General features: G+C 44.0%; 2 protein-coding genes across 2 annotated transcripts; one reads left to right on the top strand and one right to left on the bottom strand.

Moving 5' to 3' along the window:
* Positions 1-11,938: 11,938 nt before the first annotated feature.
* On the bottom strand, positions 11,939-29,082 carry FHIT (fragile histidine triad diadenosine triphosphatase). The gene is made up of 2 exons (XM_083156643.1): positions 28,743-29,082; positions 11,939-12,721 (listed from the first exon to the last, which is right to left on the bottom strand). The coding sequence occupies exon 2, from the start codon at positions 12,490-12,492 to the stop codon at positions 12,046-12,048; it is 447 nt and encodes a 148-aa protein (XP_083012769.1). The 5' UTR covers positions 12,493-12,721; positions 28,743-29,082; the 3' UTR covers positions 11,939-12,045.
* SLC25A17 (solute carrier family 25 member 17) lies at positions 28,791-121,602 on the top strand. Its single transcript, XM_083156642.1, has 9 exons — positions 28,791-29,005; positions 37,776-37,836; positions 58,977-59,043; positions 82,074-82,225; positions 92,561-92,677; positions 98,191-98,336; positions 109,994-110,089; positions 115,592-115,674; positions 121,355-121,602. The coding sequence occupies exons 1-9, from the start codon at positions 28,895-28,897 to the stop codon at positions 121,491-121,493; spliced, it is 972 nt and encodes a 323-aa protein (XP_083012768.1). The 5' UTR covers positions 28,791-28,894; the 3' UTR covers positions 121,494-121,602.
* The last annotated feature ends 294 nt before the right edge of the window (positions 121,603-121,896 follow it).

Raw genomic sequence — 121,896 nt, forward strand, 5'->3', positions numbered from 1 at the left:
ATTGTTTATTGTTAGTTACCGCAAAAACAGGGACTCCGCCACGTGGCGACAAGTCCTGGGCCTTTTGCAGTAACGTAAAGCGTCTATTGTGTATTACGCAAGGTGCGCGCGCACGTGCCCACATCGGGAAAGTTTCGCATCTTTGTACGTGATTTACGGATTAAGTGCGGGATTTATTTCGCATCTTGGTACGTAAATCTCGGACAGAGTTAAGGGACTTATTCCACATTTAGACGCAATTACTGCGTATAGCGAAACCCGAGCGCAACCTTGCAAATACACTATAGAACACGTGGGTGGCCGATTCATCGGCGGCCTGTGAACAAACACACGTATACACGTGGATGTTCATTGGTACTGCACACGCAGCACACATAGGAATTAAGAAGTGAACAGTATTAAACCACTAGCTTTATTTAAACAGTATAGTAATATACTGCGAATGAAGCGGTGATTAATAAAAGAAAATAAGTTTTTCTTTTTGTTCATTTTCTCATAAGCAAGCAACTCAAGCATTATTTTAATAGATTCCTATAGCTTATTATAAGGGATTTATACCTGCATAAGAATCTAGTGAAAAGCTACCGGCCTGGGAAAATTTTCTGTACAGAAATATTTCAAAAATAAGCATAAGACCTAGGTGTAACTAGCGCCCAGTGTGAAAAATAACTGAGGCGAACGGGTGTGTGACGGCACGACTCAGCGCAGTGTAGTCCAGTGTAGGACAGTCCAGTTAGGACCCGGGTTCACGTGACGACGTGCCCATAGGAACTGCCCCTTCAGTGGAATTAATTCCGCTAGGAGGGTACAAGAAGATATATCGGAACGCACTTGTTTCCGATTAGCTACTTTAGAAATCCGATTTTTGGGGGTATAGGAAAGCAAGTTTGCTATACCCTGGAAAAATTGTGCCGCATCAAGCAAGTTGGCTAGAAGTTCGCTGCTAGTTGAAAGACTTGGTGATTGAGTAACATTACCTCGCATTGTGGGCTCTTCGCTTGATTGCGTTGAAGTGTCGCTGTGTGGAGAAGTGAGTGGTTGGGGAGCTCTCAGATAAGAAATAACCCACCGATTATCTATTAGGCGTGAACGTTTATTCCTGTAATTATGGGTAATAACGGGTCACGCTGTGATAACGTGCATGTTAGGGAGGAAGCAAGCCAGCCAAAAGGATCGGCTGCTTTTATTATGTGCAGGAAGCACGGTGAACTCGCAGTTGTTTACCAAAATAAATGGAGAAAAATGACACAAGGCAGCAAGTTAGAATTTCCCAGTGTTGGTAGCTTCGATCCAGAAATCTTATCGGCAGTAAAAGATGAAATATGCCTACTCTCCAGCCGTAAGGAGAGAGTGAAGCATATAGATATTCTTAAATTGTGGCAGAAGGAAGGACAGGAACAATGGGGAACCAGAGGTCTGGCAATACCTGATGCAATCAGCCACAATAAAAATGCAAATGCAACCGCTGCCACACTAGAATCAGCTCCCCCACCCCCATATGTGCCGAAGGGGTTAATGTCTCATAAGAAAGACCTAAGTAATCATGTACCTGTTACTAACTTGTACCCTGTTTTATCCCCTTACAAGGAAACCCGAGAGGAAAACGAGCAGCTGTTGGCACTGGCCGTCTCTCATGCAATAAATATGATTGAGGGAAAAGCTCAACCCGCTGTTGAGGCCCCAGCACAGGAGGAGGAGACGGCTGATGCCAACAGCATAGTATTGGACTCAGGTAATGATGCACCACACAGCACAGACACAAATGACTCCCAAGCAGGTCCCAGTAATGCGAATGTGGTACAAACATACCCTGTACGCACACTGGAGGTTCCCTATGGTAAGGCAGACAGAGAGGGTGTGATACCTACCAGAAAGATGACCATGCTGAACCCATGGACACGGTTAGAGCTGCGGTCCATCATTACAGATTTCCCTGATCCTAGGAAAAATCTGGCTCTGTGCCGGAAATTTGTAAGGGATCTGGGAAACTCTGATGAGCCCACCAACAAGGATTGGAGAATCATGTTGAGGGCCTGTCTCCCCACTCACATTGACATCCCGAAATTCATTCAGGATAGTGGATTGAAAGTGGACAAGGAGATAAATGATGAGATCAACCAGGAAAATATACGCCTGATTAACGTACAGTTAGGAGTGTATTTTCCTGCAGCAGTGGAATATAGCAAGATATTCACTATCAAACAACAAGATGGTGAAGTAGCTAGCGAATATTTCAACCGGGGTTTGATGGCGGTATCAAAGTACACTGGTGTCTCCGAGCCTAAGGACGACCCCCACCTGAGGGAGCTGATTGTCTCTGTGCTGGTGGAAGGGCTTAGCGAAAACCTGAGAACCAGAGTCCAAACTTCTTTCCCAAATTGGCGTGGAATGACAGTGGATGCCCTACGGGAATCTGCTGTGGACCACGACCGCAACATTAAAAAGCGCAAGGAACTGCAAACTGAGAAACTAATGATGGTTAGCATCCAAGCCCTTACTAATGCCCCAAACAAAGTTGCATACCAACAACGAAACACCAGGGACACAGGCAGAAAGCCCATTATTTGCTACAACTGCAATAAGGAGGGACATATGGCAGCACAATGTAGGTCAGGAAACCCAAGGAGTTACCAAACACATAGGCGAGAATGGGAATCTCACAAAGGTGAGACACGGAGATACCCAGCCCCTAGACAATGGGAGGAGACAGAAAGGTCACGCAACATGCCTCCTCCCCATCTGATGGCTGACACTGTGCTAAGGGCAACCCAGGTCAGACCATAGGAAACAGGTCATACCTGTATCCTAGACTAACACAACACCTTGGAGAGGAACCTCAGGTGAAGGTTGATATAGCTGGAGTAAGACAAACCTTTTTGGTTGATACAGGGGCGGCCAGATCTGTTCTCAACACTCCTCTTCACTTGGGTTTCACTAACCAATCAGTAGCGGCAATTGGGGTAACAGGAAAAATACAACATTACCCACTGACGAAACCAGCGGAGGTTACAATCGGGCCTCTGCATACCAAACACTCTTTTCTGTTGGCTGCAGCGGCCCCGACTAACCTCCTGGGTAGAGATTTACTTTGCAAAATGGGATGTGTCATCTATTGCACCCCCGATGGGGTATTTCTGGACACTCCTAGAAATCTTACACAAGAAGTGCAAGATATGCTGGATAGTCCTCAGAGGCTAATGTTGTGTTCCACTGTTGTAGAATCAAATCCATCTAGGGTAGCTGAAATTACAGCACAAATACCGAGTTCCCTTTGGACTAAAGATGGACAAGATGCTGGGCTGATGGCAAATGTAGCTCCAGTAGAAATCCGCTTAAAAGAAGGCAGGATAGCCCCAAAAATACCGCAATACCCTTTAAAACCTGAAGTTGAGCTAGGAATATTTCCAGTGATCCAACGATTGCTCCAACAGGAAATCCTAGTTAGAACTTCCAGCACGGCCAATAGTCCCATTTTTCCTGTGAAAAAGAGCGGGGGGAGGGGCTACAGACTAGTGCAGGATTTGAGAGGGGTAAACAAGGTAGTTGAGAGCCAATTCCCCGTAGTGCCTAACCCAGCTGTCATCCTCATGCAAATCCCACCTCACTGTACCCATTTCACAGTCATTGACTTGTGTTCAGCATTCTTCTCCGTCCCTTTGCATCCTGACAGCCAGTATCTGTTCGCCTTTACTTACAGAGGAGTACAGTATACCTGGACACGACTCCCCCAAGGGTTCATAGACAGCCCCAGCATCTTCTCCCAGGCCTTGCATGATTGTCTGCAATCCTTTCAACCCATGAGCGGTTCGATACTGATACAATATGTCGACGACTTATTGTTGTGTTCTGAGTCACTGGAGTCATCAGTGGATGACACTAGACAGCTACTGATGCATCTCTCAGAGACAGGACATAAAGTATCAAAGGATAAACTACAATTATGCCAGATCAGGGTTAAGTATCTGGGTCACTGCCTTACCCAAGGGCTGAGACACCTCACCGACGACAGAATCCAAGCGATTCAGAACATGGTACTGCCACAGACCCAACATCAGATCCGTACGTTCTTAGGCATGTGTGGATACTGTCGCAATTGGATCCCAGGATTCTCTATTCTGGCATTACCACTGCAAGAGATGGTTTCCTCAACTAAGCCTGATCGGGTCTCTCATACTGAGGAATCTGAGCTGGCTTTCGAGGAACTAAAGGTGAGCCTAACAAAGGCCCCAGCACTGGGAATGCCAGATTATGGGAAACCCTTTGAACTGTACGGAACTGAATCAGGTGGGTGTGCGGCAGGAGTGCTTGTACAAAAACATGGTGATGCCAACCGACCAATAGCGTACTACAGTGGCCAGCTGGACACAGTAGCACGCTCACTCCCAACTTGCTTACGAAGTGTGGCTGCAATAGCACAACTAGTAAGTAAGAGTGAGGACGTAGTGCTGGGACACGATTTAACTGTTCATGCTCCCCATGCTGTCTCTGCTCTCCTAAATTCTGCCCAAACACGTCATGTGTCCTCAGCACGGTTCACTAAGTGGGAACTGGCGCTGATGGCCCCAGTAAATATTACCATCAAAAGATGCAACACATTAAACCCAGCCACATTTCTTCCTCATGTGCCCTCCAAGGCACAAAGGGTGGAGGGTGATGGAAATGTTGCTGAATATGGTAAAGCAGAGTTTAGTGAGAGTGAGGACAAACATGATTGCATGACCTACCTGAATCAGACCTTCACAGCACGTCCTGACATAAGCGACAGCCCATTAAGTGAGGTAGACATAACCTTATTCACAGATGGTAGCTGTCATAGACAGACGGAGACGGGAGAGCTTTGCACAGGCTACGCGGTAGTAGATGGAGAAGGTATTGTGGAAGCTGAACCCTTAGGACCACCTCACTCAGCGCAAGTAGCGGAACTGGTGGCACTGACCAGAGCATGTGAACTGGCTAAAGGGAAATCAGTGAACATATATACCGACTCCAGATATGCTTTCGGAGTAGTCCATGATTTTGGAGCCCTATGGCGCCTCCGAAATTTCATGACGGCGGCTGGCACACCAGTGGCGCATGCGACGTACATTAGGAGACTTCTGGGAGCTATCCAGCTTCCAGACAGAGTGGCTGTTATCAAGTGCAAAGCTCACACATCAGAGAAAGACCCGGTGTCACTTGGTAACAGCCGCGCTGATGAGGCAGCGAAAAGGGCCGCATGCCCTGTAAATATTTTTACCCATCCCACCAACCTTTGTACACTGAACATGGTATCCACATCCAAACTGATAGACATGCAGAATTTGTGTTCCCCACAGGAAAGAGCAGTATGGAAGTCGAAGGGATGTGGCCAAGAGTCCACCGGACTTTGGAGAGATGGACACGGGAAACCAGTGGCCCCCAGAGCATACCTTCCTAGTCTAGCCGAGGCGGCCCATGGGCTGACACATCTTGGGAAGGAAGGTATGTGCAAGCTGGTAAAGGCCTACTGGTGTGCACCAGGGTTCGCTTCTCAAGCAGGTAGAGTGGCAATGTCATGCCTCACCTGTTTGAGGAAGAACGTTGGAAAAGCCATCCCAACAGAGCCATCCCACATCCCTCCTACAGAAGGCCCTTTCCAGGTAATACAAATCGACTTCATACAGTTACCACCCTGTAGGAATTTGAAATATGTATTGGTTTGTGTTGACATGTTTTCCAGCTGGGTGGAGGCTTTCCCCGCTGCCTCCAACACCGCTACCTTTACAGCAAAGAAAATATGTCAGGAGTTTGTCTGTAGATATGGTATCCCAAAAGTCATTGAGAGTGACAGAGGCACTCATTTCACAGGAGAGGTCTTCCAAATCATGTGTAAACTCCTGGGGATTAATAGTAAACTTCATACTCCATATCGTCCCCAGGCGAGCGCCAAAGTTGAGAGAATGAATGGTACTATTAAGAACAAATTGGGTAAAGTTATGGCTGAAACAGGGTTGTTATGGCCAGAGGCACTGCCTATTGTGTTGTATAGCATTAGGACCACTCCCAGGACTCCGCTCAACCTGTCCCCCTTCGAGATACTGTTTGGTCGGCAGCCACACATCATGATAGACCCACAGGATGATCTAAAATGTAATAATGAGCTAACTGTACAGTATATCCTAAAGCTAAACAAACAGCTAAGGGAGCAACAAAAGCAGCTGAATTTTCTGAACCCTGATATGCCTACCGAAAATTGTCATAATCTTAAACCAGGAGACCTTGTTATGATCCGAAATTTCTTACGCTCAGGTTGTTTGATAGACCGTTGGGAAGGACCGTACCAAGTTTTGTTGACCAGCACTACATCGATTAAAGTCGCAGAGAGAGAGACTTGGATACATTCGTCCCACTGCAAGAAAGCCAGTAACCCAGAATCCCAGTGTGCAGAGAGCGAGAGAGAAGAAGTGTCGCTAGAAGCATTGTTTCGGGAACACTGAGAAGCAGCCAAGGTCGAGCAACCTGAGTGAACAAAGGTCTAAGAGCAGAGCAAAATAAAAGTCTCCTGGGTAGAGATGATGGAAGGACTCCAAGCAAAAGGTTCACAGTTATGCATATATGTCTTTGTTTTCTTTCTGTGTTCTTTCTTTCATCCAAAAATACTTGGTGGCTGCCACATTCTAGAGCGATCGGAGCGGAGTCCTGACAGTGTAATAATGGACCCAGATATGGGTGAGGTAGAATCCCTAAACCAGCTTGACACTTTGCCCATGACAGGAGAAGGTAAAAGGTATGAGGAAAACGTAGTTCAAGGGCTATGTGATGATTTATTGTCTGGTGAGTACTGTGTCTGTAGGTATTGTCAACCTAAAATGGAAGAAGGATGCATCCAGCGATGTCAGTCGACCAGTAAGGCAACTACCGGCCAACATCCTTTGAGTGATTACCACTCATTAGTGGGTAAGGTTTTAAACCAAACAGAATGCTGGGTGTGTTCTCAAGTATTACATAAAAGGAGTAGTGTAGGCCTAGTCCCATACCCGCTTAATATTTCAGAGATAAGCGTATTAAACAAGGGGAGGCCATTGGATAAGAGATACCTGTATACCAGGTCCCCTAGTCTTAGATTACACCCATACCAAGTGGATAAATCCCTGGTATGTATGAACTTCTCAAGTTCCAGAACAATTGGTACTTGGGAAGTGACATGGCAAAACCAGACAATAACTTACTCCCAGCGTCCAGATGGAGAGCCCATAGATAAAGAATTATTGTTAAAAATCCGAACCAGTGGAAGACACTATAAATATGTTTACACGGTGAAGAAAAGTAAAATGATGGCCGGCAGAGTATCAGCCGGCTACTGTAATATGACCCTACAGCCAGAAACATGTGAGGAACGAGTCAGGGAGCAGGGGACGGGGATGTTCTTATGGATAATGTGTGACAAGATAATGAAATACTCTGTCCCTTATTTTCTCCCTGACGATGTTTATTACATTTGTGGTAGAAGGGCGTACAAATGGCTCTCCATGAACTACGTTGGTATTTGTTATCTAGGCAGAGTGTTACCGGAAGTGATGACCCTCACACACGATGAGATGATAAACGTACACAGAGGTATTTCTCCTCCTTACACTCATACCCATTATGACCAAATCCATAAAAGGGATTTAACAATAAGAAAAGAACCCCTAGCTTCTGAAATGATACACGAGTCGTTCGGTATCCAATTCCTCATTGCATTAGATATCACCCATACCGCCAGAGGAGTTATCAATTTTAAGTATATACAAGCATTAGCAAGCTTGGTAGATAACATCACTGAGATTTATGATGACACCTTTAGATACACTGGGAAGGAGTTACAAGCGTATAAAAGAGAGCTAGTTCAACATCGAATGGTGTTGAACTATCTGACAGCGATGACAGGAGGATATTGTGTCACCCTCTCTACACAGTTTGGGGTGAAATGTTGTACATATATCACCAACAATACTGAAGACCCAGAAGAAATCATCGATCACCGGATGGATGAGATTCTTCAGCTTAAATGGGAATTTAGAAGGGAACATAATATCAGCCTGGCAGAAATAGGTAACAAAGTTAGCGAATGGACCTCCTGGTTGAATCCAATGCACTGGTTCTCTGGTTTAGGAGAATGGGCGCAGGGGATCATAGCTAGCATAGGAAAACTCCTTCTCTGTATCGGTGGTGCCATCATAGTCTTTGTGCTATTGTTCAAATGTTTAAAGGTGGTGACCCGGGGAAAGGCAAAACGTACCGAAATCATGAGTGTAAGAACGAGAGATACAGAGGAAGACCAGGGTTTGGTATATGACCCTAAAATCGAAACCACCTCCCTTTAAAGAAACCATATTTGTGAACGTGTATATGTTGTAACCGCCCCTGTTTTTATTTTTATCCCAAAATTGTACATTATCCTTCGTGACCCTGAGTAGATTGTTCGATAAATGCGGCCCATCGTTTATCCATGATCCTGGATCGGCCGAGAGCAGATGGTTTACTCCCCTTATATGTTTATTTCATGCATCCCAATTTCTCTGTTTGGATTATGAATTTCTGTATTGTCGTGTGAAATGTTTTGTAATGTAACAGTTTTATATTTACTGTTAAAGGGTGGACTGTGGAAGTCTAGGTACACACACGCCATTTTGTGATAGTATGGCCGCCATTTTGGTTCGCAGAGTTGCGCAAATAAAGTTTCCATACCCGAGTATGCGTGACAATGTGGACCGGAAGAGTAGACATACTATCACATATAAATTCATAATAACACACTTACACGAAATGAAATATAGTTAAAAGGTTTAGAACGCCACACATAGCTTAGTTAGCCCTGCACACACCTGTCTATATCGTGTTTAGTACCGTTCCGTTCAGCTCATTATGCGAAGTATTCCGGTCATTGCGAATATATCGCAATGTACATTGCCCGATAGTTATGGACAAAATCCATAATCCAGAGACAGTTTCTGTTGAAAGTAGTTAACAAAGGAAACTAGATAAAACCGGTTCTTATCCTTGCTGACGCCGAAACCACCGAACAAAGGACTCTTAAAGTTCACTCCCCTGCACCTGGTCAGACCAGGTACAGCGTCTAACCTCCAATCACAGTGGACCGGACATATGATCTCTGACCAATGAGAATGGCCTTTGACCTCCCCTTTCTGACCCTATAAGATAGGCGACCCGGAGCAGGCTCGGTCACTTCGGCACAACTAACTTCCCTGGACCTTCCTACCGGACTATCGCTCATTCCTGAACGATAGTGAGCTCTGACCGGACGGCGCTTCGCATACTAGAGTGAGACGGGTAACGGTTGCATTTCACGGTATTTATCCTTGTAGTATTGTTGGCTGATTGTGTTTTGTATTATTGCATTCTTTCCCCTTTAGCAGAGTTTGTTAGTTATTCATTGTTAGTATATTGTATCACTTGTTATACCTGTTTATTCTTATTTCTGTAACCCCCTTTTGTCCATTAGGGACTTTAATACAACCTTTTATATGGAGTTCTAACCTCCTTACTTCTATTCAGTGGTCGTGTCTGGTTATTCGCATAATAGCGATAAGGTACATTGCGGACTCTGTCCTTTAAAGTATATTCGCAGAATTAGAGACAAAGTCCTGCGAAGGGATCTCTTATCAAGGTATTGGTTCTTAAGTGTATAACATACAATTAAAAGGTACGCTACGCTGCGCTACGTTTTGTTCGCACGTAGCTAGGTATAAAGGGTAAGCAGGTTACGGACACATTACGTAACCTGCGCTTTCCACTTATTGTCTCCCTGGTCATATCATATCAGCATTAACAGTACCGGCAAATCCGGTACAGTTGGAGGGTATGCCCTCAGCCACCACCTTTGTAGAACTGGAGCTTCGTTCTTCTGTCACAGGAAGTTCAGCAGCAGCAGCCTATGCAGGGAGAGTGTGGAGTGGAGCCCCCAGGCATACAAATCAAGTGAGGAACACATTTGATCCCTGCCTGCTCTGCTTGTCACACAGCTTCTCTGGCTGCCGAGCCCGGCACCCGACCGCTGCCTCTCATCCCCAACAGTAACCACCGCCCTGAAGTGCGGATTCTTCAGTAATGTTCACAGCTGTGTCTGCTTTCATTGCCGCTTTGAGTGCCCTACTCAAAGCGGCAATGATATCAGACACAGCTGTGGACATTACTGAAGAATCCACACTTCTCTCTCCCTGCAGCTGCTCACATACATTTCTGCGCGGCTTCAGAGCTCCGCTGGCGGGGAGGAGGGTGGCGCCGCGAAACCCGGAACTGTGTCTATCGGGCCGTAAGCACCGCGGGAGGTGCTGTGTGCGGCCGCACATGCGCACCAGCCCTCCCGCGGCTATATCAACTTTGGCCACAGCCGCAGCCATGTTTAATCAGGGCATTTTGCTGCGGCCGCAGCCGGTAACCGCAGAGATGGTGAGTTGGTGGGCCGCGGCCCAGCCAGGGAGGGTGGGCGGCCGCTATGACTCTAAAATGTGCCGGCCCGCCAGGAAACAGCGCGGTTTCCTGGTGGGCCAATCCGCCCCTGCCCCTCTCCCTCTGCAGCGTGTGTTCGCACGCAGGGCCTGCAAATGGATGTTTAACATAAACACTTATTAGCAGCCTGTGGGTGAACACCCACATCATTTGATGGTTGCCATGCATCGAATGCTGTGGAACGTGCTTGCATATCTAAGTGACTCTCAGGTCAGTTCGATTTGCGTGCAACCTCGGGAGGAAGTGGGTGGGCAGCTGACATCTGGTAAGGTCAGCTGTCTGGTACAGACATCATGGGCCGATTACTATGGGAACTTCCATGAAACGCTGGGTGTTCCCATGGGCGCAACTATCCGCTGCCCCATACCCCCCAGTCGCAACCTTGGGTACGTGCACCCAGCGAACAGTCTGTTTGCGGTGGCTGCATGCACCCATGCGCAGAAATGTGGCTACGCATACGCCAAACATCGGTCCCCGTGCAAAGTTTTTACATTCATTGGGCAGTAAAGTCCATGGAGCTGGGGGTGCAATCCCCTGTTCCTGCAGGTTGCGGCATAATTGTCCTCTATAAACTGGTGCCTCAATTTGGGATTGATGCCGGTACCAACCCCTATGGTGATGGAATACCCATCGGGTCCCCTGCTGCCTAGGTGAGCCTGAAAGGAGGCATATCATACTGGATGTTTTGCTTCCGAAACTGTACTTCACATTGTTAATGACAGATTATATAATTAACAATATCATTATCGTGCATGTAAATCTCTTTTATCATATACTGTGTATGCACCTTTAGCCTGCATGATACAGTAATATCCAGATATCTCCAGCATCTCTGAAAAAGATGCAAAAGGTCTAAGGCGCTGAAGCAAGTGGTGTTCCAGTAACGGTTATGTCTATCAGCAGCTACTAAGGAGGAGTTTGCCAGCCTCCAAAAATAAATTAAACCAACACAGACCAAGTGGTGCTTAATAATATATAATACAAGTGATCAATTAATATTAATATTACAATGAAAAAAATAAAAAAAAATCTCTTTATCTCTACAACCTCCCGTGGGTTAATTCTGAATAAAATCTTCACAATTTATAAAACATGTATTCAAGCTATATTAATATATCATGTGGTGCCCTCTAGGAGCATACACATTACTCAGCCAGAGAAATTTTAAAGGAGTAATGTGTATGCTCCACAGGATAGAAAAAACATATTTCATAAACTATTTGTTTAGCACTAGTGCTGTTCACCTTTTCTCTTGAGTTTACCTCGTGAGCTGGTATTGGATTTGATCTAAAGCAGGCATATCCAAACTGTGGCCCTCCAGCTGTTATGAAACCCCACATCCCAGCATGCCTTGCCATAGTTTAAGCATTCCCTAATAGTAAAACTGTAGCAAGGCATGATAGGACTTGTAGTTTCAAAACAGCTGGAGGGCCATAGTTGGACATGCCTGATCTAAAGAAAAAAGGTCCAATAGTCATAAATATTTCTTTATTTTGACTTCCTTTTTAACAAACTGAAAACAGCAGCATCAAAGAAAAGTGATATGTACAGTAGTACGGTCAGAAATTTCCTGACTTAGAAATATTTTCTGAGTTCTGCAGCCTCCATTTCCATCTGTTCTTCAGATCTCCAGTTTTCTGTGACTTCCTGCTCTTCTTTGTCATGGTCTTGCAGAACATCATACACCTTGTCATTTTTTTTAAAGTCTCCTGCTTTTCTTGGGAGAATGTGCACATGAACGTGATGAACAGTCTGTCCAGCCTCTGGACCATCTTGGATTGAGATGGTTAAGGAAGTGCCACCAAAATGGGTCTCCACTACATTGGAAACTCTCTGGACTGTGTTAAAGAGGTCATTTATTTCTTCAGGCAATAAGTCCCTGAAACGTTTTGCAGGCCGCAGTGGACAAACTAGCACATGACCAGGTACCACTGGTTTTCTATTCACAATGGCAAAGGAAAGCTCAGTCTTTAAGAAGGAGACAGTTGGTTTAATAAGATGTTTGCCAAACCACAGAGACATAGTGGAAGGTAGTAAATTAATGAATACTATATTGTTTTAGGTATTCACCAGAAATGGGATGTTTACTAGATAAGTTTATGCAGTAAGGCAGCCACAGGAGTAGTGTACTAGAAGTTGGCAAAACAATATATGAGTAACAAGAGTGTTTATATGACGCTAAGTAACTTTCCTAGACTTAGCAATTCCAAGACATGAATTTATTGTTGTAATCTAGAAAAATAGAGTCAAGCTGCAAAACAAAACAAATAGAGAACATTAGAAAAGTACCAAAAAACAATGAGAAATAACATTGAGAAAAAAACCCACACAAACGACAAGGGAGTTCCAACACACATGGCAGGAAAACTTCAAACAAAAAGAAGGTTCCAAAAAAAAAAAAAAAAGGGACAGCGTTGGGCGGGCATCTAGTGTCACCTGTGGAATCATCGGAGAAAAGGATTTAACGGTACAGATGGAGCCAACCTGATCTATGCTGCCTATGGCATTTGTCCCGATAACGTGTCACAGCATGCCTGGGTGCATGTTGGCGCAGTAAGTCTCACAGCATGGTGTATGGCGTATGGAGTTACTGGGGAGTGCAGTACCAGTGATCATCCAGCAGATGTCACTTTTTTAAAATCACCAACACATACTATAGCAATAGAATCCACCAGGGGCGGGCTGGGCCGGTGGGGCAGAGTGCCATATGCCCCCCGGGCCGCTTACCCACCCACTGGCTGCGGGCCGTGCTGGATCAGCTCCTCCAGCCCTCCTGCGCTGGCCGCAGCTTCCAGAACATGGCTGCGGCTACAGGAAAATGGCCGCCGGCCTCCTGCACTGAGGACGTCCTTTTACGCCGTTCCTTCTGCCGTAAAATTGCCAGATTATGGGCCAGTGCTCTGGACTTGCCCCCTAGGCTAAAAGTTGCCAGCCAGCCCCTGGAATCCACATTGTGCATGTGTGAAGTCTCCTCTGAAATGCACTATAGTGCAATAACTACTTTACCGCACTATACTGTACAGTATGTTAAATAGACCTATTTTCTCAGAAAATACTATTGCAAAGACGTGCGTCTCATTACACTATTTATAATGGGCTGTGGGGATATGTGAGGGAGTATACAGTATGGTCGAAGTACGTACTGTAGCAGAACAGACTCGTTAACAAAATGGCTACTGGGTTTCATTGGGAGCCCACATCTATGGAGCTAGTAATGGCATAGTTTACACTTATGTAAGGGCACTGCTGTACATGCATCTTATTATGTTACACTGGTTAAACACAGAATTCCGCTACTAAATGAATGACATACATTAGCAGGCAGACTCAAGCACCGAGCAGGTTAACAAAAATGGCTACCGGGTTTCAGCCAGGGCTTCATAGGAGCCCACATGTATGGAGATAGCAACAGCATACTTTACACTTGCGTAAGGGCACTGCTGTACTTTCGCTACACTAGTTAAAAACACAGAATTACACTAATGTATGAATGACACACAGTACGAGCAGGCCAGGCTCTAGTACCGAGCGGTACAAAATGGCTACCGAGCATGAACCAGGGCTTGTTGAAGCCCACATTAATGGGGCAAGCATCAGCATAGCTTTTATAGGTCATGGGCAGTGGTGTAAAACTCATGGCCCTCCAGCTGTTGTGGAACTACATGCCCTGCCACAGATTTTATATAATGGATTGCTAAAACTGTGGCAAAGCATGCTGGGACATGTAGTTCACCAACAGCTACAGGGGCATCAGTTTGACACCACTGGTCTACGGGAATGCTGAAGATGCTTCTCATTACAGTAGTTAAAACACACAGGCTGCAATGATGAACCCGCAGCTCCAGTTCCCTACCCGCCCTGCTGTCCACACCTGCTGTACAACAGGGAGCTAAGCACATGGCAGGAGCTGATCCACCTGAGTGCAGGATCGCTCACCATCCCCTCCCCACAGTCTAACTGGCGCCATGGCTGCAGAGGAAGCCAGAAACCCCTACAAGCTGGGTGGACAATTGGAAGGGACTCCATTTGCTTGCCGCTTCCCTTGTCGGTGTCATACAGTATAAACTAGTAGTCAGTCTGTCCCAAAAGCCAAGTCTCCTCTTTCATTTGGTACCAGGCTCAAGTTTCTAGGACAGGATTCACGAGTTTGGCTTGCTATGGAGAGTATTGTGACTGTATGCTCGCTCTACCCCCATAGCCCCTACGGGTTTTAATTAGTGAAATGAGATGCACATACAGAAGGGCCCATATACAGTACATGATAACCTATGCAATAGCATTTTCTGAGAAAAATGTCTATTTAACAAACAGTACTGTACATAGTACAGTAGTTCTTGTGTTACAGTATAGTGTATTTCAATGGAGACTTCACAAACAGGCAATGGTTATTTTTTCGCTATAGTATTTACCCTTGATACTGTTACACTCACCAGGGAGCGTTGATGAACCCTAGCAGGGTTTTCCTGGGAGAACGCCTGGAGTGTGTAGGAACAGATGAAAGGTAAGGACCACTGTGGATTTCGGACAGCAGGTTTTCAGCCGAGGGGCCTCTGGACGTCTTCTGGGTAGCCACCCAGGACACCCAGGCCTAAAGCTGCCCATACACGCCCCGATGCGGGCGTGCGTTGTGGGCTTAAATAGCACGGATCACATCACATTGCATTGCATTGCCTGTGCATGCAATGCAATGCGATGTGATGAGAACTAAGTACAAAAAGTATGTGCAAGCACATACTTTTTGTACTGGGCGATGAGGTGCCGCGGGAGCGCGCACCTCAAAGCACAGAACGCACAGCCCGGCATCGCAGCGTGTATGGGCTGCTTAAGTCCACAGAGCACACAAGCGAGCCTTCTTGCCAATAACGGCCCTTGTCCCATAAGACTGTATACGTCTACCGGTACTTGTATGCTGCCTGCTCTTACATCGGCAAGTGGCAGTGTAGACTTAACCCCAAGGGCCCTGGGCAGCTACCGGTAGGGAGCAGCAAGCGTGGAACTACACTGCCTACAAAAACTAAACAACAGGACTAAGAGACAAAAAGGGGTACAAGAAGCAAGGACTGAGATACATAAACTCTGACAGGAAAGGTGCAATGACTAATAACAAGAACAAATGCAGATACAGAATATCAAGACATGGACAAACAGTGATAACTAAGGTATATGCATACACTGAATTGTGTGGCCTAACACCACAGCCTAAGCACAGGCCCTAACTGGTAAGCTGACCTCACAGAGCTAATAAGGAATGTCTGCTAATCTCCCTGCTGCTTCCTGGCTTCCCCGTCACCTAGGCAACCGCTGGGGAAGAGATGCTCCTGGCAGGGAGACACACGCTGATCATCTAGCAACTGTTGCCGTGACGCCGTCCCGGACCGGAAGTTCAGGACCGGCAGTGACGCATCGTCCCGGCTTCTTAGCAACGCCCGGGACCCGGCTGCGCCAGCCAAGCTCCGCTATTGCGGCCTCTAACAGGTACATTGAGTCCGCATGGACTCAATGAATCCTTAGGGTTAAATTGCTATTTGTGAGTTAGTTGTACATGTATTAGTATTCTTGATTTTAATGTTTTCAGTTTTTGTGATGGATATCACACATTCTGTTAATATCATTGTTATTATTATTATTTTGATAGTCTTTTTAATTTTTAAATTGGTGGCGTCATCATACAGTGCCAGAGCGGAAGGATGGCTGCGCAGCACATGCAGATGGGTGGTGAAGGAAGCGAGCACATACAGTATATGGGTGGGTTTGGCTATTTAAGTCCTGATGAAAATGGGTATGTCCCATGGAAATGTTGACTGAAAAAAGGCTTGTCTCCATGTTTTTTTGTCTTGAGTGCTGAATGAGGTGCAGAAAGTGCTGTGCATAGAACAAAACCTATGCACAGCACGTTCTGCACGTCATTTTGCATGCCCTGATGAAAAAGGCCGTCAGGCCTCAAAGTTCCCTGCTGGGTTCCTTCAAAATCTGTGAACAGCTTTATGAACACAAAGACTAAAAGGACAGAAACGCAAATTTCCATAAAGTACATAACTATGAAACATAAGATAGATTTAGCCTTGCTCTTACAGTAGAGCAGGGATGAGGAACCTTCGCCCCCCCAAAAGCAAAACAGTTCAACATCTAGAGGGCCGAAGGTTCCCCATCCCTGCACTAGTAGGCTAGTGATGTGCGCCTGCATTGTGGTTTACTCCATAAAAAACGTAAACTCAGCAACACACCTCCCAAACCTTGCCCGATTAGTTGGAGAGTCCAAAGGAGGCCATCTGTTAAAGCAGAACGTTAGCACAACACAAAATATCCTATTCCTTTTTTATTTATCTTGTTTTTCCACCCTATAGGATAGAATTTTAGCCACAATTAAGTTAGCTGCATACACCACAGTGCATGTTTCAGGTATGTTGAGGATTGCAGTGAACATACTGCAATGTGGTACAGGAGATGCAAGGGATATGGTCATAATACTGGCAGTGGAGAACCCAACATGTTGGTCAGAAGACCAACATGATCTCAATAGCCTGAATCTAGTCACATCATGGTGATAAGTACAGTGGTTGAATGTAAGGCTAGGCTGCATGTCAAGGGCTAGGGCTAGGCTGCAGTGATGGGAGGTTAGGATTAGTCTTTTGGAGGGGGAGGTTAGGGTTAGGCTGTAGGAGGAGTACAGTAGCTTTGGGGTAGGGAGAAAATATGGGTATGGGTCATAGGGTCGACAGAACTAAGGTCCACATGCATTGTATCGACCACTGAAGGGCGACATTGGGCAAAGTCGACATGGGCTTAGGTCGACATATTCATTAGGTTGACACAAGCATGTCAAGGTGGGCAAGGTCGACATGGTGTTTTTCCTTTTTTTTATCCCGAATGTCGATACAGTCATCATGGACACTATATCGGTGCACCGCGTCCCCTCGCATGGCTCGTCATGCTTCAGGCACACTATTTGATTTTCCCTCCCTGCCCTAGAGGATGGTAGGGCATGAAATACCACCTATCGGCAAGTCGGCTGAAAAAAAATTGGAAAACTTTGTCGACCTAATTCTTTGTGTCTACCTAAGACCATGTTGACCTTCTGAGGTGTCGACCTTGGCCAATGACGACCTTCAGTGGTCAACCCACTGCATGTCGACCTTAGTGCTGTCGATCTAACGACTGTATACCGAAAATACTTACTGGGATGTGTTCAGATTTAGGCTGTCGGGATCTCTCCTGATTATTAGGATCCCAACTGCCTTCATTTCATACCCAACCCCTTCAACTTTTCAATTATCCTCAAACTTTGCCGACAGTAGACAGCGACACCCCAGGCAGGGAAGAGGAACTGCATGGGTTTTCAAATATAGCGGGTGCTAGAATGAACACTAACTGAGCATCGGTCCCCTTGTCCAGTAGTATCCATTTGGGGTACCTGTAAATAGAACACATACTCACCAGACGTCTTCAGGGCTTCTCCGGGACCCCTGCAGTGCTGTAACCAAGCTCCGGTCTTCTGTTTACCCCCCCCCCCCCCAGAAGCCCTGAAGACGGCTGGTAAATAAGTTTTCTTTCCACAGGTACCCCAAATGGATACTACAATAGGATTCTTTCTATGTTTTACACCAATTATCAGCTCAATACCCAACAGCCAGGGGCATCGAGGATGGCCACCGGGCTTCAACATGGCAGGTAAGTTCTGGAGGGGGGGGACCCCCGTCTTTGGTAGGGTCCCCACTTCCCCAGGACCCCTGCCCATGTTGACCAAGTCAGAGGGATGAATGCTTTGGCCAGGGGGACTTGTATAAAAAGTCTCCCCCCGGCTGTGGCATTACCCTGCTGGCTGGTTGGGCCGGTGCTGGTTCTCGAAATACGGGGGACCCCTAGTTATCCTGTCTCCCATATATTGGGAACCAGGACCGGCCCTTGAGCCTGGTGCTGGTTTTGTAAAATAAGGGGAACCTCAACTTGTTTGTCCATTTTATGAAACCAGGACAGGCTCAATGAGCCCGGGGCTGGTTATGCTCAGGAGGGGGGACCCCACGCCGTTTTTTTTACACAAAATCGCATGTCTAAAAATAAGCACATTTTTAAGTCTAATAATCGCACTAAATCACACCATATGGAACTTTTTTGCAGTTTAACGTTGATAAATGTAAAATAATTCATTGGAACAAACATGAACAAGCTACTTATAGGCTAAAAAGGGATTTTTGTAAGAACTTACCGTTCGAATCCCTTTATCTGATTCTGTCCTGGTGACGCAGCTTCACCTTGGGATGTAGGAGGGGTCCAACGGAGCCAGGCACCTATGCTAATCTTTGACAATCATGAGCAATGGCAATACTTACTTACTGAGTGTAAGGGAGGGATCTCTGGTAAGTTCTTACAAAATCCCTTTTTCTCTTTCATCTGTCCTGGTGACGCAGCTTCACCTTGGGACATTCAAAAGCCGGTCCTTTGAGAGGGTACGCTCAGGTTTGCAGTTGTTATCACTGATCGCCCGCATGATAAGTCCTCCGATGCGAACTCATGGAACCTATAAAATTTGGTAAATGTGTGAACAGATGACCAAGTGGCTGCCCTGCACACTTGCTCCGCTGTAGCTCCATGCTGCACTGCCCAAGAAGCAGCAACAGACCTGGTGGTATGAGCATTGATCCTTGAAGGCACTGGTCTGCCCACCTTAGTATAGGCAAAAGCAATAACTGACCTCAACCATCTCGCAATAGTCTGTTTTGAAGCAGGCCAACCTATCTTGTGAGCATCGTATAGCACAAGCAATGAAATCGGTCTTAAGGAGATCTTTAGCTCTGTCCATATATAGGCGCAAGGTGCGTACCACATCCAAATCTTGTCTCTTCCAAAGGATTAAACACTGGAATCACAATCTCCTGGTTTAAATTAAATGAAGAAACCACCTTAGGTAAAAACTTGGGGAGTGTTCTAAGCACAGCCTTATCATGAAAAACAAAAAAAATGGAGGCTTACCAGATAATGCTTCCAATTCAGAAACCCGACTCGCCGATGCGATGGCCAACAAAAAGATCAACTTCCAAGTAAGAAATTTTAAATCAGCTGATCTTAAAGGCTCAAAAGGAGGTTTTTGTAAAACCGCCAACACCAAAGACAAATCCCATGGTGCTACAGGATGCTTATAGGGACGCTTCAGCCGAATCACTCCTTGAAGGAAAGTCTGTACCTCGGGTAGCAACACTACTCTTTTCGGAAAATAAATGGAGAAGAATGAAATCTGGACTTTTAAAGACTCAGTCCGGACGAAAAACCATCCTGTAAGAATTCTGGAAATTTTAAACCTGTAAGTGTGGACCTTCTGGCGTTCAAACCACCGAATATAAATCTTCCACACCCTTTAGTAATTTTTTAAAGAAACTGCAAGTTTCCTAGCATTATAGTAGAAATAACTGCCTCCGAGAGCCCCTTCTTTAAAATGGAGGTCTCAAAAGCCAGGCCGTCAAACTGAGACGAACTAGGTCCTGATGATAAAATGGACATTGCTGCAGTAAATCTGGTCTCAGAGGAAGACACCACGACTGTTTCGACAACTTCTGAATGCTGGAGATCCAGGACTTCTTTGGCCAATCCGATGCTATCAATATTACCGGTATTTCCTGTGTTTTCACTCTCTTTAGTACTCTGGCAATCATCTGGAAAGGTGGGAAGATGTAAGCCAGCTTGTAGTTCCAGTGCACTGTCATGGCATCCACCGCCCATGCCAGAGGATCCCTGGTCCTCACGCAAAATCTGGGTACCTGGCAGGTGTGTCTGGATGCCATCAGGTCTACTTCTGGCAGACCCCAACAAGCTACAATCTGTTGAAAAACTTGGGGATGTAAAGCCAATTCCCCTTACAGAAGTTTTTCTCTGCTCAGGAAATCCACCTCCACATTCTGGATTCCAGGGATGAACACTGCCGAAATATTCTTCTCTGCCCATTGAAGAATCTTGGAAACTTCTGCCATTGCCATCTTGCTGCACGTCCCCCCTTGATGATTTAAATAAGCTACAGCAGTGTCATTGTCCGACTGTATGCAGAGAGGGAATCCCTTCAGTCTGTCCTCTGCCTGTGACAGTGTTTGCCACACCGCCTGCAATCTAAATACATTGATTGGTAACCGAGATTCTGCTTTGGACCACAAGACCTAAAGCCTCAAGTCCAGAACAACCGCCCCCCAACCCTGAAGACTGGCGTCTGTGGTCACCACTAGCCACTCCCGGGGTTGGAGAGAGCGACCCCACTGAAGCGAGTCCATGTCCGTCCACCAAAGTATTGATGTCTTTGTTTCTGGAGATAAGATTACCTTCTCCAACTTCATGGTCTTGGGATCCCCTGACCAACAAGCCAGAACATTCCACTGGAATGTCCGAGAATGGAACCGGGCAAATTGCAGGGTTTCGAAAGTTGCAACCATCTTGCCCAGAAGTTTTAGGCACTGCCATACAGATGCTGCTGGAGGTCTTAGTATACTCTCTACCAACCGACAAATGTCCATCGCTTTTTTTTCTGGAAGGAACACCCGGTGCAAATGAGTATCCATTCTGACCCCCAGAAACTGAAGAGTCTTAGGACGCAAAAGTGACTTCTGCAGATTTAGGATCCACCCATGGATCTGAAAGAACTGGATGGCCACCGTCAAGTTGTGTTGCAGTTTTTCTGCCGACTCTGCCTTGAACAGCAGATCGTCCAAGCATGGAATGACCACTATGCCCTGTAATCTCAGGGTCACGGCTATCACTGCCATCATTTTTGTGAATACCCTTGGGGCTGTAGCCAGCCCAAAAGGCAGAGCCTGAAATTGTAGATGAAGATTTTTTATTACAAAATGCAGCAGTGATTGATGTTCTTTGCAAATTGGGACGTGCAAATATGCGTCCTGAATGTCCATGGACGCTAAAAACTCCCCTTGCTCCAGGCTTAACAAAATAGATCTTAGGGATTCCATCTTGAAATGGTCCACCCACAGGTGTTGATTTAAAGACTTCAGATTCAAAATTGGCTGGAATGATTTGTCTGGTTTGAGTACTAAGAAAAGTATGGAGTAGAACCCCAACTTTCTCTCCTCCTGAGGTACCGGAACCACCACGCCCTTTTCCAAGAGAGAGTCCGCCACCCCCAAAAGGGCAGTTCTGAGACGAGCTTCCCTGGGCAATGGTTAAAAATCTCCTTGGAGGGGGACCCTTCTAATTGATCCTGTAGCCCTGGGACACTATGATTAAGACCCAAGGATCCTGGTCCAACAGGGCCCAAACGTCCCGGTACTGCAAGAGGCGACCCCCCACTCTGATTACAGAATGGAGAGTCTCTGCCCCGTCATTGTGTTGACTTCTCTTCCCCCTTTGAAGCCTGTTTCTTTGAAAAGGCTCCAAAATGGCACTTTGTAGATTTTCCTCTTACTGCATTAAAATGACCTCTGGAAGAACTACCTCTGGAGAATGAACCTCCTCTAGATGATGGCCGAAAGGAATGCCGAATAAAGCCCCAAACCTGGAAGTGGTATGTTTTGTCCCTGATGTAGGGAGAAAAGTGCTTTTGCCACTTGTGGCCTGTTTAATAATGGCTTCCAATTCTGAGCCAAATAATAACTCTCCCTTAAAGGCCAGAGCCTCCAAGGATTTCTTGGATTCACTGTCAGCCTCCTTTGCTTTAAGCCATAGAACTCACCTGGCATACACAGACACAGCAGAAATATTCGAAAGCATTTTAACTGCTTCCTCACCAGCCTCACACGTATATTCCGCTGCTGCTTTTAGCTTTTCAGCCAAAGCCATAGCCTCTATGTCATTTTGTAAACAGCCACAAAGTGCACTTGCCCACGCAATCATAGCTTTGGAAACACATGCGGAAGCAATGACCGGCCCGAGAGCATAACCTACACCTTCAAAAGTGGATTTTAAACAGCCCTCCAGTTTTTTATCAACTGGATCCTTAAAAGCCGCTCCACCCTGAACAGGCAAAAGCATGGCTTTGGAAAGTCTAGCTACTGACGCATCCACTAAGGGAACTTTTTCCCACAACTTAACGTGGTCCTCTGGCAGGCATGGGGTATAAACCCAAAAACCTTTTAGGCATCAGAAGTTTTTTGTCAGGAGTCTTCCAAGCTCCGTTTAATAAATCCTGCATTCCCTCATCAGAGGTAAAAGTGACTGCTTCTCTACGTTGCCTTTTGAAAACCCCTTGAGCAGACAACTGATCCTCACAAGATAAATGTAATGCCTGTTTTACTGCCAATATTAAATCCTCAATACCAGGCGCTGAATTATTAATGTCCTCTGACTGAACGCCACACTGTTCTTTTTCACATTCTCCCTCCTCCTCAGTATCAACATTTTGGCTAGGGAGAAAATCTGCAGACTGTTTGGAAGTAGTCTCATGGCCAGAGAACTGCTCAATAAGTGCATTAAACTTCTGAATGCTCTGTGCAGTGTCCTGAATGACGTGCACCAAAGCTGGTTCCCCCTGCGTTAAGGGGATGGAACCAAGGGAATGCTGTGAGGAAGATGAGAGTCTGGGAGATCACACCAACTCATCCCTCTGCCTGTTTAATACCTGCACTAACAGGGCATATATCCCCTCTGGTCATCTGCTCTGGTGTTAAATCAAGCTCACAAATTTTGCAGCAAGATAAAGCCAGCGCCCCTCCCCCGACCCAGCAGAAAGCCTGTCTGTCATGTTTATAACTAAACACAGTGCAAAATGTCAGGCGTACAATACTGAGAGAAGTATGCTGTGTACTTATCCTGTCTGCTTGAGGACCCTCTGGTCAGTGGGGAATCGTGTGGCCCAGGAGAAGTAGTGCACTCTGTAAGAAACAACCTTCAGCTCCGCAGCTCCCTGCTTCCAAAGGCGCCAAAAAACACAAGTGCAGGAAGAGACCATTGTCCCTGACACAGCGGGGTCCCTGCCATTTTTGGCGTCTTCTGCCCCCGGTGGTCCGCTCATGTAGTGTCCTTCTCCTCTTCCTAGTGCCTCCCCCTCGCTTGGGGATCACTTGGAAGTGCCCACTCAGTGAGCTCCTGTGACAAGGCTGCGCCCTCCTGTCGGAGTCCAGCTTGTAAACCCGTCTAAGGTGGCAGCGCCATCGCGGGAACCCCATTCCCTACGATTCCCCCCTGCGAGGAGCCGGTGCAGGGGACCCCCGGGCCCAGGAAGCCTCCAGACGTCGGAAGCCAGAAGCGCTGCGCAGGGAGACCAGACAGTGTCTTCCTGTGCGCAGGACGCTGACAGTATGCGCTTCTGTCAGCTCCTGCTGCGCTGTCAGTGTGAGGATTCTTAAAGAATCCTCACACTGGGCCTTATTCTAGTTCACTTTTTCGGACAAAATCCTTATAAGATGGACAAAACCATGTGCACTGCAGGGGGGAAGATGTTACTTGTGCAGAGAGAATTAGATTTGGGTGGTGTTTTACTTCAAAGTGAGATCTATATTGCGGTGTAAAAATAAAGCAGTCAGTATTTACCCAGCACAGAAACAAAATAACTCACCCAAATTTAATTCTCTCTGCACATTTTAAATCTGCCCCCCCCTGCAGTGCACATGGTTTTGTCCATCTAAGAAGGATTTTGTCAGAAAGAGTGAACTAGAATAAGGTCCACTGTTCCTGTTTAACTAAGAGTAAAAATTAATAAAATTAAAAAAAAACCCTAGCTATCTTCTCTGGGCTGCTTGTCGCAGCCCTGTTTAGCATAGCACCCACTCCTGTGGGCACCTAAACTAAACTGAGGATTCTGGGATGCAGAAGGGAGGAGCCTGTCTCTCAGAAAGTTTAGCATAGGTGCCTGGCTCCGTTGGACCCCTCCTACATCCCAAGGTGAAGCTGCGTCACCAGGACAGATGAAAGAGAAATGGAGTTATTATAGGGAATTCTGCTGTAGAGAAGGACTTGGGGGTCATCATAGATCAGGGTTGACGACTTTGTTATTCTCCTCTCCGGGAGAAGCCCGGAGAGGAGAGTTTCCCAGCAGCCGTTCAGGGGGCGGGGCTTAAGCGTGACATCACTAAGCCCCGCCCTCATGATGCAAAACCAGTAAATTTACGGATCTCCATGGAGGGGGCGGGGCTAAAATGACGCGATTGTGTCATTTTAGCTCCGCCCCCTCCTCTGAGATCCGAGGATTGCGGCATTTTAATGCCGCGATCCGGGGGACAGCGGGGGTGCCCCCTTAATCCGGGAGGGTTGCCCACCCTTCCGGGAGCCGGGAGGGGGGACCCGATTTTCGGGAGACTCCCGAAAATTCCGGGAGGGTCGGCAACCCTGTCATAGATGAAAAATTGGGTAATAGTGCACACTGTTTAAGTGCAGCAGCAAAAGCAAACCGGACACTGGCATGCATTAAAAGAGATATAGATTCAAAGGATGCCAATGTGATAAGTCCTCTTTACAAGGCATTGGTGTGACCACACTTGGAATACTGTGTTCAGTTCTGGGCACCGCACCTTAAAAATGACATAAACTAATTGGAACAGGTACAGAGAAGTGCAACTAAGCTAGTAAAAGGTCTCATTGAATTAAGAAGAGGATTCTTCACCATTAGAGCAGTAAAATTCTGGAACTCTTTGCCGGTGGGGGTGGTTACAGCAACTACTGTTAATGAATTTAAATCAAAACTGTATACATTTTTGGCCACTAAGGGAATCCTATAGATATGACTTACTCAAGTCAGTAGTTACAAGTTAGATAGGTTGAACTCAATGGACTAACATATTTTTTCAGCCTTAATAACTATGTTACTGACAGGACTGGAGGAAACACAGCCAGATCTAGGACCCGAGTCAACTTCGGTGTAAAAGGAGTAGCTAAGGGGAAAAAAATTTCCCCACGAATCCTACCCTGGTCCTAAGCAGGGTGGAACATGGGGAGGACACGTGTGTGGCAGGCAGTGTAAACGGGTATGCTGGGTCATCCAACCCAGCTCCCGTTTACAGCAATGGAGGAGCCCTTCTGGACTGCAGCGTCCTGCGGTCAGAATAGAGGTTGGACGGGGGGCGCACACAGCCTCCGCTGCTGTCTGCTGTACTGTGCCGACAGCAGCAGAAGCAGGGAGGAGGTGAATGGATGCCCGTGTGCGGCATCCATTCACCTTCCGGATGGGGGCTAGGGGTGCACAAATATAAGCAATAACGAGGATTAGAGACACTGACAGTGCTTGGTGACAGATTCTAAAGACAGTCAAACAAACACAGGTCCTAATTTTCTTTTACCTGCAGATCAGGCATCTATGGACTCCCCTATTTTCCAAACTAGGAGACTCTGGGGGACAAAGAGGTGATGCTCAGTATATAACTGCTATGTTCTGCTGTTTCCAGAACTATTCCTAGACTTTTCACAGCCTCCTACAAAGCCTGAAGCTCTTGCATGAAAGAATTTTTTTTCATACCCCAGAGGGTGTAAAGCCATGTACACACAGTGCAATTAATTTTCTATTCAATCCCGATTCGATCGGGATCAAATCGCATGGCACAGTGTACACATTCCATTTAGACCAGAGGTCGCCAAACCGTCGCTCGCGAGCTACTGGTAGCTCGCGTTAACGATCCGGGTGGCTGGACCACTGCAGCTGCCCGGCAATTTCTCCATTGCTCGCCACTGCTTCCCTTCTGAGGAGAGCGCAACGTGCATCTCTCCTTCCCCTCACTGTGTATCCCTGTGACTATGCTGTCAACCAATCAGAAGCCGACCCACAAGCTTTTATTTGCTGATGGCCCAGTCACAGGGAAGTGTGGGGAAAGGAGAGATGTGCAATGTGCTGTGCTCTCCTGCGCTCAGAAGGAAAGTGGTGGCAGAGACAGACAACCAGCCAGACAGCAGGGGGACATTATTTTAGTATCTCTTCAGGTGATTTATTGTGTCTTGAGTAGCTCACGCCCCAAAAAAGGTTGGAGACCACTACTTTAGACTATATAGTACAGTTCTGTAATATATATATATATATAGTCTTGCCTTTTTGACAATATAACAAAAATCAAATAGTCAAAATGTAACCCTGTGTATGGTGCTTATTGGTGTTAGGTTGTTTCTGGGCTTGAGTAGAACATTTTCAATAAATTATTGTAAGCCAATTTATTATTTACTTATTACCAGTTATTTATATAGCACTGCCCAAATGGGAATGAATTTACGTTTACTGATAATGAAAGTGTCATTGTTGAATTGACTTAACCAACTGGCAGAGATCTTCGATTCCCACCATGGCTCTAACTTTGCCGAGTTTGTATATTCTCCCCGTGCTTTCGTGGGTTTACTCCGGGTTCTCCGGTTTCCTCTCACAATCCAAAAATATACAGGTAGGTTAATTGGCTTCTAACAAAATTAACCCTGGAATGTCTGTGTGTGCCTGTACATGTGGCAGGGAATATAGATTGTAAGCTCTACTGGGGCAGGGAATGTTCAAAATATTCTCTGTAAAGTGCTGCGGAATATGTATGAGCTATATAAGAAACTGTTAATAAATAAATAAATAAATAAATAAATAATGGGGGTCGATTGTTGAGTGTGATTTAAGGCACCCATACACTACAGCAATTTAGGCTGATTTTGCCTGTTTGCGACAGATTGGCCGAGAAATCATCCCAGATCGGATGTGTATGACATGCCATTAGATCCAATGCATTGTCCCATGCACATCGGACGTGAAACAGAGATTGGATACCAAATTCTGACTCCCCTCTGACTACTTCGACGGATCGGGCCGAGAAATTGGTTGAAAAGTGGCCAAATCACCATGTGTTTGACATCCAATCCACTGCGTAGTGGGCGGCGGCCGTTTGCACGGGTGTCAGATGATGTTTACCGGCTCGCTAGGCAGCGAATATACGCTGCCTAACAAACAGGTCTGAATCAGGCCAAAAGTATGAGCTAACCAACTCCTGTAATTTTAGCACGCCAGCATTCGGGATGCTGGCAGTCTGAGTACCGAAGCTGACATCCTGAAGAGTGACCACAAGACCCGTGCAAGAATTTCAACATCAAAGAGGATGCTGACACTGGAATCCTGATGATAAATTACGAAAAGGCGGGTTTGTTAGGGCCAGGGTGTGTGTGTGCGGGCAGGGAGGTTTGTAGGTGTGGAAGGTTAGAGTCATGATGTGTAAACAATCGAATCGAAATCAAATGGACATCGAACAGTTTTCACCCTTGTTTGATCCACATGCGCCTTCCTATTTAGTGTAGGTCGAACAGTAAAACAGACTGTGAAGGCAAGACTATATATTACAGATCTGTACTATATAGCCCAAATCGAATGCATTTTGCCTGCGGTTCGATTTGATCCCAGTCGAATCAGGATCAAATCGCTAGCAAAATCGCACCATGCAAACACACCTTAAGGCTGTGGTGAGGGGCGTTAAGCTGTGGGGCAGGGTAGGAGGTTAAGGCTGTGGAAAGGGAGGGTTAGGGGGAAGATAGGAATACTTACCGGATCCTTGTTGGTATTCCCTCCATCAGGATGCTGGTGTCATACCTCCCAACATGACCCTCTCCAGGAGGGACACATTGCTCTGTTTCTGGACTTCCCTCTTCATTTATGATTACCCTCACCTGTGGTGAAGCACCTTTCTTATCAATTAACTTGTTTAAAACAGGTGATGGTAATTATACATTAAGAGGAAAGTCCAGAAACAGAGCATTGTGTCCCTCCCGAAGAGGGTCATGTTGGGAGGTATGTTGGTGTCGGTATACTGACTGCCTACATCCTATCCAACAGTCATCCATATGATTATACATTCCATCTGAGTAAATATTCTGTGGGCATTTTTTTGTAGGAAGTTGGACCTGTTTCCACCTCAGCTCCTGTGTGTGGTAAAAGGGTTGCCTACCTGACCCTCTCCATCAGGGAGAAAATGCTCTGTTCCTTTCTGGACTTCCCTGTTAATATACGATTGCCATCACCTGTGGTGAAACACCTTTCTTTATCAACTACCTTGCTCCCCACAGTTGATGGCAATCATACATTACCAGGGAAGTCCAGGAACAGAGCATTTTCTCCCTGGAGAGGGTCAGGCAGGCAACCCTGGGTAAAATTGTACTATATATGTGCTAAACGACAGTACAATTACTCAGAAATTTAACCCAGCTAGGCACTTGCTACCGATGACTTTTGGAAGATGGACAGATGGTATCAAAAACAAATAAAATAAGCTGCATATCTATTTTCTGCCACTAGTAAAAAAAATATATACACATTTTACTGGTAAAGCATATTGTTAACAAGCTACAAACACACAACATAATTGTAACCTTATACAGCAAAAACGTTCCGCAATAGTAACGTATCTCACCATCTCCTGCGCAGGGAGACGCTATAACCGTGCACCAGGAAGTGATCACACTGCTGAGTTCTGGAACGAGGCTCGGAACGCGGTAGTAGTGGTCATTAATAAGCAAACACGTTTGCAATCGAAACTGTCAGATGTGTACATGTTAGGCGACCATGACGTTGGACAGACCGCTCAAGAAGATATCAATAATGGGTAGTTTGGAGTCCGTAATAAGTTCCGTTCTATCTTATGAAAATTTAGTCCATGCAGTGTCTGGAGCAGTGGTGAGTAGTTGCAGTCATTCAGTAGTTACTGCCCTAGTCTGACAGACGTAATGAGCGTGCTTACAGACACATCAGTCATTAGTTCTGTATATGAAAATAAAGAAGCCGTCAGAAAATATTAGTGCTGCTGGGCCCACTGGTGTTGAACAGATTTGCTCACTGATCTACTGGGCAGAGTTAATGGATCTACAATCATTATCAGCATAATGCTTGCACTAGGCCAGTGGTTCCCGAACTGTGCGTCTAGGCTCCCTGGGGTGCCTTGGAGCACTTGCAGGGGTGCCTTAGGTTGGTGGTCCAGAACCAATTCAAGTTTTTTATGGCCAATTAAATAGGCAAAATCAGTGCTTGTGGCTTGCAATTAAGAATATGTGGGTAAAGTGAATCATGTTTCTCACCACATAAATGGACCTAAGGAAAACATTTAAATCACAACTAATGTAATATTTTTCCTGACATTACTAACCAACTTTTGGCCTAGGGGTGCCATGAAAAATATTCTGATACTTTAAGGTGCCATGATTCAAAAAGTTTGGGAACCACTGCACTAGACAGATTTGTTAAAACTATAAAAAAAAACACGATTTATTTATTGAGTGATATGCTGAACGATCCTGTAAGCAATGATCATATAGCCCCCTGGCTACATGCATTCAACCCCCCCCCGGGCACCTTGCAACACCCTGTGCCTTGTAAACCCCCCTTCCCCCGCAATGTGTACTTGTGATCCCGGGTGTGGTATGCTGGCCAGACATTAGGGATTGCGTTGGTCATTGTACGACCCCGGCATCCCACCTGCTGGTATTTCGACAGAGGGGCAAGCGCAACTAAGCCCCAGGTTCTTTGCTCCCTCTATGGGGGTCAGGACACCTGACAGTCGGGCATTTTACAGTCAAGTTTCTGATGTCTGTGTACTGACCGTCAGAATCCCGATTGGCGCTCCGGCACCCGTGATCCCTGTGTGATTCAGGGTATAGACTTTGAAGTGTAATAAAATCATTGCAAAAAGAGGTGTTCTGGAAGTGGCATGGGCGTGTTTTGGTATATGGCTGCATTCTTTCGCAGGACCACAGCCACAGTAGCCATTTCTAAAGAAAGTATCACAGCAGACTGTGCCAGCCAGGAGCTGATAAAGTAGTCCATATTCTGCTCCGCCGGATGTTTCTGTCCTTCCTAAGCTTGCTTTATCAGATCCACAAGTGTACTTGAGCAATGCTCAGTAACGAAAGTGGGTTTGCGTAGTTTGTCGCACGGAAGGACACAATGGGAATACTTTATTTATTTACAGTTTCTTATATAGCACAGCATATTCCGTTGCGCTTTACAATTGGAAACAAATAATTAAAACTTGCATTTGCATATCTTTGTCCTTGAGCGTATATGAGCAATTGCGGCAACACATGAGTTGTGTTCACCTCTGAATCATGCCTTCTGATTTGAAATGTACAGTAGCTGTTCTTTTCCTTGATGGTAGTCCTGACATAGCATTAGAGTATGTTTGGGGTCATTATCTAGCTGTAGGATTAACTTTTCACTAGATATAAAGCAGAGGTTATTGCTTTTTTTTAGCAAATCATGCTTAGATTTGCAGGTGGGGAGGTACTGCACTCACCTTCTAGATGCTTATACAATAAGTGATTGACCTATAAGCACCCCTTGAATGGTGGAATGAGTGTCATTTAGATGTGACCTGTGGTGTAACAATAGGTTTTGACACAGCAGACATTATCAACACCCTGGGAACCATAGACTGGCAAGATAATTACTGGATCGCAACCAGCGACGTCACATCTCTTTACACAGAAATCGAACACCACCAAGGACTACACAGCACCAGACATTTCTTAGAACGAGCACAATAGTTGAAACAGGAACAAATACAATTCATTATAGACTCCATTGACTTCATCCTACACCACAATTACACATGGTTTAATGACACATTCTATCTCCAGGCCACCAGGACCGCCATGGGATCGAAGGTGGCGCCCAGCTACGCGAACCTATTCATGGGCAAATGGGAAGAGGACTACATTTGGGGTGAGCGTAGCTGGTCGTCTAATTCAGGGCTGTGGAGTCGGTAGGTAAATGTTCCGACTCCGACTCCTCGTACTTCTGACTCCGACTCCTCTGTATTAATATGCGAATGTATTTGATACATTCCTTGCACCACACTTAAAAACCTAGGATAGACAGTTTCTTCCAGAAACATGTACACATGTCTACCCTCATACAGACAAGTAGGCATGCAGGTTTTAAAATAAATATAAACACTAACAGTTGAATCCAAGAAGCTGTTCCATCAAGTCCTTCTAAGCTCTTCTAGCTATAGAGAAGAATCTTCACTCAATAGGAAAGGTTCAGAAGTGTGGAGCATGAGTTCCGCATGCTTTGTGACGACAACAAAAATCAATGAGCCACAATCTCCGCTGGTTTGCTTGCTCGTCACCGTTCAATTCATGGACACAAGGAACGATTTCTTTACCGAATCATTACTGGCGACGAAAAATGGTGCATGTCCATCAATATGAACCAGCGTAAGGAATGGCTTAGCCAAGGTAAACAAACGACCCCGCGCATGAAACAAGATCTTCATCCGCGTAAAAAGATGTTGTGCGTATGGTGGGAGAGCTTGGATGAATGAATTTTTCGAGTCTACACCAGGTGATTTCTACCAACGAGGTATTGAAAACCTTATTGATCGTTGGAAATAAGTTGTAAACTACAAGGGAGAATACATTTATAAGTATTGGTGCTCCGAATTGTGCGTTGCGTGCCATATAGTGAAGCACATGAAAAGCATGCTTTTTCACGGTCACTTATCGTGTTCGTTTTGCGGTTACATGAGGCACTGCATGCATTGGTTTTTATTCTTACAGTAGAGAAGTCATTAATTATAATTTTCGGAGTCGGTGCATTGTTTGCCGACTCCGACTCCAGGTACTCGAAATTTCCTCCGACTCCACAGCCCAGGTCTAATTTGATCCTATGGCGGCGTTACATAGATGACTGTATCTTCATTTGGAAGGGCTCCCACGATTCACTCACACAATTCATGGACTACCTCAATAAGAATGACAGAAACCTACAGTTTACAACACAGATCAGCCAACAATCAGTACAATTCTTGGACCTATAAATCTTCATAGATGACAACACCATACAGACAAAAACCTATAGAAAGGCCGTAGACGTAGTTATATTTTGTATACCAGTGGTCACTACAAACCCTGGTTGGATGGTATACCCAAAGGGCAGTTTCGTCGTCTGAAACTGCTCCAGGACACAAGATTTTGAGAAACAAGCAAGTGACATGAGGGACCAATTCCTAGTCAAACAATCAGATGAGGAATTGGTGAACAGCGCATACCATGAGATAGCCACACTCGGCAGGGACAAAACATTAATTAAAACTAACACCAACAATAAACAGGGACCACAAGATGTCTCATTCATTACACAATTCAATCAGTCCTCTCAACAACTCCGACAGATACTGCAAAAACATTGGTACATATTAAGACAGGACCATGAACTACAACATCACTTATCAGAGAAACCAACACTTATATTTAGGAAAGCACCAGACTTGAGACAACGACTAGTGAAAAAACATATAAAACCTAAACAAACTACACAAACCAGACTTACGGACACAAAAGGCTTCTTCCACTGTGGTAGATGCACAGGATGTGAGAACCTCACCACCAAGACAACCAAAAGTCACAACACCTGGACATCTGTGACCACCAACAGCACTTTTCAATATAGACAACACCTTTCCTGCGAATCCAAAGGAGTAATTGACCTGTTGAAGTGCCCCTGCGGATTAGAGTATGTGGGGAGGACAATTAGAGCATTGAAAGTCAGACTGTATGAACACATACGCAACATAAAAATAGGATATGAAAAACATAGCGTATCCATGCACTTTAAACATGCACATGGTTCCAATCCTGCAGGTCTCATGTTTACAGCCATTGAATCACCCATAAAAAATTGGAGAGGGGGTGACTACATTGAGCTATTAAACAAAAGAGAGCTCTTTTGGATTTTCAATCTAAAAACTCTACAGCCTGGGGGCTTAAACATTGACTGTCATAATGGACATCTGTAACTGTCTCAATAGTACAGATAACTACAGGCCAACATAGGGTCATCTACTACGTAGGAATACCCAGGTCTCCATGCCTATATAGTTCAGTGTATCACAACGACTACCTGGTACACCATGGATGGCATACCCACCCATCCACATACATGACACAGGTACCTGCAATGACACTATCCTCTGGCACCCTAATATTGCACATGCCTGGTTCCACCATTTATAATTGAGGTCATGACTACCTATTTATTTTTATTTATTTATATTTACTTCTATTTTATATTATTTTATTTTTTAATCTATACCTTTTCATTTTCATTTCATTCCCAATATTTCTGTGTAATAACATCCATATGCACAATAGTCGACACAGTCTGGCCAGTCAACACAGTCACCCTCTGACGATCACAACCTCACAGAGATTTATTAGCGTCATGACCAATCAGAATGAGAGGGGTGGAGCCAACCTCCTCTTAAATCCGGGACTGTACCACAACACTGACACTCTTGAAAAAGGCCGAACCCCGGCTGAAACGCGTTGGAACATACACCCCACACCAATCCGCATCTCACATCCACCGACGTCTCCTCCATTAGGGAGTCGAGCGCACGTCACTCCAGTGCGTCGCGCTCCTGGTGACGCAGGCCCGCACTATCTGGCAGTCGCCGGCGCACTGTTGAAGCAGCGTGGTTCTACAACTGGCATCCCCCACCTGGGACAGCAGGACGCCAGCGGCATCGGCAGCATCGGAACAATACTTCTCCTAACAGCGGCAGGATTAAGGTATGTTGGTTGCACCACTGGAGTGTCTTGGGACGCCAGCCTCCGGTGACCTCTTCATACCACGGTGATTCTGGACATTTTTTCAGGACTTATTGTTCATTCACCTACCCACCAACCCTCCACCCGACCCACCGCAGGATAGAGAATGTCCACACCTGCGTCCCCCACACCCGCCCGCAACGGACACCACTCACACCAAGTTGCGCGGCGATCAGCCCCAGCCCCAATTCCCTATTGATTGTTCACATCAATAAATATATTTTGCACCAACCCAATTTTTTCCTCATTCTATTGATCACGGTTGGTAGCAGTTAAAACCTATTGTTACACCACAGGTCACATCTAAGTGACACTCATTCCACCATTCAAGGGGTGCTTATAGGTCAATCACTTACTGTATAAGCATCTAGAAGGTGAGCGCAGTACCTCCCCACCTGCAAATACTTTGTAACCAGAGTCTGGACCACTCTAGGTCTGCAGCCCCTTCGCTCAGAGGTAATTCGAGCGCTATACCAATCCTGTATATCCAAATCATGCTTAGAAGCAGACAATTAGTAAAAATCCCACTCATTGAGAAACCATTCTGTGGTCAAATATTTTACATTTTCATTCATCGGTCCATAAGCCCTACTTCCAAAGTTTAGTAGACTACTAGGGAGGCTTCATGCCCCAGGCAAACCTCTTCTCCATTGATGGAGATTAGTTGTAAGATCTCTCCAATTAATCATTTCTATTTACAGTATACCCTATGTCAGGGGCGGATCCAGGATAAAATGACAGGGGGGGCACCATGATAAAAGAGGGTTTAGGTGGGGGAGGGCCAGTGTTAGTGGTGCCAGTGTACATGCTAAGAGAGCGGCAGAGAGAGGGTGGCAATGGGATTAAAAATAGGCCCACCATGGCAACAAAAGTGAAGGATGTAGTTGTGCGCGCGCCGAAGGCGCGCTCTGGAAAAGGGGGTGTGGCCACTCAACAAGGGGCATGTCCTTGAGTGTAGTGTACAACACCATATACAACTTCTACACATTCTGCTACAAAATACTAGACCCCATTATACTTGCCCCTTACACATGATGCCAAATGGAATGAGCCAAAATTCAAACAATGCCACATGGATTGTGTCAAAATTCACATAATGCCACACAGGTTGAGCCAAAATTTACATAATAACACACGGATTGAGCCAAAATTCACAAAATGCCACACGGATTGAGCCAAAATTTACATAATAACACACGGATTGAGCCAAAATTCACATAATGCCAAATGGATTGAGCCAAAATTCACATAATGCCACATGGATTGTGTCAAAATTCACATAATGCCACACGGATTGAGCCAAATTCATAAGATGCCATATGGATTGAGCCAAAATTCACATAATGCCATATGGATTGAGCCAAAATTCACATAATGCCACACGGATTGAGACAAAATTCACATAATGCCACATGGATTGAGCCAGAATTCACATAATGCCACACAGATTAAGACAAAATTCACAATACGCTTCATAAACAGGGACATTGTCCACCAAAGGCGCGCATTAAACATTTACGCCATAATGTCCATTGCACGTTAAATTCCGCGGCATGATGTCCATTATGTATTATGCCAAACACCATAATGCCTATTAAAAATTTTGCTACATACAGTAAGTGCTGCTTATCTACATGCTCATTGCCAAGGGTTCCATGCTCATTGCCAGAGGTTCCATGCTCGTTGCCATGTGGGATTACATGCTCATTGCCAATGGGGAATACATGCTCAAATGGGGGACAGCCGCCGCCAGGCAGAAGTGATAGCCACTGACAGTGGCCGAGCACTGCAGGTCCCAGCTATTTGAAATAATACCCCTTTCACACCAGAAAATGCATTCCCAGGTTTGCCCCTTTTACACCAGCCTAGTCCCTGCATTTTCTGGTGTGAGGGGGAGAGAAAACCACCCCCCCCCCCCCCCCCTTTAACCAGTTATCACATTTAACCGGCTATATCTTCTGAACTAACTGACCCATTTACATGAGACAAGTATCATATTGAAGAACTTTTGAGTGGGCTTCGAATGATTTTGGTCCAGTGAAACTGGAACGTTTGGTTCCAGAGTAATCTGCCCTCAAAGAAAATGAACAGCCATGAAATTACATTTCAAAAATAAAAAAATCGATTTACACGCTATATCTCTGGAACCGATTGACCAATATGGACCATCCTGGTATCATATTGAAGGCCCAGCGATTTGGAATTGAATGACATCAACATACAAGCTCCTGTGATGCCAGGGGGGGAACTGGCAGCCGTCGGACCTCGGTGGGGGTCGGAATTGACGGGTCCCATATTATCCTATGGGGAAAAAATGTTACAGCTTTGCCAGGCGATATCTCCGGTTCCCGGGGGGCTAGAGACATGGGGCTGGGCTCGTTGGAAAGCTCTGGTCCTCATCTACAAAATGAATGACAGGGGGGGCACGTGCCCGGGTGCCCCCCCCCTGAATCCGCCACTGCCCTATGTCATGTTTTCAATCCTTTGAATAACCCATGCCTTCATAAAATACATACGGCATTGGTTCACAGACACAGCCTTCAAGGCATTCCAACAGTCCAAGTTTAATGGCTACCCAAAGAAAAGATGGAAGGAAAAGAAATTCAAATTGACTGAAAGTACTCATTATGTCACCTCTGCTGTAGTATGGATATCTTTAAAATTTGGACTGTTCGAGTGCCTTAAGGAACTAATTTGGGAACCTCTGCCCAATGGTATAAGCCTTTACAAACTTTTTTTTTCTCTACTACATACTAGGTGAAGTAATACATACAGTAGTAACATTTAACCTAAATGGTAGGATGTGCTAAGGCTAAAGTGTAGTCAAAGCTTTAGACTGCATTCCTCATGTGTACTAAGTTTCGGATATGTGTCCACTGCGTCTCACATGTTGGCCAGCAAATGCGTATCACTGAAGTCCTATGATTGCAGAATGAAGTAATTTAATTGCTATTCTATGTGCCAGTGTAATTCTGTATAATATACCTGGCGGTATATGTCGCATCCTGTCCAAAATATCTAAATTCCTATTTTAGCACATACCCTCTTCTAATGGTATCCGGACTATTTGTAGACAACAAGTAGATAGACAGCCATTAGGTCGACACCATTAGTTCGACAACTCAATAGGTCAACATGCTTTTAGGTCGACCTGTCATTAGGTCGACATGTCATTAGGTCGACAGTCAAAAGGTCGACATGGTTTTTTTCACTTTTTTTTTAGCCGACATGTGCCGACAGGCGGTATTTCATGCCCTACTATACACTATGGCGTGGTGGGAGAATAAAATAGTGTGCCGAGTGCAGCGAGGCACCGTGCCCGAAGCATTGCGAGCGAAGCGACCGATGCGAGGGGCTGCGGTTCACTTCAAACTGTGTCCATGTCGACTGTGTCGACATTTCGGCCAAAAAACAGTGAAATAAACCATGTCGACCTAATGACATGTCGACCTAATGACATGTCGAACTAATGGTGTCGACCTAATGGCTGTCTATCTACTTGTTGTCTACAAATGGTCCCACATCCTGTCTAATACCTCTCCTCTTTTTAGAAGTATTTTTTACTTAATTTTGATGATCGCTATTTGAAAACTTTTGTGATGTAAACAAAGTCCTTTTGCAGAGCATGAGGCCATGTTCCACCAAACTGAGGTGGTTTTGCTTCATCATCTTGGTGGCTTGCTTTATGATTACTATGTTTCTTCTTTTGGAATGTATTTGCAGTAAATTAGCTGTGTTCATGGAGCTCTTATGCAACATTAAACATTTGTTTTAATCTCTGACTGATCTGTAGTAAAACCATCTTCATGAACCCATAATGCTTGTCTTTCATTCCATAGGGCAGTGTGACTGCCATGTCTTTATTCTACCCACTGGACACTGCTCGCCTGAGACTACAAGGTAAGTGAGTTTGTGTTTTCTTGCTGAGATGTAAAATGACGATTTTTATATAAAATTAGTGTTTCTGTCACATTTTCAACTCCTCAATTCTGCTTCATTAATTAATCAGCCCCCAGAAGTAAATATTTCTTAAATGATGCAGTATTCCTAAAATTGATGCAGCACTAGCTGAAATCACCACTACGAGCAATATTCCCCTAGAACAGTGATTTTCAACCTTTTTACCTTGCGGCACACTAAATAGGACTTTAAAATTGCCAAGGCACACCCTAAGATCCCCACAGGACAAAACACATTGGCCACCACATGAAAAAAACAAACCTATTGGCCCCCACATTAAAAACAATCACACAGATCCCCACAAATATCAAAAATAAAATACAGTGGCCCTCTACATGAAAAGAAGAGACCAGTAAATAACATTTGAACTGGTGGTGGCTGTAAATGGGTTTGGGCATCTCTAGATGTGGGGGCACACTTGAGAACAGCTCAAGGCACACTAGTGTGCCACGGCACACTGGTTGAAAAACACTGCCCTAGAAGATGGAGCTACTCTCAAAGATCCCATGGATTGAAAAATGGAGAGTGTATTTAAAAGGCTACATATCTCCAATGCAGTAGCATTGAAATCTGGGGTAGCTATCGCCTCTGTTGCTAGGGCTCTCAGATTATGGTGTATATCTTTACAGGATGATTTACAAGAGAGTGTGAGCATATATGGGAGCATATATGCAAGGCTCTTCTGTCCATCCAAACAGCAGTAGATTGTTTGTGAAGCACAGAGCTCAGTGGCTTAGATCCTGGGCAACAGATTCCCACTCTAAAAGTAGGCTTGCCACGTTGCCTTATGAGGGTTCTTTTTTATTCAGAATAAAAATATATTCCTTGATTCAGAGAGTGTCAGGAGGAAAATTAGTGAGGTTGCTACTGATGTGGTAGATATATGGATATATCTAATCTAGACAATAATTCAGGCATGCTAGGTCATATAGGTCTGGTTGTCCATAAAAGGAAATATTTATCTCCAGATTTTTTCAACAAACCAAGATTAGACAAATTTGTGAATTCAAGACTACCAAGTTTGAAAATAGAGATCTCAACGCTACCAAAGAGTCTGAGCGACTTAATCAACTCTGGGGCAGTAAAACAAGTTCCATGAACAGAAGAAAATAAAGGGTTTTATTCATTGTGCAGAAGGCTTCAGGTGGTTTCAGGACTATTCTGTATTTAAGAAGCCTAAACAAAATAATGAGGAGAGTTTTTTTTTGTATGGAAACTTAAAATTCTATTCTGATGGGGCTAAGAAAAAAAGCTTTTTTGGTGTTGCTAGATCTGCAGGACATGCATTTTCATATTCCAATCAAGCAGGTGACTGGAAATTTATTAGATTTTGCAGGAATACATTATCAGTTTGCTTGTCTCCCCTTTGGCCTGACATTGGGGGTTATTCTAGTTCACTCTTTCTGACAAAATTCTTCTTAGATGGACAAAACAATGTGCACTGCAGGTGGGGCAGATGTAACATGTGCAGAGAAAAGTAGATTTGGTAGGGGTTTTACTTCAAAGTAAGATCTATATTGCAGTGTAAAAATAAAGCAGCCAGTATTTACTCTGCACAGAAACAAAATAACACACCCAAATCTAATTATCTCTGCACATGTTACATCTGCCCCCTGCAGCGCACATAGTTTTGTCCATCTAAGAGAATTTTGTCAGAGTGAACTAGAATAAGGCCCATTGTCTCGAAGAGTTTTCACTAAAGTTCTAGTGACCCTAATAGCTTTTCTCATAAAACAAGGCATCATAATTTGGGCCTACTCTACTTAGAAGACCCTCATTGCAGGTCAATCAAGAGAGGAAGTGTCATAAGCAGCAGAGTTTGTGCTCAACTTACTCCAAGAGCATGGGTGGCTAATAAACCTAAAAAGAGTTGGTTAATTCCATCCCAAATAATAATTTTTTCTAGGTATGATGATAACTACTAGATATTTTGAAATTAATCTGGCAAAAGAAGATGCAACAAAATTGAAGAATTGGTCAATATCCTTCAGATCAAGCAGAAAGTTTGACTTGGCATGGCCCTAAGGTAACTGGGCATGATGGCATCAACCATTGGAATTGTCCACTGGGCGAGATGAAGGATGAGCGTGTTCCAATGGGATTTACTCAAGTATTTTAAGCTCAAGACACTTTTAAACAAGAAAGGTCAGAGAGAAATTAGGTTGGTTTTGTTGGTGATACATTACTTCCAAAAAGACTTTACAGGAAGTCACCTAAGCTTCTTTTCAGACAACATGACCGTGGTGGTGTATCTCAACTGACAGGGTGGTATAAAAAGTTTGGCCATCATGGAAGAAGTAAAGAACATTATGATCTGGGCAGAAAGACATTTAAAATAACTGACCGCATTATATGTCCCTCACAAGGAAAATATGGTTTCAGATTACCTAAGCAGAAATCTGATCTTTCCAGGGTAATGAGTTAGTCCATAATTCAGTTAATAGTGGACACATTTGGTCTTCCTATGATCTGGGCAGAAAGACATTTAAAATAACTGACCGCATTATATGTCCCTCACAAGGAAAATATGGTTTCAGATTACCTAAGCAGAAATCTGATCTTTCCAGGGTAATGAGTTAGTCCATAATTCAGTTAATAGTGGACACATTTGGTCTTCCTGAGAGAGACCTGATGGCAATGTCGAAGAATACGAAACTGGAACTTTTATTTTCCTGTTACAACTAGGTGGACTCTTGCGGAACAGATGCCTTATCCCAGAAGTGGGATTTTAAGATGGCCTACATTTTTCCTCCATTCTCCCTCCATATCCAGGGTATTAAGGAAGATTTTGGAAGAACAGGTGCAGGTGATCATAGTTCTACCCTTCTGGCCAAGGAGGTTGTGGTTCCCGACCAATCTTGAGGATGGCAGTCAGAGATCCTCTGACATTGCCTATAGTTCCACGCATGCTGTGTCAGGGACCCTTACAGTACTAGGATCCTTAGAATCTGTGTTTGATGGCATGGAAATTGAGCAGGAAATTCTAAGGAGTAAGGGTCTGTCTCCTGTTGTAATCGAACCTCTCATGCAAGCTAGGAAAAGAGTATCATCAATTATATACCACAGTATATGGAAAATATTAATTTACTGGAAATGGAAAATGTCATGGTTTTTAAAGCAGATACACCACATATCTTGCAGTTTTTATGTGATGGATTTATTAAGGGTCTGGCAGTATCCATCCTTAAAGTTAATATAGCTGCCCTGAGCATCCTGCTAGACAGAAAACAAGTTGATTGCAATATACTGTCAGGCCATAAAGAGTCTCTGGCCTCAAATTAAATCTTTTGTCCCTCAATGGGACTTAAATTTGGTGCTTAATGTCCTCATGTTACCCCCATTTGAACCATTGGATAGACTAAAGCTAAGGTTTCTGACATGGAAAGTGGTCTTCCTTATTGCAATATCATATGCGAGACGAATTGGAGAGTTACATGCTTTTTGGGCTCAGGAGCCTTATTTTAAACTTTCCACATCAATCAGGAAATTATTCTACCATCTTTTTTCTCTGAACCAAAGAATAAAAGTGAGGAAAATCTTCACACTTTGGCCGGTACTTATGTAGTATCTGGACGCCCGATTATCGCATCGCATCCGACCAAATTGCATGCGATGCGATGGACCCGATTTTCAATAGGATTCTATGGGAAAAGGGGTCCTTTTCATTTCCCCACTATCCAACTTCACCTGCCGGATAGTACAGCCGGGCAGCGCAGCGCATACAGTCTGCCCAGCTGTCAGCTACCTACGGGCGGACGGGTGTTCGGACGTCCGGGCAGAGCCACTGGTTGGGGGGGAGATGCCAGCCACGTCCGCTGCTTATGCAAGTGGCATTGCTGCCAAGAGCACGTCCGTGTCGCACCCCCCGACTACAGCCGGGCAGCGCACATACAGTCTGCCCGGCTGTCATCAATTACGTAGCAGAACACAGGTACTGGGGGGGGGGGGGTTGATTCTGAAAATGCTCCATCTCTGTGGAGTTTTTATGTCCTCCTCCTCTCTGTATACGAAGGTCTGTGCATGTGCATATTTTTTAAGTATATATTGTAAGCAGGACTACAGGGAGGACTGAGGGGAATGATTACATAGCCTCTGTTAATGAATTATAAATACATTTTAAATGCAGGAGAAACTTGGAAAGCAAACAAATTGCAAAAATCTATGTTACCTTTCATCGCCCCACAAATACAGATTGTACACCTTTCAAAAGTAGTGTAATGGTGTATACACACGGAGGAGATATGCAATGCTATGTGAGTCCCGATACGATCAGATCGTATCAGGACTCGCATCGCACGGCATGCTAAAAGGACAATTTAGACTATATAGTGCAGATCTGCACTGTATAGTCTTGCCTGCCCTCTCAATTTCACTGCCGATTAGCGCTCACGTGGCTGGCATCTCCCCAGGGGGGGCATTGCGGGCACCGGCGGTTATAGGGTGTCTGTGCTGATGGTGTGACGCTCAGGTGTCACAAGGTGGTTATATAGCATAAATGTGCCGATAGGGTGACGCTCTGGTGTCACAAGATGGATATATAGCATAAATTTGCCGATGGTGTGACGCTCAGGTGTCACAAGATGGATTATGTAGCATAAATGTGCCGATGGTGTGACGCTCTCAGGTGTCACAAGATGGATTATGTAGTATAAATGTGCTGATGGTGTGACGCTCAGGTGTCACAAGATGGTTATATAGCATAAATGTGCTGATGGTGTGACGCTCTCAGGTGTCACAAGATGGTTATATAGCATAAATGTGCCGATGGGGTGACGCTCTGGTGTCACAAGATGGATATATAGCATAAATGTGCCCATGGTGTGACGCTCTCAGGTGTCACAAGATGGATTATGTAGTATAAATGTGCTGATGGTGTGACGCTCCGGTGTCACAAGATGGTTATATAGCATAAATGTGCTGATGGTGTGACGCTCAGGTGTCACAAGATGGTTATATAGCATAAATGTGCTGACGGTGTGACGCTCAGGTGTCACAAGATGGTTATATAGCTTAAATGTGCTGACGGTGTGACGCTCAGGTGTCACAAGATGGTTATATAGCATAAATGTGCTGACGGTGTGACGCTTAGGTGTCACAAGATGGTTATATAGCTTAAATGTGCTGATGGTGTGACGCTCAGGTGTCACAAGATGGTTATATAGCTTAAATGTGCTGATGGTGTGACGCTCAGGTGTCACAGGATGGGTTATATAGCATAAATGTGCTGATGGTGTGACGCTCCGGTGTCACAGGATGGGTTATATAGCATAAATGTGCTGGTGGTGTGACGCTCCGGTGTCACAAGATGGTTATATAGCATAAATGTGCTGATGGTATGACGCTCCGGTGTCACAAGATGGTTATATAGCATAAATGTGCTGATAGTGTGACGCTCTCAGGTGTCACAAGATGGTTATATAGCATAAATGTGCTGATGGTGTGACGCTATCAGGTGTCACAGGATGGGTTATATAGCATAAATGTGCTGATGGTGTGACACTCAGGTGTCACAGGATGGTTATATAGCATAAATGTGCTGATGGTGTGACGCTCAGGTGTCACAGGATGGGTTATATAGCATAAATGTGCTGATGGTGTGACACTCAGGTGTCACAAGATGGTTATATAGCATAAATGTGCTGATGGTGTGACGCTCAGGTGTCACAAGATGGTTATATAGCATATATGTGCTGATGGTGTGACGCTCAGGTGTCACAAGATGGTTATATAGCATAAATGTGCTGATGGTGTGACGCTATCAGGTGTCACAGGATGGGTTATATAGCATAAATGTGCTGATGGTGTGACACTCAGGTGTCACAGGATGGTTATATAGCATAAATGAGCTGATGGTGTGACGCTCAAGTGTCACAGGATGGTTATATAGCATAAATGTGCTGATGGTGTGACGCTCCGGTGTCACAGGATGGGTTATATAGCATAAATGTGCTGCTGGTGTGACGCTCCGGTGTCACAAGATGGTTATGTAGCATAAATGTGCTGATGGTATGACGCTCCGGTGTCACAAGATGGTTATATAGCATAAATGTGCTGATAGTGTGACGCTCTCAGGTGTCACAAGATGGTTATATAGCATAAATGTGCTGATGGTGTGACGCTATCAGGTGTCACAGGATGGGTTATATAGCATAAATGTGCTGATGGTGTGACACTCAGGTGTCACAGGATGGTTATATAGCATAAATGTGCTGATGGTGTGACGCTCAGGTGTCACAGGATGGTTATATAGCATAAATGTGCTGATGGTGTGACACTCAGGTGTCACAAGATGGTTATATAGCATAAATGTGCTGATGGTGTGACGCTCAGGTGTCACAGGATGGTTATATAGAATAAATGTGCTGATGGTGTGACGCTCAGGTGTCACAAGATGGTTATATAGCATAAATGTGCCGATGGTGTGACGCTCTCAGGTGTCACAAGATGGATTATATAGCATAAATGTGCCGATGGTGTGACGCTCAGGTGTCACAAGATGGTTATATAGCTTAAATGTGCTGATGGTGTGACGATCAGGTGTCACAGGATGGGTTATATAGCATAAATGTGCTGATGGTGTGATGCTCAGGTGTCACAAGATGGTTATATAGCATAAATGTGCCGATGGGGTGACGCTCTGGTGTCACAAGATGGATATATAGCATAAATGTGCTGATGGTGTGACGCTCAGGTGTCACAGGATGGTTATATAGAATAAATGTGCTGATGGTGTGACGCTCTCAGGTGTCACAAGATGGGTTATATAGCATAAATGTGCTGATGGTGTGACGCTCAGGTGTCACAAGATGGTTATATAGCATAAATGTGCTGACGGTGTGACGCTCAGGTGTCACAGGATGGATTATATAGCATAAACATGCTGATGGTTTGAAGCTCAGGTGTCACCACCTTTTAAATTAAAATGTGCCCTCGCGATTGAAAAATGTGCCCTCGCGATTGAAAAATGTGCCCTCGAGATTGAAAAATGTGCCCTTCCTGTGGTCAGCACCCTGCCCTAAAAAATTTCTAGAGTGAACACTATGTATGTTGTTTTTTTTTTTTTTAGGATCATGGGAGAAGACCCTCAAAGGATTGGTAGGAGAGAGGAGGAGTGGACCTATATACTGGAGGTGGGGGGGATCCTAAGAGAAATCGCCTGTCTATTTAAGAGTAGAAGGGCCTAAATCCATTCTAAAGGGCTGCCATGAAGTCTGCAAAGTATACTTATGATAATTCCATTTCTCTGGAAGTTATTGATTCAGCTTTTAGCTGCCAATTTACAGGCCCTGTTGGAAAGATGAAAGAAAGAAAAAGACACTCTTTTTGTTGGGGCACTCTTGTCTATATAATAAGTTGAAGAGTGTGTGTGCGTGTGTGTGTGCGTGTCCGTTGCATTGCGGGCACACCGTGGCACTCAGAGCTGCCAAATTTGGCAACAAGGTACCTCTGGACCTGGTGGTGTGCACCTCGAAGCCGTTTTGGGGAAATTTCACTTAGAAATGTAAAAAACACCAAGTTTTAATTTGCCTTCATTGATGATCTGGGGAAAAGATTGACGATCGGGGAAACCGTTGTCGAAGGAACAACTCCACACCTGATATCATTGCTGTCATTGAGTGTGCATGACATTCTAACATTATGGTGAAGGCTTTAAACAATTAGGAATAACTGAGGATATAAATAGACCACACATCACACACACGTACATATTGTACACGCACACACACACACACCGTACACCACGTATGCACACAACACACATATATATATATATATAGGTAGCGCACCTCACACACTTACACATTGGACAGATACACACAACAAAACACACACATAACACACCACATGCAGTACAACACAAACCCATATACACTACAACACACACCCAAAAACAGTACAACAAACACAGAACACACACACTTAAACATTGTGTAGATACAGAAATACACAGAACACACACACTTAAGCATTGTCAGGATACGCACACTACTGCACATATATATGTAGCGCACCTCACAGTCAGCAGATACACAAAACACATAACACACCACTCATGGTACAACACACACCCACATTCACTACAACACGCATCCAAAAACAGTACAATACAAAGAACACACACAAACATTGCACAGATACACACAGCACACTACACACACACACACACACACATTTATACATAGCACACCTTACGCACTTACACATTGGGCAGATACACACAACACACACATACATAACATACCTCTAACAGCGCAACACACACCCACATTCACCACACACACCCAAAAAACAGTACAACACACAAAACACATACTTAAACACTGCACAGATACACAAAGGCACAACACACACATACGCATACTGTATATACATAGAACACCTCACACACTTACGCATTGGACAGACACATACAACACAACACACACAACCACATACACTACATCACACACACAAAAACAGTAACACACACGCCGTTTATTTAACAGTCTGTACCGACTAATTAAAAACTACCTAATGTACCGGCTTTTCTTTTTTTCCCCATATCCATCTCTGCGCACCCCAGCCAGTTGCACTGAGAAATCTTTGTCCTGGCCAATGCACCCGTTGATCAATACAAAGTGGGTACACTGCACTCACCCTGTTAGTCAGTTGGATGTTAGGCACTGCTCTGCCTTAAGGGTTTCCCAGACTCTTTTGATTCATAGATAACGTTTGGTCGATGGGCATGTGCGCTGCATGTATTTGTTTGAAGTGTAAGAAGATGAAGATGTGTCACGTTATAGTGAACAATTTACTCAATAAATCGTGAAATAAATATGTGTACATAGAAGTACAATCAAGAAATGAAAGTAGGATTAAAAAATAAATTCTGATTCAAACTGATAATTGTTTGGATGGGGTGGGTTGCAAAACAAATCTATAGGTGGAGGGGGTATGGATATTGTGGGCATAATTAGTGTTTTATACACCCACAGGGGGTCCCCAGTTGATGAGAAATGTTCACTTCAGTGTCACCATAGGGGTATTTCCAATTGGGGTTCAGGTGGTCTTTTAGGGGTCCCTTTACAATCCCGTTGGTCTCTTCTTCTGGAGCCTATGGACTCCCTCAGTGATTGACTATCATTAAGGGAGACTATAGGCTCAAGGAGGAGAGACCTACGCGATTGTAAAGGGTCCCTGAAAGACCACCTGGACCCCAATTGGGAATCCCGCTATGGTGACCTGTGACCATGACACTGTACTGAAAATCCCATCAATTGAGGACCCCCTGTAGGTGTACCAAACACCAATTATGCCCACAATATCCATACCCCCACTCACCTATAGATTTGTTTCGAAACCCACCCCATCCAAACAATTATCAGTTTGAATCAGAACTTATTTTTTAATCCTACTTTCATTTTTTAATTGTACTTCTATGTACACGTATATGGTTTTTTCACAATTTATTGAGTAAATTGTACACTTTAACATGGCAAATCTTTATCTCAGTCTTATTCTTCAACTTCTTATTACACTCCAAACCTTATCAATGCACCCATTTATGATTGCGATGGCTGGATCGGTGTATTGGCCTTGTGGGTGTAGGGAAGAATTTGGCCCATTGCACCCGTTCCCAGTGGTGCATCGCAGTGGTGCGGTTAGCGTGCATCGAGTCATGATGTCATGTGGCCAGGCCCGCGGACCTGCTCCCACACTCAGTGGCTGCCCCACTGTTTGGTAGAGATGCCCGGTGCATGTGCTTTACAGATCTCCAGACCTCAGAGACTGTTGCAGGCATGATCGGTGAGGGGAGCGGCAGTGGCAGGGAGCGGTGAATTAATTATGGCGCGGGAAGTAACGTCCACCCCGGTCTCCACGCACTCAGCGCCTGTAATTACACACCCTAGAAACTGTACCATTGAAAGTATAGAAATGAAGGTGTGGCCACGTCCCTTTCAGATTTTGTACCAATTTCTGACCCTCAGATGTTGGAAGGTATGTCATAGGTGCTAAATCTCAGGAGTGGATGTGGAATTCATCAACACATACAAGTTATCAACTCAGGAGCGTTGTGTTTCAAACAACAACAGCACACCTGATTTCATTGCCGTCATTGAGTATCAATGCAAACACATTCTAACATTATGGTGGAATCTATAACAAATTACAATCTTAGGTCTTTGGCACAGCATACTGTAAGATGACATTTTTCAGCAATTTTGGAAATAAAAAAAAAACACCAAGGTTTTCCCGGGCAACGCCGGGCGGGTCAGCTAGTTAGACAATATGATTGTTATAATGGCGTTAAATCAATTAGGGGTTGTATAAGTCCTAGGACTCTGATTGGTAATTTAGGGTTTATTGGGGTGTAGTAGGGGGAATTTCCCTGTCAATTTATTTTAGTAAAACTTATACCCCTTTTCCACTTGCAAAAATATCCCGGGTTTTTGCACATGAACGCGCATCAACCCGGGATTTAGTGCAGTGTGAAAGTGTCTTTGAGGAATATCCCGTGTTCAGCATTCCGGGATCTCTACCCAGGTCCTGACCTGGGTAGGACCCTGAATCGACACAGGATGCGGCCAGTGTGAATGGTCCCGTACACGGGACTTTAAAAAAGCTGCTGATTGGAGCTTTGTTTGGGCTCACAATGCTGATGTCATCTTTAATCGCACTGGAAAGCGGAAGAGAAGCCCTGGACAGCGCAGATCGGAGCAGACAGGCATCATGGCAAACTGGACGGACCAGGAAGTGAGAGAGCTCCTGAGCATAAGGGGTGAGGAGGAGATAAAACGCCAAATTACTGGCACAGTAAAAGATGCCGTGGTTTATAAAAACATATCAAAGCTGCTTGAAGCCAGAGGCATGATCCGGACACAACAGCAAGTTGTTAATAAACTGAAGACCCTGAGAAAGAAGTTCATGAAGGTGCATGACAACAACCGTAAAAAGAGTGGGGCTAGCCGCATCTAATGGGAATATTATGATATCTGCGCAACCGTCTTCGGGCACACAGCTCTCTGCAATCCTGTGAGTCTGTCTTCAAGTTCAAAGTACATTGCTGCAGAAACCAGCCAAGGCCCTGAAGATACACAGACAAGTGAAGTCTGCCACTCATCACCCCTGCTAATTGAGGACACACCTGATTGTAGTGAGCATGAAACATCCACCCACCTGCCCAGCCCTGATGGCAGCATATCCGTCACCGTTGAAGAGGTCGTGGAAGCTGCAACCAGTGACAGTGGGTTTCCACAAAGTGCCGTCTCCCCAACTTTGCAGAGAAACAGTAAGTTTATTTTTTAAAGATGGGATGATGGGACTTGTAGGCTGTGGGAAGGGGGTTTACAGGGTAAGGGGGGGTGACATAATATACAGTTATCAAAGTATAACCTGCAGTGATGTCGCAGTGTTAAGCAGTGTGTACAAGGGCGTAACTACCATGGGTGCAAGGGGTACAGCTGCTATGGAGCCCAGAGCTGAGAGGGGCCCATTTTGCCTGTCAAAGTATTATATGCTTTATGCATTTTTTTAGCATTAGGTGAGAAATAGGGGCCCTTACAAACTTTTGCTATGGGGCCCACATGTTTCTAGTTACGCCACTGAGTGTGTAGGTGGATTAAATAGTTTGCCAAAGCTGCTATTTTTATGTATGGTCATTTTCAATTTATATCTTATCTTTACAGTTTACAACGTTCCACCTAGAACGAAGAAAATTAACAAAGCGGGGCAAGCAGCTAGAGCCATGACAAGTGCCCTTGTTGAAGAACTCAGAGAAATGGACAATGCTATGTCCACACAGGAGAATGCAAGGATCGACAAATTTTTAGAGGCCGAGCGTGAAATGCAGGACTCATTTCTTTCTAAAATCCTGTCAATGCAGGAACGCATGAATAGAGAGGCTCTTGAGCGTCATAGGGAATTGCAGCAAATTAACATGGCGTTCTTGGAATGTTTGTTCAATAATCCAAAAGCTCCAAGCCAACACCACAGCTCACAATACCCTGAACCGGGTTATTCCACATATAATCATGGACCATACTTTGTTTCAAGCAATGCTGCAAATGAGCAAACTTCAGAGTTTTCAGTTTTTCGCAATTTGTCTTAAAGCTATAGGCACATTTATTAAATTTATTTTGTTTGTTTTGCACTTAAAGTGCCTCGGCACTAGTTTACCTCGTTGTTTATGCACTACTAGTACATTTTGTGTTGCACTTAAAGTGCTTAGGCACCAGTTTACCTCAGTGTTTATGTACCTGTAGTTCATTGTTTTGCACTTAAAGTGTTAATGCACAACTGGTTGTGCATTCGGTTAGCTTGAAATGCTAAACTTCAAGCAATTCTTGTTTGGGATGGAGGGGTTAGGACGAGGGAGGTTGGGATAGGGGCGGTTGGTATGGGGGGATTGGGACGGGGGCGGTTGGGATGGGGGTGGTACGGGTGGAGGAGGGTTTCTTTATTGTTTTATTGTAGTGTCTATACAAAGGCAAAATGAAAGGCAAATAAAAATTGCACCTAAAATCCAAAGGTGCTAAACCAAATAAAAAAATAATAATTTTAAACACCCTTGTCATCACTTTTTTTTTTATTTAAAATGACCATTTCATATGGTATTTGCAGTGATTTCCCGGGATCAGTATGAATGGGGCTATCCTGGGTCTGAATGCAGTGTGAAAGGGTACATTCCCGGGTAGTGTCCCGGGAAGCATCCTGGAACATATTCCCGGGACTGCAAGTGAAAAAGGGGTATTAGCTTTTATTGTTTCTTTATAAAATAACTCTATACATTGCACACACACATATATAAGGACACACAAAACATATAATATTTACACTTTCTTAGAAGAACACCTTTCAGGGTATGAATTTATGTCCCCTTGCTTGGGTAGGATAAATTGTATAAGCTTATTCATCAAAATAGCGTTCAGTAGAAAAATCTACTGCAAATATTTGTGACACTTAGGGGGTTATTCTAGTTCACTCTTTCTGACAAAATCCTTCTTAGATGGACAAAACCATGTGCACTGCAGGGGGGCAGATGTAAAATGTTCAGAGATAATTAGATTTGGGTGAGTTATTTTGTTTCTGTGCAGGGTAAATACTGGCTGCTTTATTTTTACACTGCAATATAGATCTCACTTTGAAGTAAAACCCCACCCAAATCTAATTCTCTCTGCACAAGTTACATCTGCCCCACCTGCAGTGCACATGGTTTTGTCCATCTAAGAATGATTTTGTCAGAAAGAGTGAACAAGAATAAGGCCCTTAGAGCAATAAAGAAAAATAATCTATTAGAGATAAGGAGCCCATACACGCTGTGATCGCGGCGGCTCCATTTTGTACTTTGGGATGCGCGCATCTCATCGTACAGTACAAAAAGTATGTGCTGCACATACTCTTTGTACTAGCTTTTCATCACATTGCATGCACAAGGCATGCGATACGATGTGTACTATTTAACCCCTTCCCGACATTTGACGTACATTTACGTCATGGTCGGGAAGTACTTCGCGACACATGGCATAAATGTACGTCATGGATTTAAACTGTCACCGCGTCTATAGACGCGGTGACAGTTTGGAGATGTCTGCTGTCCCTGACAGGGGGGATGCCCCCCCCGGTCGGCGATCGCTGTGATTGGCTGTTCAAATCTGAACAGCCATTCACAGCGTTTCCTGTGTTACCGGCGGCTAAGCCGCTCGGTAACACAGAGATCGGTGGTGATCGGTGCTGTTAAGTACAGCACCGATCACCACCGATCCGCAGACCCCCCCTCCCACCCACCCGGCAGCTCTGTGCTCTTACCCCAGCCCGGCAGTCGCTCTCCTCCCTCTGCTCTGATCCAGCAGCGCCGCAGCGCTGCCTCCCCCTTCCCTCCCCCCCGCCAGCAGCAGCAGCAGCAGCCTACGGGGCCATGTAAAAATGAAAGAAATAAAATGAAATGATTTTTTATATATATATATATATATATATATATATATATATGTATGTGTGTATGTGTGTGTATATATATATATATATATATATATATATATGTGTGTGTATGTGTATATATATATATATATATATATGTGTGTGTGTATATACACACATATATATATATATATATATATATATATAACAGCAGTGTAGACCCCTGGGCATATATATATATATATATATATATATATATATATATATATATATATATATATATATATATATATATATATATATATATACAGATAGATATTCCCGACCGAAGACGTATATATACGTCATGGTCGGGAGGTACTTCCCGACCGAAGACGTATATATACGTCATGGTTTTAAACTGTCACCGCGTCCATAGACGCGGTGACAGTTTGGAGATGTCTGCTGTCCCTGAGCCCCGGTCGGCGATCGCTGTGATTGGCTGTTCAAATCTGAACAGCCATTCACAGCGTTTTCTGTGTTACCGGCAGCTAAGCCGCTCGGTAACACAGTGATCGGTGGTGATCGGTGCTGTTAAGTACAGCACCGATCACCACCGATCGCCAGCCCCCCCCCCCCTCCCACCCGGCAGTCCCCCCTCCCACCCACCCGGCTGCCGCAGCGCCAGCACCCCTCCCACCCCCCCACCAGCCGCAGCGCCAGACCCCCTCCCAAATCTGGTGAGCAAAATGGGGTCACATGTGAGGGGGGTTCCACTGTATTGGAGCTTCGGGGGTCTTGCTAATGCGACATAGCACCCACCATTCATTCCACCACCAAATATCACTCCTTCCCTTCTGAGTCCTGCCATGCACCCAACTGGTATTTTTTGGTCACATGTGAGGCATTGCCGTACTCGGGAGAAATTGGGGCACAGATTTTGGGGTGCTTTGTCTCCTTCATTCCTTGTGAAAATGAAAAACTTTGAGCCAGAACTGCATTTTTGTGTAAAAAATTACATTTTTTTACACAAAAATGCAGATCTGGTTTAAAATTTTTCATTTTCGCAAGGAATGAAGGAGACAAAGCACCCCAAAATCTGTGCCCCAATTTCTCCCGAGTATGGCAATGCCTCACATGTGACCAAAAAATACCAGTTGGGTGCATGGCAGGACTCAGAAGGGAAGGAGTGATATTTGGATTTTGCAGCACAGATTCTGGTTGAATGACCCCTGAAGCACCCATACAGTGGAACCCCCCCACAAGTGACCCCATTTTGCAAACTACACCCTTTAGGGAATTCATCTAGGGGTATAGTGTACATTTCAAACCCCCAGGGGTTTCACCAATTTTGATACAACTGAGCTGTGAAAATGAAAAATTAAATTTTTTACACAAAAATGCAGTTCTGGCTCCAAATTTTTCATTTTCACAAGGAATGAAGGAGACAAAGCACCCCAAAATCTGTGCCCCAATTTCTCCCGAGTACGGCAATGCCTCACATGTGACCAAAAAATACCATTTGGGTGCATGGCAGGACTCAGAAGGGAAGGAGTGATTTTTGGATTTTGCAGCACAGATTCTGGTTGAATGACCCCTGAAGCACCCATACAGTGGAACCCCCCCACAAGTGACCCCATTTTGCAAACTACACCCTTTAGGGAATTCATCTAGGGGTATAGTGTACATTTCAAACCCCCAGGGGTTTCACCAATTTTGATACAACTGAGCTGTGAAAATGAAAAATTAAATTTTTTCATTTTCACAGCCCAGTTGTATCAAAATTGGTAAAACCCCTGGGGGTTTGAAATGTACACTATACCCCTAGATGAATTCCCTGAAGGGTCTAGTTTGCAAAATGGGGTCACTTGTGGGGGAGGTTCCTAACTTTTAGCATCTTATGGTGCCTAGAAACCTACATGGTGCCTAAAAAATAATCTCATAAAAAGGAGGCTCCAAAATCAAGTAGGTGCTCCTTCTATTATGAAGCCTGTGGTTTGGTCAACGTGCACACTAGGGCCACATATAGGATATTTATGAAAACAAAAGAATTGGGGGAATAAATTTTTAGTCACATTTCTCTAGTAAAATCTACTGTGTTCCTTAGAAAAATGTATTAAAATTGCAAATCTGCAAAAAAAATGAAATTTTGAAATTTGACCTACACTTTGTTTTAATTCCTGTGAAACACCTAAAGGGTTAACAAACTTCCAAAATGCTGTTTTGAATACTGTGAGGGGTGCAGTTTTTGAAATGGCATCATTTATGGGGGTGTCTCACATACAAGTCCCTCAAAGTCACATCAGAACTGAACTGGTCCCTAAAAAAATCAGTGTTTAAAATTTTCTTGAAAATTTGAAAATTTGCTATTCATATTGTAAGCCTCCTAGTGTCCAAAAAAATTAAAAGGAAGTTGAAATAATGATGGAAACATAAAGTAGACATATGGTCTATGTTAGTTATTAACTATTTTGAGTGGTATGATTATTTGTCTCACAAGCAGAAAATTTAACATTTTGCAAATTGCTAAATTTTCCATTTTTTTCCGACATTTTGGTATTTTTCACAAACAAACACAGACTGTATCGACGAAAATTTACCACTAACTTGAAGTACAATGTGTCACGAAAAAACAATCTCAAAATCACTGGGATAAGTAAAAGCAAAAAAAAGTTATCCCCACTTAAGTGATACATGTCAGATTTGAAAAAAAGGGCTCTGTCAGGAAGGCAAAAACATGCTGTGTCAGGAAGGGGTTAAGTACAAAACGTACATGCACAACGGAGCGTGTATGGGCTCCTCTACATAGGTTACCAGCACCTTTTTTTTTTTTTTTTTTTTTTTATATAATTCTTTATTTAATTTTGTATATAAAATAGATAACATGAGGGAGGTAGGAATAACATTATGCTAACTCCTCCGACAAATACACATACATCTGATAACATTTCTAATAAGTAATATTCGATCCATACTATTTAACAATACAATCTACACAAAACATACATGACAAGACACACGTTGAGGACCCATACTCTTGGCTCTTTTAGATCACCTTCTCTTCATATTGTATTACCTTTTCATCTAATGGGCTAACATACTTCATGGTATATGTACCACTAATCCACTCTCGCTTGCCTGTTTCTTACCCAAGGCTGAGTTCTAATCACCACAATCTCTCACCTATCTCTAAATATTGTCCATGCATGCCAATTTTTACTTGCTTTGCTTTTGTTTTTTTTTGTTTTTTTATGTGTCAGTTCAAACATCTGTGCCCAACCTTCCTTAACCATTGAGAAATTCAGACCCTCCTCCCATTTCTTTTGCCATTCGGTCTTTTCTAAGTTTTTTTGTGTCCCGATTTTCTTTATATATTAATGAGATCCCCCCTTTTTTCCCTGAGGCATTTAAATGGGTAATGATTTTTTCGGAATCTCAAACTTCTCTCTCAATTGGGAGAAAGATCTGAGGTCTTGATTTACATATAGGTCTTTTAAGGTTTTTATTCCCTTCTTATAGCCTGTATGGAGAGGGACAGGAGGGGTCTACAAAATGGGCCCAATTCTTCCACCAACCCATCCCATGCTTTCAGGTTGTATAATCTCCTACTTTTCCCCGGATGGCAAATTAAGTCGCGCAACTTAATTTCACTAGCCATAACACATCTGTTGAAAAAGCCTTCTGGGGCTAAACGATCCTTCAGACCTACCGCCGTGCACGACGGCGTCCGCAGCACAGCACATGATAGAACAGACGCATACCCGCACTTAATACCAGGAATTTCTCCATCTCCACACCTCTTACCTTCTCTCCCTGTCTGTAACAGCGCATGCAGCACGGGAGGGCAGAATCTTGGCACTCACTATACTCCATGGTTTCACTACCCTGACCTGGTGCCGCTCACCATCCACCAATGGGGGTTACCCGCACATGGATGGCAGCAGCGCAACAGGAACAACGGTAACACCATCCTGTCTATTAGTGGTAAATATACTGTGAAGTATGTTAGGCCATTAAATGAAAAGGTAATACAATATGAAGAGAAGGTGATCTAAAAGAGCCAAGAGTATGGGTCCTGAATGTGTGTCTTGTCATGTATGTTTTGTGTAGATTGTATTGTTAAATAGTATGGATCGAATATTGTTTATTAGAAATGTTATCAGATGTATGTGTATTTGTTGGAGGAGGAGTTAGCATAATGTTATTCCTACCTCCTTCATGTTAAATCTTTTATAAACGAAATAAAGAATTATATTTAAAAAAAAAAAAGGTGCTGGTAACCTATGTATCTGTAATAGATCATGTGAATACTTAGTATAATTTACCAAAGTTGCTACATGTTTCTTTCCTACTCCACCCAGTATGATACTTTGTAGTGCACCTAACATGGTTGATTCCTTTGTGGGAGGATGAATAATCCTGCAACTGATGACCCAAAATGTTGTCTGTCCTTTTTATGTTTTTTTTTTTTTTTCTGTGCTGTTTTTGAACATGTAAACCTCCTAAACTATGTTATTTCTACCTGTTAAGCTTCCAATTGGAGAAAAAATATGCTATTTAATTAAAATTATTTTTATATAGAGCGGCTGATTAGTAAGTGTGTACTGTTCTGTTGACAGACCTGGCAACATAGTGTACACCCAGCCTAAAGAGGTGTACACATGTTGCGATGTAATTTCTCTTCAATCCCAATCGAATCGCACGGCGCCATGTACACATTTGATTTAGGGCAGTATTCAATGAGGCTGACTCGCCATGTTTTATGGCGATTTTGTGCTATTTTCGCGCTGTACGGCGATTTTTTTTTTTTTTTTTACTAAAACGGTGAATCACCCTATTCAATGACCAGATGGCGAATACATTTCAAGGTTTTTATCGCCATGATTCACCGAGTAGCAATCGCTATCTTTTTATGGTGAAGTGGAATGTGAACTTTTAAAATAAAGTGTTTTGTTTTTTACATTGTGTCAAAAAATCAGGAATTTTATTCTGAGGAGGGGCATGCTATTTTTATTCATGTGCTGTAAGCACATGAATATATATTTAATAAAAAAAAATATATACATATATGTTTTTTTTTACACAGCAGCCAGCAGGGGGCCGGGAGCCGAGCCGCTCATTAGATATTCATATATTCACTGCACCCGATCATTACATATGTACGATCGGGTGTAGTGTATACCCGGTCCCCTGTTGGCTATCCCGGGGGGCTGCCTGGCTCCCGGGGAGCCCACCTCCCCCCCCACAAACGTTCTAGGGCAGGCAGGGAGACTTCCATCTCCCTGCCTGCCGCCGTCCTCAGGCTCCCAGCGGCCTCGCCGCAGGAGTTAAAATTCGCCGGTCAGGGGCAGTGAGCCCCTGACTCATTGAATACTGGAGCCGGCGAGGCTCCGGAACGCGGCGGGCAGTGGCGAATGTGCAGCGAATCCTAAACAGGATTCGCTGCACATCGTCAAAATTCTCATTGAATGCTGCCCTTAGTCTATATAATGTAGTACAGATCTTTACTATATAGTCTTGCCTGCACAGTCTATTTTTCTATTCTACTTCAATGCTACTCTATTTCTGTTTGATTTCGATTAGATTTTGCTTATATAAGCAAAATCATATAGAAAAATAGACCAAATCGAACCTTGTGTATGCCCTATAAGATTCTCTGTCTCTAGGGCGCAAATTCTTAAAATCAGCAGATTGCTCTTAAGTGCCATTCTAGGGTACTTATGATTAGGTGCATGCAGGGCTCCAGCAAGTTTAGCAGAAGAGGACAAACAAAGTGAAGTGGGAAGAAGGTAGAAATGGAAAAAGAGGGGAAGAGGGAAAGCAGAGGTAGGTGTTGTGTATTGGGGGGGGGGATCTTAGAATGCACACCCAAGATACATGAGGTGCTATCATGCTGGGACTTGTAGTTCTGCAAAGAAAAATACATGGTGCAGATGCACACTCCATATTATTAATCAATAATAGAGGCTCTTGGTATATTAATTGGCCAATAAATATTTGCCCACCAACCAGCTTCACGGTGGCCTCATTTCTGGTGGGTCCCTAATACTAAGTTTGAATCTGGGACGCGGAACCCCGAAAAGGTTGGCATAGGCCAGTCATAGGACAGTAGGTGTTGTGTAAGAAGAACATTGGGTAGTTATGTATATTTCTACCATTTTTCCCAAAGAGGAAAAAAGACGGGGTATCCGCAATGCGGTTCTTTACAAACACAAATCTTTTTTTAGGACAGAAAAGGGGAGGTGCACATAGCAGAAGACACATATGTTGGAAAGAAAGACACATACAAACACAATATATTGATGGACAGAGCCAGGGGGCTTGTTATGTGTAATACACATTTTGGGGTAGAGAAAGGCACACATGCAAGGGGAGGAACAGAGATTGTGCAGTCACAGGGATATACACATTGGGAGGGTGGGATGTACATACTGGCCTTTACCTTGATGGCAGCCAGGAAACAAAGGGGTGCTCAATAACACAGAACCCCATTGAGGAGAAACAGAAGCAAAGTTGCGGCTGTGCCATGTACAGGAAGAGCTATGTCTCTCTAACAGAATGTCTGCAATGCAGCCTCTAAGGAATAGGCAACATGTGTCCATCTTGATTTTATTTGTTTAATTTATTATAAAAAATTTTGAGTACATGTTCTGTGTCCAAATGTTGCCCTTTAATTTAAAGATCTCTGTAAGTTCCATATAAATTTAATTTATACACATTCTTTGACTCTAGTTCTGCTCTATATTTTCTGTATATTTATATCTGCATACCTCCCAACTGTCACGCTTACCGCGGGAACGTCCCGATATTCGGGGACGTTTCCGCGTCCCGCCCGGGGTCGCCATTGTCCCGCGGTGGGGGGGACAGTTGGGAGCCCCCCAGCTTGCCGAGAATAGACGCTGTGCGCATGCGCACAGCGTCTATTCAGCGGCGAAAACGGGGTGTGGCCGGAGTTCGCGTCACCCCATGAGGCCACGCCCCCTTTTCTCGAGGCCGCGCGGCTTAGCCGCGCGAACGTCCCGACCTCCCAACTTCAAAAGTTGGGAGGTATGTATCTGCTTAAATACAGTATTGAAGTTATACATCCTCCTTTTTTTTCAGTTTTTATTATCCTGTGACAATAATGTTTAATAAATTTAATAATAAGTTTAATAATGTTTAACAAAACTAGTAATATCCTTATGCAGTTGTTTATTTTTTTATCTCAGTGGATGACAAGAGGAAATCCCGTAATACTGCAGTTGTGCTGATGGAAATTATTAAAGAGGAGGGGCTGTAAGTATATGAAGCAACACTTTACAGGGTTCGTATACAGTTGCACGCATCTGTGTCGCACACACACACACATATATGTACCGGATGGACCTGTCACTCAGGACTTAACTGAAATCGCTGCAAATAACCGGCTCCGGTGCCCTCACTGTCAAGGTAATGAAACCTCCTTCATGTAGTGGAAAAATCAATAAAGCGGCACTCGGAGATTTGTAAACAGGTGAAAATCTCAGGGATTAATTTTAATCCATGTGCTCAGAAATAGAATGTTTCGGGACTCGCAAGTCCCATGGTGTGTTCTAGTCCTGTTGTAATGCATTTTTGTCTAACATAAAGACGTTAGCAGATTCTCATAGGACATGGTGCGCCAAGAGGAGATTGAATTTAAATTGATCATCATCCCCATTTGCTGGTAACACACTGCACAATATTGAGACTTAAGCTGGGTACGCATTAGATGCTATTTTAAACTGTTTAGATCAGGAATGTCCAAACTATGGCCCTCCAGCTGTTGTAAAACTACAAGTCCCATCATGCCTTGCCACAGTTTTGCTATTAGGGAATGCTTAAACTATAGCAAGGCATGCTGGTATGTGTAGTTCCACAATAGCTGGAGGGACATAGTTTGGACATGCCTGATTTAGATGATTCCAACGGATCAGAACGACAATCATTTAAATATCCAGTGTACACTTTATCACAATGCCGGTGCATTATCACAATGCATTCTAATCTTCTAAAATTTTCACCCTCTCAGGGCCCTTAATGTGGACCTTTAAAGGGTGTACAAATGTTGCAATGAGTTAGACAATTGTATTATATAGTCAAAATTGTCTAGCTAGTTACCCTGCTGGCAATAGCGATGTGTAGCCCTGCAACGTCTGCCGCCAGGTGCAATAGACCGTGCAGGCAAGGCAATTTTGACTAAGCCACTGTCTGTCTATTTGACCTATGGCCAAATCACACATGATCACATAGGGGATGATTCAGGTTGGTTTGCAAAAGCAAACGCAAAACCGTTGATAGGATGATGTAACATGTGCAGAAAGAGTTAGATTTGGGTGAGTAATTTTGGTTTCTGTGCAGAGTAAATAATAGCTGATTTATTTTTTCGCTGCAATTTAGATTTCAGTTTGAACATGTCCCACCCAAATGTAACTCTGTCTGCACATATATTATTTATTTATTAACAGTTTCTTATATAGTGCATACATGTTCCGCAGCGCTTTACAGAGGATATTTGAACATTCACATCAGTCCTACCACATGTACACGCACACACAGACATTGTAGAGTTAATTTTCTTGAGCCAATTAGCCTACCAGTATATTTTAGGATTGTGGGAGGAAACCAGAGTACCAGGAGGAAACCCACGCAAGCACGGGGAGAATATACTAACTCCGCACAGTTAGAGACATGGTAGGAATGAAACCCATGACCTCAGTGTTGTGAGGCAGTAATGCTAACCATTACACCATCCATACTGCCTCATCAAATATGTCACATCTGCCTTACCTGCAGTGCACATGGTTTTGTCTATTAACCCCTTAAAGTGGGGAAATTTATTTTTTAGGGGGCACTCCCCACAGGGCAGGTTTTTTTTGGAAAAAAAAGCACTCCCTAAAAACCCCCCACAGGGAGTGTCCTGGTCCAGGCAGCGCTGCTGTGCATTTTATCAGCCACTGCAGGCCCTGCCCCTGGCAACCCAGATGTGTGCGGCGTGACGTTGGCAAGGTCACGCCGCACACAGCCAGGAGGGAGGAGCAGGGTCCAGGCAGCCGAAGCCGGGCAGTGGCTGAAGCTTTGCTCATTGCTTGCTCCACTGAGCACAGTGGCGTTGCACGGTGCCAAGGAGAGGGAGACAGTGGCAATCCCAGAAATTTGCCAGGAATGCCAGTGTTGGCACTAAAGCATAGCTCGGAAAATTTCCGGAATTACCAGTGAAGGGGTTAAAGTGGGAGTTTACTTTGCAAACCAACCTGAATTTGGACTTTGGTACACAAAAACAAAATTGCGTGTGCACTTAGCCAAAATCAGCTTAGTCAGAACTGGCCATTAGCCAATATCTGCACCCAGCTTAACGTTAAGCAATAGGAGTCTATGGGGGAAATTTACTATGGGCAACCAATCAGAATCTAATTTTTATTTATTTAGCACCTTCTAGTAGATCATAGATAGCATCTGATTGATTGCCGATAGCAACATCCCATGTTAAATAGAACTCCAATCTTTTTTTTTTTTTTTATCTTTTATTAAATTTTATATATATAAAAAAATTACATTTAACAATGACGAACTGTACACATAATATGTAACATATCATCTCATGCAGTATTACAAAATCTTATTCTAAATAAATTTCCATCTTATATCACACATTATACCACATTATATTACCGTATTAAAGCCGTGGCGGCGGGTATATTTTAACAAATTCTTATCTCCTCCGGAAAGCTCAGGCATGAGTAAGGGGATACACTATGACACTAAGTATTAATCTGATTCTAATAACATAGACCACTTAAGAGCCGAGCGACCTTTATACTTACTCCCCCCATATCTGTCCTTGACGCCTTGTAACCCTCTCCCCTCGACTCCATCCATCCTCCATATTTTAGAATATTTGTGCCCAACACAAGAATTTTTTTTTATTTTTTATTTTTTTATTTTTTTTTTATTTTAATAATTATAAAGCTTTCTACCAATTTCTGATTCCTGTGTTTCTTTTCCTAATTCTAGTGCCCTACTGTATACATACAGTTCTAGTGACATTCTGCAAATACATTGACATATAATAACACTCAAATATGAATATAGAGAATAGTAAGAGAAGGTGAAGAAGAAAATAAAGCACACATCGATTAGCCTTTTTTAGGCCAAACCTCTAGTTAAGTTTCTTATATTAAGTCTCCTGGAATACAAATCCAAGACAAACAACCTACATTCTGTGTGTTTGCACCCTCAACATATATAATACATCACACAAAATATAAATATAAAGAATAATAAGTGAAAACAAAGAAGAGAATATAGCACACTTCAATTGACCTCATTAGGCCTTCTATTAATTTAGTATTCCTGCTTTAAATTTCTCAGAATCTAGTTCTAATTCATAGAATATACTTAACCATAGTCCCACCTATGTGTTTACCATTGACATATATATTATTACACTCAAAATATGTGAATACATAGGATAGAAAGAGAAGTCAGAGAAGAATACAAAGCACACAACGATTAGCCTCATTAGGCCTCTTGTTGATCAGTTTTTAATACATTAAGTCTCCACCCCCTTTTTTTTTTTTTTTTTTTGCTAAAGGTCGCCATGCTCCCAGTATATTGAATTAACCCATCTATGCCATATATTTGTGTATTTATTCATCGTCTTCCTACTTATATGTAGTTGTTTTTCTTGTCTGGCCGTATAATTTACCAAGGCCCTCCATGCCTGGATCTCAGGGCTTTTTTCTGACATCCATGTCCTTGCTATGATAACCTTTGCTAAGGCACACAAATTAACAATATATGATTTATCGCCTGCTTGTAAACTGGTTACGTTTATCACACCAAGTATACAACATTTTGCGGATAAAGTTTCTCTATGGATTCCAGTGTCCACCACTATTTGCACAACTTTCCCCCAGAAGGAGGCAACCTCTGGGCAATCCCAGAGCAGGTGAAAAAAAGTGCCCTCATCTCCTTTACATTTTGGGCATATACTCGAGGTTCGGCCTGCAAATTTCAGCATCCTGGGGAGTGACATATAAGCTCTGTGAAATATATATAATTGGACTTGTTGCACACGAAGGGCGTTCGTCGCTTTACATATTACCGATTTTGCATTTTTCCACTCCTCCTCCCCCATACATCCTAAGTCCCCCTCCCATTTTTCTTTTAATGCTGTCAGGCCGTCACTATTTTTATGCCGGTTAATACACTTATATATTCTGGACACCAGTTTAGTTTTATCTCTCGATTTTAGTATTACTTTTATTGGTGTTTCTCCAAATATTGGGGTTGTATTAGGGAATTGAACCTCCAGGGCATGCCTCAGCTGGAGAAAGCGAAAGAACAATGCCTGTGGTAGCCCATATTCATTTTGGAGTTGAGAGAATGACTTAGGGGGTTATTCTAGTCCATTCTTTTTGACAAAATCCTTCTTAGATGGACAAAACCATGTGCACTGCGGGTGGGGCAGATGTAACTTGTGCAGGGAGACTTAGATTTGGGTGGGGTTTTTCTTCAAAGTGAGATCTATATTGAAGTGTAAAATCATGCAGTCAGTATTTTCCCTGCACAGAAACAAAATAACTCACCCAAATCTAATTCTCTCTGCACATGTTACATCTGCCCCCCTGCAGTGCACATGGTTTTGTCCATCTAAGAAGGATTTTGTCAGAAAGAGTGAACTAGAATAAACCCCTTAATCCCATCCACATTATATATCTGACTAAGAGCAACTATTGTGTATGGCCCCCAGATCTCTCTTATCTGTAGCTCCCGTAGTTCACTTAGCATCTTAATATCTTCTATTGGATGATCTAGATCTATCTGATCAAATTTTAAATATTTATTCATCTCTCGCCAGATTTATACAGCCTGGACTACCAAGGGGGGATCCGACATCAGCACTTTTCCCTGAAGAATTTTATACAAGGGGCTCATCCCTGGGGCTACTGAGGCAATGAGGGCTGCCGTTATCTTACTATTATGCTCTTCCACAATCCAACACTTAATTTGTGCCAGTTGGGTAGCTACATAGTAGGCTCTGAGATCCGGAAACCCCAAGCCTGCATCAGCCTTTTCTCTCATCAGAATGTTTAGCCGGATTTTTGCTCTGGACCCATTCCACGTAAATGATGACATCATGCTATTAATTTTTCTAAATAGGGAGTCGGGGAGGAATACCGGAGACTGGTGTAGGACATATATGAGTTTAGGAAGAATCACCATCTTAAGTAGATTAACTCTACCAGTCACTGTTAATGGCAATCTCCGCCAAGTTTTAAATTTTTTACCCATATACTCTAATATTGGCTGGATATTTAGTTGTATATATTCTTTGGGATCACAGGATATCATAATCCCTAAATACTTAAATTTTGACACCCAACCCAATGGGTATGGGGGGGGGGAGTGTAGTACGTATTTTGCCATCCAGTGGGAGAATGTGGGATTTACCCCAGTTCATCCTAACCCCCGAATAGTTTCCAAATTCGTGGATTAGCTTCAAGACCAGAGGGAGAGAAGTGCGGTAATCTGATAAATATATAAGTAAGTCATCCGCGTATAACGATACAACATCTCTCTCCTCCCCTAATCCAAAACCACTGATTTTTGGATGTTTCCTAATAATACATGCCAGTGGTTCGATTGCCAGGGCGAAGAGGATCGGCGAGAGAGGGCACCCCTGCCTCGTCCCCCTGGCAAGAGTGAATGCTGGTAAGGTCCAGCCATTTGTGGTGACCCTGGCCGTCGGCTCCGTATACAACAGCTGCAGCCATTTTATATAGTTGGGCCCTATTCCATATGCCCTGAGGACGGTCCATAGGTACGGCCATTCAATTGAGTCAAATGCCTTAATTGCGTCCAGGGTCACCACCACTGGCTCCCCCCCACTCTCCACTGGCATCTGGAGGTGAGTATATAATTTCCGGAGATTAAGAGATGTTGCTTTCCCCGGCATAAAACCGGTCTGGTCTTGATGCACTATTTTTAATATGTGTTTATTAAGTCTAACTGCAAGAATTTTTGCCAGAATTTTAGCTTCACTGGTTAGAAGGGAGATCGACCTATATGAGTCCATACACTTAGGATCCTTACCCTGTTTGAGAATAACTACTATATTTGCCTGGGTCATTGACCTTGCTATGGTGTTTTGTTCAAAACTTGTACATAATGCTTCATGTAGTAGTGGCCCAAGTATATCTTTATATTTTTTATACCATTCAGAGGGTAGGCCATCCAAGCCTGGAGCTTTCCCAGAAGGAAGATCTTTTATAGCTACCATAACCTCCTCTACTGTCAAAGGGACTTCAAGACTATCCCTATCCATGGCACTTAGCACTGGAAGCTCTATTTTATTAACATAGCTTTGTATTTCCATTTGAGTATGCTGCATTTTAGTACAATATATACTACTAAAGTATTCTTTAAAGGCCTCCCCGATCTGAGCCGGAGTTTTCATTAACTCCCCATTACCATCTTCTATACCACTAATTATATTAGGGGGACTTTCAGCCTGTGCCAAAAATGCCAAGTAGTTGCCTGCTCTGTCTGAGTGCTGGTATCTCGTCTGGGACCTATACCTCATTATTTTAGCATTCTCCTCTTCTAATGCCTCAGTCCAAACTTTTTGTGCCTCCTGCCATTCTTTTCGTATATCATCGGAGTTATATTGCAGATACCTTGCTTCTAATTCTTCACATTCTTTCTCTTTTTCTGAGATGCTATTTCTACTCTCTCTTTTAATTTCTGCAATACATTTTTTAAAGGTACCCCTCACATACGCTTTGAATGCGTCCCATACTGCTGCCATACTTGCCGACCCCCGGTTATAATCCCAAAACTCACCCCACTGTGTTATCAGGGCCTCACTCCGTCCCATCCGCTCTATCCAATTTGGGTTTAGTCTCCAGAAGCACTGTCCTCTGATGCTGATTTCGGCCAATTCCACCAGTATCGGGGAATGGTCCGAAATCCCTCTAGGTTTATATGTTATTCCAGAAACCTGAGGCAGTAAGCCTCGGGAGACCAAAGCCAGATCTATTCGGGACAGAGTCTGATATGAAGAAGAGTAGCAGGAAAATTGTATCGTTTTAGGGTTGTACTCCCTCCATGGGTCCACCCAACCCATATTATTTATGAATTCTACAAACCCCTTGTTCCCCCTGGCCTGCCCGTGCCCCACGCTCCTCCTATCAAGCTGAGGGTCAAGCACATTGTTATAGTCCCCCAGGCAGATCACCGGGACATTCGGGGTGAGGGCAGCAAACTCCGCTGCCTTAGTGAGAACTTCATATGCGAAAGGCGGGGGAATATACACCGCTAGTAATAGTATCTGCTTATTATTTAATGTGCAGTCAAGAAAAACATATCTACCTCCGGTGTCAATTTTAACTTTGTTACACACAAATAAAACCGATTTTTTTATTAACACCGAAACTCCCCTGGACGCGGATGTAAAGGAGGCATGGTAAGGGTGTCCGACCCATGGTTTTTTCAATGCCATTAGTTTTCCTCCCACCAAATGTGTCTCGAGCAAACAAACCACATCTGCATTATAATGCTTCAGCTGATTTAGCACCAGCGACCTTTTAACCTTGTCGTTTATGCCCCTTATATTCCAAGACAGTAACTTAATCATCTTAAATCAGGGCCATAGTACCCACACCTATCTCCATTACATCCCCTTCCATTGCCCGCTTTCCCCCTCTTTTTTTTTTTTTTTTTAATTATATTTATTACTAGACCTGCCGCCACGGCTTTCTGTTGTATACTACATATGTTACAATTATCAACACACACAAAAAAAGACATATACCCACCCCCCTCCCTGTATACCAACCCTCCCTCAGTATACCTGTACCCTTGACCCTCCCCCAAAACAGCACAAAAATAAAAAAGAAAAACATAAAAATCACAAAAAAACATTAGCTACTTATACCCTCTTCTCAAGGGCTATAACAATTGAGCCACCAATTTACAGGAGACTCCCTGACATGCGTATTTCTATTATTGGCCTCTTCCCACTCTCCCCCCCTCCATACTCCCCATTAGGGGACATGTAGAGAGGCATCGACAGGAGAGGCCGACACATCCCTGTGTTCTAATCATCCGCCAGCTGCCGAGTTCCTGGTAGCTTTTTATCTAGCCACATCGCAGCCTCATTGGGTGTGGAAAAAAAAAGTGTTTCTCCATCGCTTATTACCCTCAATTTTGAGGGGAAAACCATCGAGTATTTCAAATTATTGTCCCGCAACTTTCTCTTCACTTCTGCAAATTTAGCTCTGTCCTTCTGGACTTCTAAGGCAAAGTCTGGAAATACTGCGATTTTATGCCCATTGTACTCCAATGGGCCTTTGGTGCGCAATAGGCGGAGGATTGTGTCTCTATCCTGGTGATTTAATATTTTGGCAATCAATGTTCTAGGGGGGGCCCCTGGTGGTAGAGGCCGGAATGGCACCCTGTGTGCCCTTTCAACTGCGAAATGGTCTGTGAAGGGCTCTTTCCCAAATTTGGTGATAAGCAATTCTACTATAAATTTGGGTGCGTCCATGCCCTCCTCTTGCTCGGGCAACCCCACAAATCTAAGATTATTTCTCCTTATTCTTCCTTCAATATCTAAAATCTTAGATTTCATCTCTGTCATTTGCAGGGCCATTTTATTAACTTTGTTCACCCAGTGGTTGTTTTTGTCCTCGATCACGGAGATACGCTCCTCCGCCTCCTTGATCCTCTCTGTATTTGCCTTTAATTCAGTTTTAATTTCCACAATTTCTTGCTGAACCCCATTTATCTGGTCGGACAGACGTTGTTCCGAGCTACTAATGGCTTCTAAAACTTGGTGGAGTGTAATCTCCGGGGTGGGTACAGAGACTGGGCTATTACTTTTTGTTGGGGTGGCTTGTGGCGTTGTATTAGGGGTTTCTGCCGCATACTTGCTCTGGCCTCTGGCATATTTTTCGAGCCGGGCTGCAGCGGCTGTATTGCCCGTTTTCCCCATTGTCACAATGATGCCTGCACTTCTAATAATTTTTTATATATAATCAAGACCGCAGTGAACTGGGGTTATAGCCTTATCAGTATACAGTCACAGTCCCGGCTATTTTAGGCTTATACCAGCCAACCCAGGATCCTATATGCAATCAAAGGCACTCTGCTATTTGCCACTTATGCCACCCTTGCCGGCTTACTGATCGAGAATGCATGCAGTGAGGTTTACCATAGGAACATAGGACACATACTTCAGTAGTGTCCCGTTATTAACTTTTATGCGCCACACCGTCCAGGTTTCAAGCAGGTAATAATAATAAAGATGTAAAGCAAGTATACTGCACCAATTTGTTGTCTTCTTTAATGGACAGCAAGGACCTTTGCTCGATGTGGGCAATCCTCTGTGCTTGACTGGATCTTGTGGCAGGGGTGTATGGGTGCTCACACCACCTCACACTCCTGATAACTCTGTGGTCACCACCTTCTTATAATTAAGCCGGATTTTTGTTGTAGACGGGCAGAGGGTTTTTTCCTTTTTTGCCTCAGGCACGCTGTATAGCAATGGTTATGTTACCTCTGGCCGTTGCGCCCCACATCTCTCCTGCTGTATGCAGCTATCCCCTCAGACGATCCACCAGCAGGGGAATAAAGCTGCGCCGCGTCTCGACTGGTAGTTGGAGGAGTTTAGTGAGCTAACACAGCCCTCGTGCTTCCTCGCTGCTGCGGCGGTCGGGAAGCCTGGTGCATCGTTTATCTTCCTCCCCCTGCTACCTTGTAGCTGAGTCTTGTTCCGGCTGGCCGCGCACGCACTCCGGAGACAATTACACAGTCAGGAATTAGCCAGCATTGCGGTCTGTGCTTCCGCTATTATGCACCCCCTGCCTTCGGGTCAAGCCTCCATCATCTCGCCGGGCACACACCACGTCTATGGCTCCCAGGAATCGGTCCCCTTGGCGGGCATCAGAGACACAGGTACAAACCGGCTGGATGCATGTCAGGGAGCTCACTCTCCCTCCTGCTCACACCTGCACCGCCGTGGCCCCGCCCCAAATAGAACTCCAATCTTAGTAAATTTCCCTGTATGTAGGTTTTGTTTTCCATGCTAACCTCTACCTTTTCAGAACCAGCAGCATTACATATTTATTGGAGCAACTTGCATTATGTTATAGACTGTATGCAGCCCGTATAGTATTGCACTGAATTTGGGTGTAGTCTCAAGTCACAGTAATATAAGTTCTTGTGACCTTGATGACTCCTGAAAGTCAATTTTTTTTTTTAATCATATTTTTTATTAAGCACTTCTAAGTACATATATGAAACTTTTCATTATAATAGATGAACATCACCTCAAATTAGATGTATAACATGGGGGTTTATTCTAGTTCATTCTTTCTGACAAAATCCTTCTTAGATGGACAAAACCATGTGCACTGCAGGGGGGCAGATGAAACATGTGCAGAGAGAATTAGATTTGGGTGAGTTTTTTTTGTTTCTGTGCAGGGAAAATACTGACTGCATGATTTTACACTGCAATATAGATCTCACTTTGAAGAAAAACCCCACCCAAATCTAATTCTCTCTGCAGAAGTTACATCTGCCCCACCCGCAGTGCACATGGTTTTGTCCATCTAAGAAGGATTTTGTCAGAAAGAATGAACTAGAATAACCCCCATGGTGCGATAGAATTTTTGATTTTACAATAAATGGTTTAACATATACATAATACATGGTGTGAAATTGTTATCATTTTGGTTCAAATGAGCCGCAAGGCTGTTTATAATATGGTAATCAACATTCAACAACGTAGTGATGTTCTAGAAATTTGCAGAAATAACATACATTTCAGGTTGGTCATGAAAACAAATGCTACAGTGAAAAATATCGGAATAAATACAAAGATGAACTAATAAAAATCAAAAAGGTATGCTGCCCACCTCCGATAATTTTAGAAACTGCTGAAGTATAAAAATGATGCCACAGTTATGGGGTGGTCTTCAGATATTGTGTGCAACAGATACCAGGATGTCTCTTTTAGGCTTTTATGTATTTGATGTCTCACCTCCAAAGATAATGTGGCAATATAACTTTCCCACATTGATAAAAAAAAATGTAACCTTGGATTCTTTATTTAAAGTGGTTCCAACCCAGTCCATTCTAAAAAGATGGAAAAGTTTTTGTGTTTAAATAAAGGGAAAGTCGGGGGGCGTTGATGTCCATTCCTGTAGAATGGTCTTTCTCGCAGCAGTGCTAATAGCGAGCAGTAAATCTTTACTACCCTTTGTTATTCGTAAATCTGAGGGGATTATGCCTAAAATTGCCCATTTGTCTACAAATGGAACATAATTTACCAGATGAGTTTGCGTTTATCTTTTTATTTGAAGCCAGAAACCTCTAACTACTGGGCAGGCCCAGAAACAATGGTAGAGATCCGCCTCCAATTCCCCACATCTGTAACAGGTGCTAGAGCCTATTCGGCCAATTAAATAACTCTGATGAGGTGATAGATAAACCCTATGATAGAGATATATATATATATATATATATATATATATATATATATATATATATATATATATATATATATATATTGAGAAACATCTCAATATATGCAGAATAGGGTAGTATGTTACAGGATTTCAATATTAAATCACCATTGTCATAGTGTGGGAATCTTGGTATCCATTAAGCTAAACCTTGTTTAATGAATGAATAATCTAAAATGGTTCAGAAATGTTGATAATAGCAAGAGATAGCTCTTTTTTTTCTCAAGTGAAGGTTGTAATAAAAAGGTATAGATGGGATTTCTCCAATCTTTGTCAGAAAAATGGCGAATAACGGTGGAAATATAATGCTGGGCTTGTAGGAAGGCCAGAAGATGCCCTGCCAAGCAAGGGAACTTTTCACCTGCCTCGGAGAACGTTAAGGGTCTTCATAGTGTTCTATCAATCAACGATCCAATGCCTGTGAAACCCCCTACTCGGTACTTGTTTCCTATCTGGGCGCCCACTAAGTTAATTGCGCACCATGCTATTCTCCGTAGAGAAATCTGATCGCATCGTATACATACACGATATTGAACGATGCGATGCGATGCGATCCGATTCGATTTCCCATAGGAAACAATGTTAAATGGATCAATTTACCCAAATCAGCATAGGGAAGAATGGTAAATGGGCCAGAAACCCCAAAAAAACCCACAGAGCAGTGGAATGTCCACCCAAAAGTAGTTGACGCCACCCCGCCATCAACGTGAACCCGAAGCGTGGCGAGCTCAGCGAGTCCGTGAGGGGCGGCGGTACGCGTCCTCCGACCTTTTCATGCCCTACTATCCACTAGGGCGTGGAGTGAGAATAGAATAGTGTGGCGAGCGCAGCGAGCCACCGAGCCCGAAGCGTGGCGAGCGCAGCGAGCCCCGCGAGGGGACGCGGATACCTTCAAAGGTAAACGCGTCCCTTCGCGGGCTTCCCAGGTGTCCGCGTCGCCATGGACACCTGGGAAGCCCGCGAGGGGACGCGTATAACTGTGAAGGTATCCACGTCCCCTCGCGGGGCTCGCTGCGCTCGCCACACTATTCTATTCTCATTCCACGCCCTAGTGGATAGTAGGGCATGAAAAGGTCGGAGGACGCGTACCGCCGCCCCTCGCGGGCTCGCTGCACTCGCCACACTTCGGGTTCACGTTGATGGCGGGGTGGCGTCAACTACTTTTGGGGGGACATTTCAATGTTCAGGGGTGTTTTTGGCCCATTTACTATTGTTCCTATGATAATTTGGCTAAATTGAGCCATTTCACATTGTTTCCTATGGGAAATCGAATCGCATCGCATCGTTCAATATCGTGTATGTGTACGATGCGATGCGATCCGATTTCATTACGGTGCCGTACGTAGAAAACCTGGGCGCCCAGATAGGAAACAAGTACCCCCTACTCTCCATATATTAAATGTATATGTAGCTAATCCATCCTGAAATTCAGTATTATTCATGAATGGAAGATGTATTGATTTTTGTGAATTAAGGCCTGCTTGGCTCCTTACCCAATGCCATGTTTTTTCGTATTCCATAAAAGAGGATTTTCTTGAATATGTTTAGGGACTTCCTGATCGTGAAGGTGGAGGAATGACCATAGACATTTTCCTACAGACATTTCCCTCTATAGGGAAGTGCACGTATAACATTCAGTCCCAGCTAACCAATCAGAAAGGTAACGGAACATGGCGGCTTTGTTATATTGTCTAATATCCGGCATGCCCACACTACCATTCCATTTAGGTTGCTGTAATTTTATTAGGCCTATTTTAGGTCTACCGCTACTCCAAACAAACTCCCTGATGTGTCTATTAAAAGTTTTGATGTCTTTAGGGGAAATATATAGAGGTAAACCTTGCAAAAGGTACATTAATCGTGGGAAAGTTACCATTTTTATCAAATTTAATCGCCCGATATAGGCAAGTGCTTCCAGCTTATTCGTTTCTCATAGACCTGTTGAAACACAGGTGTCACACTCAGCCGCGGCGGTGCGCGGCGGGCTTACTACTCACCCGTTCGCGCCCGCCGTCGGCTAGCGTGTAGTGGTCTCCAGTTCAGCGGCAGCAGGCAGCGGCAGTCTGGTGGGCAGCAGGCAGCGTGGGACGCCGGCAAGTGTAGCGGCATGTGCTGTAAGGGCGCCGGGAGGCCGGCGCCGCCATCTTGGTTAAGGGCAAATAGCAGATTGGTCCTTGTCTGAGGTTTCCGCCCATACTGACCTGACAGCCAATGGCAGCCGCCCTCTAGGGATATAGGGGATCTGCCTAGGCCTGTTCAGTGTCAGTACAAAGAGTCTCCAGAGGCGTTCACAGCTCCCAGCTGACTCCGGCTCTCTGACTCACCTCTCCTGACTTGGTGCCTTGCTTCAGTGCTCTGTGTTGGACTCGATTCAGCTTAACCCCATCGCTGCCAGTTCTCTCCACAGTCTGGTCTCTGCCTGCATCCCTGAGCTTCCTGGCCTAAGCCCTTCAAGCCGTCTGCTTCCAAGCAACTTCCCATTCTTCTGTCATTATCCAGCTTCTTTCAGTCTTCAAGGATCCCTCATTACCATCAAGTACATTCTCTTTCCGGATTTCTTCATTTCTCAAGACCCCAGCCTGCTGTCCGCAGTATGTGAACTGTTATTGTTTCAATGAACTTTTTCTTCTTTCAAAGTGCCGTGCTGGCTCAAGTCTTATTACCACTAACTGCCACTTTAAGAAAGTATTCAAGTGTGTATTATTTCATTTATGAATTCTATTATTAAACCTGCACGATTTAATCCTTCCTCCTCTGGTCCGTCTCCGGTTGCTACACACCACACGACTTCATCCAGCCCTTCAGTTGTGACAGTTTGTACTGACCCGATGGAGTCGGGTGAAGAACAGGCTTCCATGGCGGACGCACTTCACAGCATCATGGCTCGTCTGGAGCAAGTGGAGGCTACCCAACGTCAAGTGGCTCAATTCCTTCAGGTCTTGGCTCCGCCCCAGACGGCTCCCTCAGTTTCTGTGGCTTCAGCTCCAGAGGTTCCAGTCCCTGTTTCTACACCTGGACCAATAGTTCCTCATCACATGCAATTACCAACCCCCAGCAAATATGATGGTTCTCCGAAAGGATGCCGTGGGTTTCTGAACCAATGCGATGTGCATTTCACCTTACAGTCTTCTCACTTTCCTACTTCCAAGGCAAAGGTGGCTTATATTGTGTCTCTCCTGGCAGGGTCGGCTTTGGACTGGGTGTCCCCTCTCTGGGAACGTGCTGATCCCCTGCTCAATGACTATGAAGCTTTTATTACCTCTTTCCGTCGCATCTTCGACGAACCTGGCAGAGTGTCGTCTGCCGCTACTGAGATCCTGAGGATTCGCCAGGGTAGTCGTTCAGTGGGACAATATGCTGTGCAGTTCCAGACTCTGGCTTCAGAATTAAAGTGGAACGAAGAGGCTCTCATCTCCGCCTTCTGGAATGGGCTGGCAGGTCGTATCAAGGACGAATTAACTACCCATGACTCTCCTGCTACTTTGGCTGAACTCATCTCCTTGTGCAACAAAGTGGATCTACGGATGCAGGAGCGTCAACTAGAGAGAAATCGCTCCGATCGTCTCCGCCCTCGTCTCACCACCAACGCTGTTCCTGTTCCTAGATCTGGGCCTTCCACAACCACACCACCAGACGAACCCATGCAGATCAACCGCTCTCGGCTTTCCGTGGAGGAAAAGTCCCGTAGACGTCGTGAGAATCTATGCATGTACTGCGGTTCTTCCGCTCATCTGTTGGCTTCCTGTCCACTGCGTCCGGGAAACGACCGCTCCTAACCTCCCCGAGGGAGGTCAGGTTAGGAGTCCTGCTTTCATCTCCCTCTTCAACTGTGCCCACCATTCCTGTTACCCTTGTGTGCCCTCAGGGAAAAATCAAGATCCAGGCTCTACTAGATTCCGGAGCAGCCGGGAACTTCCTTTCTTCTTCTTTCGTCCAGCAACATTCCTTGACGGTGCAACCTTTGGCCCATCCGTTGGCCCTCACTGCAGTAGATGGGAGTCGCATCAGCAGTGGGCAAATCACCCTTCAAACCGATCCAGTGACAGTTCTCATCGGTGCCTTACATCAAGAGACTCTTGAATTTTTTGTCCTTCCTCAATCCTCACACCAGGTAGTCCTGGGCCTACCATGGCTTACTAAGCACAACCCTCACATTGATTGGACCAGTATGGAGATCACAGCCTGGGGTACGAACTGCCTAACTACTTGCATGCCTCGTGTCATTCCACTCCATCAAACTAATCCTCAAGAAGTAGGAGGTCCCAGTCTTTTGTCTTCATCAGCTCCACCCTTGTCGTTACCCACACCATATCTTTCTTTTTCTGACGTCTTCAGCAAGGGAGGTGCCGATACCCTGCCGCCTCATCGTTCCTGGGACTGTCCGATAGAGTTGATACCTGGGAAGTTCCCACCGCGGGGCCGCATCTACCCCTTGTCTCTGCCGGAGACCAAAGTCATGTCTGACTACATTCGAGAAAACTTGGATAAGGGGTTCATTCGCCCGTCCACTTCGCCAGCCGGAGCGGGGTTTTTCTTTGTGAAAAAAAAAGATGGAACCCTCCGGCCGTGTATCGATTACAGGGGCCTGAACGATATCACGATCAAGAACCGCTATCCTTTACCTCTTATCACCGAATTATTCGACAAAATCCGAGGGGCTTCCATCTTTACTAAACTGGATTTAAGAGGGGCGTATAACTTGATCCGTATCCGATCTGGAGATGAGTGGAAGACGGCTTTCAACACCCGAGATGGCCACTACGAATACCTGGTGATGCCATTTGGTCTTTGCAACGCTCCAGCCGTCTTCCAACAATTTGTAAATGACATATTTCGAGATTTACTATATCATTCCATCGTGGTGTATCTCGATGACATCCTCATCTTCTCGTCTAACCTCCATCTCCATCGGCAAACAGTAGCTGAGGTCTTGCGGCGCCTTCGCCAAAATAAATTATTCTGCAAGCTAGACAAGTGCGTCTTTGAGGTCACTTCCATTCCATTCCTTGGCCACATCCTCTCCAGCACTGGGATAGAGATGGATCCAGAAAAAGTAAGAGCCATCTTAGACTGGACAGCGCCCACAACGCTCAAAGGCATCCAGAGGTTCCTGGGCTTTTCAAATTACTATCGTCGTTTCATCCGGAACTTCTCCACCCTTGCTGCACCTCTTACAGCTCTAACCCGCAAGGGTTCTGATCCGAGTCAGTGGTCACCTGAGGCCTCCCAAGCCTTCCAACAACTAAAGGATGCTTTTGTCTCCGCCCCAATCCTTCTTCAGCCAAACCTCGACAAACCCTTTATTCTTGAGGTGGACGCATCCTCAGAGGGGGTGGGGGCAATCTTGTCGCAGAGAGGGGAGGACCAGGTGCTTCATCCCTGTGCCTTCTTCTCCAAGAAGTTTCTTCCAGCAGAAAAGAATTACCCCATTGGAGAGCAGGAGTTACTGGCAGTCAAATCTGCGTTGGAGGAGTGGCGGTACCTCCTGGAGGGGGCACGACATAAAATTACTGTGTACTCCGACCATAAGAATCTCTCATTCCTCAAGCACGCCCAATGTCTTACAGCTCGTCAAGCCCGCTGGGCCATGTTCTTCGAACGCTTCGATTTCCAAATCAGATTCAGACCCGGGACGATGAATGCCAAGGCCGATGCTCTTTCACGCTCTTTTGAAACTTCAGCTGATCTTGACACTCCTCCTCGACCCATCCTCGATCCTCTGGTCTTTGCTCAAGTAACAGTCCAGCCTTCACCTCCACCAGGCAAGACCTTCGTTCCCCTCAGTCTCCGAAAGAGAGTGCTGTCCTGGGCACACGCTTCCCGTTTCGCAGGGCATACCGGGGCACAGAAGACCTTAATGTTCCTGTTGCGTTCATACTGGTGGCCTACCATTCGTCGCGATGTAACCACCTTTGTCGCCTCCTGTGTAAAGTGCGCTCAGCATAAGTCCTCCAGAACGTCTCCTGTCGGTCCTCTTCTACCTCTAGCCATACCAACAGAACCATGGTCCCACCTGTCTATGGACTTTATCTGCGAACTTCCTCCCTCCAAAGGGCATACAGTAATTTGGGTGGTGGTTGACCGGTTTTCAAAGATGGTGCACTTCTTCCCATTGAAAGGTCTTCCATCTGCTCCAGTGTTGGCTCAGCTCTTCATTTCTACCATCTTCAAACTCCATGGGTTGCCCAAAGAAATTATATCTGACCGTGGCGTGCAGTTCGTCGCAAAGTTTTGGAGGTCCCTATGTTCCGCTGTACAAGTCAAGCTCAAGTTCTCCACTGCTTTCCACCCACAAACCAACGGGCAGACAGAACGTGTCAACCAGGACTTGGAAGCCTTCATTCGTTTATTCATCTCTTCCTCTCAAGACGACTGGGTAGACCTTCTGCCTTGGGCGGAGTTTGCGCACAACAATTCCTATCATTCATCCTCCGGCACCACTCCCTTTTTTACTGTCTTTGGCAAACATCCCCGATCTCCAGAGTTTTCAGATCTATCATTGCCCGATGTCCCTGCAGCTGCTTCTTCCCTACAACGGTTTGCAAAGATCTGGTCAGACGTCCATACCGCTCTCCTCAAAGCATCCGCTCGATATAAAAGGATGGCAGACAGGAAAAGAAGAGCGGCTCCTAAGTTGAAGGTTGGAGATCGAGTATGGCTGTCTACCCGCCATATACGCCTTCGGTTACCATCCATGAAGCTGGCTCCTCGGTTCATCGGGCCGTACCCAATCACTCAGGTAATTAATCCGGTGGCCTACAGACTACAGCTCCCTTCTTCCTTAAAGATATCAAACTCTTTTCACGTGTCTCTTTTGAAACCTTTACGACTGAACTTATATCAGAAAAAGGTGCCTAAACCGCCCAAGATTGGCTCAGAGAGAGAGAGACAGAGTTCGAGGTGAAGCGCATTATCGACTCACGTTGCCGCAATACCCATCTTCAGTATCTGGTAGAGTGGCTTGGATTCGGTCCTGAAGAGAATTCCTGGGTTGATGCTGCAGATCTCCATGCTCCCCGTCTGGTGAGACAATTCTTTCAAAGGAATCCACACAAGGTGCGTAGGTGCCCTGGGGTCACCCAGAAAGGGGGGGGTACTGTCACACTCAGCCGCGGCGGTGCGCGGCGGGCTTACTACTCACCCGTTCGCGCCTGCCGTCGGCTAGCGTGTAGTGGTCTCCAGTTCAGCGGCAGCAGGCAGCGGCAGTCTGGTGGGCAGCAGGCAGCGTGGGACGCCGGCAAGTGTAGCGGCATGTGCTGTAAGGGCGCCGGGAGGCCGGCGCCGCCATCTTGGTTAAGGGCAAATAGCAGATTGGTCCTTGTCTGAGGTTTCCGCCCATACTGACCTGACAGCCAATGGCAGCCGCCCTCTAGGGATATAGGGGATCTGCCTAGGCCTGTTCAGTGTCAGTACAAAGAGTCTCCAGAGGCGTTCACAGCTCCCAGCTGACTCCGGCTCTCTGACTCACCTCTCCTGACTTGGTGCCTTGCTTCAGTGCTCTGTGTTGGACTCGATTCAGCTTAACCCCATCGCTGCCAGTTCTCTCCACAGTCTGGTCTCTGCCTGCATCCCTGAGCTTCCTGGCCTAAGCCCTTCAAGCCGTCTGCTTCCAAGCAACTTCCCATTCTTCTGTCATTATCCAGCTTCTTTCAGTCTTCAAGGATCCCTCATTACCATCAAGTACATTCTCTTTCCGGATTTCTTCATTTCTCAAGACCCCAGCCTGCTGTCCGCAGTATGTGAACTGTTATTGTTTCAATGAACTTTTTCTTCTTTCAAAGTGCCGTGCTGGCTCAAGTCTTATTACCACTAACTGCCACTTTAAGAAAGTATTCAAGTGTGTATTATTTCATTTATGAATTCTATTATTAAACCTGCACGATTTAATCCTTCCTCCTCTGGTCCGTCTCCGGTTGCTACACACCACACGACTTCATCCAGCCCTTCAGTTGTGACAACAGGAATATAATTTAGTGGTACTTGTTTCCTAGAACAGCGCCCACGATATTGATCTTAGGCATCGCAAGGGAAAAAATCGCGTCGGTCGCATCGCATGCGTTCCAAAAAATCGCATGCGATGCGACCGACGCGATTACCGCGATTTTACATAGGGAACAATGTTAAATGGCCCAATTGACCCGATTTCACATAGGGAACAATGTTAAATGGTCCACAGACCCCAAATAGCCACCCTGAAGTGTGAAATGACCCCCCCCCCAAGTGTTAACGCCACCCCACGATCAACGTCAACCCGAAGCGTGGCGAGCGGCGGCGGTACGCGTCCTCCGACCTTTTCACACCCCCACTATCCACGTCGGCGTGGAGTTGAGAATAGAAAGTGTGGCGAGCGCAGCGTTACCTTCACAGTTATACGCGTCCCCTCGCGGGCGTCACAGGTATCCGCATCCGCTCGCCACGCCACGCACTTCCGTTTCTGCAATTCTCTCTACTGTGTGCTTCAGCTCGGATTTAACTGCCAAAATTTCTGTTTGTACAGTATTAATCTGCTCGGATAGGCGCTGCTCACCGTTATTTATTGCCTCCAGCACTTGCTCAAGCGTAATTTCGGCTTTGCTCGTTGGACTTTTGTTTTTTGAGGGAGTGGACGATGGAGTCGTTGTGGTGGTTTGTGGTGGATTCCCCCTTGCGTACGTGCATATCTCTCGAGCCGGGCTGCCACCGCGTTATTTCCAGCTTTGGGCATAGTGCTGGCACTCCAAAATAACCTGGACAGGTTACAAAGTCAAACACACTGCTTAGGGATATCCAGCTGACACCGGCCCCTGGCCATTACACTTGTAATGGGTTATGCTACCTGCAGACAGGGTTGGTTTTGGCCTGCTATAGTCTCATGCAGGGGTCACGGATAGGGGAACCACTCTGAACGTGCCGGATTGAAACTTTACAGCCCTCAAGGGAGCTAAACGGGGAGGGTATTTCCTGGCTGTTGGTACTAGGCTCAGTTCAATTTAGTCCTGGGCAAAAAATATATACAGTGAGATGGAAGTGTCTGATTGTTTGGATACAGCCTCCGGACACAGTCCAGCCTCCAATAGTGGCCCACTTCCACTTAGATCAAATAGTGCCCCAGAGTTGTATCCATGTATTATGCACAGTTATTATAAGCTTCTTGTTAATAAATAAATGGTAATACTGCACCGGCTTTTGCTGCTGTTTCCTTTAGGCTGGTTTGTAATAAATGAGCATGCCATCTGGTTAGGGTCTCGGCCTGGGCTACCTTCTGCTTCCCAATACAAAGGTCCGGGAATAGTCTCTCACCGTTCCTCTCACCCGTTGGTATGTTTTCTGGCGTGGTCCAGTCCAAACTGCAGGCTGGGGGCGTACGGAGGCTATGGGGCCCTCTCACTGGTGTCTGCTGCTCCCGGCGTTCCCCCGGCCTTTGCTGGATTTTGCTGGGTCGCCTAGTGTGCGGGCGTCTGTTATACACTGCCCAGCTTCAGTCTGGGATCCTGCCGGCGTCCTACTGCACGTGCTGCGGCGTCTGTGTGAATCACTACGAGCGGGATCCGTCTGGCGTCCCCACAGTGCTCTGCTGCGTGTGCTGCTACACTCGATGTGCTCACCGCCCAGACCCGCACGTGTCTCTGTCTGCCAGGTAAGGAGTAGGATTGCTGTGATTATAGCCGGCTCGTAATGTCCAGGTCTGCCGGGTTAAGGCTGCTGGAGGCAGTTTCTGATGTACTAAAACCACCCTCCTTGACACCAAAATCATTCCACAATCAAAATAATTAGATCACATATCTTCTCATTTCTGGTGTTTTGTTTGGACAAAAACAGAACCTCTTAACTGTATCTGCAGGTTTTTATGCAAACATTTTAGCATTTTTGCACTTTTGCATTTGTTCCATTACACCTAATAAAGAGACCACAGAGTGTATTTAAAAAAAAAACATTTACGTTTAACCACTCCAAGTTAATTCAGTTATCTTGCACATGAATAAATAAAACCCTGGCCAGACTTCTAACATTCCTGCACCTCTATCCTGTGTATGCTTTACTAAGGTACATGGAGTGCTCAGTCTGGACTGGGGAATTTATCTCCTAAGCTAGGTACACCATGCCGCCGAACCAACGATATAGGGCATACATACTGAATGATATTGTTAACAATATTGTTCAGTGACGTCACCAGGACCCCCTCCGAACATGCAGTCGCTGACTATATATAGTCAGATTTAAATGCATATTCAGACAACGGATGGGGGTATATATGGTATATATATGGTAGAGTGGCTAAACACTAAACTATATATACAATATTTTTGTTATTGTGCATATCGTTGGCTAAAATTGCATAGTATGTGCCCAGGTAAGAGTTCCACCCAAAATAGCTTACAAGTGACATGATCCAGAGTGTAGTACTCCCCCTTCCAAGCTAAAATCAATCCAGAGTATTCAAAGCTACACACTTTAGGTGTTGTGGAGCCATTTCAGGATTGAGTCTCGAGGTATGAGCTGGAGTTAGTAATGTTGCCGGTCTAATGTAGCTTTTATGTGTAGCTTGGAGAATCTCTGCCAATACCAAGCATTTATCAAAGAGCCACAACAGAGGCATGGGTCTAACACACTGGTGGTCTTCGTCAGGGCCCCCAGCAAGGGGATTTAGTCTAAGCTGCTCCCAGTGTGCATGTCGTGGCCCTCTGGATGGGTCACCTGGAGAGAACAGAGTGTGAATAGATGAGGAAAAACTGAACTAGACTAAATACAACTGAATTCAAGAGGACTATACCAGACTGGCCGAATTGTATACTTTTATATACACAAAGATTGAACCAGACTGGACATACTAGATACACTTGAATACGGGAAGATGGAACTGGACTGATTTGACGAGACTTGCCCTGCGACTTGAACTGGACCACTTGCGGAGGAAAGATGAGTTCCAGGAGCACAGGCATGGCATACAGGAAGAGCAACATAACACTGGTGACTCATGAGTCCCCTATATATCCTGTAGTGGAATGCAGTCGATCCTGAGGTCACGAGCGAGATTTGATTGGACGAAAACCGATCACATGATCCCAGGTAAAATAGGATCTGGGATATGGGTACTGTACGGGTGTATACGGCTACACCCTGCAGCCTAAACTGTTAACTGCTGATAACTCTGCATGCCCATTCGAATGAATCTGCACTGCCGGCTGGCTCTGCAGACGAGAATGCATACTCCTGAAAGGTAAGCAACGAGTATTACACGTGAGACCACGCCTGATCATAACAGTGGTCTCCTTGCTTCTATTGCAGAGTGCCAGAGTGCCTCCTGGCACTCTGAGTGGCAATATGTATCCTTGATTAATTTGAAGCCAGGAGGTGGCCTCAGAAGCCCCCTATGAACATGAATGGATCAGCTGTATAAGGTTTATCTCAAGTGAAGTTCTTTCTGGATCTCTTGGAACTAAATTAAACATTTGAAATACATTTAGCACACTACAAAACATTTCAGTTAACTTTTAACTTTTATGTGGGTGTGTGGGAAGGTAGGACCCTTTTGACAATATACCTTAATGCATTGTTGGGTATCCTTTGCTTATACCTGTGCTAGAAATGCCAGAAACTGTGATGATTGGCTGAGTGTTTCAGGATTTCCAGTTGCACAACAGCTGGAGAACCAATATTTGAGCTACATCTGACATCAGATATTCTGTTATTGTCTTCATTTTTTTTTTTTTTTAATTTGTGCCTACAAATGTTATATCATGTGCAGCTATACTGTACATATTCTTTTAATTCATTATGTATTTCTCTCCTCTTCAGGCTTGCTTCATACCGAGGTTGGTTTCCTGTGATTTCTAGCCTCTGCTGCTCCAACTTTGTCTACTTTTACACTTTCAACAGTCTCAAGGCCTTATGGGTAAAGGGGAATGTTCCAAGCACAGGAAAAGATTTGACTGTTGGTTTTATTGCAGGTAATTAAAAATATTTGATGCTAAGAAAAGCTGCTAATCACATTTACTGAACATTTCACTCTGCTCTGAATAAGGCTATCTGTATTTAACCAGGCTGCTAGTGTTTGTATTTTGGGTTTATTAGAAAAAAAAGAAATATTTTTTTTTAATAAAAGAAAATAACGATGTACTGTAGTCTGTGATACAGTGTAATGGACTATACAGCAATAGGGACATATACAATGTAAGGCAGCCTGCCCTCCAAGATGCGAAATTCTAGTGTTATAGGGGTACTTCTTCATGCTAACAGTGATATCAACCTCTTCACTGCCGAGGAAGGAGGGCCAGGCAGCTGGAGCCAGGCAGCTGGAGCAAGGCAGCGGCTGAGCTCAGCTCAATGGCGCTGCCCGGCAAGAGGGGAGCACAGGCAGTAGAACTCCCAAGAATTTTCCGGGTTTGCCAGTCTGCACACTGGAGCACAGCCTGGAAAATTCTCGGGAGTACCAGGGAAGGGGTTAAGACTTAATTTTTCCTTAAAATTAAAGTGCACGCACACACACACACACAGAAATGACGACACAAACCGTAACATAGAGGGTTCAACTTCTAGAAGATGGAGTCAGTATACTTCAATCAAGAAGTGTGGATCACACTATTGTATATTGTAAAAACTGCACTCATATTTTCTGGGGGTGTGGTATGATTCACCGACAGTCGGGATCCCGACAGTCATTATCCCGACGTCGGAATCCCGACTGCCTGGTCTCAGACAGCGTGGCCAGCGCAACAAAGCCCCTTGCGGGCACGGTGGCGAGCTACGCTCGCCACCTATTCTATTCTCCCTCTATGGGGGTCGTGGACCCCCACGAGGGAAAATAGCCGACGGCCGTCAGGAACCCGGCCGTCAGTGTTTTAACAGTCGGGATCCCGACGTCGGGTTAATGACTGTCGGGATCCCGACTGTCGGGACCCCGTCCGGCAGCCATTTTCTGGGTGCATATAAGACTGAATTACCATCCAAAACAATGTAATCTAATAATAATAACTCTTTAATAAAGTTTTCTAAATTAATTATATATGAATTGCAGGTGGTCACCTTACCAAATCTACAAAATATATACAGTACATATAAAAAATTGAGTACTGTATATGCTCGAGTATAAGTCGACCCAAATATATGAGCTGTGGCACCTAATTTTACAACAAAAACCTGGGAAAACTTATTAACTCAAGTGGGACCCTCACTCAAGTATAAGCCGAGGGGGCTTTTTCCGCATAAAAAATGTTCTGAAAAAGTAGGCTTATACTCGAGTATATATGGTAACTTCATACATTTAATATTCCTTTGGGTCTTCACATCAAAAACATATGAATGCTGTAATAAAAATTTTTTTTTATAAAAAGTCTTTGGACATCTTTGGGACATCTGGAGAAAGTCGTGCTGTTTCCTGTTTTATATGTGTTTGAGCTCAGGATGGAAGTTGATGTTTGTTAGAAATGTTTTTGTAAGTATACATGTCACAAAATTCTAGCCAGGGGAGCCATAGCGTGGAATATGTACGGAATTTGTCAGGGGAAGACATTATAAGGTCTGGACCGCACTTTTATATTAATTGGAATTAATCATATTTGATTATGTCCCAGATGAATTCGTGGGCTCATAATATTTTTTAGTTAGTACATAGGAAAATTTTATCTCGCTCGACAGCGTTGGATGGCGGTGTCCTCCGTCCTTTCAGATTAGCTGGATTTTCCCAGAGAAGCTTGGCTGTCAAACGCTCCCTCCTTGTTATTAAGGAATGTGTCTTCAAAATCTCATTGGGTCTTACAGAGTGCTGTTACAGGGGGACGCATTTTTAAGTGCAGGTCTTTCACCTAGGGGTGCCAGGAATCTTCCGATGTGTTTCGCTCGGGATGTAGATTTTTCAAAGAGTGTCCATGCTTTGGGCTGGATGCCCAGATATACCCAGCATGTAATTAGTTCAGTACTCCTATTGGGTCAGTTCCTTACACACAGGTGGATCATATCTTTACCTATTTCAGGCGCAGGGGTAAAAAAAACTATTTTTGCACATTTTAATTGCATGATATATATGGAGACACACCTAAAACTTCATATATTTCCAATGGGATGGGGTCATTAGATCGACAGCATGTTGGTCGACAATCATTGGGTGAACACCATTAGGTCGACATGCTGAAAGATCGACATGGGACAATGTCAACAGTCAAAAGGTCGACATTGGGGTTTTTCACTGGCTTTTGAACCGACGTGCCAACAGGCGGTATTTCATGCTCTACCATCAACTAGGGCATGGTGGGAGAATAAAATAGTGTGCCAAGTGTATCGAGGCACCGTGTCCGAAGCATGGCGAGCGCAGCGGCACACTTTGTCCTGTGTCCATGACGACTGTGTCGACATTCGGGTAAAAACAAAAAGGTGAAAAAACCCCAGGTCGACCTTTTAACCTATACCATGTTGACCCAATGCGCGTGTCGACATAACGACCTGTCGACATTGACCCATGTTGACATTTCAGCATGTCGACGTTGTGGTGTCGACCTAATGACTGTCGTCCACCATATGACCCACACCCATTTCCAATTATCTATTTGTCAAGAAAAGAGCAATTTTTATAATATTCTGAACATATCATTTTTTTTATCTAGATTAAGAACTCAAGGCAATAATTAAAGCTGCATTAAGCTACACCCCAGCTATCTCCGTCAAAACAGAGCTACAGTACATGATCTCTGGAAACATGGCGAGTAATCACTCACACTGTACAATATTACTATGATTTGATCTGCTTAATAAGTGGATAACATTTTCTTATATACAGATGTAGCGTCGCTCGTCTGGCGCACGCCAGACCGCCCTCCCGCTGGTGAGCGGATGCTACATCTGACTGGTACGCAGGTCCAATTCACCTTGTTGGGTCCATAGACTTTTTACAAAAAAAAAATTTTATTACAGCATTCATATGTTTTTGATGTAAAGACCCACAGGAATATTAAATGTATGACATTAGTCAGTGGCGTAACTATACCTCTGCAGCCACCGCGGTGGCAGAGGGGCGCAGAGAAATTGGGGGGACTGCGGGACTATAGTTACCCGCGGTCTGCGTCTTGCCCGGCTCTCTGTCGGGACCTTCCTGACGTCACGGTCCCGGCCGGCTCCTGCTGCAATGAAAACTGACAATTAGAAAATGGCTGCCATTTTCTAAGAGTCCGTTTTCATTGTAGCAGCAGGAGCCGACCGGGACCGTGACGTCAGGAAGGTCCCGACAGAGAGCCGGGCGAGACGCAGACCGCGGGTAAGAAGGGGGGGCAGGTTAGGTGGGGTGGGGGCGCCGAATAAACGTGCGGCGGGGGGGCGCTGAATAGTTAGTTACGCCCCTGACATTAGTCATGTTTTATATGTATATATGTTGTTGATTTTGTAATTAAGGTGGCCATCTGCATTTCATATACTGTATAATTCATTTAGAAAACTTTATTAAAGAGTTAATTATTATCAGAGGAAATTTTTACAGCCACTTGAAAAAACGCAATGATTTGCTGATCAGGTGAGAAATGTGTAAAACAGGAAATAGGCAGTTGGAGAGAAAGAGTGAAATAGAGTGTGAGAAAATGTCCGAAAGAGGATAAAATGAGTAAACGCCTAATACTTTTACCTTCCCTAATGTGTGTGTGTTATGTGAAGTTAGTATTTGTAAGTATAGTTAATAAGATAAGAAGAAATAGAAACATCATTGGATATGGTGTATTATATGAAAAAGGTTAGAATATCTCCTGTGAGTAGAAGATGTAATAATATTTGTACAGAAATAACTATACTATAGTAGTGATGTATAAAGTGTTGTGATATGTGTGAAAAATATTGAATAAAAATTTATAACAAAAAAAAGTTATTTATTATATGAAATGATGTTATTAATTCAGTCTTACATGCACCTAGAAAATATGACCGGAGTCTTTATTTGTTGTTTATGTTATTCTAATTGGTGACCCGTTTTATGCTGGTTTCCTCATTTAGGTGTTATTATACAGTGACATCGTAAGCCTTCAACTACTATTTAATTTATTAAAATTAATAATATAAAAGTGTTTTCAAGTTATATTTTTAAATACGTACTCAGTGCCGAATTTGTTTAGGGTAACCTCAAGGTGTTATTTTACGATTGTATATTGGGCTAGTCCGTGATCTCCCTAAGTTGTGGCAATTGTACTAGATATGTATAAGGCTCTACAAAATACAATTTATTGCACTACAAAAATACACATGAATACTACTCTGTCAATACAAACTGATATTAAGGGGGGTATTCAATCCCCACCGGTATTTCCAACAGGAGAAAGAAATAGTGGAGGGCGCCTATTCAATGCGGTCTTTCCTGACAGCATTAAAGAGGCAGCTCAACAGAACGGGCCCGACTTTAAAAACTGTCGGGCCCGTTTTGCCGAGAACGGCCATGAATTGTCACAATCACGTCCAGATCTCGACAATCCACGGCTGTTTGCGCAGACATGCCCCTTTTTCACCAATCTGCAGATGGGACATTGAATTCCACCTAGTGATTTGCGGTTGAGCAAAATGAAAACCAGCCAGTCACGGCTGTCGGAACGTATCCACAGTTGGGATCCGGGATTTAATACCACCCCCTAAGCATATTATGTTGCCTGTAAATTGTGACATACTGTACTTAACTTGCAGGTAATTGGTTATCCACTTGAATGACAAATTGCTGAGTATACCTGTGGAAAGAAGTGTACTATTATATGTGTAACAGTGGCAACATTATATATTGTGCCAGCACTGAATGCGTATTTTTCCACAGGGATGTCTAAGAAAAGGTTACCCAAATTAAACCACAATAACTGTTTCACATAAATTTACATAAATGGTATGTTTTATAAAATATCAATTAGGGCAGGTAGCCAGCAAAAATATTCAAAAACAGGTAGCAAAGGTAATGGTGTAAATTAGTGCCTTAATAATTGCCTGCAGCCCATACGTAGCACAGAATATTCTGTATTAAGGAGTATATTCTGGTTCACTCCTTCTGGCAAATTCCTTCTCAAATGAACAAAACCAGGGCCCTTATTCTGATCGGTGCGGCCAGATCCGAATATGCGGCCAGGACCGTGCGTGCGAAACCCCGCCTTCCATATGGATCGCCAACTCCGTCCGTACACGGTAAGAAGCTGGCCGAACGGACCGCACGTGTATTTTTCATGGAATACGCCTCCTCCATCTCAGGGAACCTCCCCCATCATTCGATGGTCACAGACCATCGAATGCAGGACCGAGTGGTCCACCAGCTCCCGCAACCTCAGACCACACAGACATTTTTCCGTGCAAAAGCAGGGATCTGGGCGGGCAGCTGACATCCGGCGATGTCATATGTCCGCCCCCTACACGTGCGTCACGACTGCATTACCATACGTACGCCCAGCGTTTGCATGGGAACGCCCATGAAACGCGGGGCGTATGCATATGGTAATGAGCCCAAATAGCCCTTCACGCCCCTCTCCACCCCCTGTTCGGAGTGTTCTCATTTCATGCCGGATTTGGCCGTACGCCCCGCTCGCACATGCGCAGAGACGCCTCTGCACATGCGCAGACACAAAACATCGGCGGCACAAACGCACGCGGATATTACCGCAGCAACTAGAATAAGGGCCCATGTGCACTGCAAGGTGGGGAAGATGTTACTTGTGCAGAGAGAATTAGATTTGGGTGGGGTTTTTCTTCAAAATGAGATCTGTATTGCAGTGTAAAAATAAAGCAGTCTGTATTTTCCCTGAACAGAAACAAAATAACTCACCCAAATCTAATTCTCTCTGCACATTTTACATCTGCGCCCCTGCGGTGCACATGGTTTTGTCCATTTCAGAAGGAATTTGCCAGAAGGAGTGAACCAGAATAACCTTTAAGGCAGATGGTCATTTGTAACTTATACATCAGGTAGAGCTGATTGTGGATATTAATCTCCACTCAAGGTTATGGTGGTTAGGAAAGATCAGAAAAATAGTCTCCCAATAGATCTCCACTGGACTGATGCTGCCCCCTTCATATACCAAATGGGCAGGAAGTGGTAGTGGATGTTCCAGAGTGGTCCCCCCACTCTGTTACTAGTCAGCACCAAATGTGCCAACTGCCACAGAAGTTAGGTGTGGACTTTGGGTATGGTGGGTGAGCGAGTCCTGTATTATGAGAAGTCAGGGATATAAATAATACAAGAAGTGATGATGATAGTGTAGGTAATGCGCTAGCAACAAGGTCAGTATTTTTCCAATATAAGGGGTTCCTCTCCCTTTCACCCAAAAGTGCACCAGCATTTTTTTTTTTTTTAAGGGAAATTACTTAACTAAGTATGTTCAGGTGAAATCCCTGTGAAGTACAGTTTTTTTTTTTATAGAGCATAATATCCAAAAGTCACGTTATAAAATCACAATAAATATCCAGAAAAAAGTGATCCACAAGAATGGGGTGCAGTAATTGGATAGGTACCAATTACTTGAGGTGATGGAACTGAATGATAACCGTTCAAATGGGCTCTAAATCGTGTGTCCCCGGGCATAACACTGCTCACTCTCGAATCCTTACATGTTGTCCTCCTCTGGAATGGACAGCTTATTTTTTTCTGGATATATATTGTGATTTTATAATGTGGTTTTTTTTTTTTTGGGGGGGGGGGGGGGATTTTATGCTCTATTAAACCTGTTATTCACATTGTTACATTTTTTTTATCTCTTTCATGATATATGTACTAAACAGAATGAATACCATAAAGGAGGACTACTTCAGGGACTTCACCTGAACATAAGTAGCGCAGTTAATTCATTTCCCCCCAACATTTTCTGGTGCACTTTTGGGATAAGCCAGGTATCTGCTGTCCCTCTCACTCTGGATAGAAATGCTCCAGTGCAGAGTTGTCACCCTGGGTGTTAATGATGAGCATACTCTGTAAAGAGTGAGAGGGGAAAGAAAAGCCCTCTGACTGTGCTCAGTACGCTGCTGCCCTGCACATACATGTAAATTGCATTGGTGGAAGGTAAGCGGTACATAGCAAGCAGTGAAGCTGTTAAGATTAGTGACCCTCTGCCTGCATGCAGCTTGCATTATGGGTCCACAGTTTTTAGTGCCATAACACCAGGGGCAGCTACAAGGTAAGGGCACACCTGCACCTGTTCAGAGCGCTGGCCGGTTTGGGAGCACAGCTCCAATTGGGATAGCTGCTTTAAGCATCCTCCCACACTCACACACTGCCTGGATGCCTCTGTACAGCCGGGATGGAAACCTCAAGCTGTCGTAGAAGAGCAGCACTGCTTTTTAAAATTGGCGCCACTATACAGCACATGCGGGCGGCCAGGCGTAACTGGGAGCGGAGCTATCTGCCACTGTGCTCTCTGGGCTGTTTATGGCTCCTCTCTCCTTATTGCTATCTGTACCCTGCTATTTGTGTCCCTCTGTTTCTTTTTTGTGTGTGGTGGCTAGCAGGGCTAGTTCCTCAAAGGGCTCACAAAGTGTTGAAAAAGCGTACTTATTATATAGTATTTTATAATCTAATATAAATATACATTATATAAATATTATGGCAAGCACTGAAATTGATTAGCTAATACTATGTTTTGGCGGAAATTGGAGATATATTAATTTCGGACCATGCACCCATTGAACTGTCTTTTCAATTATTATCTACTGGGTCATCGCATTATTCTTGGACGTTTTCATCATATTTATTCCAATCTGACCATTTTCGACAATATCTCAAACATCATTGTCTTAAATATGTTGATAATAACATAGAACATTGGGAGACAACTATATTGTTCTTGGAAGCTTCTGTGTTGTGTGGGCATATAATCTCCTATACTAGTGGTTCCCAAACTTTTTTGAATCACGGCACCCTAGAGCATCAAAATTTTTTCAAGGTACCCCTAGGCCAAATGCTTGTTATGGAGAAATTCAGAAAAAAAAATATTAAATTAAATGCATTGGGTTTTTATGTCACAGTTATCTGGTGACGGACAGGATTTGCTCCTGTTTGTCCACATATATTATGATTGGCAGCCACAAGCACTGGTTTTGCCTGGTACATTGACCATAAATAATATGAATTGATCTTGGGCCACCAACCCAAGGCACCCCTGTAAGTGTCCTGAGGCACCCCAGGGAGCCTAGGCACACAGTTTGGGAACCACTGTCCTATACAGGACACAAGGCTATGAAAGAACAATATACTTTCATAACAAGGCTATGAAAGAACAATATACTTCTCTTGCTCCTGCTATGAACTCTTGTTTTACGGAGTATATTTCTCACTCCACTGAAGAAAAATTTGTAGCTTACACTCAAGCAAAACACGTCTTGATTATACAACGAATCAATATTATAGATGGGGAAGCAAAACTGGACACCTGCTTGCTACCATGACTTTCCTTTACTCACTAAGACGCATGACATTTCTAAAGCTTTTCATACGTTCTATTCTAACCTGTATTTATCCCCTCCTTCTGACCCAATGAGTCTGGAACAACTGATAAATTACTCTGACCTGCCCTCTTTATCATTAGCTCATTTAGAATGTTTAGAAGCTGATATTTCGAATTTGAAAATTATCTTGGCCATTTCTTCCCTTCATACTAATACATATAGGTTGCAATCCTTTTTCGCTGATAATATTTCTCCTGCCCAATTGGGTTTTGTCAGTAGACATCAAAAGCATGCTGCAGTTGTGGCCTCCAATCTTAATCCTACAGCACCACATATGTTGTTGAGCTCACAAAAAATCTGACGTTGTTTCTTGGCCTTTCTTATTTAAGGTTTTATTGGCTTATTCATTTGGACCCACTTTATTAATTTAATTCAGTTCTTTTTAGCTCATCATCTACCTCACTTCTAAATGGTACCAAAAGTCCACCTATAGGATGCCCCCTTTCCCCTTTATTATTTAATCTTTCCTTGTACCCATTGCTTAGATTGATTACCTCTTTGCCAATATTATGGGGTATGACTGACGGTAATGTTGAAATTAAGCTTACAGCATTTGCTGATGATGTCCTTCTGTGTTGTTTCTCCAGAGAAGGCTAGCAGAATCAGCTAGCCTTCTCTGAAGGAACAACACAGTACTATTGGAGACTCTATTGAGCCCATTTTTTATGGTTGGATGGACACATACTTATCCACAATTTAGTTTAGGTTTGTTATCAAACCGATCCAGGGGAGGCTAATTGAGGTACCCCCGAGCTACTCAATATTTAGACCCTACAAAGGGCACACAATACAACTGGATGGTCACGTTATTATTCACCATATACTTATAGGTTGGATATCAAACGTATCAAGGGGAGGCTAATTGAACTACCCAATATATAGGAAAATTATCGTTTTAAAAATGATATACAATTTCAGGATTTGGAAAATAATAGATAAAATAGGAATAAGGAAGGCATTGTTCTATAAAATCGCTCCAATTGAAGTTGATATACTCCCAATAGGAATACAAACTATCATGTTGATAATGAAAGATTGTCTTATCATATTCCCCTGATGAAGTCTCTGTGAGACGAAACACGTTGGGATATTTCTACTTGCCGTTTTTTACTTGATAATCCTGAGAAGAAGAAAAATAAACAAGTGTTGGAAGACTTCTCCCCTTTTACTTCATTTGGATTTGGATTGCATATATTGTATTCGGACATTAACATTTGAATTATAGGCGCCACAACCACTGTTGTGTAATTCAGTCAGTCCTTTGTTATTTATGTGTGCAGCTCACTCCAGGGGGCCAGACCACGGCTCCAAATCTCAATGACCATGTGAAAAAACTGGAGAAAGAGCGCAACGATGAGCAACAAATTGCATAGGCTTTACTTGAAATAATAAAAGCTCACATACATAAAAGTTGAAGATTAACAGCTTGCCAGCACAAAAGCATTAGTGTCCACACGCTGTCAATTCGGCAGGGGGACCGGGAACAGTACTACGATACCGCTGCAGCCTCTGTGGATCAGGACGCGCACACTTGCGTTGCTGTTCAATAGGCCACGCTCAACGCGTTTCGTCATTCACTGTGACTTCATCAGGGGGTGTCATAGTGAATGACGAAACTAAGTGGCGCAGTGAAACTACACAAGTACCTATTCTGTTTATATTATTAAGGTTAGCGCACTCTGAACCCTTTATTTTTCTTTAATTTCTAAGTGCTGGATTCCGTCTAACGGGATTTATTATTGTGTAGTTTAAATGATTGTTTAGATTATACTCTGGAAAGTATACTTCTATCATGAGAACACTATTTATACAGTGATCTAAGAAATTAATTAAAAAAATTATTTCTTTCCTAGGTGTGGTAAATGTCCTGTTGACAACTCCTTTGTGGGTTGTTAACACCAGACTGAAGCTACAAGGTGCTAAATTCAGAAATGATGATATTGTTCCTACCACATATACTGGCATCACTGGTAAGTTCTGGATTATGTGCTGCTAATAATTCACAAATACATGTTCTAAGGTTATTTACAAATGGAAAAGATTTAACATTGCAGCATAATTGTTCTTTTCTGACATTAAACACAAATATGGATCTCTAGACACCCACCCTGATGGCCTATGGAACACGTGTGATATATTTAAACACAAATAAAACATTGTAGCTCTGTCTGGGGATATTCAATCGCCGTTGAGCATCTCCCGTGGGGGAGATGCTCGACGGGCCCTATTCAATGCTGTCTTCCCTGACAGCATTGAACTGGGTTTCCTGTCAGAACGAGCCGACATCTCTAGCTGTCGGGCTCGTTCTGCCGAGAACAGCCGGGAAGTGACGAGCTGCCGGCTGCAGCTCGTCACTTCCCGGCCGCAACTCGCGGCCACGCCCCCTTCTCGTCCCGCTGCAGGCGGGACATTGAATCCCGCCTGCATGTTCTCGGTCGAGCTGACCGAGAACGGGACTGGGTCACGGCAGGCGAGCAAGCTCGTCTGCCGTGACCAGAAGATTGAATACCCCCCTAAAACTCATCAACTGCATTTTGTGCAAAGTGCAAATAAAGGTTATGTTCAGTTGCATCACTAAGGTAACTGAGGGGTTTGTTCTGGTTCACTCGCAAAGGCACAATCACTCTCTAATGGACAAAACAATGTGCAGTGCAGGTGGGGCTGTGATGGATATTGATAAATTTAGAGAAATGCAGTTCTTGCAAGATGCAATGTTTCAGGTGTCAAACAATGGAGGAGTGAAAACACCTGAACATCTTGCCATCATGAACAGGCTAATTTATATTCTTGAACTCCTTCTCTTCTAATGAGACTAGGGATGAAATTTACTAAGAAGGCCGATTACCACCGAACCCGTGTACGACCGGGATCGGCTGAAAATACAAACGGAGATTATAACAAATTTACAATGATTCTGGATTTGTTTTTTTCTGATGGTGAAGTCATTTGTGTTTGGCTGCTGAGATTACCGGCAACCAAATAAGGATGAGGCTGAAGAATGGCATGGAGCAGTCAGATCTGTGCGATGCTCCTCTGTGTAAAAAAAAAAATAGAACAATAAATAAACAATAATAACAGAAATGCCATGGGGTCCCCCTGCCCAGCCATAATCAGCCCTGGGCTCATTGAACCGGTCCTGGCTCAGAAAATTAAAATTGGGTCCAAAATACGGGGGACAAAAAGGAAGCAGAATTTTCTGGCCATTTGTCTGAGAATATGAATGGTAACTCGCAAACTTTTCTTTCAATCATGGTAAGTGGTTGGGTGAAGCCATTTATTGTCAAACAATTGCATTTACTCTTTTTAAATCATAATGACAACAGAAACTATCCAAATGACCCTGATCAAAAGTTTACATACCCTGAAGATTTGGCCTGATAACATGCACACAAGTTGACACAAACGGGTTTGAATGGCTACTAAAGGTAACCATCCTCACCTGTGATCTGTTTGCTTGCAATCAGTGTGTGTGTGTGTGTGTATAAAAGTTCATTGAGTTTCTGTTCTCCTGAAAGCCCTTTGCATCTTTCATCCAGTGCTGCACTGACATGCCTGGATTCTGAGTCATGGGGAAAGCAAAAGAATTGTCAAAGGATCTGCAGAAAATGGTAATTGAACTGTATAAAACAGGAAAGGGATATAAAAAGATATCCAACAATTGAGAATGCCAATCAATAATGTTCAAACTCTAAATAAGAAGTGGAAAATGAGGGATTCTGTCAAAACCAAATCACGGTCAGGTAGACCAACAAAAATTTCAGCCACAACTGCCAGGAAAATTGTTTGGGATGCAAAGAAAAATGCACAATTAACTTCAGCTGAAATACAGGACTCTCTGAAAAAAAGTGGTGTGGTTGTTTCAAGATGCACAATAAGGAGGCCTTTGAAGAAAAATGGGCTGCATGTTCGAGTTGCCAGAATAAAGCCATTACTATGCAAATGCCACAAAGCATCCTGCTTACAATACTCCAAACAGCACAGAGACAAGCCTCAAAACTTCTGGAACAAAGTCATTTGGAGTGATGAGTTCAAAAGTTAACTTTTTGGCCACAACCATGAATGTTACATTTGGAAAGGAGTCAACAACGCCTATAATGAAAGGTACACCATTCCTACTGTGAAACACGGAGGTGGATTGCTGATGTTTTGGGATATGTGAGCTACAAAGGCACTGGATTCTTGGTCAAAATTGATGGCAAGATGAATGCAGCATGTAATCAGAAAATACTGGAGGAAAATTTGTACTCATCAGCCCAGAAGCTGCGAATGGGACCTACTTGGACGTTCCAACATGACAATGATCCAAATCACAAGGCCAAGTTGATGTGTCATTGGCTACAGCAGAATAAAGTGAAGGTTCTGGATTGGCCATCTCAGTCTCCTGACCTCCACATAATTGAGCCACTCTGGGGAGATCTCAAATGTGCAGTTCATGCAAAACAGCCCAAGAATTTACAGGAACTGGAGGCATTTTGCCAAGAAAAAGCAGCTTTACCATCTAAGAGCCTCATCCACAACTACCGCAAAAGAGTTCAAGCTGTTATTGATGTTAAAGGGGGCAATAAACAGTATTCAGAACTGGGATATGTAAACTTTTGATCAGGGTCATTTGGGTAGTTTCTGTTGTCATTATGATTTAAAAACAGTAAACACAGTTGTTTGACAATAAATGGTTTCACCCAACCACTAACCATGAGTGAAAGAAAAGTTTGTGAGTTATCATTCATATTCTCTGACAAATAGCCAGAAATTCACAAATTCTGCTAGGGTATGTAACTTATAAGCACAACTGTATGACTGCAGGTCTCGCACAATAAGACGGTGTCCTCTATTCTCCAAACGTTCAATCGTTCCCTGAAAACTCACCTCTTCAGGCAAGCTTATCAAAATTTGGAATGCCCACGTAACATTCATAAACGTTCCATTGCAACTACTTCCCCATTGTAGAGTCCACTCATAACTGCATATATTTCCCATTCTTCACTTCCCATCCTCCTAACTCCAGTCCAACATGGCTGTGTGACCTTATTATAAAGCCCACCACAACCTTTGCAATCTGGTCGACCTTTATGCAATAGATAACTCCTATCCTTGTTTATCGATGCCTATAGATTGAGGTTTTGCGAATAGGGTCTTACTTTCTCTATGACTGTTATTACCCAGTGTTGTTTTTGCACTCTGGTTTCCTGCCTAGTATTGTTTTTGCACTGTTGTTTCCAAGGGTGTGTATAGCTCACAGACAATGTCTAGTCAGACAGTCAATAGGTAGACACCAAAAGTTAGACATGCATTAGTTAGACATTGACAAATCTAACAACACATGTAAAATGTTGTCATGAAAAATCAATATGTGTACATGGACACTGTATAAGTGTAGTTATGATATATTAGATCTACAATGTCTAGGTGTACTGCCTTACAGTTTGGTAGACCTCTAATGGACAACAATCAAAAAGGTGACATGGTCCAGTGGTCCACAGTCAAAAGGTTGACAGGATCCAATTTTCTTTGTGTATTTCTTGTACTATACTTCTGACTTTGGGGAGCACCTCCAACCCCTTAATCAAAATATAGCAAAAGCTGCTTTAACTTAATTACTGGGATTTGGAGTTATTTTTTTACTTTGTGGAAACAAACCCCCTATACTTTTCAAGAGACACAAAGACCAGTATTTCCAGTGCAAAATCACCCCCCCAAAATACTCTCAGGATCCAATGGTCGACAGTCAAAATGGCGACATTGGAAAGGTCAACATGGAAACGGTCGAAGTCTTCTGTTTTTTTTTTTTGTCTATGTCCACATAAGTCAACATGGACACTGTCTAAGTCTACTGCTTTCCCTCACATGGCTCACTACACTCACCATGCTTCGGGCTTGCTGCGCTCGGCACACTATTATATTCTTCATCAACACTGTAGTGGATGGTATAGCATGAAATACCATCTGTCAGCACATGTCAGCTCAAAATTAAAAAAAGGAAAAGTATGTAGACCTTTTGACTCTGTCAACCTTTTGACCCTGTCAACCTTTGGACCCTGTCAACCTTTGGACCCTGTCCACCTTTTCACTGTCCACATTTGGACCCTGTCCACCTTTTGATTGTCAAACTTTTCACCCTGACAACCTTTTGACCCTGTTGACAATTTGTCTGTCGACCATTAGTGGTCGACCATATCACCTTAGAACTAGACATTGTAGATCTAATATGCCATAACCACACTTATACAGTAGATACAAATGAAGAATCTGATAGGGCGCTCCCACTTGAGATATGGATGATTTCAATATCTGTCAGTCCTGTCGAGATGTGATACCTCAAAAATAGAAAAACAAACAAATCGCCATCTTCATAGTGTAAATATTAAAATAAACATGAAATAAAATTTCTCTGGTCAAAGAATATTCTCCGCTGCTGTTTTGTGGATTTGTGGATTTCATTATTATAGATACCAACATTCACCTAGTCTGTGTGAACAAATAAATGCATACAGTCCTCATACACCCGCAGTAGCCTGAATATGCCACGTGCCGTGAGTTTGCACCACTGAACAGTGTTGCATAGCAACTGTTCAGTGCCCGATTTAATTAAAAGGCTGATTAGGCTGCAGCCTAGGGCACCAGGACTGGGTGGGGTGTGATACCTTGGTGACCAGGAGACAGTTGAGGAATAAAATGAAGGCCTAATTGCTAACAAGCATGGAATCGGTCATGCGTCCCGATGTACTGCGGTGGGGGGGTGGGGGGGTAGAGTTCTTAAGGTGACTGCTAGATTGCTTGCCAATGTAACTTACTGATGAATCTACTTTATGTACATTCTGCTACAGTGCAAGCTGAGAATCCTAAAGCCAAATTATCCTTCACATCCTACATATCAGTTGTATAACATGTGTTACATGCATATGAATGGTGAGTCCCTGAGCACCCATAACATACTCTCCAACATGATCCTCTCCATTAGGTAGAAAATGCTCTGTTCTGGACTTCCTCTTAATGTATGATTGCCATCACCTGTGTTGAACTAGTTCATTTATAAGAAAGGTGTGTCAACACAGGTGATGGCAAGTAACAGGGAAGTCCAGGAATAGAGCATTTTATACCTAATGGAATGGGTCATGTTGGAGGGTACACATGTTTAGCAGCATTACAGGGGGGGGGGGGGGGGGGGGCGGAACATGATGGCAGAAAAAAACAGTGGTCTCTGCATTGTAACATTTCATATGCAGATTCAGACTTATCTGCGCACAAATCAAATATACAAGTGTTGCATATCAAATTAGTCAATGCAGTCTAATGAAGTCGTTTTGTAACATCACATTGTGACTAGGACTTATATATTTGAGTGTCAAAGCCATATTGCGCGGAACCTCTCGCACCAAGTGCCGTTTGGCACCACTATGGCAATTGTGCATGACCACATCTGTATACAGACTTTCTAATCATTGATTATTTATTATGACCATTTGGATTTGTTATTGTTTTGTAGATGCATTTCAAAAGATCTTGCGGCATGAGGGAGTGATGGCCCTCTGGAATGGTACCTTTCCTTCACTGCTTTTGGTTTTCAACCCAGCAATTCAGTTTATGTTCTACGAAGGACTAAAGCGTCAACTCTTAAAAAGGAAAACAGAAGTAAGGGAAAACTGAATCAAACAGTATGTCTTGGTTGAAACTTGTTTTTGTTATGTTACTACAGTTACTACTGAAGATACTACTTAATACTAGTAAAGGAATGCTTTGTAGTGTTTCAGGCTGTACAGATGTTTGTAGAGTTATCGTAGTTAAGGCTAAGTCCATGTCACTGAAAGTAAGATGTTATTTGAAACCAATCAAAAAATGTCACTATCATACCACCAAAGATTAATCATATTCAAATTATTATGACTGTTCTGTACTGTACATGCACATTACATTAATTAATTTTTAAACAGTCATCATCTCACAGTAAAAGGAGTCAAACTGGGTTAGAGGTCTGCCCCTATTGTGTCCAGTTGGTCTTCGGCATCCATATAAGTGAGAGAAGAAAAATCACACAAGGAAAGAAGAGGGCTCTGCTCATCAGTCCTTATGGTCTAAAAGGGAGTGACAGACAAACAGGGGAGCCACACGTAGTGTTCACTCTAGCTTTGTTTTTCAGGGCGCTGTGCTCTGCTTTTATACTTTTAAAGCCAACCTGCCCTTTAAATGCCTTTTAACTGTGCGACCTTCCACCAGTGCATGGGGATGCGGCTGGAATAGCTTAAAAACTACTCTATGGTGCACTATACAGTATGAGGAAATGTGTGTGTGTGTATACGTGTGTGTGTGTGTATGTATGTATGTATATGTATATATATATATATATATATATATATATATATAATATCTCCTCAATCCTCAAAAGTAAATTGTATTAAAAATAACGTTTAATGGAATTAAATAAAAAAATAACAAATGACATAAAATAATAAGATATTGGTTAGAAGCAAAATATTAAACTAAAGCAAGTGTATAAAGATAGTAAATTGATGTGTATTTGCCTTTTAATACTGTCAAATAATTACAAATTGCAATTGTAGTAGTATCCTCTTAAATCTATTTATATGGTTTTAAAATGAAGACCGGAATGATGTTCTCTTAATTGAAAGATTAGCAAAATTATATCAATAAGAGAGATTGTTAGCTTACGAGCAGGACCCTCCTACCTCTATGTCAGTTTGGTTTCTTATATCACTTATTTCTAATTGTAAAGCGCAACGGAATCTGCTGCACTATATAAGAAACTGTAAATAAATAAAATAAATAATTGTGACATTGAATATGCTGAAAGTCTACCTGTTCTCAGTCAAACCATTAGAAATCTAGTTACATATACCACACTATGGGCCTTATTCTAGTTCACACTTAAAGGAAAATTCCTTCTCAAATGGACAAAACCATGTGCACTGCAGGTGGGGCATTTGAGATGGAATTTGCCTCTAAGAGTGAACTAGAATAAGGCCCTATGTGACTCGATATGTAGTCCTAAAACGATTTATAGTTAATAACATAGAAAATTAAATGTCAGAGAGATAAAGTGGAGAGAGTAAGTACCAGCCAATAAACTCTTAACAGTCTGTGTTTTATTAATGACCGTTCTCAGCTGGTTGGTTGATTCTTGAAATACAGCCCAAAGTCACAGATTAAGTTGTATTCTAGGTGGTTCAGATTCAATCAGACAAAAATGTAATATGGGAAAAGCATACTTGCCTAATTATTATTATTATTATTTTTTTTTAAAGCATTTCATTGGAATTGTGACAGTAACCTCTATAAGCATGGACGTGTAATGCTACATATCCTAAAAATTGAATTCCGTCCCAAAGCAGTTATGACTTGATGAAAAGACACAAACATTTAGGGGCTTACTTATGTATTGTGTTTTACAAGTGGTTCCATATAAGGGGCCACGAGAAACCTCTAAAGAAAATGCATTTAGCCATAGCGATCATTTTGCCTTATAACCAATACAAACAAATGGCACTGATGATCCCATTGAATGTATATATCTCAGATTTCCTTTTCCCAACAAGAATATAACAGCTACATAATTGGGCATAAAATGCAATAAGGGAGATTGATAATCTATTAAGGGAGTCATGGAGATTACCTGAAAATAAGAAGAATTGGCAAGTACAGATGGACCCATGCTCATCGAGCCTGCTCCCGGCGTGCCAGCAAATGTGGTGTGTGTGGGTCTGAGACGTTTGCATGTCCACGTGCGCTGGTGCACCAGCCGCCAGATCGGAGTGCCTGGCGCGCCAGCGGCAACAATGAGGCTGGCTCCATCGCATTATACATAACACATGAGCTCCATGTGACTTTAGCACCAGGCATTTTTTTTGCAACTTTTTTCTGTTAAATAGCGTCTTATCTGCGAAACAAGCAGCTTCTGCTGATTAAATGTTGCATGTCTATATTTAGTCTGTGACTGCCGCTGTATCTGCTTAAGAAACGGAATGTTTACTGTTTTCCTGGAAAACTGTGTAACATAGCATTTCTCTTTCGTCCAGTCCGGTGACACAGCTAACCTTAGGATGTAGGAGGGTCCGCAGGAGCCAAGGCAACTATTGCTGAACGCTTTCCACTGGATGCAGGCTCCTCCCCTTCTGCATCCCATCATGCTTCAGTTGGTTTTAGGTGCCCAAAGGAGTGGGTGCTTTGCTGATCGGCTGCTGCTGCAGCCGGCTTTTTACTGGATTTTTTTTTTTTTTTTACTAGTGTAGCTAGGTTTTTATTATTTTATTAGCTATAATGACTAGTGCAGGTTTTTTTTACACCAGTGTGCTGCTTCTAATAGAAGCAAGGCACACTGAGAGTGCAGCAGAGGCTGACAGAAGCACGTCCTGTCAGCACTCTGTGTGCAGGGGTGTCAGTTTGCCTGGGCCCTGGGAGCGTCCGGAACTGGCTGAGGTGAGGAGACACTACTGTGGGAGCGGCTAAAGGGGGAAAGGGCACCAATACTGGCTCCCCCCCCTGCTGAAGAAGGGACTTGGTCCCTTCCTACTTGTGTGCAGGAGCCATTTTTTCTCAACAGTGCGGAGCTGAAGTTTGGCTGAGCCTGTTTGCAGCACACAGAGTGAAGTCTACTGGAAGCGCTACCCCCGCTGACGCTGAGAAGTCGATTACAGCAAGCAGACAGATAAGTACAACTGGATATACTGCCTTGTACTTTGCCTGACATTGTGCACCGTGGGTTAATCATGACTGACACGGGTGATGATGCTGCTGCTGTGGGGGGGTGGGGCAGGACATGTTAAACTGCAGAGTTTGCAGGGTTAATATTACATGTGAACAGATGGACCAAGGGGACCTTTGCCCTGCTTGTAAATCTGTGCCTGGTAATGCGCATGCCCAGGGGTCTGAGCAACCCAAACCAGCGTGGGCTGCAGCGTTGGGGAGGTCTATGAATGCCCTGGTTGAGGCCCTTAATAGGCAGAGGGACAGCTTTATCAAGTCTCCTGGGCCTAGTTCTTCCACCCAAAATTCTATGGGGTCCTTTGCTCCTGCGCAAGGGGACCCCATGTTGTTGCAAGTAATACAGGACACTGCACAGGGGGTACATAAAATGAATGCTCTTATGGAGAAGTTTGCAAAAACCCCTGATAGTCCTTCCTCTAGACGGCCTTCAGTTACACCTCCTCTGTTATCGGCTGATTCAGATGATGATGGTCTGTGTGTGTGCAGATGATTTTTCTGGTGACCATAGGGATGAGGCTGATGCGTCTGGCTTAGGTATTCAGGATCTTATCCTGGCTGTAAGACAGGCTTTAGACCTGTCAGAGGAAGATAAGATTCAGGCTCATTGTATCTTCAAGAGAATGCGCAGAGACTCTGTGACTTTTCCCTCAGACCCTGGTATGGTCTCGTTGTTAGGGGAGGCTTGGAAAGTCCCTGATAAAAAGGTGTCTATGTCCAAGAGATATGCAAATATGTATCCCATGCTTGAAGAACATGTAAAATTGTGGGAGAAAGCCCCATTGGTAGATGCCCCGGTGGCTAGATTATCGAAGGCTACAGCATTGCCAGTTCAGGGTGGTGCAGCCTTTAAGGATCCAGTAAATACAATAGTGGAAGGATGCCTAAAAGCAGTTTTGGAGGTAATGGGATATACACTCCACCCCATTTTTGCCTCAGCTTGGGTAGCGAAAGCTATGATTAAGTGGGCTGATGCTTTGGGTGATCAGCTGCGGCCTGATTCTGAGACCTTTATCCTAGCAGAAAAACTCAGATGTGCAGCAAAGTACATCACTGAGGCTGGGGATGAAGGCGCTAAAATGGCGTCCAAGGTGTCAGCCACTTCTGTGTCGGCTAGGCGAGCCCTCTGGCTGAAGGCCTGGGAGGCTGACAGCGAATCAAAGAAGGCCCTGGAAACCCTAGAGTTCAAAGGGGAATTACTTTTTGGCTCTGAGCTAGAATCCATTGTTAAACAAGCCACGGGGGGGGGGGGGGAGTACTTTCTTGCCTGCCACTGCTAAGACTTCAGGCTCAAAGTTTGGGGCTTTTAAGCCTACTTTTCGCTCCTTTCGTGGCAGTGCGTCCAGTAAAGGACAGGCGGGAAGTGGTAGATTCCCAGCCAGTAAAGGTAAGGCTGCCAAATCCAGATTTGGGGCCTTCAGTAAGAAGCAAGTGTCAAAAGGAGAGGATAAGTCCTCCGCATGACTGGGTACAGGCTCCCCTTTCTGGTGTCAGAGTGGGGGGTCGCCTCCTGCTGTATCGGGACAAGTGGAACATTCCGACTTCAGACCCTTGGGTCCTGTCCATTGTCACCAAAGGTTATCAGATAAATCTCAGGGGGAATCATCCAAGGAGATTTCTGCCAACTCCTTTACCAAGGGAAGCCACTTCACGCACGGCCCTTTTGAGAGTGGCCTTGGCTTTCAGGGGAAAAAGGGGTTGTGGTCCCGGTCCCTCAGGAGGGACACAAGAAGCGTTTTTATTCGATACTCTTCTTGGTGCCCAAACCAGACGGGCCAGTGAGACCCATACTAAATTTGAAATCTTTAAATCAACACCTCTGGGTGGATCACTTCCGAATGGAGTCCCTCAGTGCTTGGCAGCATAGAGCCAGGGGAATTTTTAGCATCCGTAGACATCCAGGATGCATATCTATGCTTACCCATATGCAAGGAACAACAGTCCTTACTTCGCTTTGCGATAGGGAAGACTCCTTTACAGTTCCAGGCCCTACCCTTTGGTCTGGTGACATCACCAAGGGTATTCACAAAGGTGATGACAGTCATGGCTGCGTCACTGAGTCTAAGGGGGATTGTGATCATCCCATACTTAGACGATCTGCTATTCAAAGCAGAGTCAGAAAACAAGTTGCTGGAACATCTGTCAATAGCGACTCAGTTTTTGCAGGACATGGGATGGTGCTAAATCTGACCAAATCCTATTATAGTTCCCTCCCAGAAATTGCTATTTCTGGGGGTAATCTTGGACACCCATTTACACCAGGTTTTCCTACCGGAGTCTAAAGCAAAGGACATCAGTCAGTTAGTTCTACTTCTACTTTTACTGCAGGCTCCAAGGCCTACAGTCTGGCAAGGGGTGAAACTCCTTGGCAAGATGGTGGTGACCTTCGAGATGCTTCAGTTTGCCAGGTTTCATTCCAGAACGTTTCAATGGAACATTCTGTCCTGTTGGTCAGGGAATGCAAAGACCATGAAACAGGAAAGATTACTTCTCTCAGGAGACAAAGGAGTCCTTACTGTGGTGGATGGACATAGAGACGTTGCAGCTAGGGCGGTCACTTCGCTCTTGGGACTGGGTGGTGATAAGGACCGACGCCAGTCTCAGGGGTTGGGGGGCAGTTGCCCTTCACCATCAGTTGCAGGGTGTGTGGTCCATACAGGAATCCAGACTTCGAGCAGTCTGGAAGACTCTCCCAACAGGTCGAGGATTGTTTGAAGGGCCTTCCGATCAGAGTGCAGTCGGACAACGCCACGCGGTGTCTTACCTGAATCATCAGGGTGGGACTCGCAGCAGGAAGTCTCGAGGATATTCACCTGGGCAAAAATAAACATTCCGATTTATTCCGATGGGGATCCGGAATGTAGAGGCGGATTTCCTCAGCAGGGAGGACCTGCTGGAAGGGGAATGGTCTTTGCATCCGGAGGTATTCCAGGAGATTGTGAGTCACTGGGGGCTCCCAGAAGTGGATCTAATGGCATCCAGGAAAAACTGTCAAGTTCAGAAATTTTGTTCCAGGACCAGGGACCCAACCGCTTGGGCCATGGATGCCATGACGTTTCAGTGGCAGTTTCACCTGGTCTATATTTCCCTCCGTTCCCAATGATTCCAAGGCTATTGAGAAGAGTGAAATCTCACCAAGTGCAAGCCATTCTGATTGCACCAGACTTTCCCAAGAGGTCGTGGTTTTCGGACATTCTGAGGTTATCAGTGGAATCTTGGGCCCTTCCTCTTCGTCAGGACCTTCTAAGACCAGGGCCATTTCTGCACCTGGACCTAGCTCAGCTCGGTTTGACGGCCTTGCTTATGAGACCACCTTATTAAAAATGAAAGGTCTCTCTGATGTGGTTATCCAGACTATGCTTAGGGCTCGTAAGCCAGTCTCAGTTGCTAATTATCACTGAGTCTGGAAGATTTACATCAGGTGTGTGAGCGTCAGAAAGTACACACCTCCAGGTTCAAGGTGTCTAGATTATTGGAGTTCCTGCAGGATGGTTTTTCATCGGTACTGGGTTTACAGTCTCTGAAAAAACAGCTTTCTGCTCTGTCCATTTTCTTCCAGAAAAGGATAGCCTTTATACCTGAAGTTCAAACCTTCTTACAGGGTGTTACCAAGTTAAAACCACCATATAGGCAGCCGGTGGCGACATGGGATTTATCTTTGGTTCTGTCAGTATTACAGAATCCTCCATTTGAACCATTAAGTTCGGCTGACCTTAAATATGTTTCGTGAAACTGACCTTTTTGTTAGTCATTGCTTCGGTTAGACGTGTTTCGGAGTTAGGAGCTTTGTCCTGTAAATCTCCACATTTAATTTTTCTTTTTTTATAAATGCTTTTATTAAGTATAAATATACAGTACAAAATTTCAGTTAAAATTTACATCGTATGGCATTTCGCACCTCTTCCTTTAACATATTCGAAAGAAAAATTTCGCAATATGTCAATACCTTTTATTTTTCCCATATCAGCCCTCCCTCCCTGTTCTATTCTGCCTTTTGCTCCCACTACCTTGTTAGTTACCTCTTATTATCATATCTTAATCAGAAGGGGTATTCTCCATTCACTAGTGTCTCCATGTCATACCATGTTGTCGATGAGACTACTTTCCTCAGTGTGTTCTTAACCTGGGGGGACAGAGTTTTGACATGTGGCAGCCATATGCTAAAGAATTTTTTGACGTTTTTATCTTTATTTTTGTTCAGTTCGATCCAATCCATCTGAAACAGGTGTGTTATTCTTGGAATTAATATTGTTATTGTTAAAGTATTTGATTCAATCCATTGTGACAGTATTGTCTTACGAGTTGCTGCCGCTATTTTAGCTATAAAAGTGCGTTGACCCTGTGAATAATTATTCTGTGAAGAGTCTGTGTATATGTCCCATAGGGCCCATTCTGGTGTAAAACTCATGTTTATGTTATACTCTTTTTGTATGTGTTGGCTCACTCTGTTCCAGTAGCCCAGAATTTCGGGGCAGCTCCACATGCAGTGAAATAAGTCTGCTCCAGGCACTGTACATTTAAAACATTTTGAATCTGTGGATGTACCCATCAAAAGCCTTTTTTTTGGTGTATAATATGCCCTATGGAGCAGCTTGTATTGCATTTCCATGTACGTTGCCCCTACCAAGTATCTGTTTATACGGGTAAATGCTGTTAGAATGGATTGAAGAGTTACCTCTGGCAAGTCTTCCTTCCATCTCACCATCCCCGTTTGCATATTCTCTATCTGGATTAACCTTTTGATCCTTGTATACAACAAAGCTGTGGAACATTTCTTCTTTTTAGCTTGTCCTGTCATTATTTCTAGCTCTTCTGTTACGTCCTTTTCTGTTAAATCTGACAGTTTTTCTTTAACATAACTTCTTGTTTGTAGATAACTAAATCTGGAGATTTCTATTTCTTTATATTTCTCTGTTATCCTTTCGTAAGAGAGTATACACAGACTATTTTCCTCTAAAACATCTGTTATGGCTCTAATACCTCCCTCTATCCATTTCAGCGATGTATTCCTGTTCTGACTCAATGGGGTTTGGTTCAGTATATTATAATGTGGTGATAGGAATATTGATCTATATGGTGATAGGCCCTGTCTGGAACGTGCCGCTCTCCATGCTGCGCAAGTAGCTATTAATAATGGGTTGGCTAGCACTTCAGATGGAAATTTTGAAGGTCTCGTGTGTAGCAAGCTACTTAGCGGTATGTCTGGGCATAGTGCTTGTTCTATCGAGACATTTGCGTAGTTGTTTGTGTTATTTATCCAATCTATGGCATATCTGTAGTTGGCCGCCAAAACATAACTTCTTATACAAGGCAAATTTATTCCTCCCAGATTAGGGCTCTGATTTAGCTTAAACATAGATATTCGGGGTTTTTTCCCTGCCCAGATGAAGTTACTTATTGCCGTGTTTATTACCCTTAAATCTGTTTCTTTCAACATATATGGCAGCATTTGTATATAATATAATAAGCGTGGAAATGCCACCATTTTTATCAGGTGACATCTTCCAATATATGATAATGGAAGACATCTCCATGATTTAAGGTCTTTCAGTATTCGTGTAATTATTGGGAGAATATTATTGTTATATATGTCCGTCGTATTTTTCGATATTTTGATTCCTAAATATGTCAGGGTTGATGTTGCCCATGTAAAGGGGAAGGATTCGTGCCATTTATATTTTGCCTTGGTATGTAGTGCCAATGCTTTTGTCTTTGTTTTGTTTACTTTGAATCCAGATATTTGTTCAAAGTCAGCTAGTGTTTGCATCAGGCCGGGGATTGCTTCTTGAGGGTTTTTAAAATAAAGCAAAAGGTCGTCTGCATATGCTGATACCTTCAATATTTCTTTGTCAAACTGTATGCCCTGCCAGCTTTTGTCTAGGTAAAAGTGTCTTATTAATGGGTCTATTGCTATATTAAATAATAGCGGCGATAAGGGACAGCCTTGCCTGGTGCCTCGGAAGAGTGTAAACTCCGGTGTGTTCATGCCATTTACCGTTATGAACGCTGTGGGTGATGCGTATAACTTACGGAAAAAGGTAATAAATCCTACCCCCAGGTTTTGAGTGTGTAACATTCTGAGGAGGTGTGGCCACGCCACTCTGTCAAAGGCCTTATCTGCATCGCAACTGACCATTGCTATACTCCCCTCAGGATTGCTTTCTGCTTGTACCATAACAGACAAGGCCTGACGTATATTGTGTACTGACGACCTTCCTTTTAAAAACCTCGACTGAGACTCATGAAGGAGTTTGGGCAGTACTATTTGTAGCCGGTTTGCCATTATAGATGTTAAGATTTTTAAATCCTGATTCAATAGGGAAATGGGTCGGTATGATGCTATTTGTGTAGTGTCTCTGCCGACTTTGGGTATTATGATAATTCTTGCCTTGTTGAAATCTTTATATGCTGGCACTCCCGCTAATATATAATTAAATAGTGACTGCAGATGGGGTGTCAGGTGAGGTGTCAAAATCTTGTAATATTCTGCGCTAAGCCCGTCTGGTCCAGGTGCCTTACCTCTAGGTAATTTCCCAATTCCCTCCCTGATTTCCTGTTCTGAGATGGGTTTTGCCAGATCTATGTTTTCTGAATTTGTTAGTTTTGGGACCCTCGCTTCGTTAATAAATTCCATCCCTCTTGCTGGGTTATCTACTGGTGCTTTATATAATTGGGAATAGTAGTCCAAAAAGGCCTTAGAGATGTCAGGGGTGGTATTTATCTCACATTTAATTTTTCATGAGGATAGGGCTGTGCTTCGAACAGTACCTAATTTTTTATCAAAAGTGGTTTCTTTTTTTCATTTAAACCAGGAGATTGTGCTCCCGGTGTTTTCCCCTCCAGAAGGGGCAAGAAACAGGGACAAATTAAGAAAGTTGGACGTACAGTAGTTCGCACCTTGCGAATTTACGTGGAAAGGGTAAAAGACATCCGCAAATCAGATGTGTTGTTGGTTCTGTATGATGTGCACAAGTGAGGTTGGCCTGCTTCTAAGCAGACTATTGCCAGGTGGCTTAGGTCAGTAATTGCCTTTGGTTACACCAAGGTAGGTAGACCTGTTCCTTCTCGGATTAATGCACATACCACCAGGTTAGTAGCTTCCTCTTGGGCTGTGCGCCATGGGGCTACAGCGGAGCAGTTGTGCAGGGCTGCCACTTGGTCCTCTGTTCACACCTTTACCAAATTTTACAGGTTCCATGAGCTCGCGTCAGAAGACGCTTCATTCGGATGGGCAGTGATGAGAACTGGCAGTCTGAGCGTACCCTCCCAAAGGACCGGCTCGTGAACATCCCAAGGTTAGCTGTGTCACCGGACTGGACGAAAGAGAAAAGGGGATTTTTGTAAAAACTTACCGTTCAAACCCCTTTCTCTGAGTCCAGTCCGATGACACAGCTAACCTTGGGATGTAGGAGGGTCCGCAGGAGCCAAGGAACCTATTGCTGAAAGCTTTCCACTGGACGCAGGCTCCTCCCCTTCTGCATCCCATCATGCTTATATGCACAATCATATAACCATAAGATGTCGGGCATTGTACTGAGTTGTGTATCCTAGTGTGCTTTTTAAGTTGAACTGAAGCATGATGGGATGCAGAAGGGGAGGAGCCTGCGTCCAGTGGAAAGCTTTCAGCAATACGTGCCTTGACTCCTGCGGTCCCTCTACATCCCAAGGTTAGCTGTGTCACCGGACTGGACTCAGAGAAAGGGGTTTGAACGGTAAGTTCTTACAAAAATCCCCTTTTCCTATGCAGATACAGTGGCAGTCACACACTAAAGACATGCAACATTTTTATCAGCAAATAAGATGCCGCAAACCATTTGCCAGATGCTACAGAGTCACACCATAGAATTGCATTAAACTACCCTTCTAGTCATGCCGAAGGAGGCTCGATGGATACATCTGCATACCTGAGATTTCTAGTAGTATGTATAAATTCCTAATAAAACTGCTATGGCATACAGTAACTAAAATAATAAAATATATGTCCTCACAATTGAATTTCAAGATGTAGCAGAGAAGATTGGGATTGTATTATATTAATAGTATCCAGTTTGATGAAGGGTGAAGCCTACCAGTTGAATCCCTTAATAAGCTAAGCAGCTTCATGTTGAGACTGAATTATTCAGAGTATGGTTATTCACTGCACTGGCCAATATAAGGCGCATCGTCTATATGACTAAGCGCTTTTAAACCTCAGGATCCGAGCTGATCAGTTTGGTGTGATAACCAATATGGTCAGAGATACAGATGTGTGCATAGTGAGTGAGCAAAGCACTGTCCAGAGAATATTATGGGCATACAGTAGGGATGCAAATCCCAGGTTTTTTTTAAATTGGCAGTTGGTTATGGTTGGAGAATACAAAGGTGCCAATGGTTAAAATGTTTTGCCTTTTTAATGTATATGAAGGAATGTTGTTACTGCTTGATACATTGATCTTTCAGTTTCCAGAAAACATTGCAGCATGTGGGGCCTGGTTGTTTGCCTGTGTTGTGTGATATGCTGGTGTAATTTATCTAATTTTATTTTATTTTTCTATTTTTGGTAAATACTAATTCTGATTATTTTCTTCTACCAGCTCTCTTCTGTGGAGGTCTTTGTAATCGGTGCTATTGCCAAAGCTATTGCCACAACTGTCACTTATCCTTTACAGACTGTTCAATCTGTACTACGGGTATGTTCATTAAAAAAATAAAACTGTATTGGGGGCTTTAACTGGATTACTATCATAGGAACTAAACTTTTATATTTACATTAAAGCCTCAACCCTATTTTATTTTGTTTTTATTTTAGTGATCAGCAATTTAATTGGTCAATGGTATATTACCACTGAATTTCTACATGCATAACACTTCAAAAGACTAGTATTTTCTAAATTAGCACTGCATGTGGGACCTCAAAATGATCTAATTAAAACCTATACAGTAAATAATCTTAATATTTGCTAATTTTAATACTATACTGTATAACTTGGTTTAACAAAACTATGTATTGGTCTTTATTAAATTTAAATGTTTTTAAAATATAAAAGGCAATATAAATTTTCCAATTGACACCACATATTTCCTATGTTAGGGACATTACCTCCTCTTATGGTGACTTGAAACAATGTATCTGCAATGTTTTTGAACTGAATAGCTCATCACATCTACAGTATAGGGGTGTTTGTAATTCATTCGCATGGAGGACTGATGTTGCGCATCTTTTGATTCGCCGGCGTGCGGGGGGGGGGGGGCAGAGCAGGGCGGGGGGCGCCGGGCTGCCCCATTACAATATGGAAACACCCAGCGTTACATGGGCGTTCCCATGAGAACGCTGGGTGCTGTCATGGTAATGAGGCGGTGACACGGGTGCAGGGGGCAGGTAGCTGACATCACCGGATGTCAGCTGCCCACCCATATCCAACCCAGTGTGCACGCATATAGAAGTGACTTAAAAGTCACTTTTATATGCGTGTACCTTCCACAACTTTCGATGGTTAGCCACCATCAAAAGATGTGGGAGGTTACCCACGGCATACGAATGGATGTATATGTTAAACATCCATTTGCACCCTGTGCGGGCGAACCCACGCTGTGGAGGGGAGGGGCGGGTGGGTGTACATTCGCCCGGTGGGGTTTGGTGGATTTACAAGGCTGCTAATTTGCAGCCTTGCGAATCAACCAGAATAACCCCCCCTATGTCTCAATTACAGTAGTATTCAAGAGTTAACGTGAGAGGAAAAAGGGTGGAACTGAGTTCCACCACCTCTAATGGTAGGGGGAACTGAGTTCCACCTCCACCACAGCCCTGAACAGTAATTCCAACAGAAAAGCCTGTCCCAGCGGCTTCTTCTTCTGGCACAGTGTATGTGATGTCATGCCGTCACCGCTGCTGAAGTGAAGAAGAGCCAGAAAGAGGAGCAGGTTCTGTGCTTGTTGGCGGGACTCAGAGGTGGGAAAGCTGCTGGAGGGACACAGTGCAGGTGTGTATAAGCAGCACAACTGTGGACATTATGCATATAAGGGGCACTATTGTGGGATTCAATATGAATCAAGGGCACTACATGCAGTGTAATGTGTACAAGATTGTGCTACTCTGTGTTGTGTGTGTGTGTGTGTGGGGGGGGGGGGGCGATGTTAGGTGAAAGGAGTTCCATCACCTCTTCAGGACCACGTTAAGCCCTGGTAGTACTAATAAAACTGTATTGTGAGATTTTTCACTGTAATTATATCCATGGCTAACAGTGAAAAAAACTTGCTCCGTCATTTCCAAATATATTAGGATTTGTAATGATTATAAAATATTATTTATAGTGTAAGATCTGTCCATGTCCATGCTACCCGATCTCTCAAGGTGTTAAATCTTGGTCCACTAAAGATATTAATCCTGGCTCAGTTGATTAGTAGGAATGCAGTCAATTTACAGTTCCTTGAGTGCAGTTAATACCATAAAACATCTTTACTACATAGTGCAAGGTCATCAGTTATCCAAACTAAAGCAAAGTTATTTTAAATAATCTGCAAGCAGTAAATTGCCTGTGCACACTCTGTATCAGAATGAATGTTTAAAAAAAAAAAAATTTAAACGTATTTTTATTTGCGACAGAACAAATATTAGTGGTACAGAGATCGCACAGTGCCCAATAGAGTATCAATATTAACTAATTAATATTAAGTGGTCTGTCGCAATAATAGTGTTACATAAATCATGCAATGTCCAATAACACATTCTCAAAGAGTACAGTCAGTTTTCCAAACTTATCGTGTGTGCTTATAAAAAAATGTACAGTATAGACATTTTAAGAGTGAAAAATTCTCACGGGCAGGCATGATTGGCATAGGATATAGATTATATCTGGAATTATGCGCAGGTAAAGTAATTGGTGCATCTTCAATAGCAACTGTGTAGAACAAATGTTATACATGTATAGCATGTACACCACTTCATATATCTTAGACATCTGATTACAGGGATTTTATATTTGTATGCATAGTATCAAAGTGCAGCCTCAATGACCACTGCATGTCAAAGGACCTCATTCAGGTCCGGATAGATGTGCCCCCAAAGCTCGGTGCTTTGAGCATGCGCAGAGACCATTCTGCATGTGAGCGAATGGGTCATGCAACAATATCAGACTTTCAGTGGTTGACAGTCTGATTCCGTTTGGGGGAATGGGGAGGAGTCTTTATTTTAAGAAAACAGAAGTGTGTCATCACCACTTAGTGGTAGGGAAAAGGCCAGATACTGTATCTCAATCCTTGCACAGCTAGACAGCTTAAGTGTCCCCAATGGTGTGTAACTTATCTGATGCCTGCGTCCTAGGATGGATTTCAGATCACTACTGCAGCATTAGGTGTCTATTTGTATGCTGTATTATCATATAGCCCTGTTACTGCTGCTTCCAAGGAATATTAATCCTTATAGCATGTCTAGAAGAGACTCTGGTGGTTCAAATGATTCCAATGCTGGAATTCTAGTCCTTATTGGATGTTAAAATTCCTATTAACTAAACTCAAAATTCCCTTATATGATTGGGATCACCAAAAAAAAGTAATGTGATTCCTCCAAGCTCCAAAGTGAAAGTCTACTTTCACTTTGGATAAGGAGTTTCATTTAAATAAACACCAAGCGGTTCTCAAGATGTGGCTGCTGTACTGCATGTAAAAAAAAACCCGACAGGACAGTCTAGAAATCACCAAAGAAGTAGTATCCACATCCAATAGTAAAACACTAAAAATCAGAGAACGTATAACATGTAACACCAAGGGGGTTGTCTATATATAGGAAAAAGAAAGCTACACGTACGCATCCAGGAACATATCTGCAATATCACCAACAAGAAAGAAAACCACAGTATCCCCTCACACTACAAAGATAAACATCACATCAATCCCAAGTCACTGAAATTTATTGGGATAAAAAAAAGTAAAGATCGATTGGAGATGAGGCAACCAAGACACAGCCCTAACAAAATAAGAAACAAAATTCATCTACAACATGGGGACCCTAACCCCCAAGGGACTAAACGTGGACTTCGACATAGGTCATCCTGTATGTTACAGGAAGGCTGCTATCAATACAAACCAGCAGAGTAATCATTAGAAGCACCATCATCCATACTGTTACCTCACAATTACATCTATTCTACATCAATACATAATACTTTCATTCTTTGTCGCTACAACCGCAAAAGGAGGTGTCTCTCGCTGGTATAGATACTTGATCTCTATAGGTTTGAAGAAGAGGTTCTCCTCTCAGCTTCAATGGGAGAGGGATTTGCCAAATGTATTCTCCAAAGAGGTGTGAAGGTTCATTTTTCGCACTTGTTTCAAAATCTCAAAGTGTGTTAATCACTTGGAGATGTATTTTAAGCTGGTCAACAGGGCCTACCTTACCCCAGACCGGCTCCATAAGTTTTGGCCCTCTGTCTCCTCGCAATGCTGGAGGCTATGTAATATGGTGGGGAATATTTTGCATGTCTTCTGGTCCTGTCCGGCCCTGAGCCCCTTATGGAGAGAAGTTTTTCTCCTCATATCCAAAGTACTAAATCAGTCCATACCTATAGACCCCCTCATTGCACTTTTTTACTACTTCCCAGGGGAATTACCAGCTGGGGACAGATACCGCCTAGGACATATATTGGTAGCGGCTAAAGCTTCTATCGCCTAATTTTGGAAGTCCCCAGATCTTCCTAGTATTCAAATGATTGAAAATAAGATACATAAGCACTTTCTATTTGAAACCTCTGATGTTGCTTATGCCTCTAAAGTGTCTTCTATTCACATTAAATGGTTCAGGTGGACTGAATACAGGGAGAAGGAAGGTCATCCGGGTACCTGTAGCACCCATACAGATTTATCAGTGTTGAACTCGCCTAGCAGTACAGGTTGAGTATCCCGTATCCAAAATGCTCGGGACCAGGAGAATTTTGGATAACGGATTATTCCGTATTTTGGAATATTTTAATATTTCAATGATGTATTTTGAAGTACAGTATCTTGCATTTATGCTGTATAAACACATAAAATAAACACAAATATATTTTATTACCACATAAAATACACACAAATATATTTTATTTGTTCAAAAAACAAGGTTTCAAAACATGAAACAAAATTTGTGTACTATCTCAGATATTGAATTTGAATGCCAAGCAATCATTTTCTTGTACATATATAGTAGCAGTTACATGTCATGTCCTCAGTAGTGCTGTTACAGATGTCCCCAGTGAGTTTTTAGCTAAACAAATTTTTTTTTCCACTTTCTGGAAAGTATGGTTTTCGGAATAATTCGGATAACGGATATTCGGATACGGGATACTCGACCTGTATCACAGGTCCTAACAGTCATACATTGTAATGTTATCCTTGTGGAGTTCATATCTTCTTTACCTGCTTTGTTTATCATTGGACATGCTTAATTTCCGGTTTTAATCTGATTTACCTGACATATTCAACTTGTGTATTATCAATAATTATTTTTCAGCTGTTTTCTTTTCTTTTTCCTCTTTTCCTTTTTTCAATATTATTGCTGTTTATGTCTTTTTTTCGTCTATGCGTCCTGTGTTGTTTCAAATTATAACATCAATAAAAAAGTAATTTTCAAAAAAAAAAAATGCATAATAGTTAACTTCTGGTCTCAACACTTAGGGGGGTATGCAATGTGTGTCGACCTCCCGCAGCCATCTCCCGACGGGGGAGATGGCTGCGGGGCCCTATTCAATGCTGTCTTCCCCGACAGCATTGAACAGGGGTTCTCCGCAGAACGAGCCTGACATCACAAGCTGTCGGGCTCGTTCTGCCGAGAAAAGCCAGAAATAGGCGAGCTACCTGCCGGAGCTCGTCTATTTCCGTCCTCAACTCGCGGCCACGCCCCCTTCTCGCCGCTCGGCGGCCGGGACATTGAATCCCGACCGCTGAGCTCCAGTCGAGCAAAGCGAGAACGGGACAGGGGCACAGCTGTCGAGCTTGCTCGACAGCCGTGCCCCTGACATTGAATACCCCCCTTAACATCTACAAACTTTTGCACTAGATAAGAATACCCGGGTCCAATACTTTCACTATACCCTCATATGTATAAATTATGGGAATAATAGTTCTTTTTTTACCTTTTTAATTTCATTATTATTTTTATTATTTATCTTTTTTTCAATTTTTTTTCAAATTATGTAAATCGTTTGTTTTGATTTTTGCAGTTTGGCCATGAGAAGCTAAATCCAGAGCAAAGGACTCTGGGAAGTTTACGCAGTGTCATTTACCTTCTTAAGCAACGTGTCAGGTATGCTTTTTCAGTGTGTGAGAAATATACAATATGCATATACACCGAACACAAACTGTTCCCCCTTCCCCTCGTTCCCCTCCCAAAAAAAACAAAAACCCAGGTCTTGTTACCCATGAATTCAACCCAGGCTTGCAGGTCCACTGTCATGGTTCAAGGTAAATGGGTTTCCCAAACCATCCAATCCTGGCCCTGTTAAAAACCTTACAGAGAGTAAGCTCACCAGTATTTGATGTTGGGGTATGAGATGTAAATATATAGTTCCATTCTGCTGTACTAAATGTGCTGTCTAGTCACTTAAGTCAGTGAGTTGGGCTGCTGGTTGTTAGGATGCCAAAAAAGGAGAGTTTCTCACTTTCCCGGGAGTGCCTTGGGAGCCACCCAGAAGCATAGTCAAGTATAAAATGCAATGTGATTATGTGACCATAACAAAAGTTTCCATATTCTGTCTGCTGCCTAATACGCAGAATGCCTCCGCGTATACTAAGTATTCTTTTCAAAGCATATGGAGAAGGATTACATAAAAAAAAAAAAAAGGTACTTATGTATTATCTGGGCTCCCATGTTAAATGCACCCCATTTTTTCATACCCCTACTATCCAACTAAGCATGGAGTTGATTTTATATAGTGTGGCGAGCGCAGCGAGCCACCGTGCCCGAAGCGTGGCGAGCGCAGCGAGCCCCGCAAGGGGACGCGGTCTCATAAGAAAAACGGGAGCCCAGATATTACATAAGTACCAAAAAAAATTAGTTCTAAATCCTGTCAATAGGGGAAACTATGGCACCATGCAAGGTAAAATGCATGAATAGATACCAACAAATGGAAAAGGTTGCATGCAAGACTTTCAGCACTCCAAAGTCATAGAGCGCTCATGCATTATGGGGGTTATTCTGGTTCACTCGCAAAGGCAAATTCCTTCTTGAATAGACAAAACCATGTGCACTGCAGGTGGGGCAGATGTAACTTGTGCAGAGAAAATTAGATTTGGGTGGGGTTTTACTTCAAAGTCAGATCTATATTGCAGTGTAACAATAAAGCAGTCCATATTTTCCCTGCATAGAAAAAATTAACTCTAAAATCTAAATCTTTCTGCACATGTTACATCTGTGCCACCCACCTGCAGTGCACATGGTTTTGTTCATTTGAGAAGGAGTTTGCCTTTGCGAGTGAACCAGAATAAGGGCCTATTTGTAACACAACTTGTAGTGTATGTAGGATATATGTATGTGGACACATATATGTATATTCATTAAGTCCAAGGGGTAGTTGTTAATGGTTAACAAGGTGTAAAAAGCAAAACGTATCATGCATTTAATAGCATTGCATTGGAAACCGTTATAATAATGTCAATCTCTCACCTACTTAACCATCCCAACATGTCCCTAACTGTGCAGAGTTTTTATATTCTCCCTGTGCTTGCGTGGGTTTACTCTGGGTATTTTGGCTCCTAACAAAATTAACCTTAGAACGAATGTGTGCATGTGTAAGTGTGGTAGGGAATATAGATTGTAAGCTCCATTAGGGCATCTGTAAAGTGCTGCAATATATGTGTGTGCCTATATTGCACCATTAAATCCATAAAACTACTCCATCTGCTATTTCTCACCCCTTCAACTTGTACCTTGTCTCATTTCACCCCTGAGCCTTCTACTTTGCCAAAACTTACTAATGGAATTTCTCATCATACTTGATCAGATGCCTCTATTTATTTATTTTAAAGAAACACAATTTTTTGAACAATAAATCAATGCACAAAGGCGAAAGGCCCATATACACTGGGCGATTTTGAGCTGAAAGCCGCTCAAAGTTGGTGTTTTGAGTGGCTTTCATCTCAAAGCCGCCCAGTGTGTACGGCCCAACGGTGAGCGGTGATGCGCGCTCCTGCATCACCGGGAAAGCCGTTCATCTGCTGGTATTACAGCAGATGAGCATCTTTGTGAACAGCTTTCCATAGCACTGCGCTATGGAAAGCCGTCTGCCCCCCGCTAACAGCGCTGGGCAGGGAGGGAAACTGCTCCAGTGTGTATGCACTGAGCGGCTTTCGATGACAGCGTTCATAGCTGTCCATACACACTGGGCAAAATCATTAATGGTAAAACACACAGAACAAATACAGGAATCTAAATATTTTTAGTGTACAAACACTAAATTAAATGCTTTTGCGTTTTCACTTGGATCAAGTGATATTCTGTAAAACAACTTCAGATTTCAAAAAAATATTTAAAGCAGTAAATATTTAATGTAGGAGTAGCTATATGATAGTTAGTATCTGCCAATTGATCAGTTATTAGAAAAATACACGCAGACATGAAAACAATATTCATTGCTGGATTAAGGGGCACAAAAGCCTAGGACTAAAAATGATCAAGGCCTTTTTGTAAGAAGCAGAGAACCTAATGTATGACCATTGCCACATGGGCTTGTACCTCTACACCAGGGGTGGCCAACCAATCAGAGGCAATGAGCCAAATTTTTTTTTATAGTAAGACAAAGAGCCGATACTATGCAACAATGGGGGTGGCCTATTTCCATCAAGGCCACGCCCCATTGTTAAATGACCGGCGCTCCCTGCATTTGATCTGCCCTGCCAAAAATGCTATCTATCTATGCAACCCAATATGAGGCGGTATGGAGGATCAAGATAAAAAGAGAGGGGTGTGAGCAGGAGAGAGTGAGAGAGAGAGAGGAAGAGAGTGAGGAGTAAGAGAGACCTAGAATTAAATGGGGGCATACACAGGACTGGTAAGGGAAAGGGGGACAAATAGGCAGCAAATGGGAGGGAGGGTGCATAGATGGTGAGTGGGAAGCAGAGGGGGCATAGACAGAGGGTGGGGGGGGGGGGCATAGACAGAGGGTGGGGGGGAGGGGGCATACACAGAGGGTGGGGGGGAGGGGGCATACACAGATGCTGGGGGGAGGGGGCATAGACAGAGGGTGGGGGGGAGGGGGCATAGACAGAGGGTGGGGGGGCATAGACAGAGGGTGGGGGGGGGAGGGGGCATAGACAGAGGGTGGGGGGAGGGGGCATAGGCAGAGGGTGGGGGGGGAGGGGGCATAGACAGAGGGTGGGGGGGAGGGGGCATAGACAGAGGGTGGGGGGGCATAGACTGAGGGTGGGGGGCATAGACAGAGGGTGGGGGGAGGGGGCATAGGCAGAGGGTGGGGGGAGGGGGCATAGGCAGAGGGTGGGGGGAGGGGGCATAGACAGAGGGTGGGGGGAGGGGGCATAAACAGGGGGAGGGGGCATAGACAGAGGGTGGGGGCATAGACAGAGGGTGGGAGGGTGGGGGCATAGACAGAGGGTGGGGGGAGGGGGCATAGAAAGAGGGTGGGGGGGAGGGGGCATAGACAGAGGGGGGGAGGGGGCATAGACAGAGGGTGGGGGGGGAGGGGGCATAGACAGAGGGTGGGGGGCATAGACGGGCAGAGAATCACATGGGGGCATAGATGGATAAAGGGGGTTGATTGGAACAGAAATTCAGCCTAGGAAGCATTAAGATACACTTACATACAACATGATATACACACACACAGATCACCAGCATATACACATACTGTAGATGAGTTCCCAGGCAGAAACTGATGGGCTCTTATCCCGTGCAGCAGGTCCCACATGATCACCATGGTGGAAGGTGGGCGCTTGTTCTGAGTGAGCCATAGTGAAGAAATCTGTCCCTGGCTGGGACCCTTAGGTACGCCAGGTGTGATCTTCTCTCCTCGGGCGCACTCGCCCGCCCCCCGCTAACTCAGTTCCCCTCCTTTCCTGCGCTCCATTTCCGTCCTCTCCCCTGCTGCCCTCCTGTACTCTGCTCCCCTCTGGCTTCCGCAAACAATGCTGGCCGCACAATCCCTGACAGCCCTGGTCAGATGGCACGCACACTGCCTCCGGGCTGTGGAACGCAGATTGCGGAACTTGAAGTGCACCAAGGGGGAGGGGTGCACTGGACAGTGCCGGCCGCATAATACCTGGACACACAAACTTCCGATCAAGTGCGTCCCGCTGCAGGGGACGCGCAACGCTTGCCCACTCTAAGCAGCCACATTACAATGACAAGGGAGTGATCTCGGGAGCCGCAGCCGCGGGTTGGCCACCCCTGCTCTACACTATCAGCTCCAATGTCTCCCTAAAAAAAAAAGTAGAAGAATTCCATCATTTTGGGAGGAAAATAGATACAAATTTAATACTTACAATTTATGCCCAACAGGGCAGCTGATCATCATCATTATACTGTCATTATGATGGGCCTATGTTTATCTGGTGGCCTGGAGATGTAGTTCCATATGCCCAACTAATCATCTAGCCCTGACTATGTTTAATGTATGTCCTTTTCCCTATTGTCCTGCAATTGATTGAGGGAATCTTTTAGAAGCCAAAATGGAATGTAATCCTGGGTACACACCAGGACGACAAGGGTCCGATCCCATCAATCTAGATCCAATTCTGACCGATTGGATGTAGATTCTGTGGTGATTGGGCCCTTTTCTATCCTGGTGTGGACCGATACCGATCCGATGCGCAGTCCCGCGGGTCGGTCGTTATTCAGCAGCAGGTTGGATCTGAATAACGACCATACTCCTGGGTGCGGGTCGCCATCGAATCGGACCCGCTCACGGTGCACATCCCGCTTCCATCTTGAGTGGGTCCGAAGAAACACTGACGACCCTCTCACATCGTGCATCCTGAGCGGGTCGTCCTGTTGTGTACCCCGCATAAGAAAGCTGAAAATAGTCTGAAGTTAATGCTACCATTATCATGGTCATTATGAGGGTAAAGCAAAAAAAAATAATAATAAAAAATAAGTAATAATACTGTACCTATTAGTGCCAGGGCAGCAACTTGGGACACGATCCAAGACACATAAATGCAATTTTCTTTATCACTCACTCATGTTACTGCAGAGAATACATACAGATAACCGGCAGTCAGAAAACAGTCAGCAGCAAAGAATCTCGACAGGGGTCTGGGAAGTATTCTGATTTTCCCTGCCCCCTCCTAACCCTCCCTCCCCACAGCCTAACCCTAAGGGCTATTTCACACGCTCCGGCTTCTGCTGGGCGGCTAAATCCCGCACGGCCAGGAAGCCGTGCCGCACACAGCGGTTAATAATGGACACAAATATGTCCATTCACATGGGACGGCCACGGCCCAGTTGCAGCCGGATCCCACCACTGGAAGGGACGGCTGCCAGGCTGTGGCCATTCCCTCCATTGTAAACTACTGTGTGCGGCATGGCCGTGCGGGATTTCGCCGCTCAGCAGGAGCCGGAGCGTGTGAAATAGCCCTAACTCTCCCCCCCACAGCCTAATATTAACCATTCCTTCTACTGCCTAACCTTAACCTTTATACTCTGCAGCCTAAACCAAGCCCCCCTTCCCACTCCACACTCTACCCCTAACCTGACCAGCATACTTATAGTCGAGTTGCCCGCAGTCAGGATTCCAGCACCTCCATTGATTTGGGGATTCTGCCACTGGCATTCTGACCTTCAGTCTGGGTGACTGCATCTGTTTTCTGAACGCTGGGATCTTAACTGCATTGCTAATGTAGAGAGAGATTTTTATAATTTTCAAGTCTATTTACACTGCTTTCTATTGTGTGTATGTTGAGCATAAGGCAATTTTATAAAATAATATTTTCATTTTCAGTCTGTAATAATGCATGTGTCTTTTTTATTGCAGGCGTTTAGGATTTCTAGGCCTCTACAAAGGCCTAGAAGCAAAACTCCTGCAAACTGTGTTGACAGCTGCTCTCATGTTCCTTGTGTATGAAAAATTGTCCACCCTGACTTTTCGGCTTATGGGACTAAACCAGCAATAAGAAAAGTTGAATATAGTACATTGTAATTAAACCTGTCTTCTCCATTGAATTCTACACTTCTGAAACAGATTTTTTTTAAGTAAATAAAAAAAAAAGTTTTTAGTTTTAATCCTATGAGCCATTTGTTTTTCTTATTTGTTTATTGTAAATCTTTGCAGCATAAATTTACTGTATGAGAACATCCGTACACTCAAATGAGCTTTGAAAAGCTTAGCATGATAAAGACAAATTCTAACTACTTATTTCCCTGGTTTTATTTTATTTTTTGAATTGTTGTAATTTACAGTATGTCATGGTCATACCCTATCAAGAGCACATTGTACTACATTCCCTTCTTCCATGGTAAATTATAACTGCATTGTGCAGTCTAAAGGCCCATACACACTGGGTGGTTTTGAGCTGA

Source organism: Crinia signifera, chromosome 8, assembly GCF_055691185.1.
Source record: "Crinia signifera chromosome 8, ASM5569118v1, whole genome shotgun sequence".
Taxonomy (NCBI): domain Eukaryota; kingdom Metazoa; phylum Chordata; class Amphibia; order Anura; family Myobatrachidae; genus Crinia; species Crinia signifera.

Excerpts from the sequence above, each read along its gene's own strand:
- FHIT (XM_083156643.1), bottom strand. The coding sequence starts at position 12,492 with ATGTCTCTGTGGTTTGGCAAACATCTTATTAAACCAACTGTCTCCTTC.
- SLC25A17 (XM_083156642.1), top strand. The coding sequence starts at position 28,895 with ATGACGTTGGACAGACCGCTCAAGAAGATATCAATAATGGGTAGTTTG. Across the intron at positions 82,226-92,560 it reads GACTGTTGGTTTTATTGCAG|GTGTGGTAAATGTCCTGTTG; the intron begins GTAATTAAAAAT and ends TTTCTTTCCTAG. Across the intron at positions 92,678-98,190 it reads CACATATACTGGCATCACTG|ATGCATTTCAAAAGATCTTG; the intron begins GTAAGTTCTGGA and ends ATTGTTTTGTAG.